Source organism: Mya arenaria, chromosome 6, assembly GCF_026914265.1.
Source record: "Mya arenaria isolate MELC-2E11 chromosome 6, ASM2691426v1".
NCBI classification, from domain to species: Eukaryota; Metazoa; Mollusca; class Bivalvia; order Myida; family Myidae; genus Mya; species Mya arenaria.
Window position 1 is genome coordinate 12,669,465 of NC_069127.1, and position 120,228 is coordinate 12,789,692.

Sequence of the window (120,228 nt, forward strand, 5' to 3'; positions counted from 1 at the left end):
GACCTTGACCTTGTAATATTTGCCCTCAAAATGTGTGGCTTCATGAAATACATATGCATGCCAAATGTGAAGTCTCTATCTGTATTATTTCAAAAGTTATGGCCAATATTTAAGTTGAACACAAACAAACAAACAAACCAACAAACAGACAGGGCAAAAAAAAAATGCCCCACATCTATAGATGCTGGGGGCATAGAAATATCCCAATTCAATTTAATTCCCTTGAATTCAAAAGGTAAACACTTACTAAATACAATCCCATAGACCCCCCTCCCCCTTCTCAATAACGGGTTTCTCAATGTGTATGGCACTCCTTTGCCAATATGCCTATATAGTGTTGGTTTAGTGATTGATTTATTGGCTTATTAACAGGTACTTAATGGTTTCTTGAAAACGTTAATTCCCCCACCCTCCCCACAAACACACACCTTTTTTAAAACCTTTTTATTGCTGATACTTGTACTTTTATAGTTGTAATGTCGGTGTAGATAAAGCATGTGTTGCTTTACCTTCTTTTGCATTGCATTCTATTGGCCATTTAAGTGTTTTCTTTTGTTTGCTTCCCATTACACAGGTTGGCTTTTTGGATGTGGATATGGGGTGTATTTAACTTGGCTTGCGTTTTCTATTTTCTACTTTTGGTATTCTCAGGATGGTAAAGGAGAAATGATCCAAAATAGTTTTTTTCTTTAACTGAAGTCATAGGTTAAGGTTAAGGTCACAGAGTAACACAAATAGGAAATGGCACACTTCCTACACATGATGTATTGACACAACCAATTAACCAGCTAACAGCAAAGCGGTTTAGATATTGTCTGGACAAAATATGTCAAGCTGACAGAAGCATGGAAAGGCGTAAGGACCGATGGACAGAGTGCAAATCTCTAGTCCCCACACCCCATCAGTGGGGCCTAATAACTCTACTAGTTCTTACCACTTTGATGTATGTCGGGGTGGGGTTGTAGAGCAACCAACGACTGGTACCCTAGCTGACCATCATCACATTCATCACCACTGGACGACCTCACCATTTCATCATTTGGCCCTGTTTTATAAACATAATATAATGACATTAACAAGAAAGCTGTGTTTGTGAAACAGCAATGCCACCACAGTTTGTTGTCACAAAAGAAATGACCTTTAACCTTAAATGGTGACCTTGACCTATATATTCTGACTATATAAGTCTGACTTTGAACAATGATCGTGACCTGTCTGCATTCAAAATGTGCGGCTTCATGAAATACATATGCATGCCAAATATGAAGTCTCTACCTATATTTCAAAAGTTATGGCCAATGTTAAAGTTGGTCCCAAAGAAACCAACCAACCAACAAACAAATAGACAATATGTCCCTAGATCTAGGGGTATAAAAACACACTTTGTAAGATCAGTACACAAACTGTATGAGAACCTAACATCCTGAGTACTTTATCAAATATTATATTGTTACAGTTCATCTTTTATCTGAAGATTATGTGAAACAATTTGACAAAATAACATAAGTCATTCCAACTTCAATGGGGGCAGCGCAATATGACATTTATAATACACACTGTAAGGTCACACAATCTGTGTGAGGACCTAACATTCAGAGGACTTAAACAACATATTGTCAACTATTATATAAATAACCAGTTCCTTAAATATCTGCAGATTATGTGATAAAGTCTGAATTATGAACTAAGGCTTTCCGATTTCAACATAGTTGCTAGAGACTAATACTGTAAATATTTTTTTACTAACGAAGAGACATTATCTTAACTAGATCTTACAATTGAGCTGTGTGTTGGTATGGTACCATTGCTGGCAATGTTCAATGGGCGACCTCAACTGCAGCTTATCATTCTGCCCTGTTTAAAAAAAAACAAAAACATAAGACATTTAAAATTCACTCTCTGTAAGATCACAAACTCTTTGAGAGGACCTTAGTCCAGAGGACACACAAAATAGTGTCAACTGTAGTATAGTGCATTATACGATGCAATACATTATGCCATACAATCTCATTCGATGTTGGTGCCAAATTTAAAAGCAAGGTAAATAATAAGCTGCTATAAAATTTATTTTTAATACTATGGTTTGTTAAAACTCATTTGCAGGGAAACAATATACAATTATTGATTTTTAGTGAGGTCGATATGAGGATTGTCGAGGTCGATGTAGGGGATAATTGCTTGTTTCAATGTAAGCTAGGAAAATATTGAACAGAGCGAGCACCAGAAGCGTATCCACGAATGAAATATTTCCTATGTGTGTTCACGAGATGTATTATATTGCGATGTTACTTTTGTGACGAATTTGACCGCATCCGTGTAATAGCGTTATTATTTTATATAAAGGAAACATATAAAGGACTGAAATACTTTGATAAAAGTATAAATGATTGGTAAATTTATGTTAAAATACATAGTGAATGTCGCAAGCCAGAATCATCTTTGATAGAGATTTATATAAGAATTATTTTGTCCAATCAAAATGCTGATCGCGACCAATCAAAGTGCTTGGTTTTCAACCAATCGACGATCAGTTTGAATAACCAATAAAAGCATTGCATTGCTCGAACGCTTTTCAAGGCCGAGTTTTTGATAATTGTTGTCATTAACCGTCTCCGTGGCCTTGTGGTTAAGGCGTCCGCCGACGGAGCGGGAGGTAGTGGGTTCGATCCCGGGCCGCGTCATACCGAAAGACGTTAAAAGCTGGTACAAGTAGCTCCCTTGCCTGGCGCTCGGCATTTAAAGGGTAGTACTTGGAAAAGTGGTGTACTCAGTACTGGTTCAACCCAGAAAAGTTGTAGCCCTTGTATCGGTGCTTTACACCGAGCACGTTAAAGAACCAAGAGGTCTCTTCGCAAAGAGGTAGGCTATCGCACCCGGATCTCTTGTTTCTTCAAGTCTTCCAATGTCTGGATTTGACTGCGAATTGCTGTCACTTCTATCTCATGTCACTTATGGCTTTTAAAACACAATTTAAGTCGTGATGCTCTTTCTGGAAAGCCCGGCTATCCTGTGAGGCCTAGTAAGTTGAATCTTCAACTACCATTCTGCTTTCCTGTTTGATGCAGTTGGAGCGTGTTTATAGCTAAAGTGCTTGCAGACGTAAAGAAAGAAAGTAATCGTACTTTATGTATATACCAAGAAAGCTCGGCTATCTGGTATTTTATAATTAAATGTTACAACTCTGTGTTTTATTCAAGAAAGCCCAGTTTTCTGTCGAGAGCATCGGCATAGCAGTAGATTTTGAAAGTTTGTAAATCATTTGTAAATAAGTCGATCGTAGGCATTTAGCCACAAGGAAATTATTTAGTGATTATTAATTTGGAGCTTTATCAAAATCATGTGTACACAATCAAAAGGTTAAGTTACCTTGAGGATAAAGTTTTTTTTTTGTCATTTATAGAAGTGTTTTGCCATAAGTTTGATAAAATAGTGTACAGCCGCTCGGTACACTCCGCACACGTATCAATCTGAAACAAACAGTTTTTATGTTTATGTTTATGTTTATTATATTTAAGAGAAAAATAATTTAAAAGAACAGTTAATTGTAGATTTTCCAAAATTCACGCTTAATTGTATGCACGTAATGTCATCTGGAAATGAAGTTGAAATGGTTCCCAGTCATCTGCGCGCTAAAGATTGGTGTGGAAGTGAGTGCGGGCTAAAATTTAAACAGTGAAAAATGGATAGATTTTTTTTTTCTTATAAATAAACGTATTTGAGTGATTAATCTCGACAAACCAATGGAATGTATTATAAAATGCTATCTTACACCGAAACAAGCAATTATCCATTATTTGTTATAAAAATGTAACTTAATATCCAGCCAATGAAATTGCCGGTCAGCATACTTAATTGTTAAGGAATATAATTATCTACGTTTAAGTAAAACAAATGTGAATGATTTATTTTCCATGTTTATAATATAATGATGGCAAGGCTGCGTCAATATGCACAACTGATTCGTGAGCAAATTATTTAAAGGCATACAGCTTTATGCAACCAAAACGTTCACATAGATTCAATGGATTGTTAAACTTTGCAAGACAATGTTTATGGTGAAATATTACTATATTATCATATGCATTATACAAATGGTTTCCTCTTCTACGATAGGCATAACGATTGAATAAACACATGTACAATTTGAGATATCGCTTATACACGAGTCATATAAAATGACTCTGTAAGGCATGGTGTACCCTAGTCCATTGTCGGCAACCACGTTACTTTCTTCCGTTACACTTCATACATACAATTGGACAATTGACTGACAAAATCTCGCTTTAATGAATATGCATGAGGCAGGAGAGACAACTCTTCTTCTAATTAATTCGCATGTTACACTCAAATATTGTTCAATAACTCTACAGTGTCAGTAGCCTCCGTGGCCGTGTGGCTAATGCCAAATACTGAGACGGCGGATTCGTTTCAACTCGAGCAATCGCAAGAATATTTTCCAACCGTAAAGCATCCGGTTCTTTGCGGAACCAATGAAACTGCCTCATTAAATATTCATGATTACGATATTTTCATAGCCAAATGCCCACGGTACACATCGAAGCAAAGCGTAGTGTGTATCAGGGGTATCCGACGATTACCCAAGACATACTTATGTACATGATATTTATCGGTTTCCCCAAATGCAACTCTGTAAGATTTATATTTACAATATTATGTCTTTAATATATAATAATACTACTATTAACTGCTACTTTTTAACATTATCTTCGTTTTTCAGGCTTGGTGAAGAGCTTCTAGCCTTTGTAGAATTAATGGAAACTCCATTCCTAGACACGGCAGTTTTAGTGGAATTTCCACAGGAAATCCGATTTAAACATAGCGTGTGTACGTGGATTATGGGATATACGACGCTTCGAAAGAAAATTGGACGAAATCGACGTTGATAAATATAGTGAGAACAAGTTGCGTATAGAACATAACCGATCAAAGACAAATGTGTGTGTGTGCCTTATATGACGCTAGTGATTAAATAAAAACCCCAGTTAGAGGCATAAACTTTTTAAAATGTTTAATATTCATTGTTTTCAGTTATCCAGATAGTTAAGTATAATGTGCATGCCATAAAATTGACTGTTGAATGAATTGAGTGTCTATTAGTTTATAATTATGATATTATCTGTTCTTTTTGTCTCATTGAACTTCGTTGCTAACTTAAAGCATATCGTTGAGTCTTGTGTTAAAGAGAAGTATTGGCGTTTTATTTTCGTTCCTATTGTATATAAAAACGAGAATCCATAGATTTGAATTTGGAAGATACTTTTGTAAATAGTGTATAGGTTTACTTACGAGTATTTCTTGTATGAAGTATGTTTTATGTTAGTTGTTGTTTTGCTGTTAGTATATAAATACCTGTATATATTGTATGAAAGTTGAACATGGGTGTTTTTATTCCAAAAGCCATAACGATATGCTTTATATGAATGTACATTTCTTTATTTCTTGATCAAAAGTATGTTTCTTTTCATTGTTTCGTGGCAAATATTTGTGATACTGTTTTCTGTATTTTTCTTTTTGTTGCTGCCCATTTTGTATAATTTCCCTGAATAGCGGTCATTTGCGGTCAGTTGATAACCTGGTTTTACTGTTGTCATTTTGCTTTATGGTTGCTCTATAGATGAAATATATATATTTAATGTGCTGTTTTTATGATAAACGTTGCATTTAAGCAGTGACTTTTTAAATCTTCATATGTATGTTCGATTTCTTGATATTTATATTATTAAAATTGGTTTATAAATAATTCTGTTTTGTGTTATGTGAAATTGTAATGATTCCCCAGTGTTGTGTAAAACTGTGTATTTTTTAAAATATGTAGAAAAACGAAAATGTATGCAAACCTGCTTGTCATATGATAAATAGTGGGAGAAGCCGTTAGGTTGCAGGTAAAAATCAGACTGTGATTTGTATTTGTTCGACTTTCGCACTATAATATTCTGCAAGTCCTAATAAAAGTGGTATGCATTTATGTGTGTGTATGTTTACTTGATATGTTTTCTAATATGTTACTTGCATATCGTTATTGTTCACTTTTACAATGTTGCCAATGTATGTTTTTAGCTCACATGAACATGTGCTGATTTGCTGTGTTGGTCCGATTTTCAAAAAAATTACAGAAATATTTCTTAGATGACCCTGAATCAAATTTCTTCACTCCGTGTTCATTCGTAAAAACAAACATGGCCACCAGGAGGCGGGGCTATTTTTTTAAATATATGTTTATAAGAAAATCTTCTACTTTAAATCCGCTGGACTGATTTAACAATAATTTCACAGGAATGTTCTCTAGGTGACCTTCTATCAAATGCCTTCACCCCTGTTGACTCATAAAAATATGGCTGCCTGGGACGGGTCTACCTTTTACTATATAAATATATCGAAAACTTTGAAATTCTTCTCTTAAGAAATTGTTGGACCGATTTCGAAATAAATTCACAGAAATTATTCTAAGAAGGCCATAATCCATTTACCCGATTGTGATTCATTCAAACTCGGTAGCCAAGTGAGGGGCTAGTTCTCACTGTATCTCGATATTGCAAACATTAAAAACCTGCTCTTCAGAAACCATTCATCCAATTTTAAAATATGTTCACAGATATTCCTTATGTCATCCTTTTATCATAATGTTTGTAAATGCCCAATCAACACGTTTAGAACCATTTGTCAAATCAGGTGAGCGATATAGGCCCATCTTGGCCCGCTTGTATTCATATATAATACTGTATTAATTATATAATATGTTAATCTATATAATGTATGTAAACATTGAACAAATATTTGTTAAAAGTATTTTTTGGTTGTATAATCTTCAATTTTTAATTGCATAATCGCATGTTTTAATTACACATTGTGTTTACGTACCAAGGGATTACCCAGTGTTTTGCATTGGACGGATGCCCTTTAACAATATATAACACTTTAAACATATATTAAATAATTTTAGATATGTAATGATTACTTCGTTTATTTAAATGCTGCTTATTAAGAGTAACGATTTGACTAAATGTATTTAACAGTTCAAATAATAATATGAACTGTATTCTGCCATATGACTGGACACACATTTATTGTTGATCTTAAGTACTAATATATCACGATGCCTTATTTTTGAGCAGGATATATTATTGTTAACTTAAATGATCATAAATGCAGATGCCTTAATTTTTAGCAGGTTTGATTTCCATTTGCAACAAAAATTCCATTCGTGTATGTGAAATTCATCAATTACATATGGTTTGTGATCATGCTTATATATATAATATTGCTTGACATATTCACACCACGCAAACTATTGCAATATTTATGCGAAAAACTTGAAAACCTAATCCAATGGACACGCAGGAAACGCCGATTACCATTAAAATAACAAAGAGCCTAAAAAGATCATTATAAAACAGCAAACTCAAAAATGTCATTCGTTATGCGGAACATACAATCAAGCTTATATGAAGCCAAGACAGAAACATACAATATCTGTGTTCGTCCAACCGTTGAATGTACCTCAATATTCTGGTCCACCTACCAAAATTTATGTGAAAAGCTTCAGAAACAAGCTCAGTAGCAAAACAGTTTAAACATAAACCCGGTTTGGCGGTTACCTTATCATTCAATGGCGGTGCTCAAATGTAGTTGTCCCATTTACACTGATAAATGTATATTTTTGATCAGTTGATCTTATTATTATTTGTAGTGTGTCAGCAGGTCCCGTTAAATATAATTCAATTTTTTTGTTAATTTATGGTGTCTTAAATGAATTGTCGCCATAAGTGTTACAATGTAACGTTTAAAAAAGGGGTTGATCTTTTCCATTGATATTATGACATCTTTTGATAAAACGTTTCCGGTTACAGAAGGGTTTTTGAACAACAAACGTATAGTCAACCAACTACATTTCCCGGTTTTTGATTTAGTTTACTCGTATAAATCTTAATTTCAAATTCAATTACTCACTGTTTACATCGATTTTCCACTCATTTGCACTGTTGTTGTACAAATGAGTGGAACGACTACCATCTCATGTCACTGATTTGTTTGGTGAAGTAAGACGCGTTGAAGCAATCTCAACGCATAAAAATGTTATGGCTCCAATAACTGCCCGCCGTGTTGTAGAGGTCGACAAGCGGCGCCTGATGCGCTGCCTTCGCTGGCACTTCCGGTGACGCCCTACTCTTGGATCTGGTCCAGCGCCATCACCTCCGAGTACATGCCCTAAAATCGGACATGCACACAACGCATTCGCTGTTTTCGTTTAAATACATTTTAATTGTGCCGATAGCAAAACATAACTTTTACATATTTCTATATCAATGGAGCCTCATATCTACCTTTTTAATCTGTGGATATAAACTGACCGCCCAAAACTTGAGTTTACAATGCAAACACTGTTTAGTGCGATTGCAATCCCATTTTGTACTGAACTATGAAATGAACAACATATATCTCAATAACCGAGAGAAGTGCACACTCTTCCCCTAAGACGGTGCTATGTTGCGTTAAATCTGATAGGAAAATATAGATCTTACAGCGATTTCTTTTTCGAGTCGGGCCGCTTTTTTACCTAAGGGATATCCAAATGTGACGGCATAAACCAAGAGTGAACACACTAAATAATAAACCGTTCAATAAGACTCAAATTCGGATAAGCAACTAAAATAATTTTTTTCTCGATGTTGTCATGTAGGCCACTATTATGTAAACATGGTTTTAGTGAAAACATTCGATTCGCTGTGGGTACGTTATCAAATGCTTATACACTACGCGTTTATATATTTTGTTCTTAGAGGTAATGAATGTCTAACCGCGCCCATTGGCTTCACTATGACTTGACCGCACCGTTACGCCATCATGAATTAAATTGTGTTTGTGAAATGAGATGGCAGTGACTGCAATTTCCAGTCAAATCCAGAAGCTAGTTTTAAATAAACAGAGATCCAAGGAGGTCCGGGTACGATAGCCTAGCTCTTTGCGAAAATACCTCTTGGTTCTTAAACATGCTCGATGCAAAGCACCGGTAAACTTTCCTGGTTTTAAACCAGTTCCTAGTACACATTTCCCGACATAAGTAATACCCGCTCGAATCGACGATGGCGAGCGCAAAGCTTGTGGGCTACTGGTACCGTATTTTATCGTCTTTTGGTATGACCATATGAATTTTGAACCCGCGACCTTCTGTACCTTCTGAACCCATTGAATATTGCCCCCATTTAACGTTATATACTTACCCCAGCCGTTATTAAATGACACTCCATCGCGTAAAAAGTTGCCCGTAAAAAGGCTGGTATTCAAAATGAAACTTATTCAATTCTATGGCCATGCTTCATTGAATTTATTAATTGAAAATGTCGATTTTTATTCCACGCATTCCGATAAGCTAAATCAATATTAGATTCAATCAAAACCAATATGGAATACCACCTTAACTGTAGTCGGGTCACTTTTATCCAACGTTGAAACTGACCTTAATAGTCGCATGCAAGTTACTTATTACCATGCAGTACACATTTTAGTCGATAAACATTTTTTGATTGTAAGTAATCAACTTTTAGTGAAACGTATGCCACCAGCTGTAAATACTGTTTTTGCTCAGTCGAGGGATTTAACTTAACTGATATAAGTCGGAAAAACTTAGTACAGTAGTAGCAATGTTTTCCGTGTTTTTGATTTTAGGCTTATATGTATGGTAAAATAAATCCACTTTTTAACATGTTTCTTATTAAAAAATTAATTAATATATATGTAGTCCTATCATCTAAAACAGGTTTTCTGTGAATTATATTCTTGTTTATAACTGTGAGATAAACTCAGCCTATTGCTCGACCAAAAAGGAACATAACTCGTAAAGACATGAATTAGTGTCTTACAAAAAGTAAACATGATTTGTTTATGAGTAAGTATACCTGGGCGCAATTAACCGTACTAAAATATTAAAATATAACTAAATATGAAGCAAGGCAGGACTGGGCTTCTAGTGCTTTCTACAAATCGAGCCAATTTAGACTTTCAAACTTTTGATTATGATTGTAAGGAGGATATCTGCGGAACACACGTCACAACGGCGTGCAGAAGGAATGCGCTCAAAAACTATCGATGATTTAAAATAGTGGTTTGTATTTACTTTCAAATACTTGTTTTTGGAAGGCATATGTCGTCAGTAGCTTGTATTTCGTATTTTGAAAATCCGTCCTCGATTGTTAACGCGCTTGAATTGTAATCGAGACCTCACTGATTCCATCCCTCGCTCATATTAATGGTCCAAATCGATATTCTCACATTGGTATTATACTTACAAAAGAACCAGTTGTGTCTCTAAAACCTGGAAGTATTCTGTAAATCTCAGGTCAGTAGATAATATGCATCTTAAGTTCTTGATAAAAAAGTAAAGGAAGTTGTTAGTTCTAGCTCGGACTTGGCATTATGCGTAAATAATCTTGACATTAAGCTTGCGGAATTCACTGGCTCTTTCCAGAGACACCTAGATGGGTTTTTTTCTTCTACGGACAGCCGATCTCTGACGATAATTTTAAAATGAAATTACCCTTAGAAAATGACCCTATTAATGATAACATGCTAATATTGATTAGTTTTCAATAACTGTTTAAATCAAAATTTAACACTGAAATGTCCTCAGGGTAAATTTAAAACGTTGAAAGATAACCGTTGGAATCAATTTTAACGAGGTCAATATTTACTGTTTCACCGGGAAAAGGCGGTATTCTCTAGGGCAGCATCGATAACGTATACATGACACGTCTATGTTGGGCATAGAACGCTGCCCTGTATGATCATAGCTCCAAAGTAAGTAATTTCAAGACTTCCAAGGCTGTCCTCTTTTGTTTTAGGTATCGCTGACCTTGCCAACTATGTGGCATGTAGCTTTTTCAACTCTTTCGTAGATTTAACTGCCGTACTCCAAATATTACTTGGAAAATGTGCTTATCCAAAAAAAAGCTCAAGCCATATCATAATATGATATACGAACAGGATCCTACTAAACTAATATGCAGTACTACAGTCAGATGGCCGGAAGTCTGTCAGGTGCACTTATAGAGGGCGTTTGAATTTAAACCCGATGTCTGACAAAGGTTTAATCATCTAAGGTTCCATGTGTATTGTCCATGTCGAAAACAAAAACCCAAGCTGAACGTATCTGGTTTATTAAAACATGAAGCAAACATTCGGCATTCATACCTGTTTTCCATTCAAAACAAACAAACAAAAGCGTGTGTATGCATTCAATAAAACAGACATGTAAGTTATAACAAAACTCAAACAAATCCAACTGAATTAACAAAGCTTAATGGAGCTTAAATAATAGTATGTAGAAGCATGATAACAAACATGCATGAATAGATTTTGCTCATATAAACATAATAACAAAACTGTATATCATTTAAGCATCGTCCTGTATCATCATTTACGTTTATCAATAAATATATCTGCAGATATACAGCTAATGAAATTTCTTAAACTGTAAAACAAGTTCCTACAGAAATTTTACTAACAATAAAATGAAAAACTTCAAGCTTCATTTAAAATATATATATATATATATATTATTATATTGGATAATTACATGTAGTTAAAGGGAATCCGTCCAATGCAAAACATTGGGTACTCCCTTGTAGGTACGTCAATAGTATGTGTAGTTAAAACATTAAGATATATAATACATAAAACAATTACACCTTAAACGTGCTCATATATTATACGCATCCATATATAATGAACAAACATAATATATATTGACGACAATGTATCCGTGAACAGTAACAACATGAAACATGCAAGTAAAATATTTGAGTACTAATCAAGCAAATGTACTCACGCATCATTATATACTACTTGTATATAGACTTGCATAATGTTAGGATTACAGTTGACATTTAACAATTATAAAAGGTATAATTGAATGACACAAATAATACATGGTGATCACGTCGTACAAATCACTGTATGATTACCATCATCTGCCTTACTTCCATTCCCATAAGTAAGCATATTAAAAACATGTTTGCACACATCTCTGTGGAAACATTACAATATCACATAACACGAAACAGATTAATTTATTTACGAAGATTATATTATTACATAAATAAAAAGAACATGCACATTTTGACTAAAAAAATCAAAACTGTGTAAATGCAACATAAAACCAAACAACAACATATTTATCACAACTTATAACTACTATATAATGATATTTATAATCAACGTGTGTTTTTGAAACAAGCATTGTGACAGCAATTAGAAACAATGTCACAAACTGATCTCATACTAGTTAATTTAGAAAAAAAATACAAAATGGAAAGTAACAAAAATAGTTCAAAGTAGCATACACATACAGACATATCTGAATCTACATCTAATGGGTTTTAAGTTGAATCAATTCAACAGCCCATAATCATTCGAGCGTAACATAATTCTTTAAAATACATCATTGGCCAATATCACTCACACGCACTTATAATGCTCACATAAACGAGCCCTCACGCACTTAAAACTGGGAGCTCCCAAGCTACTTGCACATTATTGAACAAAAACCTCAGAACCGTATTTTGGATATGGTCAGTGAGGAAATCAAAATGTAGTATAGGAAAAAGAGGCAAAATTATGTATTGGTCCAATTAGAGTGATAACATTTAATTCTGTAATCTTTACATAATAACAAAACTGTTTATAATTTAAGCATCGTTCTGTATTATCATTTACGTTAAACAATAAATATATCTGCAGATATACAGCGCATGTAATTTCTTAAACTGTAAAACAAGTTCCTACAGATTTTTAAGCAGAATTAAAATGAACTTCAGGCTTCATTTAAAATATATATATTATTATACATGTATTGGATAATGAAATATACTTAAAGGGCATCCGTCCAATGCAAAACATTGGGTACTCCCTTGTAGGTACGTCAGTAGTATGTGTAGTTAAAACATTAGCATATAATACATGAAACAATTACATATTAAACGTGCACATAAATTCTACGCATCTTTATATAATGAAAAAACATAATATATATTGACAACAATGTATCCGTGAACAGTAATAACATGAAACATGCAAGTAAAATATTTGAGTACTTATCAAGCAAATGTACTTACGCGTTTTTGTATACTACTTTTATGTAGACTTGCAAAATGTTAGGATTAGAACTGCCTCTTCAACAGTTTCTAAGATAAAATTGAATAACACAAATGATACATGGTGCACATCGTACAAATCACTGTATGATTACCATCAACTGCCTTACTTCCATTCCCATTAGTAAGAATATTAAAAACAAGTTTGCACACATCTCTGTGGAAAATTGCAATATCACATAACACGAAACAGATAAGTTCATTTACGAAAATTAATATTATTACAGAAATAAAAAGAACATGCACATTTATACTAAAAATTAAAAACTGTTTAAATGCAACATAAAACCCAACAACAACATATTTAACACAACTTATACCTATAGATTGATCAACGTTTGTTTATGAAACAAGCAAAGTGACAGCAAATAGAAACAATGTCACACACTGATCTCATACTACTAAATTTAAGAAAATTATACTAATTGGAAAGTAACAAAACTAGTTCAAAGTAACATACACATACAGACATATCTGAATCTACATATAATGGGTATAAAGTTGAATCAATACAACAGCCCATAATCATTCAAGCGTAACATAATTCTTCAAAATACATCATTGCTCAATATCGCGCACACGCACCTTTATTGCTCACATAAACGCGCCCTCACGCTCTTATAACAGGGAGGCCTTAAGCTACATGCGCATTACTGAGCAAAGACCTCAGAACCGTAATTTGAATATGATCAGTGATTAAATTCAAATGCGGAATGATAAAAGAGGCAAAACTTTTTTTGGTCTAATAACAATGATAACATCTGTAATATGTACATACATTCCGAAAGAATGGGCCTATAAAGAACACAAACTTGTCAGTAAAAATAAACAAACGATCAATCAAGAAACAAAAAATGTTCATGCATATGAAGAATAGTGTCATAATGGCTTTTGGAATTCAAGAAACTGGTTTGTAGACACACGCGTTCAACTATGTGGCACATAATATATCTATATACAAAAACAACAACAATTGGTTTAAACTAAAAAACAGTTATCTTTAAGTTTACTTTAATTGTTTAAAATATTCCTTAGCAAACCTAGTACCTATTCACAGAAGTCCAAACCAAATCCATAGCCATGAATTCTGGTTTTGTTGAGAAAAGGAAGAAACACTTCGAGAATACATCTCAATTTCAAAAGCAATAACTAAATCCTTAAAATCAGCAACCCTTTTATATGACATAAAATCAATCAAAGATATCTTAGCACGAAACAAACAACCATGACCATCAAACAAAAGGATTTATAGAAATACAAAATAACACAAAACAGATATAATGTTGTTTATATAAATTCATCAAAAAGTATATTGTTAGACATTATTATGGCATATACAGTATTCATTATCATCTCATATCTAGTATTTAAAAACAATGACAATGCAACATTTTTCAACATGTGTGTACCGCTTTCTAATCACAAGAATCATATAAGGCACAAAAAGTCTTTGATCTGTAATGTTCCATGTGCAACTCATTTGCACTATCTTTATTAATGTCTCTTTCGTACCATTCTCTTCCGAAGAGTTTGATATGCCATAATCCATGAGCACACGCTTTGTTTGAAGTGTATTTCCTTTGGGAATTCTGCTAGATCTACCGTGTCTATGCATGGAGTCTCCATTAGTTCTACAAAGGCTAGAAGTTCTTCACCAAGCCTGCAAAACAGAGATAAGGTTAAAGTAAGGAATAAATAGTTAATACATTCATTACAAGATAAAACACTAGTTCACATTAAATTAAGTTTTTTTATGAAAATCTCTGAGTTTAAGCTTCATGATCGTTAAACTTAAGCAAAATGTGTCCAGGTATATAGAAAATGGAGCATACAGTCATGGTCCACTGTCTGACGCAAAACAAAGTTAAATCCCGCTTATTGGGGAAACCGTTTGTTATCCATATGAAAATTTAATTCATTACCATTTTTAACTCATTTGGCTTTAATGATCAAAACAAAACCAAAACATATTATTCTTGTACAGATTAAAAAAGTAGGCTTTATACCTAAAATAGATACGTGGCCACATGTTTCAAAGTTTAAAAAGCGCCAAAATATCGGGTATATACATATACACACTTTTTTATCTGTATGTTTTTGCTTTATTTTGATCATTCTCGTCAAATAAGATGAACATGATATTGAATTATTTTTACATTAACCTACATTGTGCGTCATTTCGCTTTTTATCAACTATTTATAGAATACAGATCAATTTATGATTCATAAATAAATGAGATATCGAGTTGAACAGGTGTTTGTTATATCGTTAGGTTCTTTGTAAACAGGTGAAAACATATTGCACATCATTAACTTACAATAAAAAGCCCACTTTCCCCACAATTTATTTTCGCAAAATTGAACAATTTATTGAATATATGTAAAGTTATCGGTTTCCAAAGGCTGAATGCCTTTTAAAAATTGTGCGCACGAATCATTCATCCTTATATTTCCCACATCGCCATTATATAAACAATTATAAATAAACTTAATAAACAAGACAAGTTATTTTCTTCTAATTAAATTCGTTTCACTGCGATTTAGAACATGTTATTGTAATAAAAATTTGATATCATTTCGTGTTAAGAAATATTAGTTCGTTCCCACTTCCTAATAAAACTTCAGCACGAAAAGAACTTGGACACAACGACTTCATTTCCGAAATGATATTACGTCCGCATACAATATGGCGCGAATTTCTGAAAAACTAAAATAAACCGTCCTTTAATATCATTTTTGGAATGTAATGAAAAGAAAACCTGTTTGTTTCAGTGTAAGATCACTATATATTTCACCGCGTGAACACTAAAAGTAAATATACGCTATTAGTGATATCTCAGAGATATATATTGCTATCTTACACTGAAACTAACACTAATATCCTATATATTTCACCGAGTGGAAACCAATATCCTGTATCATTTTTGTTTTCTCAGGCAAAATGTTTTGCAATCTTTTACTAAAACAAACATTTTTCTGTTTTGTATGCTGATATAAAAATCAAATAATAAAATTATATCTTATTTGAAAATCGCACTCAATCTTAGTCAAATATTGTCCTATCGGAAATAACGACTTTGGATTTTCTTTCCAGCACTGTGTATAGTAAACAATGAAGTTATATTTCGAAAAACTCACTGTTTATTGTGTGCTTATCATGAAATATTCAACCGTTATTTTTCATTACCCCACCGCAGATAATGAAATACTTGTATTTTTTGGGAAAAACAAACAATAACAAACCTGTTCTCAATATTGTCAATGTAATCCTCGTCACTGGTGTTTTCACGTCTGGCAATCCGTAGAAGCATGAATTCGTGCAATATTTCTAGAATGCTAGAAAGCTTATCAACACTTAGAGATTTCATGTAGACTCCGAATGACTTATGCAGCTCTTCAGACAGCTCGTCATGGTACGGCTCCAGCAGAGTCTCAAACACTTCCTGTATCATAAAACACAGTTGATAAAGCTTTATTTTAAAAGAGAAAGTTAAAGTCTAAAGTTTATACTTACGGAAATGAAGAGAAAAAAGCTTGAGTCATTATTTTGTTATGTTTAACTTGAGTTTGTGTATGAGTTTCAAATAACGACAATAATATGAGGACTGACTTAAGACTTCATTACGTCAATATTGAAACTAATCATACATTTAGCAAAAAACCTAAAACCCAGCCAACAAATACATAACACATTTTAGTCACAGTAAACCCTCATGTAACAATTTTGGGTCTATTACTAAATGTTTGGATACCTACTGGCCAATAACAATAACACAGACCAAACTTAAAAGCAGTTGTTATTACACAACTAGACCAATAATCTATTGAGCTGCACAATGACGATGGTTCAAACATATATTGTAACATATGGAGAGATGGTCAAATTAAAAACTCAAGACCAATTACTCAAAAATGAATTTTGAAATCAGACATGCTACCAAACTTGCACAATACGTTAGTCCTTTAAACATTGCATTAACATTTATCAAAGGTTGGATAAGAAATGATTGATTTAGGGAGCATTTATGATGGAATTTAAGATGAAATTCTGACAATTAGATGGCTGCTACACTTAAATGATGAGTAAGATGAGGTTGTTAATTGAACTCATTTGAGAAATCAGCTTATAGACATGACAACATTAATTTTGGTAAAGATTTGATAAAAAATGTAAAAATAAAAGAGCGAACAAAGTGAATTTGGTCAAATGTTTGAAAATCTATAAGATTTTGCAATGAAGCAAATAATGTGATAAGGTTGTTTATCAAACACACTTGATATATCATCGCTATTGACATTGTCATCCCATTTGCTGATGATCGGATAAGATATGAACCAGTTACTCCAAATAGCTGTACGTCAGCGTTTTTTCAAACGTTTTTTCATTTGGAAATATCCTTTTCCGTAGAAACCCTTATATAACGTCTGAAGGTTAAGGGAATTTTGTGATATTTTAACATTAATAATTTAAAGGCAATAACTCAAGAGTGAGTAATGTTATATGGCTGGTTATCAAACCTATTGAAGATATTATGCCATTTAACATTTTAACCCAGTGCGGTAAAGAGTGGAGATAAAATCGGGTTATTAATGCTCAAGTCAATGATACTTCGAATTGAATTTTGTAATATTTCGACAAATCAAGGACAAACATTCCGGTACTAAGAAGGGAATTCTTCTTCATCGAAGTCAGTCGAGACATAATGCCGTTAAACGTTGTAAATCAGTTCAGTAAAAATAAGAAATGCCCTACAGCGGACAATTTGAATGTGGGTTAAGTTTTAACTGCATCGTATCTTTGAAATGTTTTTGCATATAGTTCGCTGACATGTATTCCTCCGTCTGCAGATAGAGTTGGGATCTCTTATCATTGAAGTACTTGGGGTTTACCTATTAGTTTATTATAATTTTATTTTATTATTAAGTTTTCTCAAGTTAATTCATACTTTGATAAGATTTACTCTTTGTACACGTTAACTGGTTTAAACACCCAGTAAGTTCACATTTTACTGACCGTTCCATGGCGATACCTAACACTCCTTTTAAACATACCTGTTTTTTATATTGTATATATGCACTGTGTTGTTGTGGAGTTTTGTGATATTGTTCCATGTTTATAAAAAAATTTATATGTGTTATATGTCTTTGGCGTTTACCCTGTGCCATTTAACGGAGTAGCCATTAAACTTTTGGCTACTGAGTTTGTTCCTGTAGTTTTTCACATACGTATTACAAATGAAAGGGAGTTACTTGTTTAATCCGGCAGTTTTTCCAATGCTATAAAGGAAACATTAAAAAGTAATCGTTAAAATAGCGTACCTGTTTTGAATGGAAATTGTCGACCATAAACTTGGACTTCAAGTATGACAATAGTAACCACAGAGACTTGGCATGCTGGAACTCACACGACTGTTGAGCCTGGAAATATAAAATAGTGGCTTTAATAATAATATCAAATCAACTGAACACTGTTTGAAATCGTTGTCATTATACTCCCTTTAATTATTATAAAGTCAGTACAAATAAGAATTCATGATCAACTTATCCAAGTTCTTATTCTACTACTTGTAACACTGCTTTATAAAATTGTCACAAGCCTTACTTTGTGAAATGCATTTGTGAATAAGCCCCGTGAGCAGGGTTTGTGAGCTAATTCGTATTTCGTTCACCGCTTATTTAAGTCTTAAATACTGCTTGAATACTATTATATAAATTTGAGCACCTTAGGGAGCATGTTCTCTACACATGTGTGAAAGAATTACGTAGTGGTTTATATCCAGTAAGCGAACTTCTACATCATTCATACCAGTTAATAGAGCTAGCTCAGTCTTCCCTATTGAGCTTATGTTGTATTGTGAACCACAAACCTTCTGACTCGTCATTGCGTGTTCCATCTGCAGTGTCTCAACCATGAAGGTGTTCAGGTTTTCAGACTGGTTTCCGCCTGTAGTTTTGAGGAAACTGATTGCTATATCGAGGTTGTCCAAAAATCGGCACAAGTCTGGTAGACTCTTGATCTCTTCGCTTATCTGCTTCTTTACAGCTATTCCAAGTGCTCGCTGAGATATTGGTGGACAGATCAATTGAAAGTAGATATAATACCAATTATTCTTATATATTTAAAAACACGAATAGTACATAACACGATAGGATTAAATTTGTTAAAAACGACTCCTTGCATTTCAGATTTCAGAGTACACGGAATGAGTCAAAATAATAACGACTTTCTTTACCCTTCACAATAGTTCTGATATGCACTAAATTTGCATATCAAGCGTAATGCTTTCTCTATACGTAATATTTTCATACTTTTAATACCATCTTTTTAACAGAAACATATAAGAAAATAAATAGCCCCGCCGAGGTAGTTGCATAGTCTTGACGTTGTAAATATTAAGCATTTTTTGCTTAGTGTGATGCGCCATAATATCCAGACATTACCAATACAATAACTATAAAATTTATAATACTTTCTTTTAACATATGTTTCGGTATGCTACAACTGTATATCATTATAATGTTTTTTGAAATAAATACTGTTTAAACCAACATATGTTTCATTAAAAAGATATGTTCTTAATTGAAAAATAATATTTGTGAATTAAGAGTTGAGTCCCTCTCTGTCCTATGCACCATACATATTGGCGTCAACAATAAGAAATGGAATTAGCATTCATTTTGAATATTTGATTGGAAAATCATTTTGAGATGTATCTTTAATCTTGGTGTAAATGTGTTTCTTAAACCACTGAAACTATTTTAAAGTAGAGATCCCATATGTACGTTTCAATAATAAATTATTTAAGATTAGCCTTAAAAAGCATTAGTCTTTTTTTAATAAACATGAATAAATTGTATTTCAATTATCTTTATAATCCCAAATTTACCAGTTAGTCATCAGCATTTAGCTGATCTAAATGGTTTTGGATTTCCAGCATGTTCAAGGTTGAATAATGTTTAAAATAAGAGTATTTGTACAGGCATTATACAATACAATTTGAGAGCGATGGGTTTGAATTACCATGGTGACTTAAAATTACAGCCCATTTTATTGTATGCTTTGTTATATCCACAGATAATTATCAGTCAATTTTATGAAAATTCACATTAACAATGATGTTAAGCAAAAGTCCGTAGTTGTTAAATTGTCGATTTTGTCAGAAAGGTCTACGTTATTTTGGATCATCGCTTTTAACTATGTTCAGTCCGATTCCGTAAGAACCAAATAGCATAACCTAAATTAACGAGATCTGTCGTTAGACTATAGGTCGCACTGTCTAGAAAATATATAACTAAATAACATTTAATTTTTAATGTGTGCATGTCAATAACAAGGGCTATTCATTATATTGTGGATAATATAGTTACCAACACAACTCTCTTGCGACCTTGATTACTAAGGTTAAGTCTTATGTCCGTCCTTTTAGATGTAATATGCCCGACTTAATAAATCATTGAGGGACCATATTTGCATTAGTATCCATTGGGTATCATGATCATGTTTAGGATTTAGTTGATTAACTGAAGAGTCTGACAGAACAGAACACATGCGTGAAGATCAAACCAATTGAATGTATGGGTTGTAAGATATGGTCATAAGTGCTTATGCTCCGAAAAGCATTAGCAAAACCTCTTTAGACAATAAGAGGCCATACTTAGTGTCTATGATCATACAGAGTTATCAGTGTGTCAAGTGTCAAGTCAATTAAATTAACAGTATTCGAGACATGAGAAAAGATCTCAACTTACCGTAAAACCTTAACCAAACTTCCTAAGTCAATCAATGCCAATGGCTATGATTTGAAATTTTGATCATAAATAAATGTCTAACTTAATTATTTGATGGCCTTGAACTGCGTGAAATATTAAATTAATTGAATTAATGGTTTGAGATCTGACTAAAAATTCCAATTTGCCACAAAGCTTTAACCGGACTTAGTGCTGACGCCAACGCCATCGAATACGTTGAAACCGGGTTGAGCATAAAAGCCTTCCTCATTCTCCGAATAGTCTCGCTTAAAAGGCAGCAATATAATTGGGAACTTAACCTTTACACAATCATATTTAAGGAGTTAAATTATTCAAAAGAATGCAAACTGGTTGTTACCTGTGGAATTTTTTCTTCCAATATTTCGAAAACAGCAGCATTTGTAAACTCTGTCCGATATACCATTTGGTCAATCTATAGAGCAAAAATGACATGCATAAACGTTTGTTGTATTAGTAGTAGAACAAAGCTATGATAACCTCATAAATGGATCATTCTCTGACCCCAGCTATTTCACCCATGGATCATAAGCTTCTCTTTACCCACGGATTTAGGGGACTACCTTTTCGCTGATCGTTGTCACGCATAAGAAATACTTCTTTTGATTAATATGACTATCCGCTATGTTTTAAAAAAAACCACATCAACCCCCTCTTTGTGTCACATCCATAGAAAAGGGTTGTATCTGCTGGATAGACAATTTGAATGATAGTAATATAAGTGTATTTTAACCTCTTTAAACTCAAATGTCAACTGTTACTCGCAATTGTTCATTCGTCACTATATATTATTGTATTTAAATAGCATTTCAGTTTGTGTTTTAGTTATTTTTCTGTAAGAGATCTAAGAATTGTTGACTTCTTTCCTCTTGCTCTATTTCAAGTATTAATCTTACTTTTTGAAGGCTGTTTGGTAACATGTATTTCGAATATGTTTTTAAATACGGATACATAAAATACATAAATACATACGGAAAACATATCTGATTTGCAATTCATATTCAGTCTAATTATTTATGTCACGGGAATGGCTAAAAAAAGTAAAGTTTTAAAGTTGCACTAAATTTCGAAAAAATACTGTAGTAGTACGAATGTTTCTGAATGGCAAAGTCGATTTGTGTTTAACTTTACCTTTTTACTATAATGAATATTCAAAACAACTGTTTATATATGTTTAAATGTTATATTTTCTCGATTCAAATAATGTCAAATTAAAAAAAATGTGACATTCTTAAAAGATACACTCCTACTCCCAAATAACAATTGTTTTAATTTACCGAAAAGGATGAATACATTATCAAAAACAATGGTTCTTATGAAGGATACCGTGTTTAATTTGAAAGAAAGGTGCAGAAAACAAGGTATTTCTTCCTTATAAGACGATAAATGCATTGTTTAGTAAGTAATTAAAAGTGTAATCACTCAAATGTATGTTTGTAATAATAATTATAAAGACGAGTATCACTTAAATCGTTCTTGTTAATAACCTGGACCTAGTGTACTTCCATGACCAATGTTTAGGCATATACACAAGTCGGCTCAGAATATTTAAGTTAACAAATCACATAGTTGTACTATTGTATTATACAACAGTGACTAACAAAGCAATTATCAACAAAAAAACAACAACAAATATTTATAAATATGATTATTTTACAAAACACATAATATAGTGCTCTTCGAACAAATTACACATGCTGAAAAAACACTGCAACACCTTTATATACTGTAATCAGTGGCATGAAAATATATACCTGTAAGTAATTTCCAATGTCTATTCTGGATTTTGAGAAGAGAAACCTGTCCATGATCTGACTTTCCAGCCCGGCAAAGTCGTACTTTATCTTTGTACCCTTACCCATCTCAAACGTGTACCGGCAGTTGGCTAGGACGAGGGGTAGGATATCCTGCTCGTGGTTGTAACTGATCAGGTGGGCCGACGTTGCCTGCTGTGGGTTCACTGTCTCGATGGAAGTGCTCCTGCGTTTGTAATAGATTTAGAGGTTAACGTAAATATTTATTTATAACACATTAGGACCTTCATTCACAGAAGAACAATACGGTCTCTCTACTGGGCTACCTTTCATAGCTAAACGGTAGTGTCCACTAGCGATGCAAGAGGTCATCAGCAGCATATATGTTTAATTGCAAGCATTCATATATGTAAATAGCTATTCAAAAAGATATGCGTTTATCAAAAATATAGCATTTCAGATTTGTTAATTGGGTATAATTTATGTTGTAGCGGCAATAACAGCAATAATTACCTTTCGGATTCCTTCATATAGCCGTCCAAAAATTCGTTTTGTTTTCTAAACAACAAATCCAGCATTGCATATGAGCAGAGTCCATTTTCTGTGCTTGTTGGGAGAAAAACTGACAAAGGCGTTTCCGCGGAAATTGGGTTAGCACATTGATTTTTTGGGACAACAATGCTTCCAAATTCTGTTGTGCAGACTGCAACAAAACGGAAACATTTAAACCCCTATCAACTGGTCGAATAATCATAGTTTTACATTTTTACGACAAAAAAACACATGTGTTTACAGTTATCAGCTTTATGCACCGTACACAACAGACTTACCATAGAGTTCAAGCAGCTTGCGAGTTATATCCCAAGCATGACCAAAGTCTTGCAACATCTTCTCAGTATCCGGGCCAGCAAGTTGCTCTGTAATAGTAAATAAAGCATTGGTCAATGTCTTAAATCATAGTTTTCCATCTAAATCTCATGGATAAAAAGAAAACATGGAAATATGGAAAGTTCTGGATCATGAACTGTTCTGTTTAGGAATAATAATTAAATGTAAATGTCAATTGAGCAAATGAAATTTACTTAAACTATTACTTTTAAAAATGTATTTAGTAGGAAAATATAAAACATAAGTGAGCACACATAATCCGATACTCTTAGATAAAAAAACAACCTTTTATCATGTCTTTCACTAGGATAGTGTTAGCTTCAGCTTTGTCAAGTTTCCTTTGGAATTTCTGCAGCAATATCCTCTGAAGACTAAGAATGCTTGGAATGGATTGTATGGCCTGTAGAATGTGGTCCTGGAACAAGAGTATTTATAATTAACAATAGATTGAGAAATTCGGCTTCGTAAGGCAAAACTTAAACATTTTTTTCTTTTTTCCCTCTCACGACCCCTTGAGTGTGAGTCTGTCGGATGATAAATAGTTTTGTTTGTATTATTTCCCGAATAAGATAATACACTTAATATGTGTATGCTGTAAAGGACAAACTAAGTTTTGTGATCTTAACTGAGAACATCATTGTTTCTTGAAGCTGGGTTACTTAGTTGTAATAACGAACATAAAATTACATAAAGCAGTACTTAGAAGTAGAAGTTACTGAATGAACATGTAAGATATATAATAATGGGTCACCAGGCCAAGTAAATCACTTAAATGAATATCAGTTGACAGAAATTACGCCTTAATTTACATGGCATGCTGGCATGATATGTATAAGAGCAGTTGTATTGTGGAACAAAAAGAAATGCAAACGAGCGAAAAGAATATTACTAGAAAGCTGATGAGTGGTCGTCAAAATAAAACAACACTTTGACTAATAATTTTATTTGATTTTGGCCAATTGGTTCTTGTCGGTCGTGCGAGAGGAAACATTTTATATTTGAATTAAGACCTAAAAGAACCATGATATATAGATATTTTTTTGTGCAATAGTTCAGTGTTTTTTATTTTCATTACCAATATTTAATGATTTTTATTTCTCATTTGTTTGATAAATGTTACATGAATTTGTGAGAGTTTCGTGCATGTTTATCAAGTAGTAAAGATCCGTTCAAAAACGTCGTAAACCAGAGTATTACTATAAAGCTTTATCAACCTATATTAATCAAACTTCATTTTTCGTCATTTCATAGAAAATTAAGCACTACAGATGTATTTTAAAGTGTGGTTAACTATTATATCACGCCTTCAATAAATTCACAATCTTTCTATTTGTCCATTGACGTCAAGTATAGGTAGTAAAACATATCGGTCATGTGGTAGCAATTTTCATAATGGCTGTCAACGGAATTGAAATCTATTTCAACCAGAAAGGAATATTATAGTGTCAGTAAAATTATTAAATACTTTTAATCAGTTATGCTATTATTTCGCATCCATCAAAGTTAAATCTTATCCTAGAAAATATCGAAAATATCCAACTCATGACTAATGAGGTATTTGGCGTCAAAATTGCCATAAAAATAGTTTATAAATTTGTTTTATTCTTATCCCTAATGGCTTGACCTATACAAATGAATAGCGAAAAACAAAGCAGCCTTTGTATAATGACCGTTCGTATGGATTTACAAAGAAGATGGGGGTATTTGTTTTGACAGATCAATAGGTTTAAATGTTAAATGTTTAAAACTTAAGAAACCCTAAGGTGAAATTTACGTCTCGGGGCTAGTACGTGACCCATATGGTTCCCGCGCTCAACTGATACGGTTCGTTTTGCCCCGGATGATCCATATTGGATCACATGCTAACCACGTTACTTATAATATTCAACATTTAATAATAAATACCTGCTTCAAGAACAGTCTCAGCACTAAAAGTCTGTCCTTCCCCGTGGGTTTTCTAGTTTCCATGTCTTGTCGCATATGTTCTATTGATATCGGCATTCTGTATCTCCATACACGCGAATTTTCCACAAGCCGCCGGGAATCCTCGGCCTGTTGCTGTTTATCAGTCTCATACAGAATGCACATTAAGGGATTGGAACCTGATAAATATTGAGGAAGAATTTAAAATGGTTCAACTACTTCATGCGAATCAAACTAAATTGAGACAAATGTTTATACTAAATAAATGTGTAACATGAGCTTATCGGTATATCTAGAGCTCGCAGATCGAGCACATATGCTTGTCTATTGAGTTTAAGTTGGAAAGTGGCATTACTAGACAAATATCAAAGTCAGATTCGTGGTTCTTTCTTTGCATGTGCAAGTCGTCTACGTTTCATTTCAATTTTTTCAACATTCATGGCCAAGCTTAAAATTGCACAACGATGCACCAAGGCTATGGCAATACTTGGAACCTTTTATTGGTGAATAACAAATGAAAGATGAAATTTATAGAACATGAATGTTGTGAAAATCACCCACCTAGTCGCTGATCAGTAGCAATTACTTGGTTAAAATGCTTCAGGTGGTGATCAAGTTTCTGAAAAAATACAAATAACTTCTAATTGTATTTACCATGAAAGTGTATGTCTTTGAAAACGTGCAAATAACTAAAACGAAATCTGAGTATGAAGGGGACAGAGATGAAAGAAGTATTTTCTTTAATTTAACTTTGTTACAATATATTGTTACATATGTATTAGTTACCTGGAAAACGTCCTGCAAGAAAACGTTAGCGAACTGTTTCTCCCATGCTTGTCTCCCTTGTTTTGTTTGGAGAAGATATATGTCTCCATTAAGAGTGTGGCCTATAATAATAATAATAATAATAATAATAATAATAATAATAATAATCAAGACTTAAAACCAATGCAATACAATTTATTCTATCACATTTTCCCAAGTTGTTTTATTGCGAAAATGTTTGCAACTAATGGCATAAACCCGGTATAAATTCCACAAACAGCGCAGTGCATATGTACTATATATCAAAACCTAGGTTTGATTATAAAGGATTGTTAGGTACCGCCTTGGAACGGTCAGTAAAATGTAAATTTACTGGGGGTTAAACAAGTTTACGTGAACAAACCTCACTCTTATCCCAACAATCCTAGATAAAGATTATCAAAGGATACATTAACATGTCATGATTATAATCAACAGGAGCTGTCAATGGAAGTGACGAATGCCCCTAACGTGCCAGATAAATCAGTGGAATATGCCCACATTCAAGATGAGCTAACATAAACTATAGCACACCGTATATATGCAGGACCCCATGATTGTTATGGGGAACGATTAACTAAGAGGTATTGACCTTGATCTTGCATGTTCCACATCAAGGAATAATACAATAAACACGATCAACTATTCTGTTTAAGCTTATATGAAGCATTAAATTCTGATGAACTTTGACCTTTGAGCCAGTGACTTGGGTTTTGCTGGCGACGCATCATCGTTCGTTGAGTTTCTGCACCTAACGTTTGTGTCAGGTTAATGTAAAATCGCACCGTACATGGCAAAAGTACAGACTCGACAATAAAAGGTGGGCTGAAAGACGAATCTACGCACGAACGAATTGGATATTTTATTATGTCCACCTTCGAAGGCATAACAAAGGCCATTACTCATTAAAATTTCATATTTTGATTGTCAAGAAACCCTGTAATATACCTTGGGAATGTTTGACCATGATATTCTTGATGACATAATGCATGAGAACTAGGACGTCATCCACACTCCTGCCAAGGGCTCTCTGTAGGTCGTGAATGTTGGCTTCAATGTGCTCCCAGGAAAACTGCCGGATATTGTCTTCCTCAATGTCGGGACGGACAATCTTAACAATCTGTAAACACAGAATGAAACATGACCGAACCCTACAACTGTCTTTTATTTGTTAATATTTTGATTGGATTAGTTGCAATTTATAGACCAAATATTGTGTGCGAAAATGTCAATTACAACGCATATTTAGTCAAAGAAAAACAAACCTGTTCTGACGGCCCAAGGAACATGGACATGTGTAGGAGTAATCGGATAACACAGCAGTGTAGAGCTGACAGCTCCCTCTCTGGTCGTAGAGGTGCATTTCGCACTGCCCGGCCCAAAATGTGACCGCGAAGTGTGTTGTCTCCGCTTAGGATGTGGGAAGCAACAATATATAGTACATGTACATGTTTCCATACAGAGAGAGAGAGAGAGAGAGAGAGAGAGAGAGAGAGATAGATAGATAGAAGTCCTAACCGAATTCATTTTCATTATTCTTACACAGGAACTATTTCAAAGCAATTAATAAAACTCAATAATAGAAGTAAATGAACATGGATGTTTGCAATAAAATTGATATGCTTTTGTTTCATTATATTATAAGGTTTCCCTATCATATAATACTGTTGATAACAGTTAAATACCCGGCATGTTTAACATTCCCTGGTAAAGCCTGATGACCTTGACCGCCAATATCAGCACCGCAATCTTTACATTTCGCAACATGATATGGTCTGCCACACTAAAAAAAAAATGACATTAATAGGAAATAGGAAGTCCAGTTAATAACCCAGTGTACACAACACAACATAGCCCGTTGACCTTGTTCGCCGATATCCGCACAAGATTCTTCACATTTTCCAAATACAGTGGGTCACCCCCCAAAACTTTTCAAATTAGAACTTTTTTATTTCAATCAAAGCAAGAACCCCGCACAGCTAGCACAAACTCAAGCAAGTTGTTTGTTTTAAGTAATTGGCCTTACTAATACGTTACGTATCTGGCAACCTGTGCACCAACTGTCATTTAAATTGTTGAAGGTATGTTTCAGTTATGCCCGAGGTCAAAGTTTTTCTAAAACGACGATGCCTACGCCAACGACACCAAGCTTAATATAACACCTCACATTTCTATTTTGAAACAGACCAGCTTAAAATGACAATATCAAACAGAGCAGAAATAAACCTTAGTTTTGCCATGAATTTTAAAACATGATAATTTAAATAATATTTAACAACGTTTTAAAACATTAAAACATTTAAATTTCAAACAGGGAAAAGGGTGTTTGCCCATTACGTGTTGAAAAGCGTAAACATACATGTCGATTAGTCTACCTAGTTCATTTCTTTTAAGTAGTTTACTTACATTTCCAATCACATATGGATGTCCATTTGGACAGCCTGGAAAAAGAAAACAACATATACACAAAAAACACGGGACTCTGTTTAATTCTAAGGGTATGCTCAAAATCTTTAATTGTGTTATAAAACCCAAAAATAGATAATGACTGTTATTAGACTTAAGCAGACACATATTACCAAAACCAGAATAATCAATATACATACGATAGAAGACTGGATTTTCTCCACCACGACTACCAAGCATAGCTTCCTGGACTTCAGCAAAATCATCTTGTAGCATTGTCGGCAAAAACATACCCTAATGGAAGATAGAAATGGCAAATCATTTGATAAAAACAGATCAAACGGTGTTGTCTTTTAAGGATGAAGTGAAAAGTAATGAATTAGTAAGCATCAGCACACATTCTTTTTTCTTTCAGTAACATGAAAGTTTGAAAATAGATGTTGAATATATATAACATGATGTTTTTGTATATCCTTAATAGTGCTGCTTCTATTGAAGGAGGACATAAGAGCTATCACGGAATGGGATCAATACCCCGAACGCCGCCCTCATAGGAAATGGCAGTGGCATTTTTCGAAACATAAAATGTTGTTCGAAGATTTATGGTTTTTGTACATTGCGTTTTCTCTCGTTGTGCTTAATCATTGTATAAAGTTTTAATAAATTTTATCCAGTTGTTTTCAAGCTATTGTCCAGACAAAAGTTTGAAAAAAAACACAACAACAACAAAGGGCAATCACTTTGTTATTTGCTATAATATAGCTATGATTATTGTACACTGCCATTCCTTACCAAATTATAAACAATTATTAGATTCCATTTGGTAGTTTTCAAGATATGCCATGGATAATAAAAAGTAACAAAGGGCAATGACTCTGAAATGAGCTAAAGTTGAGTTATGGTTCTTATACACTGCACTTCTCAGTATGTTTTATTATTGAATGACGTTTAAATAAATTCCATCGAGTGGTTTTCGGGTTATGCTCAAAACAAGCAAAATTGCAACGGAGCGACCCACCGACCGACAGACAGACCACAGAGTTACTACAATATACCCCCTTTAATTTTCGGTTGTCCAGGGTATATAATGATATAAGATGAAAACAAAAGTATTTATACAATTATGCTCGGTTCGGATAATTACAAACAGAAACTTCGAACGAAAGTTATACTTGAAAATGTCGGAAATACTACTTTTGTTGACAACAATTTTGGATGCATTGGAAAAAATGACAACTTTACCCGTATGGCCGGATCCCCTCGAATCATTGCAAGAAAAAGATGGAGAAGGGTTCTGTCTCCATTCAGTTGTGCCAACACCGTCATGAAATGTACGATCAAGCTTTGTACGCCTTGTCGTCTTGTATCAGAGCCTTGAACTGTCACCAGTTGTCCGGGTTCTAGTGTGTTATTCATCATTTGTTTCAACAGCAACTATAGAATGGGAAATTAACAACGTAAATGACAACTTAGTATTTTTCTACATATTTAGTGGCAACACATTACGTATTTTACAAACAGCATAACGATTTAAAGACTGATATGGACGTGAGACTTTCATTTAGTATGAGAACTTTATAACTGCGAGTTATTTGGAGATTAAATGATCTAGTCTGATTCTGCCTTGACACTTTACAGTAACATGCCACTTCACCATTTGAAACCAAATAACCTTATTTCGTTGATTTTCTGTTGTCCCAAGAAACGCTGCTATCTTTTTGAGCGACTGAAATATATTAAATTATTTATAAAAGTACCGTTTAGATGACTAGTAATAAAATATGCAGTTCAGATTATAACACCAATTAAAGCCATTACATGATGAGATAAGGGCATGTTTAAAATAAACTTGGACCACGCACTTAAAACGTTGCACACAGACCATTGGCATTAACATCTTTTCTGAAATAGTTTTATTCGTATTGATATATACACCTTACGTGCAGTAAAGATATGTACCCGAAATAAATTATCAAATACATATATTGACTAAGAATTAAACCTTCTGGTCTAAGTTAACTCAGTCAAATGACAATCTACAAGTCAATTTTGTATTCATCTGTAAGAAAGACAATGATCTGTTACATGTACTCTGCGAAAATACATTAAACTATGAGATGATTTTAGATATACAGTTATAATATGCAACTTCTACCTCTGTGTTGGCCGTTCTATTCGCTACTGAGCGGACATATGAGCAGGTTATCTCTCTATGCACAGCTAGCTGTAGACATGTATCAACACGACCTCCTGTTGTGCGCAGCTCCTACGATATTGTTTTAAATGTTTCATAATATCCGACAGTGAACAAATATTGACTTCACTTGAGTTGACATAAAACACATACATGTTTAACACATATATCACAAGGAACGAGGCATCTATTCAAAGATTTATATGATATTGTTTTATTTGCCGATTTTCTTATCTTTAAGTAAATCAATCTTAACCCCAGTATGCTTAAGCGTTTTGCAGGAGTTCATTATTCTAATTAGTTTAGTTTCAGCACTGATACACCTCTCTCGTCAACCCTGTAAACAGAAAATAAATCCTATACACAGACAATATCACTGACTCAAGGCGCTCCAATTGAGATCAAATGTATTCTCCATAACTCTTCTTAACCACTCGTATGTACCTGTACTTCATATTCTAGTGTGCTGATGTCTTCTCCAAGGATAACTTGTGACAGAGCCTCCCTGATCTGAACATAATCTTCTCCACACACAACGTACCGGTCTGATACTTCCTGAGTCTACAAATAAACAATTGTTTCAATTACAACGATAGGCTGGTGACTGTCCTGCAAAAAATATTTTTCCGATTAACAACCTCAGTTTACTTTCATGTGATGAACACAGAGCAACATGGCCATTTTCTCCTGAGATTATCATAAATGAACAAATATTTTATCTAGTGATACGTCTTACGATGCAAGCAAGGAACCATTATACAAATTCATGCTTGTGTCTTTAACTGTTTCCAGCTTTTGGATGACACCAACAAGCAGGATGGCAATACCATGGCTATGACATAAATCTTCAAAAAAGCCCACCAGAGACATTATGTAAAATGTCCCGTTACCTGATCTCTTTCCAACTCCTCAATCACGATCCAACTCAGCAATGTGGTACGACGTTTGCACAGGGACTGGTATACGTCAATACCATAACAGCGACACAAGTGTTTCACAAGAAATATCCTAAAGAAGATGGTATGGCAGTATGCTTCACATTTATATTATTTTTAGAATGTTTAATGATATGCGTAGTCTTTTTTCGCATTTTTTAACATTCGCCACACAGTTATTTGACAAACATTTGTTAATAAATCAAAAATGAACATTTCGTCAAAATGAACATTTCGTTAGATTTTATTTGCATAAAGTCGTTGATATGTTGATATTAACGTCTCACATAAAAAAGCAGTTTACAACTATTACCTTGGCCATTTCAACCGAGAAACTGAGCAAAGTCGTTTTGCAGAGTCGATAACATTTCGCTGTTCGGTAGCAAGTGTCCGAAGCTCAGTTCCAGCATTTACTGTGTCCGCAATCACCCTTGCAGCTTGTGAAAGTCCAACACGTGTTCTTGCGATACCATACAGTCGATCTATTTGTTCATCAACCAGACCATCTCTAGCAGTTTCCAAGAGATGGATAATATAAGACCAACCATGCACATGTTGTTTATGCCATTGTTGGAGCATTGTATCCTGAAAAATATTATTGTACACAATAGCCCTTAAAAAAGCTGTCACAATGCCCCTGTAGTGCAATCCAGTTAAAAACTAATGCAACAACTAATATGCCTACATTCAGGAAGATCTTTTAAAACACTAGGCGTATGCCAGCCCTAGTGATGGTTGAGTCAAGTGCGGAGGAGGTATGTTGTAAGATGAAAGGGATATGGGCCTCGCACGCGACGCGTCGTCCTTATGTACCGAGCACACATGCCATGTAATATTCAAATTCCTCTATTCAGTAATAATCCGGACACGACAAACTATACTCTATGTGCATAAAATCTATATGCATCGTTCTATAATAATTAACTCTAAATGTGACTTTAACCTTTGATAATAGGCCATATGTCTTGCACGCGACACTTTGTCTTTTTAAGCCATTTCAAAATCCCTCTGTATATGACAAAGTTACGGCATGGACAGGACAAACTACACTGTTTATGCATATAGGCAGCATGTCATACAGATAAACCTGTTCGTGTGACCTTTACCTTTGAGGTAGAGACGTGTGTCTTTTATGCGACATGTCGTCTATAAGTACTGAACATATGTGCCAAGTAATTTTAGAATCCCTCCCTGCATAACAAAGGTACTACATGGACACGAAAATGGCTATTGTGCACTATTCAACAGAATTTATTGTGACGTTGGTTTTGCGTGTGACACATCAACTCGTTGCCCCGAACACATGTTGCACGTTATATAAACATCGCCTGTGCATGAAAAACCTTCAGATCCGTCCACGACTACTTACAATGTATGTGCATATATCAAGATTTCCATACTTATCAGTCTCTAAGTGTGCCCTTGATCTTCGATGTAGGGATGTGGGTATTTCGTATGACATGTTGTTTTGTGTGCCTAACATCTATGCAAGTTTGTTAACAATGATATTGTGCATGACAAAATTACAACCCAAACTTAAAGAAGTGAAAGCGATGAAAGCGTTGAAAGGCTGTTGGCGCGGCAAGCGTGATTTTACATTTTTCACAAGTCTGTTGGCAAGCAATATAAGTAAGATGTTACTGAATACATGCTTTATAATAAGCTCTTTTAGTAGCTAGTAACGCTATAAAATCAAATACTTTTCGCTTGGGTTTACATACATTAATTCGGGTCGATTTTGGTGTTTTCCTTATAAATAAGTAAGTTCCATTTCATCCAAATTTAAAAATAGTAATAGTCACGAAACCATTTGTGAACAAGCCCATAAAGCTCACCTAATGTAGTGAATAAATGACCCACGAACCCGAAAAACTGACAAAGTTTGCGTTTAAGTTGATTAGTTTAAAAAACGTTATGATAATAAAGGGACAAGCCAGTTAGTTCAAACCTTTCAAGCCTGTTAGTTCAAACCTTTAATATATGCGCCACAATTTTAGTCTGTTTACATTATAACCTAATAATTGTCAGCAACATGGTTTTGTTTGATAATGTTTTTACCTTTCATTTCAAGTAAGAGTTACAAGTATGTATAACGTATTAAAAGGAGAAATAATTGAATGATAATATGATCATGTAGGATTTATGTATTCAGATTTGATTCTGATTCAGATTTTTGTCGACTTGATTATTGGTTACATTTTGGGTCTGATTTTTCAACAATATAATGGACACTATAACGCAGAAATAATACTAATGTCAAAAAGCCTCCCATTTCGATACAATTAAATTCAAAGGCGTTGTCATTTGTCATATGATTCATTTTCTGAATTGAGAAGGTGAAACAGGTAAATCTTGAAAAAATTATTTTTGTGAAAAAACAACAACATGAAACATATATTTACTCACCTCTAAACACTGTATGATAAGTAGACTCAGCTCCAACAGGTTCTGTTCTAGAGCGGGCTCCTTTCGGATGATTTCATGAGCTTGCTCGATGTATCTTCTAAGACTTTTCTTCACAAACTCCTCTTCACTGTAAGTAATTATGCAGTTATTCATCAAACAATATCCTTTCACCACACAATGAAATTCAAAAAAAACTCCTCCTTCTATCCATCTGCATTGTAGGAGAAAAACATACCGTTTAAACTCCTTTTAGAATGCAAAATAAGTAAGTATTGTCAGTTGACATTTGACTAAAATACTTTGTCAACAAATATATTTCACAAGAAGCAACGTTGATCCGGAAGAGCGTTATGTGTACATGTGGGTGACCTTTTTAAACTAAGCAATGTAAGGGTCATAACTCTTAAGTAACTAGGGTAAGATGGCTTGCTATCGAACTTGGCCGAGATATTTTGTCCGGACACATATTGTGATGATGATCATCAAAAGATCCCTGCAACATCGTTTATGCAATTGAAGCAATCGCATGGAAATACGTCTGAGCTGGTGCGTGCCCATACACATATTGACAGTTTGGGGATGATCGGACAAAATCTTATCGAGGTACAATACGGATAACAAGATGTTTGTGTAATTTAAGCAATTCAAATGATGGTTGGGACATGGCTGGACATCGAACTTAGCTGAAATATTCTGACTAGACACAAAAAGCTTTTCGATGGAGAAAGCGGACAACGTAATTGACGCCGCCCATCAGCCTACCGCTACAGCAGATGCTTCCCCATGATATATCTCGTTCTTAAAACGGGAATATACAAAGTATTTTCAATATTGAAGCAAAAATTTAAGTGAAGTTTCTCAGAGTCTGTTTTACAATGCAACTGATGTTAACTGTTAAACTTAGTAGAAATAGCCGAATTGTAAAATTAAAGCAACGACAATACGCAAAAAAATGTGATTACTCATAACTTTGTATTAAAATATTTGATAAAAAGAAATAGTTATTTATAATGTGTTTTGTTTTTCAAAATTAAGGCCGTGTTTACTAGGTTGAATGTCAGATGCTTTATGAATACGCACAAGATGAATAAAGAATCGGTACTTTTGAGATGAAAAATTATTTTGAGATACCTTGATTTCAGCATCAACTGTAGAAGGAAGGACCTAAAGATTGGGTTAGGGTCAAGTCCGGTCTCAAAAATAGTCAGGTTCTTTGTAAATCGCAGTTGGCCATCTCTTGCGAAGCAAGTGACGTAACCAAGCAACTTCTCCAACACATTCTTTGATGGTGGTAGTCCGTCAGCGAAGCAGAGTTGAGCAATAACGTCCATGAAGAAAGCGTTACACCTCTTCTGATATTGAATAAGCTGCTCTCTTTGTTTGCTATAAATAGAAGTAAGCCATTGTTTAGAAAACTAACCAATCCATCCAATAGAGGGCTTTACACTGATAATTCATGCCTAGATGTGAACAACCTTGAATTCAATGCAATAACCCCCCAAAAAAACATTTTGATATCTAAAATGGATATATCTAATCAATGTCCGCTATGTGGTTTCTGTTACCTATAATAATTTAAAAAAAAAGGTTTTAAGGTGATGCCAGTACATCCAACGTCATTTATATGTCTGTCTTATGTTTTGAAACATTTTACCTGTTCTTTTCGCTCTGCATTGGTTGCCATTGTAGCCCTAGATTTTCATGACATTTTGGGCATTCATCCTGGTCGAGAGCTTTCATTTCTCGAAGGCAGGAGTCACAAATTACATCTTTGTCATTGCAAGGTAAAGTAACCGGTGCACCTTGTAGCTTCTTTTCACAAGCACAGCAAGCAATTTCCGTTCTTAAAAGGGGAAATGCATAAATAGACAAAATATTAAGAGTTACCATGTATGTAACCCCAATGGAAGAACATATAAACACCATTGTAAATAACATGGATTTCATTTCGAGCACCAGGACTCCCGGGACACGTTGCATTATCATATGTGACATTCAAAAGCAAATTTTGATACATCAGTATGTTGTTTGAAAGCGCTTCTTGGCAGTCTATATTTAGATTTTAGGATGCAGAAAGTTAGTTTTGCATACAATATATTCATTTAAAAGGAGCTGTTAAAATTTCTATTGCGACCTCCCGCACTATAACCGTTTTAATAAGATAAAAAAATTAATGGAAACTACTTTTGAAATGCGGGTCATATAGGAAATGTACTTAAATTAAAAAATAAAATACAATTATTTACTTATCATGCTGTCGCATGGACCATAAAAATCGCTATTGACCGAATGGTTAGTCACAATTGAAATATTAACCACTTGTATCATCGTAGAGAATGCATCATAAATTTCATAAAAATATTGAATATGTTGTTTATCATTCAAAGTGGATTTTGTCAGAGACTATATGGATAATGAAAAACGAAACAACCTCTGTTGTAAGTGGATTAATAAAGTGGATGGGGTAAGTGTCGTTATTTTATAAATAGATACGTAACTTCGAGAGCTATTCGTAAAGTTCGTGGACAGGCTTTGTATTTTTATGTATCAACATAGGTATGTAATGTTGATTTAACTTTTTAAAGAGTCACCTTTGTCAGATCATATAAAGATAAGAAAATGTATATGTACTGTGATCTACGTAGCCTAGGAAACTAAGGGTATGGAGCACGACTATTGGTTGGGCAATAAAACACTTTAAACAAAGTTTGCATGACAAAAAAATCATATAAAACACAACACGAGATATTAATTAACCAGAAGCACGATTCAAACTTTGAATGTGATCATAAACGTTAAAAAGACATAACCGATCGGAAAACTCAAGGGCGAAAATTGATTTATTACAAACATGTAAATTGAGCATCCTTATGAAATGTTTTGCAGTGCATTTTTCGCAATTACCCTTACACCTGTCCACAAACTTTCAGTACAGCCCACGTATCTATCAATTTTGACTTTTTAGTCCTGATAATCCCGAATTATATTTATTGATAGGTCAAAATGGCGTCTTGGTCTGTGTATGAATTGCTCTCTGTCCAATCATGAACGTTTCCAACAATCATATAATACTCATATCTAATTACCCATAAAACAACTTCAGAGCTTGTTGGTTGCACATTTTTAGGAACTTCTCCACACCTTCGAGAGATTTTTGTTCTTTCATATCGACTTCTTCGCTCAAAATCTGAAATACAATTGTTTTTGTTTTTCTTTGGATGTTGAAACAAGCCACCAAAGATTGTCTGTATTTCTATTTTGGCCAAGGCCCATAATTCAATGAATATGTTAGCTGGATGAACCTCACTACAAGTAAGCGTATTGACATTCTTAGTTTGTAAATGTTGACATATTTCAATAAATAAATTCTTGCCATAGTTTGTTTTGCAAGTCTACTGATAAGACATCAGTTCTTCTACAGTACATAGATTTTTACCATCACAAAATATGTTCAAATATGAGGTAATTAGTGTACAAAGAAAAGTCTGTTTTATCTCAACAGGATTGCGACTGTTTTAGAGTTCTCTTAATAATCCAAGTGTACTTACTTTCCAAAGTGGCATGCAATATTTGATTGTGACTGATTCTCTTGTATTCCTTTTGCACACATGCTCAATGAAAAGTTTTGTTACGATCACCCGAGCCCAGGTTGATCTAAAAATGATTTCCAAAAGTACAATATAACTTTATCATAACATGTTAACACGTACAAATTGCAGAAGCTTGAAACATAACAAACTACTGCAAAGGATTGCACTATTTTACAAAACCAAAATCATCATACTTTGCTGTGCGTACGGATTGTGCGCTATGAATTCCATACAAAGCCGGGTTTTCTGAATGCAGATTTAGCACTTTCTCGACCACAGGTCTATACAAATGGACTTTATGGAGCCACTTTTCTCTCTGTACTTCTTCGTTTAATTCTTGAAGTTTTGGATTCAAATCCTCAATCAACAGACACAACGCAGAAAAAGTCTGAAATAATGAAAGTATTTGTGTTTTAATTTTACAATCATATTTTCCTGATTTTTTCACTAATAAGATCACAATTATGTTAAATGACCATCTCTAAACTTACAAACTCTTGTTCCTTGAACATGAAATGATCCGGGTTTCTTTTCTGGATATCAAGTATGGCCGAACTACAATGTGGCCACACGCCATTTATGCTTCTCAAGTAGGTAAGTCTCAGTGCGAGAATCTCATATGCAATGTGTACACAAGTCAGAGTTTGGATCAGGCATCCCATAGAATTTGTAGCCTCACAAATTTCCATTGTCTTCTTTTGCACTGTCTGACATACAAGCTGCAAGAAAGAATATAATATGTTTAAACTTGATTAAACAATATCAGGAGTTGCAAGGAAACCAAATAAATTTCTAAAATATATCAAGTGCATTCGCTATTGCAAAACGAGTGACGACCGGAGAGTTATTACATTTTGTGATTTTATTCATATAATATCGTCAATTGTTGACAAAATTTAAAATAATAATATCTAAAACGAGCAAAGGTATATTTGTTTAAAAAAATAATTTCATGAAACCATAATCACTTCAACTTAAAACAAGAGCGGTCACAGACAGCTATATCCCCCGCCTCATAGGGGCATTTTTGTAACGAAAGCCAATCAATGGTAAGGGTAGTTTCTCAGGAACATAAGAAATGCGTAAAATTAAGAAAGGGCAATAACTCTTCCTAAAAGAATCCCTTCATGGAAGCCCGTAGACAATTTTAAATGTAAAATAAACAAGGACAATAACGCTTTCAAAAAAGGTCAAATCGCAAAAGCCTGACAATATGCGCTGCGTAGTTGCGAAGAAACCAATTTTAAATGTAAAATAAACAAAGGGCAATTACTCTTTCAAAAAAATTGCAAAAGCCTGACAATATGAGCTGCGTCATTATATAGTCATCAATTTGTGAAAGTTTGGTAGAAATCGCCTGAAAAACGTAAGAGGAGTTGCGAAGAAACCAATTGTAAATGTAAAATAAGCAAAGGGCAATAACTCTTTTAAAAATTGTCAAATCGCATAAGCCTGACAATATGCGCTGCTTCACTTTATGGTCAACAATCTGTGAAAGTTTGGTAGAAATCGCATGAAAAACGTAAGAGGAGTTGCGAAGAAACCAATTTTAAATGTAAAATAAGCAAAGGGCAATAACTCTTTCAAAAATGGTCGAATCGGGAAAGCCCGACAATATGCGCTGCGTAGTTGCGAAGAAACCAATTTTAAATGTAAAATAAACAAAGGGCAATAACTCTTTCAAAAAAGGTCAAATTGCAAAAGCCTGACAATATGCGCTGCGGCACTATATAGGCATCAATCTGTGAAAGTTTGGTAAAATCGCATGAAAAACGTAAGAGGAGTTGCGAAGAAACCAATTTTAAATGTAAAATAAGCAAAGGGCAATAACTCTTTCAAAAATGGTCGAATCGGGAAAGAACGACAATATGCGCTGCTTCACTTTATGATCATCATCTGTGAAAGTTTGGTAGAAATCGCATGAGAAATGTAAGAGGAGATGCAAAGAAATGAATGTGGGACGGACGGACGCACGGACGCACGCACGCACACACAGACGCACGGAATCGCGCCTACCATTACAATATCCCCTCGCTTTTTCAATGCGGGGGCTAATAATGGCACCATAAACTTCAACTATTTGGAAAATATTCATCACTGTCATTTGGCAATTCATATTAACAATACATAATTTCGCACTAACGCCAGGGATTAGAGCTCCCTTAAGTTTAAGCTACATCAGATTTTGTAACATGACTGTCGAACTTTGATTGTTGTCGATACAAGTAATTGATATGTCCTTGTATTAATTTCTGTATCCTTAGATTCTCATGTAATGTTATGTAATGTTATGTAATGTAATGTAATGTTGTTTTTTATCTCTCCATCCATAAACCCAAAATCGTTTAATATTCTTAATTTAAGCTTTTGTTTCTGGAAACACTGTAGAATGCCTACCTTCACCTCAGATGCATGACTATTGTGTAATATAATATTAAAAAATGACGTAAACGTATGTCATATTATTTGTCGAAATATCAACAATATGCCGAAATAAAAGAATACCAAACTGAAGTTATTTGATACAAAAAATCGCTGTTTATTGTGTCTTTAGGTGGTTATATCAAGGAACGCTTAATGTAACAAGTGACAAGTAAATGTAATACATTCAACTGCAACAACAAAGAAGACCATCAGGAGGCCAGCACGAAGAAAATATCTATAAGTCGGGACGTATCATGCATGAATATTTCACAATATGACTTGCGTGTGTTAAAACAGTGTTAACCGGGCCACATGCTTTAGATACTGTTTTTATAAATTATTATAAATTCACGTTTTTTTATCTGCGAAACAGTTTACAATTCATTAAGAATGACTTTTCCACGTTTTATAACATCTGATGGCAAAAAAATAGAAATCATATTTGTCCACAGTACACCCCACGCAGACCAAAATATACACATCAATTCAATAGTAAATACTCCAAACTCAGTCTTGTACATAAGTATTGCATCGATATAAACACTTTAAAAGAGTTTAAAGGCAGCGTCACTATAATCTGTTCAATGAACTAGAACATTTATTTACTTTAGGGATAACTAGTCAACAGATTATCTTGTATTAGCTACCAATTCTTACTTTTAATTCATCTTCACGTCCAGGATAATACATCATTTGCACTAAGTCCTGTATGTATTCTTGTTCGATTTCAAAAATGAAGGCATGCTTTTGTTCTTGACTTTCTCCCTGGATTTCATCTACCAGTTGATTCAGTATCTTCCCCATTGGACTTGCAGAAACGATCTTTGCACATGACGCTACTTTTCTACTTTGCTCATCAACTTCTCTGCTTTGTTCATCCTCATATTCTGTTATTGTTTAGAGAAAATATATAATTTGGTCATTCCTTACATCTGAGTTACATCTGACATTCCCAGTTGCCTAACAATTACCTTATTCTATAATGTTTCGGCCAAAAAAACAACATATCACAATCAATTAACGATAACGATGTTAAGTGAATGCCATCGTTTGTCTGTTGTTGTTGTTGTTGTTGTTGTTGTTGTTGTTGTTGTTGTTGTTTCAAGAGGAACAAGGGGCATAACTGAATAATTATCAAAGCCAGTGTTATGGACATTGTTATTTGTGTGTTTATTGTCACTGGCAATATTTATCAATTTCATCCGAATATCTATACATAGTCAGGTTAAGGTTTTTGCACTATCACACCGACGACGCCAATGGAACCAACACGATCACATACCATGATCAATTTCGATTAAAAAAACGGACAAGCTTATACAAGTGAACAGAACAAACTTGATAAAAAATAACATCAATCAACTTTTGCAAACACTTTTTTATAGGTCACTTTCACGTATAAACAAGATATTTCAAATTAAAAATTCAAATATTGTTCTTATTTTTTCTTAAGACAAACCTTCATCAGACGGTAAAATGGCATTCAGTATGTCCGCAATCATCTCTTTCATCATCCAGGAGAAGGGCAGACAGGCGAAAAACATGTGACCTTGAAAGCCAGTCGTCATGACAAGCATCTCACCAAGGTCACTGCGTCTCTTTGGAGATTGGAGATCTGAGTACTGTGCGAACAGAAAAACACATACATACATTAAGGTTCAAAAGTTAAACACAAGCCTTCTATTTCTTTACTGGTTGCTTGCCCTTAAAACATAATTATTTGTTTCTAAAGAAATTTTATTTTTGCAAGACTTAAATTGGTCCTTAAACTTTAAGCCAGGTGTCACTGAAAATATGTTCGTATTCGTAACAATTAGTGATGTGTTACCGAAGAATAATACACTACGGAATAAGTAAATAAAAGTAGAGTGTTGAGGCAAAATGAAAGCTGATCAGCGAAATAAGCTTTTTTGTTTTAAATCAAATGATAATCAAAAAGAACAAATTTTGAGGCCCATAAAGTATTATTTGTATTCATGAAATATAAAATCAATCCTCAAAATGTTATGAAAAAGCAGATAAAAACGAAAATGAGAAATAACAAAATATTGCGCAGCTCTAAGTCTGCAGTCAGGGATCACATCCACTGCAACATAATTCACTGATACAATATATTTGGGTTTTATATAAAACACAAATACAATTTATACTTGTAGCGGAATCATGCATGCCATATCCCCCTGTGGGGTTCCCCGCCCCCTCGAAATGTTTAAGTATTTTTACCAATGGTCTTGAAGTGTGACCCTTCCTTTTGACATACAGAAAATTGCTCTTGCATGCGACACATTGTTAAGTCACGGTGAACATTTGTGCCAAATTAGTTCAAAATAGTTTTATGCAAGGCGTAGATACAGTCCGGATAAGTCAAAATACAAAAGGTTTTGACCAGTGACCCTTAATAGCATCTTTGGCCCATACAGACATGGGTCTTGCGCAGGACACATTGTCTAGTCATGTGAAATATTTGGCTTTATTCTAAAATCGCCCAATGCATGGCGAAGTTAAACCCTGGACAAGTCAAACTTCAAGGCAATTTGACCAATGACCTTTCAGTGTGACCTTGGCATTTGATGTACAGACCTGTTGTTGTACATGACATACCGTCTACTCATTGAAAACATTTGTATCTAGTTATTTCAAATAATCCCTTCATGCATGGCATGTTACAGCCAAAGTACGAAGTACAAAGCATTTGACCAATTGCCTTTTAGCGTGAGGTTGACAGTTAATATATATAGATCCGAGTATTGTACGAGCCATAACATCTTGTTATTGAGAACATTTGTGCAAAGTCATTTTAAAAATCCCCCATGTATGAAAAACAGCCCAAACACATCCTTGACGCCGTCCGGTCCAACATCCCCAGTCTAATAACCTTGGTTTTACAAAGGTTAAAAAAACGTACTTATTTTACGCATATTCTTCGACATGGTATGTTCCTATTTGATAGGATATTGATAGATGAACCAAGCCTGGTGCGAGGTCAAACCTACTAGTTTTCTGACCAAAGTCCCCTTGAATATGGTATGTATAAGGAAAAGTGGTTTTCTTTGAATTAATTAAGTATATGATAGGTCAGGTGAACATACATTTAAGTCATCTCTTTTCGTCGACACTTTTCACTATCAGGCAGAAAGTTAATAGCGATCAAGAAGACAAATACATTAAATGTACCTGTAGTTGAATTGCTCCTTCTGTATTGAGGACCGACGTCCACAAAGCCCGTTTCCACCATAAATCGCTGTGTATGAGGTCAAGATTCCTGTTAGTATCCAGGTACGCAATAATACCAGCCAAGATTGGGGACACTTTAGAGATAATCGTCTGATGACATGACCTCCTGAATCATTGAAACTTATGACATGAGACCAGTTAAATATCATCATTGACAATACATGCACAGGTCAGAATTCTTTTGCAAGAGCAAAGGGCCTGTTAGTTTGTAGCTTTGTTTACTTGACTCGTAATTAAACTTGATTCGAAAACCTATACATATGTTCTAAATAGACAAGACACGATGATATTCATGGGTGATTAAATAGGAAGACAAATATTACTGCAACACGTATTAAGCTGGTTTATCATTAATAAAGTATGATGTTGATATAATACTCTGGCGGTTAGTAGGTAATTTTTCACACACAAAACACCATTATATATACAACAAAGTCAAAGGCATAAAATAAATCTCACCACACCTAAATGTGCCAGCCTTGTTGATGTTTTCGGCTGCTGCGGCCTCACGTGTCATCCACAACTGAGCAATGTACTTTCCTCCCTTTTTCTCCTCTTTCTCCTTCAACAACAGGCCAATCAGTCTTTGCAACCCTGTTAAGAAAGTGTCTACCCCTGCAATAAAACAAACAAATATTCTGCTTCAATTAAATTGTGTGTGTATTTCTGATTCGTGTGCATGTTTACAAATAGTTTAGAAGAAAGTAAATAAAACAGCACCAATTCTAAGTAATACTAATTGAAATAACAAATAAGATTCCTGAACAATTACAATTTTCAAAAATAGTTCATGTTGTGTTTATGAGGAAATGTGACACTAAGACGATACAAAATAATAGAGCATATTTTTTGTAAGAAATGGCATGCATGTTAAGATACATGAAGCATTAATTTTGTTGACGGAAAATAACAGATTAGTGAAAATATATATAGTTACTATGTTTGCTTAAACACTAATAAATAATAATGAAGTAACAAATGGAATAAATGATACCCTGTTCCAAGTTCTTGGCATTTCTTAAACATTTCAATACGATATCAACTCTCCGTGTTTCTCTTTGTGTGTAGCCCTTCTTGTCTTTGACCATCGCCAGGGCCGACTGAACACACTGCATGATCAGCCCATGAAGCTGCAGAAAGAAAATTAAAATTAAAATTGATATAAGAGCACCGAAAAACAATGCAAATGTGTGTCCCCTTCTCCATATATCAAGGGCTATAACTTTACATATATGTACTATCATGTCAATATGTGTACCAAGTTTAAAATCAACTTCTTGTCTGCTACAACCAAATCCAGCAGTGTGCCAAAGCAATAGCAACAGCAATGACAACAAACATAAAAAAATCTGTAAAATTACTTAATGACAAGTAGAGTAATAACCTTTATAACGTCTTGTTTTTTCTGTTCTCTGTCAACTTCCAGCATTTGTATGTTAAACTCAACGTCAATGTCCATTACATCCACATCCATATTTCCCCCCTCACCAATCCCTCTTTCTTTGCCAGGCAGTTGAGTGCCATTTGTTCTATTTTCAGTCCAGTCCATTTCTTCTCCTTGTTCCCTATAAAGTAAAACAAATCAAATGACTTTCTTTATTAAAATGAGCGTTTAAACAAGACTCTATATAGGCGCAAAATTAGAAACGGCAGGGGTGGTGGCAACCACTTCAATACTTTGGCACATTTTTTGTGGAACCTGCTGCTTTAGTGAGTATTAATGGGTATATATAAAGTACACACTAAACTGATAATGAAAACTTAAAATGAAGTAAACGATTGCAAATATCTTACATTTACATCATAAGAAAGATAAGTATCAATTCATATTCGGGATAATTTATACTGCTGCATAGCTATACAAATCGTATTGTAATACACATACCCCTCTATTTCGTCATGTTGACTTTGTTTCTCGCCCACGTTCTGGAAAATACTACTGACAGTTTTACCCTGCAGGTCTTGGATATCCGGCATCTGGGTACTCTCCGGACATAAATCATCTATGTGGGCTGAATGCCACCGGCCGCACTGCAATTCAGATTTAAACAAAGTAATTAATATGTAAACAAATGTAAGTGATGTATTTGATTTTGCTTTTAGATATTTTTACATTTGAAATGTTTAAAAAATCATTCTCAAAAGTCTCATGATTTGAATGCATTGGGTGGAAACACAACGCTGGGGCTATTTGTGTACGATAAAAATATATTAGCGATATTTCGAATTTGTTTTTTTTACTGGGGAATTGGTGGCCCCTTAGCTTTTGAAAAATCTCATCTATAAAGACTATTTTCCTTATCTGTATCCAAATCAAATACATTTTGTTCCAAAATCATTTGAATCAATTGCATTATCCATATTATGCTCATTATATTCAATTTGCGAGTTCAAATAAACCTATTGTAACCTGTCCATCCAACCTATTTGTTTCAACAGCTTTTATCCAACATCCAAGAGTAAAACGTTTGAAAACAATAACCCCAACGCTCATTTATAAGATACAGTACCTGAAATCCTGTAAAGCAGCCTCCAGCCTTTCGAGGTAATTGTACAATGAAGATTGCGTGTACTGGAGCTCGTAACTTTTCCCGTGCTTTTTCGTATTCATCTATTACAATGTATCGGGCACAAGCTATCAGGTTTGCATTAACATCACCGGAATCACATTGTATCAACATCAAACTCTCGTCTGTTCCAGCTCTTTCCAAGTGCTGCCTAAAATATCGTGATTTTATTCTTTAGATATAAATAATATCTCATTTAATTATCATTACTGAAACATACAATGATTGGTGCACCTACATTTCAAATACAAATCAAAGTGGGCTTTACAAAATGTATATCTATAAAATGAGTGTACTAACTGAACTCTGTTTGTAAATTGTTGCTCTGTGTCAAAGGATGATAATGTTTCCAGGAGGAATATTCTGTCAACATCTATGCCAATTTCCAAGCTGATATCTTTTTTATGAATCGAGGCCAGTAGCTTGCTGTGAGTTGTCACCTGTGAAAGGAGAATATCATTTATAATCAACAAAAAATAAACACCAAACTATTTTAACTAGAGAAACGAGAGCTTATGCCAACAGTCATACATTTCGAGTGTAACCTCACAATTATGTCCAGAAAGGTTTTGGCCTTGCTAATCATCAGGATAATGTCAAACAGTAACAAGTTTATAAAGTTTGATATAGCAAGAAATGATTGCTAAACATTTTGGCCGCTTTGTCAGAAATATATGAATGCATATCATTTATGTAAATTAAGATCAAACACAATTTGGAAGAGAAATGCAAATTGGAAAGGCAGTATTTGATACAAAAGTATGGGGAAATGATGAGAATATGCTCCAGACAAAAAAAGTGCAGTGTTTGTGTAATTTCTCAAACACAGTTATGGTTCTTGTGCTCAAACAGAGACATGGCTCATGTGCACGGCAATTCTCATTAATATATATGTTTATGAGGTTTTAAGTCCCTACGTCAAAGACGTTAGAGTTAAGCTCCAGAAAAAAATATTAATCAACAAATGGGAGTTATGCAACGGACGTATAGTATTATATAAAGTATACTGACAAACGAAGGACAATAACTCCAAATTATACCAATGGCAGAGTTATGGTTTCTTTGGAGTGCACTTGTTTTCAATAAGATTCATCTGTATATGGGGTTTGAAGTCAATACAAAAATATGACCTTTGGAGCAATGTTTTCCGAACAAAAATTAAATATAAACAAATATGGTAAATGGGATCTCATTCTGTAATTATGGACGGAAGGATTAAAAGTCTTGTGCATTTCACTTCCACTTATTGATATATATTCACATTAAAGTTTCATTTAAATTCCGTAAGTATTTATCGAACGACAAACAGCTTTACTATTAATGCATACTGTAAAAGTGAAAGGGGGTATTATTAAGCTACATGGTTATTGCATGCTGTTCCTGTGTTTCAAGTTTCATTGAAATCACATCAGAAGTTTGTAAAGTTGTTCTCGCGATAATTAATGATGTACAAGACGGTCAGAAAGACATGCGAACAAAACAACAACTATATGATATCCCTTTGGGAATAATAAAAATGCAAGTTTTCCAAATTACTTTTAAGCAAACTACTTTTAACCGTTAAACATACCTGTGCAAAAATCTGTCTGCATTTCTCCTTCTTCAACTTCAGAAACGTAACAAGGCTACCATGTGCTTGTCGTTTGTAATAGTATATCTGAAACCTTCTTCGCTGACGTTCGTCTAATTTGTTACTTCGCTCAACACTCTCAGGCGTGGCACACCATAGTAACAGCAATTTGCCGGCTTCTAAAAGCTGTACCAATCAAAACGGGAGAAAAACAGTTAAATGACAATATCACATACATTTAGTAAGCAGTTAGTTCTCGTTCTCCGACAGTCGCGATTTTAGCCTTATTTTGAAACTGACATAGCAAATGCCTTGTCATCAGGTGCTTGAAAGATTTATCTTGATACTAACAAAAACCAACAACCAAGAACTATTTTTAAGATAATAACGACAGTTTATCACTTTTAACAAAATTCCATATCAAGGGCAGAGCGTATGCGTTGAAAAGTACCGTGAAATACTGATTTTTATTTTAGTTAAGGAAAATAAATCTTACATTACGACATTGTGAGCATATGCGGATGTTACTCCCCCTGCTATTAATACTTATCATACAAACAATATATTTCACAAGTGTAATACCATGTTCTTTAATAGCAATTTAATGCTTCAAAACTTTTTTCGAGTTTAAATATTCAACTTGTACCCCCATCAGGTTAGAAAACGCTAAGGACAAGATCCCCGGTTCTAGTGGCGTCTGAGAACTACGGCTGTCAAGCAAAGAGTTGACCAGTTTTGTATACAATGTTCGGAACCAAAGCAAACAAGGCAATATCATTTAACTCCAAATACTTTTCAATTATTTAAACAGACGATGGGCTGTGTTTCATAAACAAACATATTCATATATTTTAAAATCAGGAGTATAGCTTGAAAGCAATCACACATAGTCAGAGAACTACTCGCCTATTGATACGTATGTTATCTTACTGCAGTGATATAACTGACTTTTACAACTGATTAAACTGCAAAACTTTTATTTAACCACTTTATTGCTAACCTTCCTATCCTCAGCATTTTGATAAGTCCGTGAAACATCAAGTATAATTGCTGAGCATGAGTCCCTGTGGTAACCAATGAAGATGTCTTCTATTTTCAGTTCTTTCTTGATATTTCTGAAAATAAATCACAATATTTGCAACTGCATGTACAACATGGTACATGTAAGCTATTTTTAATATATTTCGCTGAAGCAAGATCCTGCAAAAAAAACAAGATGAGTACTCCGCTTTTAAAACTTTGCGTAACTTAATAATCTATTTTAACCTTTAAACCTATTGCAATTCAATACCACAATAAAATCAACAATAAAGCTGACTACCTCGCTGTGCAACAAGTGCCATCTGTTTGACAAGCGAAGTCACTGGCCCACATTTCTAGCTCCGACACAAGCCGTTGCTGTCTGTCATTCAAAGTGGTTTTCACAGTAAGGAAATGCTTTTCCAAGCGGTTTATTAACGGGATCGGGAATTTTTTATACACTGTCTGTTTTTCAGCAACTACGATCAGCCTGAAAACCAAGTGATATTCAACTCATGGCCTTTAGGTCTTTTTATCCACTACCATTTAATAGCAAGAGTAATATACAATACCTTTCTTAAACTCTATCTGTTCATTAATTATGATCTGTTTTATTATTGTATGCGAAACAATAATCACATGCTCACTGATATGACCGATCCAAATATTGATCAACAAAAAATAATGATACCTGAAGTTTCTATGAACAGGACACTTCACTCTGTGTGTCCCGAGTCCAAGGTCGACGTATCTCTCACCGCCGAAGTAAACGTAGTACTGGTTGAGGGCATCATATAGACTCTCATACAGGTTTTCTAGGTTGAGAAGGACAACGGTGTTCCCCGTTTCCATGCAGACCTTGATCTTGTTAATGTTTCTGCATACCTTTAAGAAATTTATCAATACAAAAATTATAAATATTATGAAACTAGTGGAATGTAAAAGAGCAGCAAAATGTCCCAGTATACGCCCGTTAAAATTATGATTGCTATGATTGCTCGTTTAAAAACTGTGTTATTTGTTACTCAAGTGACTGGTGTATGCCTGACATTGCTTTTTTTACTTGGCAAAGATAATCTGCCCATACACATTTTGTTTAAGTTTGGTGAAGATCAAAAAATAAAGTGTTTGATATTTTAGGATTCAAAGGTCATAACTCTGAAGCAATTGGTGCGCCATGGCTGGTTATATAACGCCAAGATATTCTTTTTAATGGTATAGTTTCATTTCAGTTACATGCATAACATACCTTTAACATCACCATTAAAATGTATTTCATCAGAATTCAATTAATATAATTTTAAAAGTATCTGCTATATAGATATACTCCAGAAGTGATATTGGTATATGTTACACATGAGATGGAGATTTTTGTGTGCTATGTTTGTTGTTAAAGAAAATTAAGACCAACAAATTCTGTCAATATACATATTGTTTGGTGACGATTAAACAGAAACTATTTGAGTAGTAACGCGGTCGACAAAGCTCGTGTTATTGAAGAATGTCAAGGGAAATCGCTCTAAAGTGACTGGAGCGACAGGGCTTATTTCCACACAAACACAACTTGTCCAAATGTGGTGAGGATTAGACAAAAGCTCCAAAGGTAAAAGGTTGAATAACTTTACAATGACTATCTTAACCTCTAATTATTGTATTTTTTTCAAATTTTACAAGAAATAACAATGGTCTTTTTTTAATATATCAAACCTGCAACTAAAGAAAATAGTGCATACAAATACATTATTTAATGTGTAAATTAACTGCTCAGATTGTTTTTCTATTTTAAATAACATTGACCTTGACCATGACCCAACCTTTAATCCCAAGAAACGTCACCAGTCAAACTTTACACAATAACATGTGTTATCACTATACAATACCCCTAACGTAAGCTAGTGAGTTGAGACCATCAGTTTGACAAACTCTTAGACCCCGTGACATTCCCGTTCTAATACCCATTTGTTCGTTTAAGACCTGGTTAAAACACTTTTAAATCATTAATAAATGCATGTCGATACCTGTGTATATTCTTGATCACTCCTGAAACTGCTCCCAAAGATTGTGATTGGTCGTATATCATTGCCTTTGGCTTGAAGGAGCTGCTGGATGCTAGACACCGCTCCAAAGTTTTCCGTCAGCAGAAGCATGTATCGACTTTCACTGAAAGGTTAATACAAATTTCAATCGACTAAAGTAAAGCTAGAATGATAGGGTACCTGGTGTTTTGCTTGAACCCACAACTGCCTGAAAATAAGCATGAACGTACCTAGTCTGAGCTTACTGGACACTGTTTCTTACCCTTGCACCATTTATAACTGCAAAATCACAGTTTCCTATCAAATTCATCATACATGTGCATATTGTCTCTGGCAACATGGCTAACCAATGTTCGTTAAAATATATTATGGCCAAGACTATGGAAATTCCTCGACTTTTTTCCTTGAAAAAAGCTGTGAAAAAACGAATAAAATAAAATACCTTTCTGTTTTGTGCGTGTCAAAGAGGCAAGCTTGTATAAGACCAGCAGGTGAACAGTCGGGGTCTCCTAATCTGGTCTGTAGAGATATAAACATATAAAATCTTTAGAATGATTCTAGTTACAAATAATTAAACGACTATAATCAAAAACAAGTAATTGCAACTGAAGCCAATGCTCAACTTTTTTTCTTAGTTGTCCATGGGGTTTATGATACAATAACTATTTTCACCGGACGTTATAGGCTCTACAAAATAAATGCATACTTTCATTAGAAGCATGACGTTTTTCATTTGTATTTGGATTACCTTGAATGGTGTTTACCGGCTAAAAGATAAAAAAAAATGTACGCCTCTGATAATACCAATACCAATACTTTTTCTAAAAGTTTACCTCTGTATTGCATGAAATCACGCGTGCTAAATGCTTTTTGAAGATTTCCTCTGGGTTAACTTGATCCAATCCACCAAAATTTCGCAGTATAGCATGCAACATTTCATACCATGTTGGTGCCTTATGAGATTTCTCAACGAAGCTGTATACCATTTTAACCAAGCTGAAATAATTATAAAAATTACTTACATCTTGAAACAAATTATTTTAAAGCATTCACCCATTGAGTTGTGTTAATCAGTACCAAGGCTTTCATTTTAACAGCAAAATTAATTTGTATTTAGCATTTAAGACTTTACCTATAAAAGTCCCTTAACCCGAAGAACTCTCTCATTTTCTCTGTCGCCTGTGCAAACACATCGAGGTAGGATTTTGATAAAGGCTCTATCAAATTTCTTAGGTCTTCAGAACTTCCACAGATTCCACTGCAGTAAACAAATACAATGAATTTACATGGAAAAATGACTATGGTACTAGAATTTATAAATCTAGCAGCACAGTCACATAACATGTCATGATTTTCTTAACACTATGTAGTTTATAAATTGACGCCTTGCGAAAGAAAATAAGTGACTATAAACTAAAGATTAAATACATCATTATATACATGCATTATGCATTCGAGTACCGAGCACTGTTCTGGAGTTCCTCCAGGTCTGGAACCTCTCGCTGGACGAGAATTCCTCGGTTCATTTTCGCTGGATCCAATGCCCAGTTAGATATACCAATGAAGGCTACCTATTGATTATAATAATCATCATCCAAATTTTGTCGCTATAGTGCAAAACTTAGTTAGTACACACTGTACAATATGTATACACTGTTAACTCGGTATTATTCTATGTAACATAATACAGATTCAACGTGTCTATTTTTATACCCAATAAAGAGGGCAAAGAGCGGTACTTGATTGCTATAACAAACCTTCATAAATGGTTCTGGATCCTCATCACCCTGGCAACCATCTTCTAAAAGTGGGTGGAGCGTCTAAAAACAAAACGTCAACATTCAGGATATCATTATTTATGTCAATGTGTTGATGTATTCTCTCGCGCTATCAAAGATGTAATATAGCCTATTAAATCCCTCACATACACGGATAGCAAGCGGTTATGTGTTCCTCGATTATTCAAAGGACACAAACAGCAATCATTGATATACAGTACACATGGAATTGTTTTTCGTTTCTGAGAACGGTCGATTTGGCACAAGTCTGCTGCCCCTGCGGCTATGCTTTCTCTTTGAGAAGCCAAGATTATAGTTTACCTTCAATGGCATTCTTGGGCTATCCTCAGCAAGCCCAACTTCATCCAAAACAACAGCTGACACAAATGTCTGCAGATCCTTATCCTTCTGGAACTGCGCGCACTGTCTGAAAGTTCCTACAATGCCATCCGGGGTCGACAGCGGACTACATTGGAACGATACCATCTGAACCTGCAATAGAAAGACAAATGATTACACCATATTTGAGTTGAATTTTCTACAGTTATTAACGCAAACCAATTTCTTGCATTTCATCAATAAGAAGCATTGCTGAGAGTATTTCTTTTTCTGACCATTCTCTATTTTAGTTGAAACAATGTTAAACAACATATATTAAGTACAAATGATAAACCACCTGCTTAAGCGATTTGAACAAATCATGTTTAGCGCTGTTCCCTTGCATGGCATCTGATACTATTGTCTTTGCCAATGACTTTGAACTTCCAGGTTTCCCAACAAGAAACAAAGGTATTCTGAGCTCGATACAAACAACCATCATGAAGACGTTCTCTTTCAGAGCAGTATTTCGTGCAATGTTTTCCTCCAAATAAACATTCTCCAGAAGGACGTCCTGGCATCTGAAAGCAAAACACACAATACACAAGAAAAAGAGCAGTCACAGAATGCCATGATCCCCCGCTGAGTGAAGCACTATATCACGTTCGTATATTACCAGACGATATATAAATTAAACAAAGCAAATGGCAATCACTCAAATATTTAACAGCGTAGGTTATTAATTACGAGCAAACACTGCGTGTTACTTCATAAAGCATGTAATAAAAAATCTTTTCCTTCATTTGTATTAGGTTTGTATTACTGAAATATGGTCTAAAATTAAATCAATTTAGGTATTACCGTTCAATTTCCTCCAACATCTGAGCTTCTCCGCCTTGGAGGTTGAACGGCTGGCGGAAATGCCTCACAACAGCCTGTCTGTACTCTTGTCTCGTCTTCAGGCAGGCATGGTAACACACACCAAGGGCCAGGACGAGAGCTCTCGTGATATTATGAAGCCCCTAAAATGTATGGTACAAGCCTAGTTGATAAAGTAATATGTGTGCAAAATATATACTTATACAACACTCAATGAGAGGTTAAAGATTAACATAACTCTTTAGAAAACATTTCATTGTCAACATCTCATACGGCGAAAGTGGTATATGTGTCCGCCTATAATCCCAGAGCTCATTGGTTAAATACCACCTGGGGAACTTTCTCTGGCCTCTAACAACGGACATATTACTTGTTTCTGCCATGGTAACGGGTGCGAAAATGATTCATATCAGCTTATAGCTGTCTATATATTCGAGCTAAAATAATATCCACAAACATCACATAAAAAAATCTTCTTTTGAAAATAACGGCAATTAAAAACAACTGATCTATATATACAATGATAAATACAACACAAACAATTTTAAATGCAACGTTAAACCTAAGTACCTGATCCAAATATATCTCTTCATCTTCTGTTTCCTCCTCTTCATCGCTGTCATCACGTCGTTGATCATCACTCCCAACAACCTTCCTGTCCATTTTCTCAAACAGCGAGCGTCCGTCCTCACCCTGGTCATAAAACCAAGCCATCACTGTCAATACTCTTTCTACGTCTCGCAGTGACACAAAACTGCACTCATCCTACAAAAGAGAGATGTTCAAATTGAACTTTGGTATCTGGTTCATATTGCAAGGCCAACGATGATACACAAGTGTGAAATGACACGTTGACATCACAATCAATGAAGTTGTTTACCCTTTGCGCCCTCATATAGTCTTGCGACACTGTCAGAATGCGGCTGACGACTTCAATCAAGTTTGGAATATCTGGGAGTCTGTCATCATTTATCTGTAGATGTAAAGATGTATTTAAAATCAAAACGTAATGCAATCTGTAACAATGACACTTTTAATAAACAAATAAATTTTCAGTCCACAAGAAAGTTTATAAACAATTCATCCATGAGGATACTACGTACGTATCTCCGGACCATCTGCCTGATGTAAAGTTCCTCGATCTGTGTGTTCAGTTGTCCAAAGTCCCAGACCAGGGGCAGTAAGCTTTGTGGGAGTGGTTGCACACGATACACCTGAAATGTTTAAGGAATGCAATGAAAATATTGTGTGAGCAGCAGAAAAGATACATCTAGATTCCTATCAACAACATTTAATAGCAGATCTTTTTCAATGATTGTGTTTACGCAAACATTTGACAAAATCACCACAAGTAAATTCTAACACTCATCATTTTTTCTCAGTTAAAACCAGGGGCATAATTATTGCATCACTTATTTTAGCCAGATTGATGAGCTTAGCTACACAAATTCGTGGATTGTCATTGGAAACATGTTTCACCCACCTCAGATAAGTAGATCCAAAAGTTTAACCATGCTAGAAATTCTTATCTTGCCCACGGGCAAAGATAAAACAAGTACCCGTATGGAACTCCTTTCTAATGGTCATCACATTGTAATAACCTCCCTTGAAGACTGTCGTCTGTAGCATCATAGAAACCTTGTATTGTGGCAATATTAAGAATGCTAATTAATTATTTCTCGTTTCAAATATCACCTTAACGCACCTTTCAAGAAATAATGCTTTACTCTCCTTTTTAAAGACCGATTTCACTATTAGCTTAATCCGTATCACTGCGCGCATATCCATGACAACCACGAATAATCGCATATCCATAAGCATTTATTTTCAATACGCACAAAAGAGTTCCAGCAAAAAATACATTTTTACTTTTAAAAGTTTATTTAACTGCGGTGGGAGAAAAAGCATCTACCATAGCTGCTCGTGTAAGATAGGTTCATCCTAACCCTCGCGCAGGGTGTTTTGCGGAAAATCGGTAAACCTCGTTTCCGTGTGAAAACCCTACGCTCGGGTCGGGATGAACCTTTTTTACACTCTCGGCCATGGGATATACTTATAACCCCAAGATTTACGGTATGAATATGGGTTTTTTACCTAAGGATAACATCGGTAACGGCAACAACAGTGACACCAGGGCTATGACAATACCTCAACTAAGATTTTTTTTTAAGAATAACAAGCTAGCTAAAGAGGATTTTGAATTTTGGAATCGTTGCTTTTTGAGCAGTTTTATCCACGATGTAAAGGGACATTAGCAAAATTAAATATCGTAGAATTACTATTTCTCATAACTTTGTAAGCCATGAATAAAATATAGTTCTCATGAAGTTGTAAAGTATGTACAAAATCAATAAACATTGATATGACCTGAGAATGTATAATGATTTTCCCTGGAAATATTCTAAAATATGGCTTACCAGTCTCCTCATCGGTACGCGCCCTAGTCGGTCAGTCGTCTCATCGGCATCAACATGATATCCCAGGCCGGCTTGCTCCAACTTTTTTATCAGTTCATCGGAATGTCTGCAAACATACGACCCAAATGACAATCACTTTGGTAGGAAATAAGGTTAGATCCTTTTTAAGCTTTTGTTTTATACACTGTTTTTATGATTGTATGATTTTCGACCCAAATCACGTAGTTTCTACTATAAAATAAAGATAACATGAAGTACAAATATTTCGAACCGACAACACAGGCCCAGCAAATATCATTTCTGTATAAATATTTTAATAGTAAACAATTGAAATGTTTTACTTTCTGTAAGGATTGCAGGCAGCTACAATTTTCAGATTTTCACATAGCGCCAATCGCTTCCCAGCTATGGATTTGTCACACATGATTTCCTTAATAAGTCCGATAGCTTCCGTTGTGTTAGCCTCGTCAAAGAACAAGACAGTGTACATTTGGCGGCCATAGTTTTCAATATTCACCCTTGCAGCGACTTCTGCCACGTTCACTTTCCGTTCGATATCTTCGGTTGAGGTTCCTCCGTGTACCTAATTTGTAAAGCGATTTAAAATAAGCAAGCAAGCATCAATTTAAATAAGTAAAAAAATAAACATGATAAAATATAACAGATGAAGTAAAAAAATAAAACATTATTTTATTTAAATTTGAATATTACATTGTTCTGTTACAATGCTACACAGTGAATGAAATTGACTTTTCATGGAAATAAAATGTCAATGGATGGTGTTGGCCAATCAAATCATGTTGCCCGAAATGCAATAACACTTAAGGTTGGTAAATCACTCTGAAAGTGTCCGTAGTTTTCATTTATGCAAATTAATATTCCATTAGTGTACATGTACCTTCATCAGAATCATGTTCTTTACATCGACACCAGGCGGTGACTGTAGGGCACACATAAACTTGATGAGGCGTGTTTTCCCACAACCTGTCTCACCCATGATTATTACAGGGATGTTACACCTGCAATGAATAGAGTCATCTTAGTATACATGAATTGTTAAAATGACATAACTTGTTTGTATTTCCCATTTCAAAGAGGTTGAATATTCTCCGTTCCATGACGATATGAATGCCCTACATGTACACGGTAAATTATTCATGTTATTAAGCATAGTTTTTACTTAGCAGTACAATGTTATGATGTATATTAGATCCAATGAAATAAAACACTTGCAAGATTACATTATTTACCAAGATTAACACAGAGACTGTTAAATCCCACCTGAATCTCATATAGATGGCCATGATTTTTTTCACATTGTCCGTGGTAAGTTCGTACGTGGAATCAGGGTCATGCGGAAATTCTACGCCCATGATGCTGCAAAGCTTCATGATTTTCTGATCTCTGTTGAAGAAAATGCAAGAAAGTTTCTAAAAATTAGCTGAACATCCTTACAGAAGAATTACCTTTGAAATGATGAAATAATTGGTATACGATTGTAAAGAAGCAATTGGTTTAACCAAGGAACCCAGAGTCTTAAGTCTTGAGAACTGCAAATGTATTTCTTTTAAAAAAATCCTTATTTGTTTAACACATTAGACATACAAACATCTGAATTACCTGGGCAATGCATCAAAATTCTCCCGGATTGGTGCACGGTTGCGAACCAAGGAGTCGTACAGTTGCTGGCTCATGATTTTTTGTTCTAATATGTCGTCGGTTTGTTGGTCAACTAGGTTGCCTGTATTGCGGTCGATATAGAACCCCAGGAACGTAAAAGTGAAACGGTCAGAATTGAAAAACAAGTACGGATGAGGACTGAAACGAAATAAGAGTGGTTATTATTATTTATGTTTAAATCTTTCTTAAATTAAGATTTATGTGCCGTCCATGATTACATCAAGTTCTAAAACAACAGCACCACAAACGGAAACTTTTTTCTTGGTTGATCCAGAGGCCTAACTAAAAAAAACATTGAAGCTAACGTTATGTCATTTCCTTAATATGGCTTATGTTTTTTGCACAATAGTGAAACGTAATAGTAACTCCATGGCTATGACAATAGAAAAAAATAGACAATCCAACAAGCTATTATTTCGTTTTAAACGCTAACATATCTAGTTACCTAGATTCCCATGTTCGACGCATTTGGTAAAGCTCTAGCTCATCTTCATTCTCGGTGTCAATGGCGTCTCGTTGAATCATCCCTGGGGATTCCTCACTCATGCTCAACGATCGTGTAGAAAAGTCCTACACAGTCATGTTATATTTTTGATAGTCCCAAAATCAAAGATAATAGCAATACAATATTAAAAATGTTTTATTATTAAATGTTAGGAAAAGTGTTCAATTAAATTATTTGGTTAAAACTAGTTATGCACATCATTTGACGAAAATGATGAATATATCACTTTTTTCAACATATTTTAAGATAACATTGAATTTACCTGCAATCCAATAGAAGCAAACATTAGAAACATCCAACTGAATAACAACAATCGGCTATACATGTATACGTTTATCTGAGCTTACCCTAGACATCTGAATCAGAAATCTCAAGACAAATGTTCCGAACCCTGGTAGGTCCTCGGCCGCGGCCAAAGATACAAACTGGTTCTGTTCGAAGTCAACCAGCTGAGTGTTCAGGAACCAGACAAAGTGGTTTAACTCTGACCAGGAAGGGTCCCGAACGCCACAATGCCTGAGTGGTACAGTTATGAATATCTTTCAAACTTAACAAAGCAGCTAATATTTTCAATTGATAATATGTTATACACCGGCATTATGTTACAGTGACCATACAAAGCTTTGTAACAAACGACTGTGCATTGCTACCTCTTGATAAAGTGATATGAAACAATTTTAGTTGAATAAATGTAGAAATGATTCATACTTGGTTCAAAAAAGATTCGCCTATACATTGTAGGTAAAGACCAAACTAATATAAAGAACATACAAAATATTCAACCATCTGGCATTAACCCATATTATATTTTTGCTTCAAGTCTGCATTACACACCTGAGCAGAACCACCAGGCATGTTTTGGGATCGCCTTCCGGTTCAAGTGGATTGACAGAGTCCAGTGTCAGCTGCTGATCTAGCCTCAACAGGTACTGGAACGTTCGCTGGAATACAGGACTCCGGAATTGCTGTTCATCGAAAAGCTGGTCCGTTGGCATAAAATCTGCAATTAGATTTAAAATCAATAGCTTTCATTCAAATTGCAAGTCTAATTGTATGATAAGTTAATACCTTATTCATTATTTCTTATAAAAAATAAGGAACTAGAACCTTATTCCTTATTCAAAATGTGTTATTGCAAAAATGCATAGAATCACTTTTTTGTAATGTATTTCGTCTTTTAATACCAATTAACGAACTTTGTTTAATAAGACAATGCACGAAAACATCAAATAAGGTATAGGGAACTAGTTCCTTATTCCGTATTTAATTATCACGCAATGTGCCTAAGTATACCTGTTTCCTTTATTGTTTTGCATCCGTTAAAGACAAAAAAGTATTTTGATATACATCAGTATTTTCCATTAGTTGCACCCATTTATGACATGCAAGCATAGACAAAACAAATACTAGAAAAAGAAACATTGTAATTGAACCTTATTCCTTATTCCTAATCATAAAAGGAACTGGATCGATCGTATTGATCGTTTGGCTATGCAACTTTTGTTCAAGCAAAAACTTGTATATTTCAGTGAGATTTAGTACTTTATAAAGAGCAATAAGTCGAATAAGGATTAAGGAACTGAAGTATGTTGACAAACTTTTTGTTAATACAAGTGTTGAATAGTCAATCGATCAATACATGAAGAAATAATAATTTTAAAACTTTAAACCAGTTCCTAATTTGAAATATGGAATAAGGATAAAGTTCCATGTTCCTTTTTCGTGAATTCCTTTTCTGTCTCTGATTGCATGTAATAAATGGTGCAGCTTATGGAAAATACTTCTGACGTTTTATCAAAAACCTTTTTTTTTCTTAAAAAAACGGATGAAAAAAAATAAAGGAAGTAGGGATATTGCGACGAGGTTGAATAAGGAATAAAGAACTTTCCTAGTTCCTTATTTGATATTTAAGTGTATTGTTACATTTCACAAAGTTACTTAATTCGTATGAAAAGACGAAACACGTTACACATCACATTACAAGGAAGTCAGTGTATGCCTATTTGCAAACACACATTTGAATAAAGAATGTAATAAGGAACTAACTCCACCACCTAGTGAATGTTAACGTTCATCTGTTTTCTAAGTTTGTCTTAGGAATAGCTTAAAATATGTACTCAATACCTCCTCTAATTGGAAAGCAAGCCGACAACAGCGCTGAAATTTATTATTGTATTAAAATCAATAGAACTGGTTGCATTTAAAAAGAACATACGATTGCTTATCAGTTTTACTACATAGATTTTCAAAAAAACATACCTTGCAGAGCATTTCTGTCAGAATATATTTGCAGGCTTTCAACAGGTGAGCGGCAGGTCGAATCCGGAAATAATGTGAACACCGGATGTACATAGTGGGCTTCTTTATCCTGCAAAAAATGATTTATGAATGAACAATATATATGCAAAAAGCTACAGAAACATGCTCAGTAGCAAAAAGTTTAAACATAAACCCGGTTTAGTGGCAATGGGCAAACGCCAAAGACATAGAACACAAAATCACAAACAATAAACATAGAACAGCACAAAACTCTTCAAACAGCACAGTGCATAAATACTATATATATATATATATATATATATATATATATATATATATATATATATATATATATATATAATTGGTATGTTTATCAAGAATTGTTAGGTACCGCCGGTTTTTAAACGACAGCTTGGCATAAAAAGGAAATCAAACCCTGCCATATAAAATCCCAAACTGGAGCTAGCCCTCAAAAAACATTTTACCATTGTACGGCATGTGGCCGAATGCTAATTTCAACTGTCCGTTGCATATCTTTAATTTTATAGTCAAATACTAAATATAGAACGTATTTTGCATTTACATTTCCATCAGATGCTTGGAACATAATCGGCATTGCTTCTATGAGATACAAATCATGCACGGATCTCCGCCAGACGTATCCCGACTTGTCGACCAAACAGTTAAGAATCAGCAGGTTGAACAACATGTAGTCCACACCTTCCTGGACCTGCAGTTTACCACGACATGTACAATGCACCAACGTTAGGATACACATGAAAAGTATAGGTATGCCCTCAAGAAAGGTATACATTATATTTAATATTGCAAAGCAGTAAAAATAATTACCTGGGACATTCTATCACATTGATAATTTGTACTGAGATTCTTTACAAATAGCACAATATTCTATTAAATCCTTAAATAATCAATAGCTTGTGCAAACAAACAATAATACATTTAATAAAATGCACTTTTATTGATTGCATTATTTTACATTGTGTTCCACTTATACTCGTTGGTCAATTATTTCGAGGTTTTCTAACTAATACAACAACACTCTGCTAATACCTCATGGTTCATATTAAGATGGAATATTCGTGCGGACTGCTTTCGTGGGTCTGGCGTGTGCTCCAGAAGTGTCTGTGTGAAATTATGCAAGTTGATCACTTTTTCCTGCAGAGGTATCGACACTTTTTGTGTGTCATTCCACTTGTTTTTACGATGTATCTGAGCTTGCACTTCCTCATCTTTCCGATTTACAAACAATGTTTTACCAACCCCGGCTCTGGTTGATTTTATAACACGCACTGTTGATCTAAAACAGGGATTAAATCAGAGAAGTCACAGACTGCCATATCCCCCGCCGAAAACAGTATTTACCTATTTCGACAAAGGATATCAATGAAAATGTACAAGGCGCAATGACTCATTTTAAACTGCAGCCATAGCTATGGTTACAGTGCAGGGCACTTCTCCTCAATGGCTTTTCAAGTTATTCTCTAAACAAGAAATGAGTATTAACAACGGGTAATTACAAAATGGAACTGGAGACAGTGTTATGTTGTCTTAGTACTGCCCTTTTCCTCAATGGGATATACCTGTATAGGAAGTTTGAAGTCTGCCTCCGAGACTTCTGAAGTTATGCTCCGGACAAAAATAAGAATGAACATTACAAAGGGCATTAACTCAAAATATTCATACGTCAGAGGTATGGATTCTATGAATTGCACTTTTTCTCATTGAGATCTCCTTGTATAAGAAATTTGGAATCAATATCTAAGTAAGAAAATTAACATACAATAAAATAACTACACCAGGGGTTATAGTTCATGTGCACTGCACCTCTATGAAAAGGATATTTCTGAATTAATTTTGAATTTAATACCTCAAGGACTATTCAACTTATGCTCCGGACAAAACAAATAAGTGTTAAAATTAAAAAATGGCAATAACAAAAATACTGTAACCAGAGTTATGGTCCCTGTGCATTGCACATTTCTTCAATGAGATCTATATGTATAAGGAGTTTGAAGTAATTACCTCAAAGAGTCTTGAGGCAATAAATAATTATGAAGGGTAATATTTACAATAGTCTCCGTTCACTACACTTCTTCCCAGTTAGATATATCTGTTTAAGATGTTTGAAGTCAATACTTCAAAGACTTAATGGTTTTGCTTCGGACCAAATTAAGTATAACAATTAACAACGGGCAATAACTGAAAAAAATACTGCGTCCATAGTTATGGTGCTTGTGCAGTGAGATTTTCGTCAATGCGATCTATCTGTATAGGACGTTTGAAGTCAATATATCAACGACGTTCCAAGTTCTACCATTACTATATCCCCTTTGCCTTTCGGCGGGGAATAATAAATGATTATGACCATATTTAATTTTTTTCGAATTCTTTATTTTTGGTTATAACAAGAGCTGTCAAGGGATGGACGAATATACTCGTAACCGCTACCTGGATACAGGAATAGTAAAATATTTCCATTTGGAAATAGACACTTGAATGAATGTATTTTATGGTGATAAACCGATATACCAAACCCATGTACCATTATTATTTATTTCGATCGACCTTTTAGTGCTAATGAATTTTAAAAGGGACCATTTCCCATAAGTTCTTAACAAAGGAACTTATCCTTTGGACGAAAAATAAGTATATAAAATGGAACAAAGACAGAGGTGTTGTTCCAATGCACTGCACTTCTCCTAAATCAGGTCTCTCCGTATAGGATGTTTGAAGTCAATATCTCAAAGACTTGGACCCTGTACAAAAGACAAGTCTAGAAATTGAAACAATAGGCAATATATTAAAATTACCAAAAACAGACTTATGGTTCCAGAGCACTTCATGTCCTCCCAATTAGACCTATCTGTATTGGATGTTTGTCTACAATACCTCAAAGACTTTTGGAGTTATACATCAAAGACCTTAGGCAAAAACTTCGTTAAAACACTATGGCATACTGTCAAAGTGAAAGGGGGAGATAATGTAGCAATGACTGAAGTTACAAGTATGGTTCTTCCGCACTGCACTTGCGCACATTGACTCTATCTATTTTTTAAGTTTCACTGAAATCCCATCAGTAATATTTTAAAGTTATTTTCTGTATAATGTTGTGATGGAAGGATGGTAGGACAAAAGGGGAACGGACGGACAAAGCGGCACAAAATGATCTTCCTTCGAGAAGCATTACGATTCAAGTAGTTTATACCTTTTAAAATCTACCATGGCTGCACATGGTTTGTCACAAAATGCCGGAGCCTCCAAATGACGAGTCACATATTCTTTTAATTGGCGTCCATTGACAGGACCAACATGCCTGACACATTTCTCCAGATACGATACAATCGTCGATCGATATTCGTTGTCTGATCCACATATCACAAACAAGCGGTACTTGATATCTAGTAAATATATTTCAATAAGTTTACAACATTTAGTGAACTTCTTGATTAACTTTTTATTTATTGTTAATCTTCCTGAAGATATTTATACTTTTATGGTCGGTATAGATTACATAAACAATTGAATACATGCTAGTACATGCATGTTTCAACACATCAAACATCTAGTTTAATCATAAGCAATACCTAGACGAGTCTGACAATATTTTATAAACAGCCTTAAACTGTAAAGTTTTAGCAAACATCTCCTAAGCTACCATGAGGGTGCCGAATATCCAACAGAAGCTCTTCCAGGCACTGTTCCGCTGCCTCGCTGACATCAAAATCCAGCAGATCTGCGTAGAGGAGGCAGTGAATTTTACCAGAGCTGTCATATATCGCCCGTCGCCAAAATATGCTCACCTGATATTTTTCGAACGTTAAAAACACATCAATAAAGCGATACTATAATGAACATGTACATATCAGATGGAACACATAACTGACAAAGCAACACATTAATCTCAAATATAGCACATTTGTTGGAGGTTATACATTTACAAATGAGTGTGCTTTATATGTTTGTGGTATTGCATAATATGTTTTATATTTCTAATGTTTCATCCTTCTTATTCATTGCTGGTGCAAAGAAAAACAAGAAAATGAGACATTACCTCATCTGCTGTGGTGTCTGAGGTACACACGAGGACTTCATCGGACTGCGGCAGGGGTTGCTCAGAATCGTGCATGTAGATTGACAGTGCGACACGTAGAACTTCATCTATCAATAAATAAATAATCTGAAAATTTTATCTTCTGCATTTCTTGGGCATTGTACGTCTGTTACACATTGCAACTAACGCATTTATTTAACTTGTTTTGCATCATGAAACAACAGACATATTTTTGTACATTGTAGAACTTTCTAAATTCTATGTAAAACACTTTGAAGGTATTCACGAAGGTATTCAATGGCCAAATATTACCCAAAAAGGAAAATACAGTATGAGTAACAACATGCTATAAATTCATGAAAACCTGATTAATAAATACAAAAACTTATAGACAAGTGGGAAGTTTCAAACAAGGTAAGTATAATGTAATTAAGACATATAAAATGAATTACTAAAAAGGATTGTTCTCACTATTTTGTGAGTGGGGCGAGAATCATTTAATGTTTGAAAATTTTGGAATAAACTGTTAAAAAAATCATCGTTTCGGTGCGCGAAATGGAGTTAATTAAGTTTTTACTAACATACATTTTAAAGAAGGAATTTACAAATTTAAATAGCAAATCATGAAGGGAAACGATGTGGATATATAATCTTGCATGTTGAATTCATTTAAGGGTAAATAAAAATATGCTCAACTAGTAGCGCAGAATGACGTCAATGAAAAGTATTCCAGTGTAAAACAAGACAATACCAAATGGATGTATCACACTGGGTACGTCATGTGAAAAAATATAATATTTGTTTCCGGTTAAATATTTACTACGTGAAAACGTATCCATGGGACCTCACTTTAAGTACAAAAAAAAAACTGATAAAAAAGTAGTATTACCGCTTGGGCAAACAACGAGGTTCGGCTGCTGTTCCACATACATTGGCGGCATGTTTCTTGTGATATTCCGCATGTCTATATATTAAATATGCGCTATATTAATAAATATTAGGGGCTCGTTTTTTAATATAATACATAATATATATATTCATTTTTTTAAGTTAGGTTACGAATGCTTAACAAGCATATGTTATGTCTAAATTCAATATGCATTGCTAACTTTTTACATGTTTGTCAATGAGATCATTTCCGTTTGTGAAAGTACTCAAGGACTTTTATTCTGACTGGCATGTAGCTTCTATATTCCGTACTGAGTGTTTATAGTGTGATATCAAAAAAATATCTGTCACATGACTGCTCAATACCGCTTTGCAAGCGTTCTAGCAATGTTTTAACACTCAAGACAAGACTTGACCGTAATACAACTTTGTTACTTGATATACTTCCATTTTTAGAAACCCCTTTTTTAAACCTAATTGTGGAAACATATTAAATGGTACATTCTAAAACACCAACACTTGGCAAATAAATCTCACTCCTTTAAAGTGACCACCATCAAATGGAAATTAATTGTATATAAATAGATAAAAGTTGATTTACAAAACATATACATGTATATATGAATCAACCTTTTTGTCATATTTCATACATGACCCCAGGTGGAAGTTTTGTTTTGTGTCATTGGATATTTACCTGTCTCAGCAAGCATGTTGAGGATGATTCCCAAATGTTCCAGACTTAAATAATCACTGATATTCGATGAGATCGAGCCAAGGAAGTTTTTCCACAATTCTGTCAGATCATTTATCAGTGGTTTTACACCAGTATTCCTGCAAAACAAACAAACCTGAATGTATAAAACCGGTTAACATGTCTTGAATATTTCATGTTTATCAACAACCGAAAACGATGGTCTACTGGTATGAGTGTCCGCCTCTCACTAGGTAGTGGGTTTACTTCCCACCAAGGGAAACCCGCCCCCACATTGCTTCGCCAGTAATTAAATAGTTCATCAAATATTGCAAAACATTTTCAATATCTAGAGATGTTACTATCACAGGGTTATGTTGCAGTTCTCCATTTTGGTACAAATACATATTGCCATAAAACAATTTCTGATTTTTATTCTCTATCTTGGGTAATGATCAAATACATTGTTTGTCAGGAGAAACAATTTGGGAACAACACAACACAGTTACAGGTCTTTTTTGCTGGAGTTTGTTTGTTGTTGTTGTTTTTTGTTTGTTTGTTGCTGTTTTATGGTGATGTTTTTTTTTCTTTTGGGGGTGGGGGGGCATACACAAGTTGATATTGCTAGTAGTCAATCTTACAATTTTCATTCACAGCTTGCATTGTTGTTGTTTTTATATCATGCATTTTATCATATTAAGGAAGGCAATTTTGTAATTGGTCACGGTGTTATGATATTACGATATCAAATTGCCATCTATATGATGTTTCAAGTTGCATTCACATTTGTTCAAAAATAAACATGTTATAATGAAATAAAATCCATTTGCTTAAGCACTTCACGGTTATGCGAGGCCATTTGTGAACAATGGGCAACATAATGATGGTTCTTAAATGTGCAATGAAATATTATTATTAATCAATATTTAAATTTGCATAGGTAATTTGGTAGCAACGGGTCACAGAATTATGTTTATTGTACAACGCACGCAGTTCAAAGGGCACCCGCAAATGCTTTGCAAGGCCAAAATAATTCACTAAAATGTTTACTTTTTATGCCCAACACTGGTGACAGATTGCTTGATCACAGAGCTGATTGATGTTTTTGTGTGACTCCACCCAGAAAACATAGGATTGGTATGTTGTAAGTCTTCAACATCGTGTTGATTCATCTCACCGTCTTCATTTGCTTCCCCAGTTTGGTCAATGCACCAAATCATGGCTGAAGAGAACAATGACCTACCATAAACTAAGAAGGAAATATTACTGCTGGAGAGGTAGCTAGTGATAAATCGTACAAATTTAAACTTTTTGAAAATGAATGCATTTTAAAAAACAAATTACTTTATGATCAACACAATTGGTGATGATTTTGCAAGATTTCTTTCAAATAAACATTCATAACAGTTAAACAATAACTTGTGTCCAGCAAACAAACTCATTTTATTCACATATGTTAGGCATTTCACTATTGGATTAGTTTATTGTATGGGCAATTATTTTGTATACACAAAATAACGTAGCGCTTGTAAACATATCTGCTTTCAAAGTAGAAACTCTAGATAGTTGCACAAAAAGGACGTAAGAAACACATATCATATGTTCTTTTGTGCATCTTTCTAGACTTTCTACTGTTAAATTACGCCTTTGTTGTTACCTTCTGTGACATCACACTCGTCAATATCTTCCTGGTTCACAATATGAACAGATTTCCTAGCAACTGTTTCATCACACCCGGCCTCTACCAACTCCCGGACAAATCTAGCGATCTTCTCATCACCAAAGGCACTCATTTCCTCCTGATTGTCGATTTCATCTATGGTCTCTTCAGGTTCATCGTCTAGCACAAATAATTGCCTTTTAGCTTTCTCCATGGCCAGTACTACGTCTTCTGTTTATTGAAACGGTAATATGGGTTAGCTGTTGATGATTTGTTTATATCAAATAATGAATTTGGTCAGGATATAAACTGTGACTTTTCGTGACAGTTAGACTGTAAAATAGTATTCAAACCTTGCGTGCAGTTTTCTTTCACAGCAGACAAGAGGTGGTAAATTCTTAGTGTTGGTTCCTCGTCTGTCCCCATTCTTACGAGCTCTCGTTGCAATATCACAAGCTGAGCTATGGTGAAGAAGTTCAGGTAAATATAAATCTTCCTCTTCTCTTTTATGAACTCGAGCCATTCACCGTAACACTTCTCCATAAATTCAGCAATCTTGGGAACCATATCTTCCAGCCCTTCCGTATCTGACCTCCGACCCTTGAACACAAGTAAAAACACCTCTCATAAAATTAAACACTAAAACAATACAAAATACAACAGTGGAATGTTATAAAATGAGAAAAGGCTTCAATGCATCTTGATATACATTTAAACCTACTTTCAGTTTTGGAATATCTTTTCCTTTTCCGAATTCCAGTGTCGCACACACCGGTCTATCATGTCCAGGGGAACATACGAAGTTTGCATTCCAGCCATTGAACAGCACACAACCAGACGAGCAGAGTTTCAGGTAAACAATTCCCAAACGGGTCATGCTGTCAAATATCTGAACAAAAAAATCATCATCAATTATTGACAACACATTAGTTACTTTTCTGAGTCAAAAGCACAACGAGGCCAATTTTACGAGGGCTTTATCATTTTTATTAACATGAAAAAAACACTTTAAGTATGGCAACCCCAAGAAAAATAAATACAAACCATTGTAAACCTGTCTACATTCACTTCACTTTTTTTGTCCGTTGGTTTGACGGATGATGAGTCTGATTTTCCGGCAACAAGCATCAGTCGGCTCTGTAAATCCTGGAGATGGTCAAATGTGTAACGCCTCAGTTGACGTTGTCCTTCTTTTTCAGGCACCGTTAGCTTTATAATGTCTTTCACTATCTTCATGAAAAGAGAAAATTATTATTATTATTTAAATCGATTTCTTTCTACAAACAAGCTATAATTTAGCTTTCATGCGGTGATGCCTTATTAAAAACAGTCTGTAAAATATTCATAACAGTAAACAGCAATTACCATATCGGACAACTCTGAACCTTTCCACGCTCCTTTCCCTACGGTGTAAATACCATCTGCGTTGATGGCATCTGCTTGCATGAGAGATGTCACCTCGACTGAACCGTGTGCTTTCTTGATATCCTTCAGCCATTCTAGCTCACTGTTTGTATCCAGCTTGATCAGAAACAAATTTATCACAATGAAATGAAGATATAACATGTACATGTGTACATTTATAAAGGGTTGAAATCCTTTCGGAAAGAACACGGACGCACATATTAGACAAACAGCAAAAAAAGTGAATTTTGTAAATTTAATTTTAGAAAACAGTCATTATTTCTCACCCATTCCGTTAATAAAACGATCCGACCATAACCGGAAACAGTCATATGATGCGAGAAAATTTTTATCACTTTATAGTTGATATATGTTAATTAAAAAAAATCGTGGCCTGCTGACAAAATACGAAAAATAAAAACATAATAAAAATAATTGATAATGATACGCGATGGTTCAAGATCCGAACATATCCGACGATGTTGCGTCCATCAGATAATATTCGCAATTTAAGGAATGACAGTTAAGGTGTAAATATTACTCTTTAATGAGCTGAAAAGAGTTGTTGTTTTTATACACTGCACCTTCTCTCATTAAGTTCTATTATTGTAGGCAGGTTTTTTTAATTCGATCCAGTATCCGGTTATGCTCCGGACAAGAGAAATTGCGACAGACCGACCGACCAACCGAGCACAGAGTGACTTTAAACTTCTTTTGTCGGGGTAATGCTAAATCAAGGGCCATAGCTCTGAAGTGACTGGGACAACAAGACATATTCTGCCCATACACATATAGTCCCAATTTGGTACAGATCGAGCAAAAGCAACATATTCATCAGTACAGACAACAGACATTGTGTGTAGTTTTGAAAATTTGAAAAGCAATAATTCTCATATACATGGGCAATATTGCTGCTTATCAACTTTGCCGAGATATTTTTCCCATCCACTGCAGACAGGCGTATAAAACAAGAAGAACTAAATGGTTCTTAATGCATTATCAATTACCACTTAAAAGTTTTATTTACTCTTTCTCTAGACAAGAAAATCACTTACCAACTGTTGGGGTAGATTTGGATTCACAGCCAATTCCTTCCAGACTATTTTACACATGTCCAGAAGCTTTCTGAAGTCACACTTTGTCGCATCCAATTCAAAAATAAGAGGTGAGTATCCAAGAACAGCTGAGTGCAGGCACTGGACTTTTCCAATGTTCATTGGTTCCTCGCCCGCAGACATCATCGCAAGGTCAACAAACACTTTCAATTCTTTTTGTCCAGCTGAAAAATGTTTAAGAACCATAAGATTGACTCATTTCAACTCCTCAAGAAATAAAACCTGCAAAAAACTGATTTTCTTGAAAAAATTAAAATACAGTATGTTCCACTTTCATTCAATACGGCAACAAGCTTAAATATAAGTTCATAAAGCAGAAATATTTCTAAGATACATATAAACTTTGACAGTTTTCATGACATATCTGAATTAAATTACAACAAATTCATACATGTACACATGGATTCCTTCAGCCATTTAACCAGTTCAGCAGACTTGACGAAAGCATCCAGGCAATTAGATTCCTTTTGTGTGACATCCTTTAAAATTTCACAGGTTTTCATCAAAGCACCGTCAAAATCCCGAAGTGCGAAGCTCTTTTTAGAATGCTGTAACACAACACAAGAGCTTTAACAGATTGTGATTAATAACCTCGCACGCCCAATTGTCCGAGATTCTGGATAGAACCATTCCAGAAATAACAATTCCAGAAATAAAGCGAAACGTTTTCACTGAATATATTAGTTGGACGCGTGCTTTACTGATAGTAAATGTGCCACTGCAAAACCTAGATCGGATTTCTGAGTGAAAAATGAAAATTAAAAACCTTATTTTCTAGAGTTATCATACTTGATTATATTAAGTTCAAATGAAAAACATTAATTGGTGGCTGTGTTATTGACTTATATAAGTGCAAATGCAAAACCTTGATCAGAATTTCAAAGTCAATAAAGGGGCTCATTCTTTATCAAATGCACGATCGAGTTATGATAAGGGCCATTATTTGCATTATGGGCAAAATACCGTTATCTAACCTGGTTATTTAAGAAGGTTGGGTGATTGAGTACCGTTGTTTGAAGTATTAATGCAATACAAGTAGTTGTTGAGATATTAACCTTTGTGTGCTTACATGCAAAATCTTAATCAGAATTTCTATGTCGAATAATACAGGGACATAATTAGCATGATATACCAAATAGAGTTATTAAACTTGGTTATTTTTAAGTAGGTTGGGTGGTTGGGTACCATAGCAATAAATATTAATACAATACATCAAAAAGTTACTGAGATATTAACATAAAATTATGTGTGTTTACATGCAAAACATTACCCATTACCATTGTATGCAAAATGGAGTTGTCTAATTTAGTTAATTAAGTAGGTTGGGTATTTGTTTACCGCTGTATAAAGAGTCAATGCACTACATCAAATAGGTGCTGAGATATTAAGATATTTGCGATTACATGCAAAACTTTAACCAGAATTTTAAAGTCGAATAATAAAGGCCCATAACTTGCAGCATATTCAGAATAGTGTTACCTAACATCATGAACTAAGTAGGTTGGATAGTTGGAAACACATTTCTTAAGGTTCAATGCAATGCAGTATGTATTTGCTGAGATAATTACTTAAAGGTGCTTACATGCAAAACCTTAACAAATGTGTGATGCCGTGGCAGAATTCGACGCCATAGCAGATGCTAGGGTGTGCAGTATAGCTCTCCTTATTCTTCCAATAGTCAAGCTTATAATTAATTCATTATATTAAAATATACTTAATGTATCAAAACGAAATTCAAAAATAATCCAATGTAAAGAAGATGTTGTTTTTTTCTTGCAATCTATAAATTTCCTACAAATATATCAAAATGGGCATCCAAACTGAAATGGTTGTGTATCGCGCAATGCGACAGAAGTTGATCAAGCTCAAAACTTTACATGCAAGATGTATGCTAAACAGCCAACGGAAGTAGTTCTTATATTCTGAGTCAGCTGCCTCTTCTTAATCAATAATATTTTCCCTTATATGTTCTTACTATCACGCTCTTTTTATAATTTACTAAACCTTTAAGATACAGTGATTGGATTTATTGTCCAGATAGGCTATTATTAGGGTTTATGCAATACGCCAACATCTGCATGGAGGAAAACAAGAACAGCAATCTAGGTGTAAGTAAAGCAATGTCAGTACATGAGCTTATTTTCTTCGTAAAACACAGAAGCTAAAAGCACACATATCTAATTTAACATACTGTGGCAATATTCTTGATAGCCTGGAAATCTCCTTGTAGCCGATACTGTTTCTGAAATTTCAAAATGATCTTTGCACCTTCCACACAATCAGACAGCTGCCTGTTCTGCTTTATTTGTTTGATCCGTTTACTAGCTTTTTCTTTCGATATCTTCAAATTTTGCATTTCCCGCAAAAGCTCTTGATCCTCGTTTTTCAATCTCCCAAACATTTTTTCTGCGTGTGCAAATTCCAATTCTCCTGTATCCAACTGTTTGCAGAATTTTTTCCATCTGCAAAAGTCAAGAGTTCTTGTAACAGTTTAAATTCTTAAAGCGTATTGTATTATTTGCATTCTTCAGAACGATCAACATGAACAAAATATAATTGATATGTAAGACAAAGAAGAGGTAACACAAACCTTTTGAGAGCATGCTTCCATACCACATTGACAACATCAAGAGGAGTCTCACAAACCTCTGTTGTACCCGAACATGTTTCTCTCCATATCTTTTTGAACACAAATCCCTCAGCCAAGCATTCAAGTGTAGGTAGAATGTCCAAAACATCCGGTTCAACATTGAATGCTATAAGATCTGCTTCAATGTTTCCATCAAAGTCTTGCACTGGCTTTGGTTTACAGAATTCCATCAGGTAATGCTTTTCCAGCTTTGTCGTTTTCTGCAGAACTTCATCAATCGATTTAGTATCAACTTTTCCTAAACATAATATTTAACAAACTTTTTTGTTGTTTAATACATATGTAAGGTTATAAAACATTCCCATCATGAGCACAGCTTTGTCAGAAATATGTGGTAGATGTCGGGTGCTTAAAAACGAGATGTATTGACAATGACTATTAATATAATGGCCAGAATATTAATTAGTGGAATCTACTAGTAAAGTTTTTTGTAGTCCAAATTAAATCTTTATTTAAGATATTGTGCAGACAAAGTTCAGTAAATCATCAGTCAGACAAAACATCAGACAGAGAAAAAACTGACCAACAACTTCTAACCTAAATCCCTCTTTTCAAAAAAGGGTTCGTTAATATTGAGCCTTACCCGGGGTCACATGCTGACAATTATTCACAAACACTGCCATTCGTCTACTCTGGATATTGAAAGATTCTAGTTCCTGCATTCGAATCTTGAGTGTATATAAGACTTTGTCTTTCAATCCCTTCTCGTTTGGTCGGATGAAGGAAAGTGTGTCTGAGAACCCTACCGAATATTCACTGATCATTTTCAAAATGCCAATTTCGATATTTCCGGTTTCCAGTGTCTCCCAGTGACTTTCAACCATCGATGTGGCAACCTGGAGATGTTCCTTGCAGTCAGCGGTCAGTAATGACACACTGGTGTCTTCTTCATCTGAATCATATATACGCCACCTATATGACGGGATTTACCCTAAGGGAGCAAATTCACTCATGGGCAAATTTACCCAGGAGGCAAGTTCACGCTTTGGATCTTAGGGTGTGAAAAATGTCCTCCATTAGGTATTTCATTTTGCGTTTGAACACAACTATTGATTTGCCCACAGGGCTATTTTTTAGATTTTGATAGCGTTTTAAATAGAATTTATCGGCAGACTGTTTCTATAATATGTAGAAACAATGTTTTACAAAATATTTAAACATTATGTTCATGTCTGATTTAAGTGGGTTTTGGTTTGTTTTTAGGTTGTTTTTCTTTGAGACAAGGCTATCAAAATGGACTACTTAAGTTTCAAAATATTTTTAATCAAAAGCTATCGAAATTATATTTCAGCTGATACGAGGATAGCAACACAATTTTAAACACCTACTTGTTTTTTTTTAATTCCGTTTTTAAATTCAATAATATAATGAAAATCACAGGGATAAGCCCAGTCGAAATATCAAAGATAACCGCCTTTTAACGGTCAGTAAAATAAGAGTTCACTGGAAACCGAGTCTATTGGGGGCTTAAATAGCATGCCCATTATCTCATACTTGTCCGTTCATTTTGAAGCCCATATGATATTTTACATAGTTTATTAAGCGAGCCAATTCATGCACACCTTGACTGCACCTTTCATATGTTGAAAGTTTGAGGAGTTTGGTGGAAGCTTTTCTTTTATATTGTCCAAGTGTAGGAAGATTTTGTTTGCATTTGTTGTTTCAGCTATTCTATTTGTATTTGCAATTTGTTAGAGATTTAAATTTTCATTTGGTTGATTTGCTGGGGGAAAATGTATTTTCGTGATATAAGACTGGAGGGTTGGTTTCAATAAAAACATACTTTGTTTGTTGTTCTTTAATGTTGCATTCATGGTTTTGGGTTCGCCGTCATAAACAGAGTTAACAGTATTTACTGTGAAAGTTGAGAGCGAGGAGTTCAGTCCCTTTAGACATTCAAGGTGATAAATTCTAACTGTAGTGCAAGTGTTTCTTTATTATACATATGTATTGTTATGTCATTTTATGTGTTTTATTCTTTAAACGCCACTAGAAAATTACTTGCCGTTTATGTTTTAAATTTTTTGTAAAAGAGATGCTATAAAATAACTTTAATGTTACAAGGATAGGCATATGTGGTTTACTAAACAACGTTTATCTTTTTCTTCTTTTTTTCAAACGTGTCATCTTAATGTATATATATGTATAATGATATAGTGTTTATAAAATGCTGAAACGGTGCAATAAAGGATATCATACGAACTCATGTCATCCAAACACTTTCCCCTAGGAATACGTTAATTATCGTGAAAATGGACAGTAGTATTTTAGTTCAATAACGAAAGTATCATTGTACATTGTAGTAGGGTAAATCAATGAAAATAGAGATAAAAAAAAACGAAATGAATCCATAAAAATACGTGTTTTATATATTAAACAGAAGCTTAAGCCAAAACAACGGTCTTACAGAAAACTTTCATTCATCAAGGAAACCATTCGAGGACCGCAATGCTCACCTCGATCGAAAACGGTATTGAGAAATATTATATCGGAAAAAAACAAATGAAGTTAAATTCAATTGACACTAAAGTCAAACTTTATTATTGCCTCAAAGTAAGATAAAATCAGTGCCACATGTGGAACTTAAAACAAAAATGTCATAAGTGTTATAATTGTCTGTTAAACATTTGAAACGAATTAATACGTATATTCTATTCTATGTAGTAGTCATAGCTTTATCGGTTTTTTTTTTAAAAATGTACTTCTCAACACAAACTATTTGCATTGCTTTTTTCCCCAAATGCCATATAATCGCGTCTAATAAATACCCAGAGGGCAAATTTGTCCAAGTGGGTACTCGTATTTGCTTCATGATAATTGCGGGCACATATTCGTCATAATAGAGAAATGAATGTATTTGCAAGCATAATGGTCTAAAACTGGATATAAGGCTGTGCTGAAAAATTTCCTCTCGCACACCCCAGGGCTGATGCGTACCTCGCAAAATCGCATGTTTCTTATTTCTTTTACAGTATAAACTAGGATAATTACATTATGGCATTAAATTGAACAAAGTTTAAAATATTCTTCTACAAGTATTTTAATGACAAAATTAAAAAAACACTTCAAAAACCGTCTATTTGACGTCAGAATTGATAAGCTAAAGCTGTCAAAGAATATAATTAAATATTAAATAAAATGTTTGCTTAAAATTCCATTTCTCTTAACAAATGCCTTCACCAGGTGCTGTACTCTTAAAAATTGATTGAAGTAAAAGATCATGGTTACAATACGCTTCGGATAACTTAAACACAATGTGTACCTTTGACTTTTGAGATTAGAACACAAATGTCATGCGCGACACACATTCAAAATTGAGAAATTATATTAATTTTTTACCACGACCTATGACCTACTGACCTTAATATTGATAGGAATCATCTGATAATCATAGCTAACTTGCTTACCAAGTTTTAGGTACTTGGACCCAAGCATTATTCAGTTTTTGATCGGAAACTGTCTTTTTCAGCTCAGAGAATACGCGACCTTTACTTACTGACTCAACAACAATAAGGGTCATCTGTTGGTCATAATCTACCTGCCTCCATATTCTTCAGTTATTGATTAGAGACAATTGGGACGGCAAGACACACAGACGGACGGATACAATATGCTGCCCTTTGGGACATAAAATTGGTAAGCGTCATGACGTCAGTAAACTACATCGCACACGCTTTCTAATCAAGTACATCAAAAAGAGCTTTCTATGTCAAGTTTTACACAAATTAATAATTTGCCTAATAAAAAAATGCCAAATGAATAATAAGCCTAATAACCAGCTAACGCATGTGTCATTTGGTCAGAATTTTTCCGTCCTGACCTGAAAAACATGGTGCATATTATTCATCAAATTAAAACAAACTAATAAACAGGATACTACATGTGTCTGAATGATTCTTCGTTTAAGTAGCATTTATTCAGAACTTCAAAGAAGTGAGTCAGCATTTTTATGAATGCAATATCATCAGAATACCATCAGATAAATTTGAAAAAGCTTGTCATTGGTCAAATAAATGGGACCTTGTATGTAACAAGTGACATGATTTATGTCGTCACTGTTTCAAGCAACTGGTTTAACACCCCATTGGACACAGTTAAATAGTTAAGAAATTTAAACAAAAACGCACTTAGTCAGTGTAAAGATAATTGTGAACTGACAAAATATTTTCATGCATAACTAAATAACAAATACGAAAACATTCAACCATTAAATGTATTAGCATTACATTTAATGAGGTCAAAGAAAATATTTTATGGCTTACTTTGGTTTCGAACAAAAAGTTGAATAGGGGGCCAAGAAATAGCCATCTTGAAAATATGCAGGTCCTTCGCCTCTAGCGTTTCATTGGTAATCTCTGTTCGCCATCGTTGTCGGAACAAGTCGGAGAGAAGATCTCGAAACCTTTCTTTCTCTGATGAGCCAAAGTCTTTGTACTCAATCATATATCCTTCATCTATTGCCTGATCATATAACAACAAACATGCTGACTGCATTTTCATTATAAGCAGCTATTAACCAGTCAATTACTTATACTTAAAACATTAAGGTTTAAAAACTATATTCTATACTCAGAAAAGATGATACCTTCACAGCAATGTTAGTAAGACACCCTTTCATTGTTGTATTGAATGTTTCAACTTCAGCGCAGTAGATACGTATGAAGTCTTTCTTCCGGTTAATGTTTGTGGTCAGCTGAATTGATTTTCAAAAAACAACAGTAGAATGGAATGACTTAAGATAGGCAAAACATTTTTAAGAAAGACTCATCAAATGTTTAATGAGCAAAGTTTTAAAGTGACACAAAACATTTCAAACACATTTGAAAATAATGGGTCAAACCTTACTGAACGATTTCAACTTGGCTTTTGTTTATTTGACCAATTCAGATTTCAAACATTATCTCCAAGGTAGATAGTAAACATTATTAGATTTCAACTTCAATGCCTTTAAAATTTAAAACCAAAAATTCATGTTACAAAAGTATGGTAGGCTTTTTCACTTACTGCAATCTCCATTCTTCGCTGCAAAGCCCTTGTAATTCGTTCATTCCAGTTGACTTCAAGGTCATTATTACTCAATTTTCCTGTAGTGGCACTTTCCCAAACCTAAGACAGTTGTACTTATTTCATCACAATGTAGAAGACTACTAGTCAATGCTACTTTACATATTTAATATTAGTTTTATACATGCCGCGCAATGACTGTTTAAAATAAGACACTCAAATGGTGGGGTAAATTATGCACCCACATGTGTGATAAAAATAAAAGCTGCATATAACCTCTGTCGATCTTTGTTTCTCTTTGTTTTGAAAATGCCGATAAAATAAAAGAAAAGATGGCTGTCAAAATAAGTAGTTTTTAACGTTATTGAAATCTTTTTTTAGTCACTTATTCAGTTAAAACAGCAAAAATGTAATAATTAAAACAGCAATAATAACAGATATTCAGTGAAATCAATCGTCTTATTGATTGATTATGTCTTTGCTCTAGACGTTTATTGAAACAATGGATCTCGCCAGTTAAATGGGTTTTTTATTGTATAATGATTATTTTCAATTAGATAGACAGAAACTAAGTGCATTTTGCAATATAAAATGCACACTTTCAAGTTTAAAAAGATTTAATTTTTCGAAAGAAAACAACAACCGTAACTTAAAGAATTAATTAGCTGTTAGAGAAAATCATATTTGGAACGGCGTAGTTTATTTTTAGTTAAATAAAGTTTTTGTGTACACTCATTTGAGTAATCATTCATCTTATCAGAGGACATACTACAGGAAAATTTTAATTATACAAGAAGTTTGTCTTTTAAAAGACTTCTCAGATCACTCAGAGAACATTAGCTAGATGTTTGTTGGTGAAACGCCAACTACGTCGAGCCCGCCACTGTTTCAAATATCATCAAACACTTCTAAGGAAAACGTCGTTTTCGAACTTAAATTATTTATTGTTGGAAACCTGATGGGTATGCATGACGGCGATGTCATATAAGAAAAAATAAACATCTGACCCATGACCTCCGAGTGTGATCTATATTGGGTTCGCGTGTGATATGCCCTCTTTTCATGGTGAACGTTTCTTCCAAGTTTTTATTTTAATCCCCCATAGCATGGCCATATAACAGTCCAGACAAGCCAAAGTGAAATACAGTTTTACCAATGACCAATGAGTCGGACTTTAAACTTTGATAACAGACATGAGTCTTGCAAGTGATATACTTCATGTTCATGGTGACAGTTGAGCCAAGTATTTTAAAATCGCTCATGACCAAGTTACCGCCCTGATAAGCCAAAAAACAAAGAATTTTTACCAATGGCACTTTACTGTGAACTCTAACCTACAGATATTGGTCTTGCAGGAGACATGCCGGCTTCTCGTGAACTTTGTAACGATTTATTTAAGATACTACAATGCATAGTCAATTCACAGACGGGACAAGTCCAAATATAAGGTATTTTGAACAACGCCCTTGATTGTGACATTGACCTTTGACCTACAATTCCTTAACCAATGTTCAAGTTACAGTTCGAACAAGCAATAGTACCAGTAATTTCGACAAATAACCCTTGAGTGTGTCATTGACCTTTGACCTACAGACATGGATTTTGCAAACGACATCCCGGCTATTATTGTTAAACATTTGCACATCGTTGTTTTAAAAAAAACACATTGCATGACCATGGTTTAGCACATACAAGCCGAAAATCATCTAATATGAGCATTGAGTGTGACTTTGACATGTGACACGCCATGTTCTCATAGTGAACTTTATGCCAAATAATTCTAAAATTACCCAATGCATGGCAAATTTACAGCCCTGACAGTACTTATTTGAAAAACTACATGAACAAGCTCAGTAGAAAAACGTTTAAACATAAACCCGGTATAATGGCACTGAGTAAACGCCAAAGACATAGAACACAAAAACAAAAAATCACAAACAAGAAACATGGAAGAACAGCACAAAACTCTATGTCGAGCGCACCGCAAATGACCTCGACAAAACACTAAATAGTTGAACAAACCCCTCGGATAAACCTTACAGATATTTTGTGGTAAATTCAAATTTAAGTAAGGTGCCATTATTTAATCAAGAAGAGAGAATGATTACATATTTTTGGAATCGTTCTAAAACGATATTTTCGTCTTGGAATATCTACATCCTCAACAAATATTTAGAACTAAGTACATTACTTTGACATCTCTACCTTAAGATTCTTCAGCGAGATACAATTATAGAAACTGGCATAGTGTTCACACCAATGGAGAACCTCCTTTTCCACAGTATCAACGGCATTTTCTATGTCATTTTTGTTTTCATTGCCTTTTGTTTCAAGTTTGCTGTAAAATGACAGACACTGCAGAAAAATGTGCAATGAGTGCATCAGATTTTGCATTCTATTTCTTGTTACAGCACAATCAACAAGTTCTCTTGCAATGCAATATGCCATTCCAAAACTTGCCGGAGTCCTGAAAAGGGCAAAACAGAACATAGTTTGCCTTTGATATAATCAGCAACAATTAACATAATCCTCGATTGTCTGCAGCCTTTTTGTTTGTAATAATTAATTTTAGCTTGATTGTCAAGATAGACGAAAGTTGATATGATTCACCCTCATTACTGTATTCTGCTCCCCGGTCGAGGCTCGAAACCATGACATCTTGTGTGAGAGGGGGACACCTTTACCACAAGACCACAATCAAACATTTTCAATTCTTAATTATAGACAACTTCTAAAGTTATTGATCGGACAAAACAGAGTTTAGGTAATTCCTATAATTTATGTGCGATAACTCTCTAGTGACTCGAGCGATGTGGCCGGTTATCAAAATTGTCCGAGATATAACGCCCATTTACATTCTGATGAAATTATGTGATGATTGTACAAATGCTTCTAAAGTTTTTGAATACATACTGGACGCGGCCCTGTGGACGACGGTACTATATGTCTTCAATGCTACGAATGTGACATAAATAGGGACCATAGGTGCTTAATAAAGAGAGCAGACAAAGTTATTTGGATTTAATCTCAAATAAAGGGCAAGAAAGCTTGGCTGACTGAAACGGCCTAGCTAATTGTGAATTTTATAGATGACATCATGGTAAAAAAAAATAAGGAGATAGCAGAGACAGATTAAAATGAGCTGGCTTACTTTCGTCAAACACATTACATCAAAAATTTTGAAGTTAGAGAGCAAATAACATCATGGACAAAAACAATTCTATCTTGACAATATATATTCAACATGATCCATATTCAAACTTGCCCTAGGTTACACGTAGATAACAGAGAGGTCAATAGCTTACAGTGCGATTTTCTATATCAAATGACAATAACTGTAAAACAAACCTGTGATTTTGTGCAGATTCGTCGTCGGCTGTCTGCATACGTTTCAGAACTTTCGCCAAGCATTGGGTCACAAGCTAAAAACAACAACTAAAAGATAAAGGCACTGTATCATACGTCAATGACAAACAAGGGTATCTATTTTAATAGAGAATATCATTTTCATTACATAATCAAACATTGGAACCACAGTACATATCTAATAAACAATTCTTAATTCTTACAAGCTTAAAACAAAATTCATTGAAACATAATAACATGGAGAAATACCTTTTCTGCACCTTTATATTCTTCGTACAAGTACTTGTTGCTAAAGTGTTCTGGATTTGTAGCTTTCATCCAATGAAGTAATGTCGCACAACAGACCTCCGCAGGAATAACTTTATTATCTATTACTGAGAAAATCTCTTCAACAGTCAGCGATGCAACTATACTCCTAGGTAGGTAGAAGTCCATTTCAAAAAGCGGTCCAAGGGTTAAAAGCATGTATTGCAATGACCTAAAAAAAAAACACTTTTAAAGGATATTCAACTTAAGTTATGCTATTGGTACTACTGTTTGCAAACGACCTTGGCATTATCGTGGCAATTGATCTTCTCAAATTTCAAATTAAGTTCAAAGTCTATAGCCTATTGATCGAGTTCACACATCAAAGACTGCTGCCATTAGTGATTTGGCGTAAACGTTTTCATAACCCGCAAAGCATACATACATATACAGTTTACATCCGACAAATAATTTCTAGCGCTAAATTACGCTCGCAAAAACGGAGCAGTGACAAAGGAAACATGTTTATATTTTAAACTGATTGTTTAGGGCAACTGTTGATTGAGTGTATGTTAGGTGCAACATGGCATGGCGATTGTGTTTAGTTTAACGCATTGACAGGCACGTTTTACTAAGTGTATTTGCAAACAGCAATAATGCCAAAATATTTCCTTGACACATGAATCGTTGCATGTAAAATAGTGTGCATTTAAAGTGGTCACATGGATATTTACTTAAAAAGTATTTACTTCCAAGCCATACAGCACAATTATTACAAATATTTGTTTTAGTAAGAGGCATAACTCCAAGTCTAGCACAAGTATAAACCTAACGCGATATTTAGAACACCTTGGCATTTTAAATTTATCTGATAAAGGATAATTTATTGAATAATTTTAAGTTGAAAGCAACCACACACAAAACATAAAGGATCGTACGTTATCCATTTATTACGTGTGTTCTGAAATGCTACCACTTCAGTTTCAATATCTGCAATACCCCACCACGTTGGCGTCACTGCTGCATGAGTCAAATTTGTCACCATTTCTTCAAACGGTTCACACAGTTTGGACGTAAAATGCAGCAATGGCAAACAAAACATCCAAGAGGGATCTTTGCCAAACATCACAACATTCCTAATGACATTAATCAGGGCTGGTTTCAAGGCACTGAAATGTAAAAAAGAATATTTAGTTTTCCTACATATTTAATCAAGTGATGACAAGGTTATGTATGTTGAGTATGCTGTGCCATGATTTGATTTTTAACAGTGGTTTGAACAAACTTAAGACCACCCAAACTTATTTTTCATTCGTCAGATAAATATATCTGCAATTTATTTTTTCTTGACCTATATACAGATCGTTTCGTCCAGTATATAAATATACGCCAAAAAACAAGTCATGTTGCATAAAACAACACAAACAGCACCAAACTAGTAGGTGCGGGGCATGCTCTCTAGCCAGAATGTTTCAAAAACGTAGACAGATAATTTTGCGTTTCGGTAACCAGAGAGAAGGAAAACCTTCATAAAATTTCAATAGAAAAAGGTATTATGTTTGAACGGTTTGTTCTTATAGGAAAACAAAGAAGCAAAATGATGGACAGGCCAGTGTTGTTTGTCCTAGTGGAAGCTACGCCATTAAACAATTAAATTAAATTTATATGTTGTTGGGTATTTCCTTAACTAATAATTGTTCAGGATTATCAATCTAAATATTAATGGTGAAGCGACAAGATGGCTTTATCTTTTCCCGCTCCAGTTTTATACAAAATGATAAAATTATATTCTTATTTTTAGTTTTCCCGCTTGCTCCAAATTTTCGCGGCCATAACTTGATGCACAAAAAGTGGGTGTTGTCCAAATTTAATGCTTAGCAGTTAACACAAAAACACCCGAGAGAATAATTCGAGGGATGAAATTATTTAATGTCACATAGAACCTTTTCGCATTGACCCTTCGAATTAAGGAACACATTTCTCGGCCAAAATCTAATGAACAAAAAAATTGGTGTGGTATAAATTCAATGCATAACAGTCAACACAAAAGCACCCGGGAGAATTATTGAGGGACATACCTCAAGTCAAAAAAGATCCTTATGTCATCCACTTCTGCATATTTCTTGTTTGTTGGATCTGGTGTTACCATCGCATTTGCACAAAGTATCTGCCATGCACTCTGGTCCAAGCCAACTTGAATTCTGTTGCAAGCAATGATTATTGCCAGAGCTCTAAGCAACCTAAACGACCTTGATCCATATTTATCACTGGTCAGCTGATCAATCAAGGGTTGAAATAAATGTCTACAAATCTGAAAAATTACACTTGCATTACACGACAGTATTACAATAAAAGGTGGGTTAAGAGAGAATGCCTATAAAACATTAGAATGTAAAATATTTCCCAATCTGGTGATCTCACAACATCTTTCCAATAAGTCATAACTGTTGGAACTGCCTATATAGCCATACCTGATTTCGATATTTTTCCTCACTCTCCCAACATCTAGCATCACGTTGGTAGACCTTTCTCAGACCAGTTATTAACATTTCTAAGCGTTCTAATGATATCTGAAATGTCTCTTTAAACTCTTCCAAGTTAAACTTTTGCTGAAACCAAAACGGAGCAAATTCTGATGCAAATGTCAAGGCCCTTTCTTCAGCTTCTTTTCTGAATGTTCCCATAACACGATCAAATTGCCTTTGGAAAATATTGTCATTAGGCTTCGGAAGAGCCATTCCATCAAACTGATGCCACTCATCTGGAATATTAACCAATAAGGTGAATAAACAAGTGCGAATAATAAAAGCCAGGCTAATGAGCCTTGCTTTACATGTGTATATTGGCAACATGTATACAAAGTTTTAATTGTATGAATTGAATGGAGTTTGAGTTACGGCCAAGGTTTAAGTTTTTGCAACAGGCTATAATAATGTTACATCGAAAAACAGACCGGCTATAAAGAAAAAAGATAACACAATTTGTTAGCACTACAAAAGTACTTTGGGATCACTGACTGACAGGTTTTCGTTTTTTAACAAAAAAGTGTGGTTATGGTGAAATTCGCACCTTCGAAGTAACATAACATTTTTCTGCAGGTACAACTGAACTATTCCGGTACATTAAAAATGGTTTAAATACTCCTTAACCTCCAAACAACATAATTTTGAAATCCAAGCCGAATATCATATAAATAAATATTTTAGCCTCTTAAAACAATTCTAAAGTAGACCTCTGATTGGCTGACTAAAAGGTCGTCTGAAGATCACTTTGCGTTAACCTTATATCCTTAGGCAAAGCCATACTAAGGATATAGTTTCATTCAAGTTGGGCCAATAATAAATGAGTTTCCCCAAATTATGTGTTGGGAGGTAGGTGGGTAAAATATTCATACATATTTAATCGGACACTGATCGTTCTTCATAGTGTTTTATTGTCTCAGATTGAATCCAACTTGGTGTTCATTTGTTTGTCCATTGTCATCACCTGACAAGATCTCTCCATTGATTAGTTTTTAATATTCATATCAGGATTGTTCAGTGTCATGCAAATTGAATTAACAAACATTCAGATGTCTACGGAAATTTCGGCATACTCGCTTCTTACATCATTTTAATGCTACTTCTTTTACAATTTTCTATTTTTTCTGCATTATTTTAAACAATCTATTTAAAAATATATACATTTGTTTGGTACGTATGCATAAACATGCTGTCATGTCTAAAAGCAAAATGTGTAATATTATTTCCTTATCACGTAAGCGGTATTACTATGATATTATGTGCTCTATGATTGTTAGCGATCAGTGAATAAAATGTCAGCCTCCATATCTGCTTAGTGATACATTACATGGTGTCAGAAATTGAAGAACATCGCTCATATACAGCAATACAGATTCATAAAACGGTGCAAATGTAATGATAAGACATTGATAGAAAAAAAATCAACCACACATTTGTGCACGACACATAGTAATCTGGCGTATTTTTATGTACTAACATGGCCTTCGCAGCTGCAAACTTTGACCAGTCAAACCTGAATTTGGGTGCTAAGGACATATTCCAGGAATTTCAACGTTTAAAACAGCACGCTGAATTAACGTTTAAAAGACCGTTAGTTTCGACGAACAACAAGCAGAAAGCTGGATGGCTAGGAATCTGGATAAATCCACAAAGGAGAGAACTATACAAAACGTTTACGTTTCAAGATGACGACGGTCCAACAAAGGTCCTAAGAAGATCGAGGATTACGTCAGACCACGTTAAAACAAACGTGTGTCAAGATTCAGAGCTCAACAAAGAAAACAGCTTGAAGGCGTTGTGTGCATGGAATGTGAGTACGAAAATGCTGATGACATGCTCATAGACTTAATAATTGATGGTGCAAGACATGCCAAAGTTCAAGAGAGACACCCTGATCAGGGCCAGAAACTAACACTGAACAAAACTATCAAAATTGGGCAACAGTATGAAATCTCGCAGTCGCAGATGAAAATGATGAGAGGTGAAGAAGTGTTCACAATTAAACATAAACAAACCACTTAGCAGAAACCCAAAGCAAACAATAAAAGTCATGCATACAGTAAAGGCGCTTTTAAGAGCGACACGCGTACAAGTAAATGCACCAGATGTGGAACGACACAGGAAAAGCGAAAAGTCCAGCTTACGGATCCAGTTGTAACTATTTCAAAGACAAAAACCACAAAACATGTGTGCAGAAAAACAAACCAGCTAACGTACATATCGTCGAAACAGAAAACAACAACGAAAGTGAAGATCACTTATTACACATCTACACAACTGAGATAGTGGATGATAGAGACTGTGTGCATGTAATCAGTAATACCAATGACAAATGGCTTCCAAATCTCTGTGTGAATGGTGAAACTATAAAATTCATAATTGATATTGGCGACAAATGCAACATTCTGGTAAAATCAGACTTTGAAAGATTACGTAACCAATATTGTCTTATACAACAAAAGTCTTTAAAAAAATCACAAACCATCAAATCAAACCTATCGGAACAGAACTTCTGACTCTTTCTCACCAAGACACTGAGATAAGCACCAAGTATGCAGTTGTAGACATATGTCATGAGAACATAATCAGTGGCAACACTGTAGAGAAACTTGGCTTGTTACAATGAATGAATAGGGTAATGTCTTCCGAGGAAGAAGTCACATCTGACTTCTCAGACCTACCCAGAGTTTCATCAAACTCGATGGAAATGCAAAAGGCACAATTCACGCTCCATGTAATTTAGCTGCATTACTAAAGCCTAAAGTGATAGAAAAACTTGGAGAAATCGAAAAAACATGACTTTATCACTCCAGGAGCAGAACCAACTGAATTGATGAGCTCGATGGTTGTATCCCTAAGAATGATAAAATACGAATCTGTATAGATTCAAGATACCTAAAGAAACATATGAAAAGGAACAAAACCCTATGAGAGACATACGTGACGTCATCTCTAACATCCCAGATGCCAAGGTGTTTTCTGTGCTGGATCCAAAATCTTGTTTCATGCAAATACGACTGACAAAAATTATTCGTTCTTAACGACATTTAACACACTATAAGGTAGATATCGTTAGGCTAAGATTGCCATTCGGGATAAAATCAGCACCTGAAATTTACCAGAGAATCATGGACGAAATGCTGCGAGGAATAAATGGCGCATATATGTTATCATAGACGACATTCTGATAGCATGGAACGACGTTGAGGAACATGACAAGATACTTAAACAAGAAGTTAGTCGTGCGACTGAATAAAACTTGAAGCTCAACTTCGACAAGTGCAGAATCCGACAAAGGGAAGTTCCATTCATGTGCCACATAATGTCCGAGAGCGGTTTACAGGCAGACCCTGCGAAGGAACGTGACATTGTAGAGATATCAGAACCGCAAAACAAAGAGAGGGTCAGGAGGTTTTTAGGCTTGATACAGTACCTGGCAAAGTTCATACCTAACCTCGCCCCAATAAGAACACTTTTAAAAGCAGATGAACCCTGTCAATGGTGCCATGAACATGAAATGAAACATCGGCTGCAGTAATAGAAGCATTGAAATATGTTTTCTCCAGCCATGCCATACCTCATACGCTACGATCGGACAATGGACCACAGTTTAGCTCATTAGAAGTCAGACAGTTCTGTCAAGCTTATACAATACAGCATGAAACGTCTAGTTCATTCTATGGAAGAAGAATGAGGTCAAATTACTCGCTCAACTAGATTACAGACCCACACCACTAGCTGGTATCAATCTGTAACCGGCATAACTCCTCATGGGAAGACGTCTAAGAAATCACTTCCAGAAAATACTGAAATCCTTCAACCCAAAACAACAGATCGACAAATGGTGAAGAAACATTTTGACTCCTTAAAATACAATCTGTGTTGATATGACCGTAGAAAGGGTCTCAAAGACTTGTCTCATACAAAAATACAACAATGTAAGAATCACGGATGGTTCGAAGACAAATTGGAAACTCGGCGTTATTATAGGCAAACACGAAAAGCCAAGATCCTACATTGTGAACAGCGGAAATATAAGGCGGAGGCTATATAAAACGTTTACGCAACAGAGTCATCCCAACAGACGTACGACCCATTCGATCTACCCGACACCACCATCTTCGACGCCTCAAAAAAGCCCACCACCAAGAAAGGCCAATCCAGTACAACTCAACCGAGTACTTCGACGCCACCGAAGTCCCCACCTAGGAACGATACCACCTTTGTTACCAGATCTGGCCGTTCAGTAGTTAAACCAAACAAATAAGGCTTATGACTCTAAATACCAACATACTTTTGAGTACAATGTTCAAAAAAATTACAAAAACGTCACATAGTGCTTAAGGGGCACACTAATCCCCCTTGTGACACTAAATAACATTATTATACCTCACGTGACCTGCCCATGTTAATTTCTCATATACCCATCATGGGCAATTTCTTACTGTCACACTGACAGTACCGTTTTGACCGGTTGACATTATTACTGTCACATAGCACGCGTGTCTAAAAATAGGCATTTTTTTGGTTTCCCAAGTCTGAGGTGGTAAGCGCTTATTAAAATGTGTTGTAAATCTGGGTACAACCGGTGTTTGCATTATGTTAAGCGACATTTGCAACAAAATGACAGCTAATGTAAACAAACAATAATTACAGAATAAATTGATTAAACTTGAAGGTTGTGTAATGGTAAAAAATCTTTATATATGTATATAAATGTAACTGTGTTCGGTATAATAAAATAAATATTGCATGGCTTCCAGGGAGGGAAATACTGTTACCCGAGGCGAAGCCGAGGGTAACAGTATTTACCCGAATGTTGACAATATGTACTGTCACACTGGAAGCCATGCAATATTTATATATTGTCTATTATTCTCAAAATTTACAACATCGACATTTGTTATTGTATTTGACAGATTTTTGCTTGAGTTGATGCGCGTTATAAGATAAACAAGTCTAGAAAGCTTGTTAGCAGGTGATTCTAAAACATTGACATTAAAATCGCCAGCTATAAGTATAATGTTTGAAATACGTGTGAATGCGTTATCGATGGTCCCTTCGAAGAGTGACTAGTAGCCGTTATTATTATTAATGTTTGGGGTCTATTGAAGCCTCCGATGAGGCGTTTTGGGTGTCAATTTTAGGGAAGATTCTATAGATATTAAGGTGCATAACGCTGAGTCCAGGGTCTATGAGATCTGGAATGGAGGATAAGGAGCCACTCGATGTCGTTGATGATGGGCCAGGATTTGAATGAGCATCACCTGCTACGGTAAGTAACATTACGAAAACGTAAATAGCAACAGGGTCTTCGCAACATAACAAATCTTTTGAGAAAAATGTGTCGTAAGACCTATCATTTGGGGGCTTAGTGGCTATGGATATATCGACGTAAGATAGACAAACACTACACAGCTATGAAAAATGCTGAAAGGATATTGACAGAAACGGAAAAGCTGTAAAAAAATACCGACAAGAGAATCGACGGTAGCGGCAATTACATGAAATTTGATAAGGGTAATAGCAGTGAAATAAAACGACGACGGGAGCAGTGACAGACACAGATGAAATACGGGCACGAAAGTCACATGATACGACTACAAGCACCGGCTGACACGGCAGTGACATAAAATAGGTCAGCAGAAACATTGATGGACACGGTAGTGCATGAACTTAGACGACGAAAACATTGAATGACACGACGGTGACAACATACAACGACAGGAGCACAGACGGATATGGCAACGACATAACAAACAGCAACAGGAGCACCGATATACCACGACAATAACATACGACGAGGGGAACACTGAAGGACATGGCATTGAGATGAAAAACGACATTAGGAGCAACAAAGAACACAGCAATACCATAAAAGATGACGATGAGACCAACGACTGACACAGTAATGATATGTTATATTTCTACGGGAGGATCGCTGGATACGACAATTATATATAAACAATGCCAATAGCTAAATTGTTTTCTGGTTTGGTATAAATCATAACCAGATTTATAAAACAAAATACCGACCGACATATAGCTAAAAATCTGGACGAGCCTGAGAAAACGGACATTTTTTTAAAGAAAAACTAAAACTAAAGGAATCATCTGCTGGTCATGACCAATCACACTGTCAAGTATGAAGACCGTAGGACCAACCTTATTGTAACTATCAATTGGACAAGCTCTTTGTGTTTAAAGTCACTGCGATCTGGAAGTTATTGCCCTAAAAATCACTAGCGGCCATTACCTGGTCATAATACGCATGTTACTATAAATAGTAACATTTTACTATAGAAATTCGTTCCCGCAATTATGATTATCTACTCCGCCCGTGAGATTATCACGTCATGTCAGGGCGATTATGGCATAATTGCCTGACGAAGACGAGAACGTGCACACTGACGTCATTTTCACGAAAATAAAAATGGCCGCCGTATACTTGGTAGGCAAATATTTACACATTATTAAAAGCTATAAGGCCACACCAAATTAATGTTTCGTTCCTCGGATTTTTGCCAAAAAATATGAAGCGAGCGAGCGAAAAAAAAAATTGTCAGTTTTCATAAAAACACAAGCGAGCGAAGAGCGAAAAATATATTTTTCCTTATATTCAATATAAAAAAGAAAGATTGTTTAATATAATTGCCCTTAAACCCATTGTAATGCCATCTTGAACTGAACCTCTAATGGACATTGGGAAAATGTCGGAATACATACCATTTATTCATCTGTGTTTAGTACAAACATTATATGGATAAATCTAATTTCTTGTATAATTAAAACGTACTTTAATATGGTGATCATTCATAATAAGAAATAACCCTGCTTTTAGTAAAAAGTTTGAAACGACTGATATAAATCTACCTGAATCATTTGCAACTGTATTTAGACATACTTAGGATTGATTTTGGATTTGTAAAAAATGATCACTTACACAGGCATCATCAAACATCAGACTCAATATAACATAGACTAAATTTTGTTTTTATTATCACAGGAAATGCAATGACATGTGCTTATTAAAACAAAAAGAACAAGGGTATTTTTAGAGTACTTTTCTTTTGGTTATTTAGATGTTTTTATGCACAAGCCAATTGTATATGCCCCCCTTAGTCCGGAATAGCGGGGACTTTGACTTCCGGTCTCTCAAAACCCGGGTAAAAAACCCGACCTGCAGGGACACACTGCTGGTAAAATCCCTGCCAAATGGCCCCGCAATCCCGGATACCTATGTGAAGCCCATTCCCGACTATTTTCAATATGAAGACAAAACCACATTCACTAGGCACAGCGGGGCCACCTGAACGTAAAAACACAGCCCGTTGCTCCCGCTGTCCCCGGTATACCCCTGGAACGAGGGCGAGGGGTGGGCGGGGCAGTGGTTACAATTGACAAGTGCATTACAATCCCGGATTATGCTGCAAATAAAAACAAAATATAAGGTGATAAACTTAGGCTTACTTATGTTGAAGTATATCCAGACAATTGTTTATATCGCTATTTGTGAAAAGATATTTGTTCAAAACTGTTGTTTTGTCAGATTTTAATCAAAAATGAGCTTGATACATTTTTGGACCAAGCAATGACTCATGTTCCAGTTAAGTTGACCTGTCATCTTCAGCATCGTCGTAACGAGGTAAAATGTTGGTCCCTTGTATTATGACATGAATAAAATAGTACTAAGTTGATCATTCCGATTTCCATTCAAAACGAGTCACTAATTATGCAATATAATCGCTACCAGTCTCTGATACACATGCTTTATTGCATAATGATTGCTTTCATTAATGATCCTTTAGTGCATGAGACGATCAACAATGACTTCAAGCATGCTAAAAACATATTTATTGTCAAAAATAAGATTTAATTTCCAAACTTCGAGCCACTTTGTTTATACCGGAAGCCGCCATTTTGATTGAATTTATTGAAACCCATGCTAAACCGATCGATATACAGTATAAAAACACTACGCATCGGTAACTTCCCTTTACAAAAACACGAAAACTAGCGTAGAAAATTATACTTGATTATTTTTAGCCTTTAAATAAATTATTACCTGAAAAAAAATCTGCTTGGCGATCAAAATGGTGGTGCGGGCGCACAAAAAAATCATTATCAAATAAATAGGAGCGGTAAATCCGCGGAACAAAATATCAATTTGATGTGGCCTAAAGGGATTAAAATGGAACTATCGGTGCAATAATAGTGAAATTATTATTACCAATAATGACTCCTTCCGTGTTTCAGTAACAAGTACTACCCGATACCGTACCGGATGTTTACATTCGGTAAAGGTCATAAAGCAGTGAGACAAGGAAATCTTTTGTGTGCTCACCTATTGAAATGAACATCACAATCAGCCGATGTAAAACAGAAAATATTTGGAAAAATTGCAGGCTTATTCTGAAAATACGTACGAAAAGGTTTGCTATTTTGATTTCCGGTCACTCGTTATTTTTCGCAGCTAATGCCATTCAAAACCATTTTGTTGTATCTCATTTTTAAGACTACATGCTAATTATATGACATATTCTTCATTATTCCACAAAATCAAGTTTTTAAATCATGATTTTTTAAATCAATAAAGTCTGAATTTTATGTTACACCGAATTTAACTAACTTCTAACCTCTTTTCGGATACAAATGAAAATGCTTGTAGGAAAATAAATATTTATTAAACACATTTAAAAAAAATTGTGCACGTAGTGTTAAAAACTGTCTATTATGTAAACGTTTATCATTCGTTTTATGCAGTATTATAGAATCAAAGAATTAATAGTTTCTTCCTTTATAAACCCCGTTTGATTTGAGTGTATGAAAATACTTTGAAATTTTGTGCGCAACACATCCTCATGCTATGATATTCACTATTGGCAAATAATTTTAAAATCCGATCATGAATGAGAAAGCTATGGACCGGACACGAACTATTAGAGTACAGTAAGGCCAGGGACTTATATAAGGTTTATAGGTCCGTGGCAAGACTTCTGAAGCAACACATAATGGGTGTTGTCTTGGTTACCATGGTAACCTGCATAATACCAACTTCAGTCATGCCCCTACAGAAATATAACAAGAAATGCTCTAAGTAAAATATATCACACAAATACCTGACCTTTTCGAATCTATACTCAGTACATTTAAAAACACAACTACCTATTATGCAATTAACAATTAAAAGCTTATATGCAAGTCTGTGTTGATACCATTATAGAGATATGACATCATGTTTACAAATGTCTTCGAAGTTTCAACATTAAGAGAGCAAAACAGCCAATTAATTTAATTATATTCCACTTTTAACCGAAAACGTGATCATCTTGGTAACAAGTCAGAACATTTACTCACTGATTTATTATAAAGCAAATCAATCAATTTTTGCAGTACTGTTTTAGTTTTTAAAGCATGTCATCAATTTTTCATAAGCATACATAATTATCTGTATTACACGCCTGCCAAGACTGACAAGCTTTTCGGGCATTTCATTATGGCTTTTTCCTTGCATGACAAATTAATTTCATTTTCTTATTTCCATATGTTAAAGTATTATAAATTAAGCTTAATATCTATTAAGATAGAATTGTTTTAATAATCACAACAACCACATGTCATTTGACTATGATTAGTTTGCAATGAACAATTTTAACAAATAAATAGAGAATTGATCAATAAATAAGCATAATTTTGATTAGAAAGAAAGCACAATAGATTTTGACCAAAAGTAGGAAAAGGGATTCCTCTGACACGTGTATTGTTGATAATTTGGATTATGTTAATATTGTATATTGACGATGTACTTTGTCCATAATGTCTTTGTTTCTACATTGAAGTCACCTGTTTGTATCAGGGCGAAGACAAACTGAGTTGTTTCTAATAACCTAAGACAGACAGACATAAGTGTTTATTTTAGACTGTACAAAGATCAATTGTTCTGGACGAAGTGACCCCTACTGATGTTGCTATTAAAAACTAAATCATGCGTATACATCAATACACTTTACTAGTGAAGCAGACTTACCTTTCTTTCCAACCAGTTTTCTTTCCAAAAATAGTTTTCTGTTATGATTGCCATGTATATGATCCACATAGTGCTCATAAAGACATTTCCCATCATGCTGACGCACACAGTATTTGTAGTCTGTGGTTCTTTCAATGATTTCGTCACGATCAAATTGCAAATGGTATTCATACTCAACATATTCTTTCAACTCCCTATTTAAAACATGATAAACAAGAAATATATTTAATAAGGAGTAGCCAAACAATAATATTCTAATAAGCTTCTGAAGTGAGATTCTTATTTAAATGTAAAAGTGTCTGTGTAGGCCAGTGTATATAATATATAAAAATAATAAAGAAATAAATTGCTGTTTACATTAGGCCAATTAAACGCTTCGTAATAACCTCCAGCCTGATAGCGAAAATTGTCGATTGTCGATAAGTTTGTAAGTGTTTGAATGTCAACAATTTTCCCTGCAATTTTGACAAATTCAACCACAATTATAGATTGTGTTAATATGCTTCATAAAATCATCGGAGATTATCAGTCTATTATGGGGCAGTGAATATTGTTATTAAAACAAAACAAAAACACAAATTGAATTAGTGGTATCCAATATTTTGTGATAAAGGCATGGTCAAATATGATGGGGGTGTTAATGTTTGAAAAATTAGGGATCTCCGGTAAGATTCGCTTCATACACACAACAGTTTATTTCTTGGGGTCCTAGGGATGCATCCGAGATCCTGAGTCCCTGCTGAACCCACAATTCGGTTGCCTGAGGCTTGTAAAATTTATTCTTATCTTCAAAGAATTCAAGTGCTACAGACCCGAGGGTTTGAACTGTTTTCGACATGTTACATTAAAAATATATTTGATATGGCTTCCAGAATGGTAATTCCCTGTTAATTCAACAGGCCCAATAGGACTTCATTTTAAAACATATCTCAGTCATCGTGTAAATGACTGGATTTTAATAAAATTAGAATTTTCTTTAAATGATAATTTAAAAGCAATCACCTGACAGGCTTTGGTTGATGTTTGTAAGTGTTCCATCCACCAAATCTTTCGTCAATTTTTAAAAAGAGGTTGTCTCTGTCTCCACTCAAGAAATCCTTGGACACGAGTACATGAAAAACAACTGTTATCTTGTTTCTGAAAAGATAATTTCAAAATAAATTATAAATATATAGATGTATTTTTATAAAGTCAAGGACAAGTTGAGTATATAATAATAGTATATCATATCTTATAATAATGATTAGTTTCTATCAAGTTCCCACAGAAAAGAGTAACGATAATTGTATAAAGGTCTGACAAATAATATACGTGACATTCACACAGTTAAATGTTTGCAGAATTCACAGTTTCTAAGTCATCAAGAAAAGCTTTTGAGAATATGCACTTCTTTTAGAAGCAACGTTAAATTGATTTTAATGGTCCGATATTCCACTGACACAAACATTCTTTAAATTGGTATATTTTAATTAACGTATATTTCGTTTCCAATAAACAGCAGGGTTTTGTATTATCGTTAATAATTAAAGCAGATATACAAAACCTTGAAAGACATGGAAACTAAGTGATCTAGAGTGTGATTTTCGTAATCAAAAACAAATGTCTCCACCTCTGTGTATGGTCTCAGTATGGTGAACATTTGTGGAAAGTTATTTCAAAATCCTTCAGGTGGTTCGGGAGATATGGAGTGGACACAAAATATAGACATATGACCTTTGACCGCTGTGATGATGGCTCTGATGAGTGTGACCTTGACCTTGAACCGATCTGGTTTTAACATTCGCTCTGCACATAGTCTCGATATGGAAAACCTTTGCAGGATCAAGAGATATAGAGCGACACGATATATAGTTATATTATTGGCATAGGAGTTTTGACATCTTAACGCGACTTTGATCTTGTCCGAGCTTGTAGTAACATGCGCTCTGCAAATCGTCTCAATATGTTGAACATTTGTGATGGGTTATTTTAAAATTCTTGAAGCGGTTTATGGGGTATGGAACGGACAAGAATGTTACCATATGGCGTTTAGCTTCTAAATGTAACCTTTATATGGTGAACTTTTGTGGGAAATTATTTCAAAATCATCCAATCGATTCAAGAGATACTGAGCGGACACAATTTGTGCCGGACAGACGAACGGACGGACAGACGGACGCATAATTCTGGTTTATGTGTTGTTGTTTTTCCTTTGAAGGCCGGGGAGTTAGAAGTGTTTTTTTTTCAATAGAAAACTTAATCAAATAGCTCCTACCCCTTATGGATACAGCCCATAAATCCGCTATGTTGGCCCAGACATACAGACAGATAGAGAGACAGACAACTCGAGCAAAACAATGTCTCAACATTTATGCGAGGAAACGCAATTTGTCATTCATTTCTACCGAGAAGAAAACAGCAGTTTGAAGCCGCTATCATACATTTTGAGGGGACAATTATTTTTTGGGCGACTGGGACATAAAAACCTTGTTCATAATATTTACATAATGTAGTAAATACAAATTCATACTTAGCTTTCCGATCCTTGCTTTCTTGATTGACCTGTAATTATATAAATGATAAATGAAGCAGATGTTCAATACATAAATAAAATATAACTAGTATATGTAGTCCTTTTTTTAACTGACCATGTTAAGAGTAGGCACAAATAGCTTTATATTTATTTAAAGTTAATGGACAAATATATTTGAGGTCATCAGCAATTTTCTCGAAAAAAAACAACATGTTAATAAACGTGATTATGTTAAAACACTAGAATTCCGCGAATCGGATCCGTGGCATGTCGGAAGCTTTCATCAATTTTAAGTATCGGTGACCGTGACATTGACATACTAGCCAGACAATCGATATTGGGCATCTTCTGACTAAGACAAAATTCAGTCGATAAGTCAGATAAAATAACAAAGAGAAAGCTGTAAACATGAAGCGACGCAAAAAGGGGTTATTTACTACTATCTGCAAAACGTGGAATTTTAGACTGTCCCCTTTTATTATGATTTTCCGGAGGATATTTTCGGAACGCGCACGCACTTCTCTCGCCTCACAAAGACATGCTGTGCGAATGAACTGAATAGTTTTGTATATATTTTGAAATATTTGTTTGTTAAAGTAGAACATGCCGTGAATAACTAGTATTTCTTAGTTTGCACTGCACAGAGTATCGAATCATTCGTATTTAGACCACATCTGTTTTCGATAGGTAACGCGCTACAAACTGTAATTCCGACCTCGCTGGTTTCATCCCCATAAAGCAATGGTCTCGAACCGAAGGCACATTTGTATAACATGCACAAAAGAACCAGTGGTGCGTTTTGTAAATCCAAGGTTTGTGGATTTCTTAAAACATAAAATGCATGATTGAAAACCGGTCTATGAAAATGCAGGTTCGCGATTTGGCTAGGCATTGTGTATAAGGAAGCTAGTAAGTAAGGTAAGGGGATGTTGCTTGTTTTTTCCAGTGACACCAGTTTATAAACAAATAAAGTAACCGTTAAAATTACCTTATTACGGATTAAAATTTAACACAGAACAGTTTATAACGACTGTTTTGATCAAGGTTAAATGTTGAAAAGTTACACCAGCAGCTCTCGGTTGAATAGTTAGGCAACTTTGACAAAGACATTGACTGCGTTATGCAACTAGAGGTTCAGGGTAGATAAAGGATTCGCATATTTAACTTTACAAAATGTAAACACGTAACAAGGTTACACTGTGCAATTTGCTTCCAATCATTTCAAAAAACAGACTTGTCAGTAAATTTAGCTACTATTCATATGCTTGTTTAAAAGTGCATATTGTATCAGTTGCGGAAATAAAACATTTCATTAAACAATTCTGATGGAGATTCATACAATAACATACACCATTAAGAATTGAAGGATGACCCAATTGTTAGATTGATTATTGATTTACATTCCTGAAGCAAGAAGATCATTATACATTTAATAGTTAAAGCTTACTAGTTACACATACAAGTATATCTACCTGCTCCTTTTTCTTTTTTGTATTGCTGGAGTCTCCATTTGTTTGTGTTCCTGTTTGTGAAGATGAGGAATGTGATTTTGGAGAAGCATTAATTTGTTTCGAGCTGTCCAGCTGTTCATCCTTCTGCGTGTCTGGACTGCTGTGTGTATTGTGCTCTGCTGAAACATTGCTTTTTGTAATGTCCTTAAAGAAACTAGCCATGTTCCGTCCTTCAATTTCTTTATCACTGGTATCAATATTTGTGTTAAATGAGCTAGACTGTGTGTTTCTTTTCCCAAAAACCATCTCCTGTTGTTGTAGATTTGCAATACCCTGATTTTCTGCATTTGAATCTGTACTTTCATTGTCTATAGCATTGAAAATAGCTTGTTCCAACATCTTCCTTTCTGCCATTGTCTTGTTCCTTGTTGTTCTGTCTGTATTTTCTTCGTCCTTTTTATCAGAAGACAAACTGTGTTTCTTTAAATGTTTTTCTTTCTTTTTTTCCCTCTTTTTCATCCTTTTGGCTTTTGTCCCTCTGTTAAGATTTCCTTTAGTTCTCTTTTTGCCATGTGCCATCTGTTGTGTCTCTTCTGTGTCATCATCTTTAACAACTGATTTACTACTGTCCGAATAAGTGGAGTCATCATCGGAGCCTTCACCATCCTTATCTGATTCATCGTTTGGTATTTCTTCACTACATGAGGCTTCATTTTTTGTTTCATCATGAGTTAAGTGTGTATCCTTTAAAAGCTCATCGAGCTGACTTTCAGATGTATCATTTCCAGCTTTTGTATGGCCAACTTCAGCTGAAGCACTATCTTTGTGAATATCTGACTGTTTTAATAAATCTCCTCCTTTAATTTCATTTGGTGGCAAACAGTTACTATCATTTATGTTTGCTATTGTATTTGCTTCATCTATCTTACAACCAGGACCATCTTGCATTAACGTTTCCTGTTTACTTTCATCGATTCCATCATCTAGGTTGACAATACATACTTGATTGCCCCTTGGAAGATTAGATATATTTATTGCATCGTTTGCAGTGTTGTTTGTTGCTTTTCGGCCGGCCGAATCGACCTTTTCATTGGGTTGGGGGTGTTCTTCCTTCAGTTCAGGAATCGACGTCTCCCCTTGCAGAATTCTCTCTTCACTTGGTCTATCTGCCTCTGGCCCATGCTGATTTTGTAACCTTTGTCCTGGATCTTCAACACATAAATGTTCAATGTCCGTGGCTGAATCTAGGATTTCTGACGGTGTCCACTTAATTTCAGTGCTTAAATCGTGTCCTTCAGTCTGCTCTGATGTGGGAGGTTGGGAATGATTAGGGGCAGATTGTAGCTGCTGGACATCATTCTGACTTTCACCAACACTGTGTGTTGTCACAAAGATACCGTTAGACTTGTCCACAACACTTGCCTGTAGTTCTTGAGCATCAACTGCTAGAAGAAAAAAAGCTTTATTCTATTCCTTTCTTAATTGTAACAAGAGTGTCATGATGGCCCTAAATCTTTCACCTGAGTGGAAGTTTTAAACCTTTGTGTTTTTTATAAGAATGAATGACAGTATTGGATTAAGGAAATGAAACTTGGAGGGTTTAAACTATGAACGAGAATTGTGAAATGGTGTAGTGGTTAAGGTCATCCAAGCACAACATTGATATTAGCTTTCAAAACTGTTAACATGATCCAAATTGCATTGCTGTAGCTTCTAAAATAAGAAAATATGACACAGTCACAGTATAGCTCATCTGAGGGCAACATAGATATGTTTTGTAAAACAGCACACATCACCTTAATTACATTTATGATATTTCAAAAATAAGAAGGTCAAAAGGTTACAGTGAATATCATCCGAGCACAACATTGATCTTTGTTTTCGAAACTATAAAGATAGATAAATGAATGGACGGACAGACGTTCTAAAACATCTGATTGACCTCCATTTTGGCAAGCCAGTCATGCAGGCTCGGTCAAATTGCAAAAAAAGTGATATAAAGATATAACGATTAATTGAAAGAAAAATGTCGAAAATCTTTTTGGGATATTTAAGGATTTAATGTTATAGTATTGTCGTTCATCGGTGTATGAAAACGTTTGGTCAGTACACGGTTAGTGAAGCCAAGAATATCTACACAATTATTCGTGAAATTATCAATTGTTTTCATACACAGATGAATTAATTCTAAAATATATAATGTTTATATCAAAATTCAGTATTTGTAACGGAGATTTCTTTACAGAATTCTATTCTTGACAGGTGCGAATGTTAACCATATCAAATGAAATTATATGGAATCCATATGTTCACTCAATGAACATTCCCTGAAAATACATGCAATTCATATACTTAAACCACTGATTTTACTGAATAGCCATCATTCGACTTCGAACTCCACACAGTTATTCCGGACAGTTGTGGTCATACATCAAGACTAGGGTTTCCCCCAGTCTAAATATTGTCGTCAAGAACATTGTTTTAAAAACAATTGACATCATTATACTTCAAAACATATGTGGTCAAAATACGCATACATGATATACCAGATGTTATAAAAAAAATAAACAGCTGCTAAATGGGGTTTGAATGAAAATAACCATGACTTTTTTTAAAGGGAAATTCTTTGCAGTGGTTTTTGCTATCGCAACAAACAACACATATTGGATAAATGTTATTGAGATTTGTTTTGACAGATAAATTCATAATTACATTAAACAGACCCCATCTAATTTTCATACTTATGTCTTAAGGATATCCTCTGAAACTCGCTCACAATGTTGCATAAATATATTCGAAAATATGTTGTCATACCTTGCTTTGTGATTGGTTCGACGTCCAATCCACACTCAGGACAGAATTGTTCTCCTGGTGAAAGTGCAGTTCCACATCTCCCACACTTTTCTATATCAGGCGATTGGACTTCAAACAACTTAACATCAACTTGTTTTCCACAACTGGTGCAGAACTTCTGTGTTGTCCTAAGTTCGGCTCTACAAGGAGAACCGCTTTTATTTTTACCATCACAGATGATGATAATAGAGGACGAGAGATGGTTGATTGGAGTGTCAATCGTTTCACACCCACACTCTGGACAAAACTTCGTCTCCACCTCCAACCCACATTCCGGGTTGGAACACTTCTTCATTTCGTTACATCCTAAAGTAGACAAGAGTTTATAAAAACAATCAAGCAAAACCTTGTTATGTTTTGTTGATAATAAAGCTTATACATCTACATCTAAGATTCTAACGCAATCATTTTCAATTTGTTACTCTAGACAAAAACAAGCGCTGACACAGCAGCGTATAAATACAACCGAAAGGCCTCGTTAGACGGATATACATTAACAAGAGATGTTTGTCAAACATTATGCCCCCCCCCCTGAGCGCCATGTTGTCAGGATTATATGGGCCATGGGTGCAGGCATTGTCGAGTTATCACTTGGACAACTTTTTACCATTCAAGGTCACTGTGACCTTGACTTTTGGCCCGATGAGCCCTAAAATTAATAGGGACCATCTACTGGTCAGGCCCAACCTCCAAGTCAAGTTTGAGGGCCATGTGTGCAGGCATTGTCGCGTTATCACTCGAACAACCTTTTACCATTCAAGGTAGATGTGACCTTGACCTTTGGCCCAATGACCCCCAAACTCAATAGGGGTCATCTACTGGTCAGGCCCAACCTCCAAGTCAAGATTGAGGGCCATGGGTGCAGGCATTGTTGAGTTATCACTCGAACAACCTTTTACCATTCAAGGTCACTGTGACCTTGACCTTTGGCCCAATAACCCGCAAAATCAATAGGGGTCATCTACTGGTCAGGCCCAACCTCCAAGTCAAGTTTGAGGGCCATGGGTGCAGGCATTGTTGAGCTATCACTTGAACAACCTTTAACCATTCAAGGTCACTGTGACCTTGACCATTGACCCGATGAGTCCAAAAAACAAAAGTGGTCAGCTACTGGTCACGCCCAACCTCCAAGTCTAGTTTGAGGGCCATGGGTGCAGGCATTGTCGAGTTATCACATGGACAACTTTTTACCATTTAAGGTCACTGTGACCTTGACCATTGGGCCGATGACCCCCATTACAATACGGGTCTTCTACTGGTCAGGCCCAACCTCCAATTCAATTATGAGGGCCATGGGTGCAGGCATTGTTGAGTTATCACTCGGACAACTTTTTACTATTCAAGGTCACTGTGACCTTGACCTTCGACCCGATGAGCCCCAAAAACAATAGGCATCAGCTACTGGTCAGGCCCAACCTCCAATTCAATTATGAGGGCCATGGGTGCAAGCATTGTCGAGTTATCACTTGGACAACTTTTTACCATTCAAGGTCACTGTGACCTTGACCTTCGACCCGATGAGCCCCAAAAACAATAGGCGTCAGCTACTGGTCAGGCCCAACCTCCAAGTCAAGTTTGAGGGCCGTGGGTGCAGGCATTGTTGAGTTATCACTTGGACAACCTTTTACCATTCAAGGTCACTGTGACCTTGACCTTTGGCCCGATGACCCCCAAAAACAATAGGGGTCATCTACTGGTCAGGCCCAACCTTCATGTCAAGTTTGATGACCATACGTCTAAGAGTTGTTGAGTTATCACTCGGACAAGCTTTGGTCTACCGACGGACCGACCGACCGACCGACCGACATACCGACATGCCTGTGCAAAGCAATATACCCCTCTTCTTCGAAGGGGGGCATAATTAGTATTTGGGCCTAAATGGACAGTTAGCATTAGTATCTAAAATATGTTCATGTAAACATACACATGCAATTTTTGAAATATTGATCGCTAACATTTTGAAACAGATGGAGAGGATATAAATTCGTGCATGTTGATTGTTCGGCATTTAATTAACATGTAAGTATTTATACAAATTACATACTTTTGGAGGTATTTTTCCAGGAGTCAAATTTTCACTGTATACTTAGAACAACAAAATTGGTATAAAACACAATAACCTTTTATGTTAACAATATCGAAGATAAAAAACAACTAGAACTCAATAACTGAACGATGAATGTAAATGACTTGATCATGTTTAAACGTATTGAAATCCTGGTATTCATTATCAATAAGGGTCATCCGCTGGTACTGCTTAATATAAATGGGTTTCCTTTGCCCAAGTGTTCATCAGTTGTTGCCCTAGACCTTAGTTCTGGCTTCCATAACTTTAATGTTGATATTTATTTTTTTGATGTTTACAACGCATTAAAGTTATGGCGTAACCCCCATAGTAAAGTCAACCAGAATCAATTGAGTGTGATGATGCAATGCAATCACATGACCATGATGACGTCGATGGATTCTATTTATAGCATCGGATTCACATTGTTCATTTAGTTGAATCCAATTGCAGTAAGGCTGTAAATACCTTTTGATAAGTAAAAACAATTTATTTATTCCAAATTTGTTATTAGTTATTTATTAATTATTCGAAATAGAAAAAATAACAGCAAAATAAACACTAGGTCACATGGGTATTTTCTGAAAATCTTGGTGTCACGTGATTAAATTTGAACACAACTATGACCTAGATAAGGAATGCTTGTAATAGGATTTATTAAAATGCTAAATCAACTATCTTTAAAGCGTTTTTTGGTTTTGAAAATGAGTTTGTGAACTACATTTTACTTCATTAACCTATGGATACAGCTATTTTGTCTGTACAATGCATACAAGTGAAATAACAGCGTGACATAAAAATGTCACGAATTCTGGTAGGGTTTGGATACGGCGTTCTCTTCAGCGAACACATCCAAAAAGGTAATATATAACGTGTTCGCTGAAGTTCTTTAGCTACCTAGACCTTTGACCCACTAACCTCAGAATCGTTATGGTTCTTCTGCTGCTCATGACAAACCTGCGTACTAATATTTATAAGAAAAGCTACATAAACAAGTCTAGTGGTCGAAAGTTTAAAGGTTAATCACGTACAATGGCACAAGTTTAAGGTCATTGGGACCGAGCTTTCTTCAGTTATTGATATGATAGCCTATCGTTCTTGATTAAATTTACTGCTTAATCATTAAGAATTGCAGATTTACAATTTAACAGCCATGACGTCACCATCTGGTTCCCCGCCTGCTGAAACCACATTATAATTTAAGTCAGTAAGAGCATATTATATAAAATCTTAACCAGAGCTATCTTTGGATGTGTTTAGAAATAAGGACTATAACATCGGGGAAATAAGGCATGCATTTTCTTTTTAGTTTTTAAAAGAATAGCGCAGTTCTGAATTGAGTTGAGCAAACACAAAATATTGTGTATATTTGTACAATTTAAGTCAATACCTAAAAACTATATAAAATTATAGAGGGTAGAAAAAAGGAATAACAAAGCCATATCCCCGTCTAGTCGATATGAGCGTTAACTTCGCCTTACGACAAAGGATAACTATAAAACTATCAACAATACCTAAAAAAAAATTGTACCTAAAATCATGGTTCCTGTGCACTGCACTTCTCCTTCGTGAGATATATCTGTATATAAAGTTTGAAGTAAGTACCTCAAAGGCTTTTCAAGTTATGCTCCGGACAAAAAAAAAAACAAGTATGCACATGAACAAAGGGGAATAACTAACAAAAGTACTGCACCCAGAGCTATGGTTCTTGTGCACTACACTTCTCCTTAATGAAATTTCTTATGTACATGTATATGAAGTTTGAAGTCAATACCTCAGACGTTTAAGATATATGCTCTCGTCAATAAAAAAGGTAAATTTAATAAAGGGCAATAACTCAAAAATGATACTCAAGTCGGAGCTATGGTTCCTGTGCACTGCACTTCTCTTCAATGAAATATAATGTAATTGAATTTTGAACTCAATACGTCAAAGACTTTTCAAGCTGTGCACCGGATAAAAAATAAGTAAGAAAATTTACAAAGGGCAATAACTAAAACATATACTGCAGCCAGAGTTTATGTTCTCATGCATTAAACTTCTATTGAATCTATATATGACGTTTGAAGCCGATACCTCACAGACTTTTCAAGATATACTCCGGACAAGACTGCCCGATGGAGTGTAGCAAAAAGTACAAATTATAATCAAAGGTCAATAACTCCATACATAAATTCAAGAAATAAGGTTATGTTAATTTTGCACTACACAGTCAACATGTGTATAAAGTTTGAAGCCAAAACCTCAAAAACATATGGAGAAATGGAGAAAAGTAGACTTGTCCCGATGTCCCAGGACGGACGGACGGACATACGGATGAACGGATGGGACAAGGTGATTCCTTTAAAGCCTACACCACAACGCTTCCAAGAAATACTCGCTCTGTTCGCTTGCTCCGTCCTTCTCAACCAAAAATGATTTAACTATTACAATGTTATTTACAATTTGACTGAGCATACGCCATTCATAAATTATACTTGGTAGTTCAGCATACTTGTAGTATCACAAAATTGCCTATTTCTGGACAGTTCCTAAAGGTTCGGCAACCTAATAAAATTGCGTAACAGGACACGGTTACAGTACTGAACCGACCAATGCCTTTCGTAAGCATTCGTTTAATTCCGCTTAAACGGACGCTCTTGATACAGGTGTGATTGATACAGGTGTGAACATGAAAACGTAGATCATTCGAAAATGTTCACTCAAGTCCCTAGAGGTATTTTTGTGCATTTTTTGTCCATGGAGTTTCTTGGTTTACATGTGTTGGAGATGTCTGAAGTGTATTATTAGCCATGGCGGACATCTGGAATCATGCAGGTATCAATGGTAAACAAGACAACAGTCAATATGGCCTCCGTTTTCTGAGCATATTACTAGTCTTACTATATGTATTATTACTATTTAACGCACACATGTATTGACTTTAATGTTGGTACTAAGATTTATACAGATGTCAGGCTTTCTAACATAATGCCCATTAAGGTCACCAAAGGTCAAGGTCATTTCAAGGTCGAAATGTAAAAAAGCCCTAAAGAAATCAGTTATTTATCTCTTATTGTTTGTAATGAATTTACAAACTTATGTAATATTCAATTAAAATTGAACAACAGACGAGCTAATGGAGAACATGCAACGTGTTGTTGGGAAAGGTTTCCTGATAAATACATTAAGTGACATGCTAGTCAGTATGATTGTAATATTTATTTGTCATATATATGTATTTTCATTGCTGTAAAACATAACCGATGCTCATACCTACTGTCGTTGCAAACATTTATTGAAAACATGTTTTAATCGGGCTCATGGCAAGAAGGAGAGAGGTTGGTCATTGTACCCCTAAAAACTGCTTTTCTCTATAACCAAATAGTTGTTGCTTTTTGTAATAACAAACCACAAACATTACATATTTCTATATTATATGAGCCTTGTTGGTATGAATATACCCTGTGGGTAAAATATGCATTCCGAGACTTCCGTTTTAAAGGCAAACATGGAAAATATGTATATAAACATATTTTTGGACAAAAAACGTAATTTGCTTTTCGCTATAACAAACAATATTTTATGCATTCTGAGCATTTTTTTAAAAACATAAAATGTTCAACATGTCCATTTAGAGCCAAGCAAATCCATGAGCAGCTCTAATAAAGCGCACGTAGTGCTGAATAGACACATGTCGGGTATAATAAAGCTCATGTACAGCACCAATTTAACCTACTCAGACACAAATAGACCACATTTTAACAACCAAATATTTCAGAACCAAACAAACATATGTCACCTCTAAATTGGCCTACTCATTGCCATACAGACTGTTTGGAAACCATTCAAAGCCAGGGAAATTCATGGTCAGCTCTAACAAAGCATACTCATTGCCAAATATACCACATGTCTGCAACCATAAAGATCATTTAGAGTATATATGTGCAAATCTATCTTTTACTACTGAGTGCCATACACACCACATGTTGGCAACTATAAATCCTTGAAGAGCCAAACAAACACATGTGCAGCTCTAATTTAGACTTCTCATTTCCGAGCAGACCACATGTCGTCGGCAAACATAAAGCCCACAAGAACCAGACAAACACGTGTTCAGCTCTAACTAAGCCTCCTCAGTGCCATATAAAACACATTTTGGAATACAGGTAATGCTATATCTAATACTTTGCCCAATAAGTCGGGTGGTGGTCCCAGTGATACTGTTTTATACAATGAACTTTGCCTAGAACAATATTTCATGACTGTAGACTGTATTGCCAATGTTGCCTCTTTAAAAAATGAGAACACATTAAATCTAATAGAGATTATCTACAGAATTATTTTGCAACAACCTTTTAACCAAACTCGACATGAGTATTGCTAAGGAGATTTAGACCAGCAATCTCGAAAATTAATTAAACAAAATTATCTTGAAAAGAAGAAAATAAAACAGAAAATCAATTTTTACGGTACTTTCGTGTTTTAGCCTTGAAACGACCTTGACTTTATCCATGACGTGGTCAATGTTAGAAGTCAATTTGAAGTGCATTATTTGAGAAGTTATATGAACGTTATTATTCACTAGCATCTTTTTACTGAAAATTGCTATATTCAAATAAAACATAACTTATTTTGCTATGTCGGCAATCTTGGGTGACATTTGGTCCGCTGCATGTGTTGGCAATTTATTCCACCAGTTTCATATACTACAGACTTTTCCGAACAATTTGGTATTTAACATTGCTTTTTCTACTTTTCCCAAAACAATCAATTATTGTGACCCCATTATTAATTAATATCAATGGTTTAAACTACAGGTGGTATGTAACCTTAATTACATAAATGACGATTGTGCATGTTCATCAATATGTACATAGCGCCGTAGCTACACTGAGGCACACCGAGGCAGCTGGTTCGGTTAAAATTTGGGGAGCAAAAATAAAAGATGAATAAAATAAGATGAATAAAATACAATGAAAAATAATGAAATCTACTTCTGAATTCGAGAAACGACTATAGTGTTACATTTAAGTATGTAAAATGAGGTATCAACAGACACTGAGGCAAGTAGAGTCACCATCCTCGCCGTCAGTTTCATTGTTGCTCTCAATATATACAATGTATTGGCATTCATAAGACCGCTGTCTGTGAACTTGCAACCTAACGAGTGTGGCTTGTTGCGGGCTCACATTAAAGCTAACAAACTTGCTAATATCATCAGAACTTTACGAGCCAAATCCGACTCTTGAAAATATTTATGACAGGTCAGTAAGAATAGCTATACAACTAAATATAGTGCCAATGAATTCACGGATGGTTTGTTGAAACATCAAGGTGCAAGTGCTGGTGAAAATACATCAATTAATGGTCCGTTAACAGCACCTTGCTTCTCGTTTTCCTTAACGACTTGAAGACATTTTAGACAGAACATATTTGTTACCTGGAAATCATGACCACCTTACGTGTATCACTGAAGGCAAAATCAAACAAACAATTCCAAACGATCTTTCTATGATAAAAGCCAATTTGAAATCGAAGTTATAATATGGAAACACTCTAATGGGTTTTTTTAAAATGTGTCCTTCAAACATTTGAAATTTATAACGAAAACGTCTTCCAAAACAATAATGCAAATATTCAGGTAATTTTAAGTTCCTGTTTGTGCAAACACAGTTAAAGAGTACTAAAAACATGGACAAGATTAACTATGATATACTCTCATCTAAATGGTTTGGCTTTCATGTCTGTTCATAAAAAATCCGGATGGTATAAAAAGATTAGATAGTATATATATATTCTGCTAGTGTGGGATTCCTCCGGACAAAGACTAATTGTTTTGGCTTTTGATTCAGAAAAAAAACCCACATCTAGTTTATCTTATATCAGTGTTTGCTGACTTAATTTGCATTACAATAACCAGAAATAGTGCCCCAACACCCTCCTATACTGCCTCGGTTTAAATATGCCTCTGGCTACGGCACTGTTACATTGACAGTAATGTTGAGATCATACCTGTTTAAATCCTGTAATGAATTACACTTGAAATACAGTGAACAAATGTGTGCACATTACAATTAAATGTCCTTTTTATGTCTAAACTATTCATTTATCTTAAACTAATTAAAATCACTTATCTGCTCGTAGTCATAATAGAGATCATTTGCCTATTGCGTTTCACAAACACAGATATCGATTCAGTTTTTTTAAAACGTTATCTGCACAATACTGATAGAAGAAATGCACTCTGTGCACACACCGCAATTTGATATTTTTCAGAAACTTGAAAACGAAAGTTGAATTTACAAAAGAAGTGTTATTTTCTAAAAAACGTACTTGTATGAATAATTAGTTTAAAGAATAGAAATTCGTTAGTTATTTCATAAGAGGTAAAATGAAATATTACTCACGTTCTTACAGAATGATTTCTTGCTCAATAATGTGTCTATGCTGACTTTCTACTGCGAACGTATGTCCTTGAAGTTCGTTTTCTGAAAATGAAACTAGGAAGATATTCTAGTGTAATTGCGTCCCTATAAGAAATCTCCGAAGCATTATCTCCCCTGACAAATATCGGAGCGTTATCACACGGATGCACTCATTGTATGGTCTGAAGTGCTTAGTTTAGTTTAAACATATTTATTTTACAACGAATGCTGAAACAAGTTTTAACAAAATTATATATATTAATCACTCTCGTTTGCCCGATTTTACGCGAGAGTGGAAGGGAGGAAACCGGAGAACCCGGAGGAAACCCGTTTGTCCGGCTTGGTGACCACGAACCGAACCCAGGTCGCTTAGGTGAGAAGCGAGTGCGCTAACCACTGCTAACCGGATAACATATATTAAATAAGATCACTGATATAGATAAACTCATCATTGCATGTGCACGGAAAAGGCATGTTCTAATAATGGCTATCATTGACAATATTTTTTGTCATATATTTTTATGAGTACTCTCTTAAAAATATGAGTTGAGTTCATTTGTTTCGAGTAATTGACAAACCAGGATGGAAATTGAAAAATGTCATTTATTCACATTAAATGACGTATATCGTTACAAACGAACAATATACATGGCCGAAACAAAGTTGGAGGTAAATAAAACGCCATCCAATAAAACATATCAAATAATACAGAATGCATTATGTAAGACAAATGGTTAGATAACAGTAAAGCAAATGTAAGATAACATTATAGCAAAAAGTAAAAAGATAATAGAAAAAGAATATCAACACACACAGGCATGGTGTTTAAGTGAAAATGGAAAGGACCTTATTAGGTATATAATGTAAAACGCACTGGCCTATAGATTGGGTGAGGTAGGGTGGGATAAAAAAGCTTATGAAAATACTGCGTAATTCAGGTTGGCATAAGTTATCTGTGAAATTATTGCATTGTGTTATCCGCAAGATGAGATGGTTAAATAATACTATCAAAATTGTAAACTCGGTACTAGTAATTTACTACGCAATGCGTTATGTCCCATGAAAGTATCATAAATAAATTTATTTCTAAGGCAATAAATTAAATTTTATGAGTACTCTCTTAAAAATATGAGTTGAGTTCATTTGTTTCGAGTAATTGACAAACCAGGATGGAAATTGAAAAATGTCATTTATTCACATTAAATGACGTATATCGTTACAAACGAACAATATACATGGCCGAAACAAAGTTGGAGGTAAATAAAACGCCATTAGAAACCCCAACCTCAACTCAATCGCTATAAGAGAGTGACAGTGTAGTCAATCATGGACGACAGAGAAGAAGCCCATAACTCCAGTCTCTAATCCATGTACCAGGCCTACAAATCCAGTCTCTGAATAGCAATAGCATATGAAAGAGAGAAAGAGCCCACAACTCCAGTCTCTAATCCATGTACCAGGCCCACAACTCCAGTCTCTAATCCATGTACCAGGCCCACAACTCCAGTCTCTAATCCATGTACCAGGCCTACAAATCCAGTCTCTGAATAGCAATAGCATATGAAAGAGAGAAAGAGCCCACAACTCCAGTCTCTAATCCATGTACCAGGCCCACAACTCCAGTCTCTAATCCATGTATCAGGCTTACAACTCCAGTCTCTTATCCATGTAACAGGCCCACAACTCCGGTTTCTAATCCATGTACCAGGCACACAACTCCGGTTTCTAATCCATGGACCAGACCTACAACTCCAGTCTCTTATCCATGTACCTGGCCCACAACTCCAGTCTCTAAGCAATGTATCCGGCCGACAACTCCAGTCTCTAATCCATGTACCAGGCCTACAACACCAGTCTCTAAACCATGTACCAGGCCTACAACTCCAGTCGCTAATCCATGTACCTGGCCTACAACTCAAGTCTCTGAATAGAAATAGCACATAAAAGAGAGAAAGAGCCCACAACTCCAGTCTCTAATCCACGTACCAGGCCTATAACTCCAGCCTCTGAAAAGAGATAGCACATAAAAGAGAGAAAGAGCCCACAACTCCAGTCTCCTATCTATGTACCAGACTTACGACTCCAGTCTCTGAATAGAAAAAGCACACAAAAGAGAGAAAGAGCCCACAACTCCAGTCTCAAATCTATGTACCAGGCCCACGACTCCAGTCTTTGAATAGAAATAGCCATAAAGGATAACCACAGGCTCCCACAGTTGTACTCTACAATAGAGTAAAACAACACTATGCTCCAACAACTGTATTCTACAACACAGAAATACAACAACAGGCTTCAACAGCTGCACTCTACAACAGAGAAACACCACAAAAGTCATCTACAGCTGTACTCGACAAAAGAGTCATTTAACAATAGCCCAAACAGCTGTACCCCACAACAGCGTAATACATTCATAGGCTCCAAAGGCGGAACTCAACAAATGAGTTATATAACAACAGGCTGCACCCGGTGTTCTGTACAACATTTATTTCTAAGGCAATGAATTAAAAAAAAAATATATTTGATAACCAATTGACTTTCAATAGCAGACAATGAGTGAATCTGTGTAATATATACCTGTTATCTTATATCCATGTTTATATATAATATAAAGATGTGTTTTCAAAATTATAAGAAAGCAAAAACATTTCTCTTTCATTCATAAAAACACCTTAATAAATTATTTAAATTTTCTATATATATTCATTAATTTGCCTATAATTTTAAAAGCGTGTTTGTTAAGTTCTTACATTAAAGGCGATTACTCGCCTTGATTTTGAGCCGGATTCCCAATTTTACGATGTAAATATTTTAAGTTCATCCTGTGCTTGTTGTTAAGAGACTGTTGTTCTTTCTTTTCACAGTTTGCAAATTGTGCCTACGAGTATTATGTTGTCAGCGTACTTGGGCCCCACTTCTCCCTGGCGTTCATAAACGATGTTTCCTCGAAGGTGAAGTTCAGAGCAATCTTCACTGGTGGTTGCTTTCTGTACAGACCCATCAAAGGCCCAAAAGATGCACATCAACTTTATAGTGACCTTGGCGATCTACTTGACTATGTGAATGACGGACAAGTGACATTAACCCTAGATAAACATGAGGTGATCCATATAAAACAAAACGCAACAATGATTCAGTCTGAATACAACTGGAAACGCCACATACCTTGGAGTAACCAAAGATCCTAGAAAACAAACGTCAACAACTACAAAATAAAGCAAACTCGGCAATGTCATTTATTAGAAGAAATATACTATCAGCCCAAATGACACCAAAGCTGAATCATACAAGACCTTTGCCCGTTCAACCGTAGAATATGCATCAACAGTCTTGCCCCCCTAACACATCCTCCAAACTGCGGTTTAAAGCAGAGCTGCCATGTTCGTAACGCATGACAATGCACACACTGACCAGCACTACAAGCAGTGTCACTTGTATGCTACAACAACTTGACTGTCAATCTAGGGGTCGCAGGTTTGATTCCCACTCGCAACACTAAAACGAGTATACTAATCGTATTCCGGGAGGGACGCTTAACAGGGTGTCCTGTGTGACAGTTCTATGCATTGGTGCACGTTAAAAATGCAAGGTAGCTCTAACAAAAGTTACATTCTGTCTGAACACTATGCTCAAAAACCTAATATGACTAGCAATCTTATCGGAGCACTCGCCGAATGGGCCGCCCGAGTGCAAGTATAAATAAACACAAAAACACCACCTATGATGTAACCCCTTATCCACCCCTCATAAGCGCCAGATCAACCAGAAGCAATAACCAACGAATCTTCCACCTTCAAACAAGAAGTTCAATTTACGAACACAACGTCTTTCGTGCATCAAGCGTACGTAGGAACCAACTAACACAGCCGATCATCAAACAGTCCACCGTTAAGGAGTCCAAGTCCGCCTCCAACAGAACTTTATCCCCCAGAGATCGAATATTTTATACGAAACTACAAATAAGTTATTTTTTGTACATATGTTGAGCCTTCTGCTACTCATGAACTGTCAGCAAAGAAACTTTTAGTTTCTGGAGAGAAGAAATGGTGTACTCACTTAAGAAAGCAGTTACCTTGTCAACCAATGGTCAAGTGATTCTCAAATGTAACTGTCCCATGCGTCCATTCCTCAGCCAAATGTATTTGTTCTATTTGATACAGATAGATAAATATATTTTTGTATCCTCCATTAATGGGGAGTACAACATATATACACATAGGATATAACAAGGATAGCGTTTTAATATATACAAATGTACATGTAAATATAAAATATATGTTTAAAGCACAAACGTATTGAGTGATAAGGCGTATATTGATTTCGTATTGCTCATTAAACAATACGAAATCCGTATAAAAGGGTTGTCAATTTAAGAACTTCAAGTAAGAAATACAACATCGATATCACAAGCATTATTTTACCAGGCGATGAGTGATATTTGTCTAAATAGTAATTTTAAATACATGCAATTAATATGTTGTTTCAGAATAGCTTGGACTAAACTCAATATATGGTATATAATTGGACTAACTTGAATGTAAGTGTGGCAATTTATAACAGTCACATACTTGACATTGTATAAACGACCAAGTATTCTCATTTAACTGAAGGAAGTTAAATAAACACGTTAACTGTTCGGTATTCTGGAAATTATTATGATTACTTTTATTTTTTAATAGAACACACTATTTGCTTAAGAGAAACAGCACCGCGACTTACATACTTATATGTTAATATATGTATCAATGCTTGAGAAATGTTAACATTAAGGTGACTTATAGGCCCGATGGGCCGGGTGTTATCATCATTTATATTTGTATTGTGAATAGAATGTGTGTTGTGCACATGTCACTTTAATAAACAACTCACTCACTCACTCACTCACTCACTCACTCACTCACTCACTCACTCACTCACTCACTCACTCACTCACTCAAACCCACTCACTCAAACTCACTCACATACTCACTCACTCACCCAATCACCCAATCACTCACTCACTCACTCACTCACTCACTCACTCACTCACTCACTCACTCACTCACTCACTCACTCACTCACTCACTCACTTACTCAACACCCACCCACCCACACACTCACACGCTCACGCACTCACGCACTCACACACTCACTCACCCACCAAATCTTCATGCATTGTTTAATAATTGAAAGACCGATAGGATCCTTAAATATAACATCCGAATTCATTAAACAATGCATCCCACAGTAGCATCCTAAACTTATCGTTCTAATGACAAACATAACACATGCACCGTAATAGTGTCACTTGTTGTGTATTGCCGATACAGTAGGATCGCTGATAATCTAAGGAATACAAAGCAAATAGGGAAGAATCTTAGTGTATTTCTGGATAATGCCAACATATTAGAACATTTGTATTTCGCAATGAAAAGTGTACATACAGCTGGACTTAACGTATCCTTCATCGTCTCAAACGTTTTACTTTTATAAGCCTGGGGGACATTTCACATGCGAGTTCTTTTCCACTGAAACCTCGATGGGAAAAGTCCTGTGCTCTTATAACTTGCAATACACGAAATATATCGGGAATGATGTCCCGATGTTCACTGTCAATATTCACAGATCGCACCATTCTAGCAATACGATGTTGATACGCTAAATATTGAGACGGAAGCCAGTACAATTGTACGAAAACTGGAATTTCTCCAATCAATGATGACTTCATTGGATGTTATATTTAAGGTGCATAAAGTAAATTCTGTGTTTTACTTCGAGGTAAGTTTGGAAAATATTTCACACAGAACTGATGGGCTCGGTTCGTTTAAGGAGAAGAATATTGTCTTCTGAGTATAACTTCCAGATTTCACATCCGTATAAGGTCTTAGGGATAAAAACTGCTTCATTATATTGTTATCAAAGTCAGCGGGGATAAGGACTTCGGATGAAGACTGCTATTGCATATCTTTAAAAGCGACCAACTCAGTTTACAACAAGCTGCTTTCATAGAGTCCCTAGACGTCAGATTCCGATCATAGTGGATTCAAAGATGATTGTAGCAATCGGATTTGGCCAATACTGCATTGTCTAATGGGAACACACGTTCAGACCGGCTTTGGACACAGTGCTCATTAATATTACTACAGCACGTTAGTTAGCATTATGAAAGTATCTGGAATTGGGAGAATAAGTGTAGCAAATATCCAGCATGCTGCATATTATCCATTCCATATTAGAATTGTCGTAACTGTTTGCTCCCAATCTGTATCAAAGACCAAAGAAATAAAAGGTGGATACTGAAGTATATTCCCACTGCTGTATATTTAATCCAAATGTAACTAAGGGACACAAATCTTGATATACTACAATATAGTTACAAATTGTAGTTATTCATACTGAATTATATGTTCCATATATAGCCATGTCTGTACTTTATGAATGAATAAACATGTAACTCTAATCGAGATCTAATTAATCGAACCCATTCTGCATGCTGTTGTTATAACTAAACCAACAACGTAACATCCCACTGCTTCGTCAAATCGACCCGGCCAAAAACATAATTCATTGAACATAATAACATTTCCCATACTAGTACACGACAGCTTTTTCGAGAATTTACAGTTTTCCAGAACTTTGTCGTGTTGTCCTAGCCGATATACCTAATGGTATGTCGAGCGATTTATGGTATGGGTGTATGAGAATACGTCTGAAGTCGCGCTTATTGGCCGTATACTGTCTAAATATCCGAGGATATATAACATGGCCACCCCGCTCGTCGCCATTCTTCACGACGTTTCCAAGTAAAGTGGTGAGCGCATGATAAGTGATCTGTCCAATAAGATGACTTTTGAAATGTTTTACTGGAAAACGACCATATCATTGCACTGTTTAGCAATCTTTCACTGAGCTTTTCATATGATTGATGTTCCCGACGTGTCTAGTTTTGTCTCAGCCAAAGCAAATCAATAGTTATCATGTGATCATCTATTTTTGTTCTCATCGAACCTGTTTTCTTTCATCCAATTAATAGTTTCCACATTAAGAGATACACCGATCAGTTTCAATAATAACATCAATACAAAAACATGAAGGTATATGTCGTGAAATGTTCATGCAAAGTCATTGCCAGTTTCACAATGCAAAAGTAATTAAGAACATTAGACAAACAAAATCATTTATCGATGTAATACTTTCATCCTTGAAATGAACGTATTTTTCGGACCAAGACCAGATACTTGACAATTCACAGCACACAAATTGCAGTCATACAGGAATTTTATCAATTTTCTAGCACGTGAATTTGGTTGAGGGCTATTAAATCTTGCATTGAAATCACCCGAAAAAACAGGGGTGCCCTTATCACGATAAGTATAGTATAAATCATACATTATTTATAATGTAGGCATTATACACATCTAAAGCATGATTCACACGGCAAATATAACTAGAAAAAAGACAAATTAATTTGTTTGGCCCAAGACGCAGTTGTATACGTCGCATTTGTTTGGCCCAAGACGCAGTTGTATACGTCGCATTTGTTTATTACCTTCTTATGGACAGTTAAAAACGTCAACAGTTGACGACTTAGTCAAGCTTCTAAATGCTTCCGGACATAGACTAATTGTTTTGGCTTTTGATTCAGAAAAAAAAACTACATCTAGCTTATCTTATATCAGTGTTTGCTGACTTAATTTGCATTACAATAACCAGAAATTGTTGAAAATTAAATTATCCACAATTCATTCCGGCAAGCTTGTCCCTGGATCCTTATACCAATATAGATCTATGAAAGGATCAATAATACGAATTGTATGCTGGTACAACATGGTTTTTATTTAGTGTCGTCCAGTACGCACTATTGAAGAAAACGGTCCCGAGTAAGTATGCCCCCACACCCTCCTATACTGCCTCGGTTTAAATATGCCTCTGGCTACGGCAATGTTAGTAACTTACAGTGACAGTAATGTTGAGATCATGCCTGTTTAAATCCTGTAATGAATTACACTTGAAATACAGTGAACAAATGTGTGCACATTTCAATTAAATGTCCTGTTTATGTCTAAACTTTTCATTTATCTTAAACTAATTAAAATCACTTATCTGCTCGTAGTCATAATAGAGATCATTTGCCTATTGCGTTTCACAAACACAGATATCGATTCAGTTTTTTGAAAACGTTATCTGCACAATACTGATAGAAGAAATGCACTCGGAGCACACACCGTAACCTGATATTTTTCAGAAACTTGAAAACGAAAGTTGAATTTACAAAAGAAGTGTTATTTTCTAAAAAACGTACTTGTATGAATAAGTAGTTTAAAGAATAGAAATTCGTTAGTTATTTCATAAGAGGTAAAATGAAATATTACTCACGTTCTTACAGAATGATTTCTTGCTCAATAATGTGTCTATGCTGACTTTCTACTGCGAACGTATGTCCTTAAAGTTCGTTTTCTGAAAATGAAACTAGGAAGATATTCTAGTGTAATTGCGTCCCTATAAGAAATCTCCGAAGCATTATCTCCCCTGACAAATATCGGAGCGTTATCACACGGATGCACTCATTGTATGGTCTGAAGTGCTTAGTTTAGTTTAAACATATTTATTTTACAACGAATGCTGAAACAAGTTTTAACAAAATTATATATATTTATCACTCTCGTTTGCCCGATTTTACGCGAGAGTGGAAGGGAGGAAACCGGAGAACCCGGAGGAAACCCGTTTGTCCGGCTTGGTGACCACGAACCGAACCCAGGTCGCTTAGGTGAGAAGCGAGTGCGCTAACCACTGCTAACCGGATAACATATATTAAATAAGATCACTGATATAGATAAACTCATCATTGCATGTGCACGGAAAAGGCATGTTCTAATAATGGCTATCATTGACAATATTTTTTGTCATATATTTTTTTTTATATTTGATAACCAATTGACTTTCAATAGCAGACAATGAGTGAATCTGTGTAATATATACCTGTTATCTTATATCCATGTTTATATATAATATAAAGATGTGTTTTCAAAATTATAAGAAAGCAAAAACATTTCTCTTTCATTCATAAAAACACCTTAATAAATTATTTAAATTTTCTATATATATTCATTAATTTGCCTATAATTTTAAAAGCGTGTTTGTTAAGTTCTTACATTAAAGGCGATTACTCGCCTTGATTTTGAGCCGGATTCCCAAATTTACGATGTAAATATTTTAAGTTCATCCTGTGCTTGTTGTTAAGAGACTGTTGTTCTTTCTTTTCACAGTTTGCAAATTGTGCCTACGAGTATTATGTTGTCAGCGTACTTGGGCCCCACTTCTCCCTGGCGTTCATAAACGATGTTTCCTCGAAGGTGAAGTTCAGAGCAATCTTCACTGGTGGTTGCTTTCTGTACAGACCTATCAAAGGCCCAAAAGATGCACATCAACTTTATAGTGACCTTGGCGATCTACTTGACTATGTGAATGACGGAAAAGTGACATTAACCCTAGATAAACATGAGGTGATCCATACAAAACAAAACGCAACAATGATTCAGTCTGAATACAGCTGGAAACGCCACATACCTTGGAGTAACCAAAGATCCTAGAAAACAAATGTCAACAACTACAAAATAAAGCAAACTCGGCAATGTCATTTATTAGAAGAAATATACTATCAGCTCAAATGACACCAAAGCTGAATCATACAAGACCTTTGCCCGTTCAACCATAGAATATGCCTCAACAGTCTTGTCCCCCTAACGCATCCTTCAAATTGCGGTTTAAAGCAGAGCTGCCATGTTCGTAACGCATGACAAATCACACACTGACCAGCACTTGTATGCTACAATAACTTGGCTGTCAATCTAGGGGTCGCAGGTTTGATTCCCAGTCGCAACACTAAAACGAGTATACTAATCGTATTCCGGGAGGGACGCTTAACAGGGTGTCCTTGTATGACAGTTCTATGCACTGGTGCACGTTAAAAATGCAAGGTAGCTCTAACAAAAGTTACATTCTGTCTGTACACTATGCTCAAAAACCTAATATGACTAGCAATCTTATCGGAGCACTCGCCGAATGGGCCGCCCGAGTGCGAGTATAAATAAACTCAAAAACACCACCTATGATGTAACCCCTTATTCACCCGCCATATAAGCGCCAGATCAACCAGAAGCAATAACCAACGAATCTTCCACCGTCAAACAAGAAGTTCAATTTACGAACACAACGTCTTTCATGCATCCAGCGTACGTAGGAGCCAACAAACACAGCCGATCATCAAACAGTCCACCGTTAAGGAGTTCAAGTCCTACCTTCAACAGAACTAAATCCCCCAGAGATCGAATATTTTATACGAAACAACAAATAAGTTATTTTTGTACATATGTTGAGCCTTCTCATGAACTGTCAGCAAAGTAACTTTTAGTTTCTGGAGAGAAAGAAATGGTGTACTCACTGAAGAAGGCGGTTACCTTGTCAACCAATGGTCAAGTGTTCCTCAAATGTAACTGTCCCATGCGTCCATTCCTCAGCCAAATGTATTTGTTCTATTTGATATAGATAGATAAATATATTTTTGTATCCTCCATTAATGGGGAGTACAACATATATACACATAGGATATAGCAAGGATAGCGTTTTACGGATTTCGTATTGCTTATTAAACAATACGAAATCCGTATAAATCCGTATAAAAGGGTTTTCATTTTAAGAACTTCAAGTTAGAAAAACAACATCGATATCACAAGCATTATTTTACCAGGCGATGAGTGATATTTGTCTAAATAGTAATTTTAAATACATGCAATTAATAT

At 35.1% G+C, this 120,228-nt stretch overlaps 1 protein-coding gene across 7 annotated transcripts; it reads right to left on the minus strand.

The window, feature by feature from the left end:
• Positions 1-11,155: 11,155 nt before the first annotated feature.
• On the minus strand, positions 11,156-117,983 carry LOC128237325 (E3 ubiquitin-protein ligase rnf213-alpha-like). Of its 7 annotated transcripts, none has more exons than XM_052952735.1 (98): positions 117,806-117,983; positions 109,436-109,516; positions 100,943-101,287; positions 98,150-99,573; positions 96,675-96,706; positions 95,168-95,302; positions 94,166-94,359; positions 84,088-84,377; positions 83,695-83,927; positions 82,555-82,785; positions 81,620-81,848; positions 81,353-81,426; positions 80,210-80,471; positions 78,005-78,106; positions 77,586-77,693; positions 77,263-77,461; positions 73,584-73,892; positions 72,941-73,238; positions 72,542-72,812; positions 70,742-70,898; positions 70,291-70,514; positions 69,197-69,352; positions 68,876-69,061; positions 68,553-68,720; positions 68,185-68,431; positions 67,829-68,062; positions 67,222-67,393; positions 66,175-66,311; positions 65,482-65,556; positions 64,593-64,699; positions 64,197-64,341; positions 63,747-63,939; positions 61,592-61,838; positions 61,104-61,250; positions 60,521-60,629; positions 59,096-59,261; positions 58,609-58,777; positions 58,202-58,326; positions 57,697-57,894; positions 57,358-57,480; positions 56,975-57,095; positions 56,418-56,659; positions 56,077-56,182; positions 54,763-54,873; positions 54,540-54,632; positions 54,230-54,424; positions 53,642-53,802; positions 53,139-53,361; positions 52,784-52,954; positions 52,442-52,504; positions 52,146-52,255; positions 51,817-51,942; positions 51,518-51,680; positions 51,127-51,203; positions 50,667-50,808; positions 49,340-49,533; positions 48,950-49,138; positions 48,629-48,743; positions 47,629-47,814; positions 46,359-46,498; positions 46,002-46,209; positions 45,377-45,522; positions 44,876-45,056; positions 44,486-44,621; positions 43,956-44,106; positions 43,432-43,597; positions 41,717-41,879; positions 40,915-41,144; positions 38,325-38,552; positions 38,028-38,221; positions 37,792-37,897; positions 37,330-37,430; positions 35,898-36,086; positions 35,375-35,626; positions 34,244-34,370; positions 32,151-32,422; positions 31,793-31,910; positions 31,347-31,463; positions 30,864-30,974; positions 30,381-30,434; positions 29,951-30,142; positions 28,909-29,002; positions 28,709-28,743; positions 27,988-28,085; positions 27,568-27,712; positions 27,251-27,422; positions 26,285-26,385; positions 26,060-26,117; positions 25,481-25,677; positions 23,861-23,990; positions 23,518-23,604; positions 23,201-23,390; positions 22,688-22,913; positions 21,274-21,348; positions 19,034-19,225; positions 18,486-18,584; positions 16,410-16,609; positions 11,156-14,826 (listed from the first exon to the last, which is right to left on the minus strand). In XM_052952735.1, exons 3-98 carry the CDS (start codon positions 101,274-101,276, stop codon positions 14,661-14,663), a joined length of 16,845 nt encoding a protein of 5,614 aa, XP_052808695.1. In that variant the 5' UTR covers positions 101,277-101,287; positions 109,436-109,516; positions 117,806-117,983; the 3' UTR covers positions 11,156-14,660. The 7 variants fall into 7 exon arrangements, with proteins under 7 accessions (XP_052808695.1, XP_052808696.1, XP_052808697.1 ...); XM_052952736.1 differs by lacking the exon at positions 117,806-117,983 and adding an exon at positions 117,386-117,629 and having other exon boundaries at positions 109,444-109,516; XM_052952737.1 differs by lacking the exon at positions 117,806-117,983 and adding an exon at positions 117,386-117,629 and having other exon boundaries at positions 98,150-99,570.
• Between the last annotated feature and the right edge of the window lie 2,245 nt (positions 117,984-120,228).

What these genes read in the sequence shown, in the direction of transcription:
- LOC128237325 (XM_052952735.1), bottom strand. Translation starts at nt 101,276, where the DNA reads ATGAAGAAGTGTTCCAACCCGGAATGTGGGTTGGAGGTGGAGACGAAG. An exon ending in CCTCGTTGTTTGCCCAAGCG is followed by an intron (nt 64,700 to 65,481) that starts GTAATACTACTT and finishes ATTTATTGATAG; the next exon opens with ATGAAGTTCTACGTGTCGCA. An exon ending in TCTTGCAGGACGTTTTCCAG is followed by an intron (nt 26,118 to 26,284) that starts GTAACTAATACA and finishes GTATTTTTTCAG; the next exon opens with AAACTTGATCACCACCTGAA.